This window comes from Dryobates pubescens, chromosome 6, assembly GCF_014839835.1.
Source record: "Dryobates pubescens isolate bDryPub1 chromosome 6, bDryPub1.pri, whole genome shotgun sequence".
NCBI classification, from domain to species: Eukaryota; Metazoa; Chordata; class Aves; order Piciformes; family Picidae; genus Dryobates; species Dryobates pubescens.
In genome coordinates, this window is record NC_071617.1 from 30,407,271 (window position 1) to 30,551,038 (window position 143,768).

Sequence of the window (143,768 nt, forward strand, 5' to 3'; positions counted from 1 at the left end):
TTAAGACCAACTAGTAAAATATTAGCATTACATTAATGTGAATAACTGCAGAAAGGCACATTTGGCAGTAAAGGGCAGGCTTCATTATTCTAATTTGAGAATCTCTCTTCCAGTAGAATCTCTTTAGACCTTCTGAAGATGCAAAACTGTGCATTAAAACAAGTTAGAAACTTTCCAGGTTATGCAAAAACTCATATATGCTAGGAAAACTTGTTGCTAGAAAACTTTATTGGCAATAGGTGAGACATGTAGTGCTGGGCAAGCATAAAACATTTATCTAATGTGCCATCATTAATGGCACTTTGTGGAACACAGTGAAAACACTAAAGACATCTCTGCTAGGAAATTAAAATAAAATTACATACAGATGTAATTTGATCTTCTGATACAGTTTTACTAGAAGCAGATATTGTACTAAAGGTATGCCAGAAATACCACTGACCTGATGTGATATTTAATTTCAGTGTTGACTACCATTTATTCTATTTTATAATGTATTTAGAGGGGCTTGAACTTCAGTCCTTACTGATGTACTATCTCCTTACGTGGGATGCAATAAGCCCCTGAAACCTTTACACAGGTTTCAGGAATTGTTGCAGCCAAAGGGAATCATAAGTTTATTAGTTGTTCTGGCAGGTATTGCAGTCAACAAAAAGTGTGAAAAGATACAGAAAAGAATGATACAGAAAAGAATGCCTGTCATAACAGGTGCATCAGATGACAGACTTTATTCAGGTTAGGACCACCCAAAACATTCCTTGGAACAAACCACAGTGCTCAACAAGGTGAGAACATATACAAGTAGAAAGCTTTGCTGGACAGCTTTGGATTTGTGGATTTCAGTGAGTGGATTCTAATTAGAGGTGTAAAAGAAGAGAGTATCCTGCCTTTGTGGTCTTGCCAATTCTGTCTCCACGATTCCACTGTTCAACATTTTCAGTTGTCTGGAATAGGGAAAACTGCTTTAGCGGCCTGAAATTCATGATGCAATGATCCAGCAGATTAATACTCTGACTTATTAGGGAATGCTCTATTCTGATACGATATGTAATGTTACTCATGTTCTATACACATCTTTGTTTAAACATCCCAATAAGGCATAATCAGGTAACTGATTCATGGCAATTTTGGTTTGGGTTGGAAGGAACATTAAGCATAGCTAATTCAAACACCTCCTGCCATGGGCAGCGACACCTTCCACTAGATCAGGTTTCTCAATGCCTCATCCACCCTGACCAGGAACACACATGATGGGGTTTGGTTGCTGCCATCCTTTCAAATGAATTTTCTTCTAAACAAGTGTGCAGCTATTTGTGGCAAGTCTACCCAAGTAATATATTCTACACTGGTTTTCAGTCCATTGATCAGTTAATCAAAACCAGAACTATAAAAATATTATCAATCCCATATATTTTGATGTCATGTCTTTAATGTAAGTCAACCATTTGCATTCTCTTAGTTTAAGTGGCCACCAATTCAGTATTGACAAAACTGCATCCTGGACATTCATCTTTCATGTAAAAAAACCAAATACAACCCAAGTCCCAGTTCAAGAACTTGTTAAATCTCTAACTCATATAGTTAGCATGTAGTGACATGTAAAGGTTGAGCTGTATGCTGATGATGGAGCTCTTTAACTATAGGGCTGGTACAGCAAAAAAGAAGCTGAGCAGTCCTCTGGGGAAGTGTTGCAAAGTGTTTCCAGGACTCAGCAAAACCCTACTGCTCACATTGAATCATCTTAAATGTTTTAGAAACAAGTTGTGTAGGGAAGCTATCAGTTTTAAAAATAATTTGTTACCATTCATGGGTGTTGAGAAATGTGAACAGCAGCTTGGATTCTACTCTGTCTCCCTGTGTTTGCTTCTTTGTGCATTTTCTGGTTTGGTTTGGTTTTTTCTTGAAACAAACATAACATGGTAATTTAGCATGGCTGCATGGAGTCAAAAAAGAGAAGGCTATAATAGAAGGATAGTACATTAACAGTATAGTCATGTTTCACTAAGTTCATATTTTGCCTCTCCCATAAAATCAAAGGAAAGGATACAGAGTGAAGTTAAATGGCAAAGCATTGAAACATTCAGACGGGTGCCTTTTACTTCAGTAGTGTCGGATGAAGTATCTCAAGCTTATTACCTCTCTATTGCAGGTTCAGGCCTGTCAGACAACAGTCCACATAGAAAGCAAAACTGCTGTAACACTTTCAATGAAGGAACATAGTTTTGGAAAATGATGGGCAGTTTCTGATTGTTCTATTTTTAGTTAATTTTATCTTAACTAGCTTAATTGATAACATACAGAGACCTCAACTTCTTCCTAGAATACATGGTACGTATGTATCTTCTGAAACATGTTTTCATACAAACCAGTGCTGTTATTTTCTTTCAATGAGAAAAGTCAGCTCCCCTTTTAAAGACTAAAATCTAATCATCATCAAACAATTGTAGTGCATGATTTTTATTTGCCTATAGATCTGAGACACAAGATTGGCATGCAGTGTGGCTTGTTCTGTTTTGGGTTTTGTTGGGGTTTTGTTTATGTTAGAAATTCGAGGGTGAGCAGAGTTTACAGCACTGGCTATTTTAAAGACTAGGCAACTCTCTAAGTGGAATACAAGTCCTTGCTAAAGTGCCAAACATCATTTTGCAGTGGTCTTTCAGTGGCAGTTTGTTGTGCTTATGCAGTTGCCCTTCTCAGCTCAAGTTGATTGGTGCTTGTAGTGCATGGAGTCAGTAAAAAATGGCTCCCAAATCCATCCCAGTGAATGCCACTGGGAGCATCCTGAAGCACCGAGTGCAACAGCCCGTGTCCAGGAAGCCCTGAGCAAGGGGACCCCTCTTTATGTGAGGCCACCCAAAAGAGATCGCTGCCCAAGCTTCGAAGCAGAACGGGGCCACTCAGGCTCCTGTGCTGAGAAGCACGGCAAATCAGCCACCACAAGATGTTCCATCGGGCCTGAGGCAGTCTTCTTTTTGCTCTCCCTCCCTGGAGAAGAAAAATCTCTTTTCTAAGGTGCGTGCTTAGTACTGGTGCAGCTATAGTAGAAATGGGGCGGTTCTGCCGTAACGCTGGAGTCTGTAACAACCACGAGGCGGGACACTTCCCGCCGCAGGGTTGTACGAAGGCGGCCAGCAGGGTGCGAGGGACCGGGTCGCGCTTCCCTAGGCACTTGCTGCAGCGCTTCTTCCGCCCACCGGCAGGAGCTGCGCCGCTCTGAGCACGTCCCCGCTGGAAGTGACGTACCGGCCGGCGCCCGGCGGGAACCCAGGGCCTTCGCTGCTGCTCCTTCCCTGGCCATGTTCTCTCCGGCTCCTTCTTCCCCGCGCACCCCCGGCGGGTCGGCCCGCAGGAACATCGGCAGCGCCGCTCCCAGCCCCCTCTCCCGTCCGGGCGGTAGGAAGAACCTGTCCGTCGTGGCGGCAGCCGGCTCCCCAGCGCTGTTCTCCCCGGTGGCGCGGAGGAGCGGCTCCCTCTCGGCCCGGTGAGTCCCACCCTCTCCGCTGTTTGCTGTTTGTCCTAAGTAATATCATAGAATCGTAGCACGGTTTGGGTTGGAAGGGACCTTAAAGATCGCCTAGTTCCAACCCCCCCTGCCATGTGCAGGGACACCTTCCACTCGACCTGGTTCCGCCAACCTGGCCTTGAGCACTTCCAAGGAGGGGACATCTGCTGCGTCCCTGGACAACCTGTTCTAGTGTTCCACCACTCTTACTGTTAAGAACTTCTTTCTAATATTTAGTCTGAATCTACCCTTCTCAAGCTTGAATCCGCTTCCTCTCGCCCTATCACAAGAAGCCCCTGTAAAAAGACCCTCCCCAGGCTTCTTGTAGTTCCCCCTTCAGGTACTGGAAGGCTGCTATAAGGTCTCCCCTGAGCCATTTCCTGGCTGAGATTGTACTGTCAATGCACTTAAGCCTCTGGTGGTGTTTTTTGCTTGTTTGTGGGTAGTTATTTTGGTTGGTTGGTTTTTTAATGGCTGTGCAGAAGATTATAGAGACCAGTACAGATTTATAGAATGAAAACATTACTGCAGTGTATTAAATCAGCCTTTCTTTCCTCAGTATTGTTTGCACAACAGTAGACCTCTTCCTCATACTCCCAGCTTGATTTCTTCAGGAATGTCTGATAAGGGATCTTTTAAAAATATTTAGGGAAATGACTTACTGTTGCCTGGATTGTATTCATAGGCTTTTTTTTCCCCCAGAAAATTCTGACAGAACTCCTAGGCATGATTTTGTATTAAAGGAGAAAAAAAATAGTAATCTGAATTATCAATCATTTTGCTCATTTACTTTCCTACAGCAGTAGTAAGACTTCATTAGTTTGGGATTTCTCAGATGCTCACTGATTCCTTGTAGGATATTTGATACACTCTGTTCTCATGGTAGCAAAGTCTGACTGAAACTTTTTATGGTTTAATGGTTTTAAGGCTCTTTAAAAGTGTTATTGTACATTAAAACTGTTAATATATGTAATACCACGTGTTCAGTGTTACATCTTATTAGCATTTTAATTCCTCAGATTCCTCAGATGTATCCCTGGTATAGAAGAAACATTAAAATAGTAAGAATCTCTCTATTTAAAAAGAAGGTAAAATAGTCAAAGTTCAGGCATTTTCCACCCCAGTTTACCCTCTTCTCCCTTCTGTATGAATGAAAACTGAGATTTAACATGAGCCCCCAGATCAATTTCAGAGATGCTTAATCTCCTTTCTCAGGAGCAGCTATTTGTTGTTGAAATAAACAGAACTGCTAATTTTCAGGTTTGGGGAACTTTTACTGTGGATCTGTTTAATACAGTATTTTTTCAGCCCGGGTGTTAGGGTTGTTTTCTAACTGTATGGAATCATGTTTTGGCATTTTCTGTTGGTGAGGTTTGTGATAACATTTTACTTGGGAAGAGAAGTAGAGAGAGACCAGCATCTTCTAAAAGCAGAGAAATTTACCCACTTAGTCATGTTCAAAAGGCAAAACAGACCTATGCTGTTAAGCAGCTTTTGTAAATTCTATCACAAAACAAATAATGGCTGAAACAGGTAAGAGCAGCATTCCCCACAGTAAAGCAAAGACAACAGAAGTGTGAGCTGATGCTAGTTGCCACAGGGGTTCAGGGTGTGTGCTGCTCACCAGTGTGAGAACTGGGGATGGAAATAGGCTCTGCAGTCTTTACCTTCTGGTGAGCTTCTCCTGGCATTGTGGATAGCTTTATTCTATAGATAGCCAGAATGTAGAGAAGTTGAACAGTGATTTTGTTGCTGGCAGAGGAATGCATATCTAGAGTCAGTTCTTGAAAAAGTAAAGGAATTTGATGACAGTTAACAGTGAGGAGGCCACCAAATTGCTGCCTCAGATGGTGCTCCCAGAGGGATAACATCTATTTTACATAACCCATTTCATATATCTATTTATGAACAGATACTAATGAAGTAAATGTCTGATTAAACTGATCAAGAAACAATAAGAGGCTAACTCTAGCTTTTTGATGTCTTTAAGAGCAACTCCTACCAGAGTTATCCAGCATCCCTCAGCAAGTGAGACTATTAACTATGATGTTAAAGCTTTTGGATCCTCTCTGCCCGTTAAGGTTATGGAAGCTCTGAAGAAGGCTGATGGTATGAACTGATCTTATCTGTTATTTTTCTCACCTGTCAGTTTTCATAGGAGAAATGATAACACATTGATGCTATTTAAATGCAGGCTTTGTAGTGTAAACTGAAATGTTTGTGCCTTGGTTTGAATCTGACTTGGTTAACTGTGTAACTATAATTGTAATAACACCCATGTGAATATGCATGCATGTAAACATCCTTCAGTTGCTGTCTTAACCAGTATATCCTAAAATCCAAGGTTCTAAAGAAAGCCAGTAACATTGTTTTTTAGTAGCTTTTGTATATTGGTTCTTTCTCACCTTTTTCACTTGTTTTGATTTTGTTGTGTCCTAGAGAGGATGCTCTGTTTTATTAAAAACTATTTTTAAGCCATCTTTGTTGTCACTTCTAAAAGCCCTAGTGATACCAACCTTTCCCTAAGTTCCAGAAATTTATCTCCTATGCAGTTTTTCCTGTGGGAACCAAAAATGTGTATCTTAAAAAGGCCCTCAAAAATTGTTGAGCAATTTACAAAGCTATTAGTAATCTGCTGTAAATTGATGGAAATGGTTTCTAGGATTGTCTGGTTTATCACTCTCAAAGCTGAGTTTGTTAAACGGATTTTTAAACTATAGGTAGTAATTTGGTATCTTAAATAGATGGAAATTCTGACATGGAATTTAGTCTAATAGAAAATAAATATTTGAATTTGAGAATGAAAGTGTATGGGTTTTAAGGTCACTCTGGAGTGGTCTAAAAATGTAAATGCTTTTTCAAAATTACTTTTTGTGTAGCTAATGACCAGCTGAGTGTTCAAGTGGATCAAAGTGGATGGGCCTGGCTAGTCCATAAAGAGAAGCTGATTATTTGGAAGATTGGTCAGTCTCTAGTAGCTAAGGTAACTGAAAGATCAAGAAAAAATTCTGTAATTTATGCTAGTTCAACAAGTTATGGGTCTTATAGAGAGAGAGTTTCTTGATAAATTAATGTTTGTCTGGTTTCCCTCAGAAGCAATAGAGGTTGTATGAAGTTATACTAACAACAATACCTGAAATTCAAGCTTTTGAGGGAACTTAGTATTTTTGTTTTAATTGTGACCTTAATAGTAAGGTTGATCCTTTACATTTTAACAGGTGTCTCCCAAGTTAGGCAGTTGATTACAGATTGATCTAGATCATTCTAGGACTGATTTTCAACATGTTGACGTTAAAAAAACATTTGTTTCAGTTGTGTTGAACATAATGTTTCATTTTAGATTTCTCATGTCAAAAATATTTTGAGAGTTTTTCCCCTTTGGGGGCATGTTTCTTTCAGCATCATTTCAGTGAATAGCAAGTATGGTAAGAGGAGAACCTGTAGTGACAGAATCAGTGTCTTTCAGTTAGTGCAGCATATGTTAATTGTACAGATTCTGCACTTACAGTGGAGTGCTAGGTGTATGAATTCTCATACTTGCAGAGAATTTCAAGTAATTAAAGAAAACCTTGGAGGGGAAGAGGAGAAAGGAGCATTTCCCTTCTCCATTCTGGTAGTACCTACTGTGATTTCTCAAGCTCTCATACTTCAATTTTGTTTTGCCACCTTTTTAGGCATATTGTATTAAGGAATGATCGAATAATTTCACCTCTGAAGGAAATATCATGGTGTTGAGAGTCACTCAGAAGTAACTAAAGAAAAACAGTAGTATTTGAAAATGTGCAAGTAGGTGTTGCACAAGCACTCTTGCTCTTGTGACAACTATTCTGAAAATGTCTTGTGAGATTCTTTTGGTTCCCTTATGCAGTGTCTGGGCTAGTTAAAAATCAGTTTTAAGCAGAATCAAAAAGTCTAAAGGCTTAGTGGCAGAGAATAACTTTGGCCAGTCTGATATTTATTATGACATCTTTCTATTGTACAGCTATCTCAGTGCAAGGAGCTGCAGCTGCCACCCAGTGACTTCCAGTGGAGTTCTAGTTTAGCAGCTATAACTTGTCTCAGTTCCTCTGGTGAAGCATCTTCTCTGCAGGTGATCAGCTTTTAAATCATAGTGTTTAAAAGTACTTTGAACGTACCCTATTTCATTGAAAACCGTGTTTGGTGCTGCACTATCTATTAAAGATCAGGATTGATAGTTTACAGTAAGTACATTTGAAATAGACAAAATTCTGGTGGTCTTTTCCAGTTACACTATTTATAGATTGCAGGATCAGGTTAAATAGTAGTTTTCCTAAGGATTACTTTATGTGCTTTTGTAACAAACATGAATACAGTAAACTAAGAGGCATTCTCTTAACAAACACCAAGCACTGAAACATTCAGTCTAAGCAAGTACAATTTAAAGGCATGCTGTCTGAAAAAGTTTTTCAGCGGTGGCTTAACTCATGTGGATGAGTAGCAAACACTAGCACCCTCCCTTGGCTGGTCTGCTGTGTTTCATGAGTCACAAGCTCTAATGTAGGCACACTGTAGCCTTGTGTCTTTATGAAGAGAACAGCTGCTCTGTGACTTGATCTTTTTCTTAATGAGACTAGAGCAGTTTCTGTGTTTCAATTGTAGTGTGCATTTTAAGTTTTACATAGTGTAGGTTATAATCCTTGGCATCTGGAATTCTCCAGATGCTCTTTTCTGTCTTGTAACTAAGTTTTGCTTGCATTTCAGTAGTAGACCCTGAATTATCAGCATCAAGAACCAGTAGAAAGTATTGTTAGCACAATAAGAGAGTATAGCATTCTGTGCACATATTGAGTTATGCTACAGAATCATTTCGCTGTTCAGTTTGAGGTTTGTCAGTGTGCATCTGTATGTATTTACTACTTTTTTGTGTGGTTTTCATCCACAATCTTGATATGTAAAGTAATGTTTTAGCTAGAGCTGCAGTCCAATTATGGTTATCTTGTGTGTTCCATTAATTGTTTTCTCACTTTCAAGTCTCTGGCAGTAATGGTTGCTACCAGCGAAGGCTCTGTGCGCTACTGGCCCAACCTTGCACATGAAGGCTCCTATACAGAGACTTTTACAGACTTTGGAGGCTGTCTGTGCAGTTTCCTAACAGCAGTAAAGGTACAGTGCTGTATAAAGTACTAGTTTAATTCTTAATTTAAAAACTAAAAAGCATGCTCCACATTATCGATCCTAAATCTCCAACAAATGCTGCACCACATGCTATCAAACATTCTGATGAGTTACTTCAGAGGTCACTGATGAATGTGATGATCTTACATAGCACAGATGACAGGTAGTCACAATAATGTTGAAGTTGGGGAAGCATGCAGAATTTGGCCATGAAGTGACAGGACTGATTTGGTACCTCAGTCTGAGGGGTGTCAGTATTACTATTGTGATTGATTCCAGAGGTACAAATCCTGTTATTAGAAAGAGAGAACTAATTCCTCTGTATCTGCAGACCACACACTCAGCATCTTGTATTTTAGCCCAGTTGTGACTGAATTGGAGAGATTTCTGTATGAGAGTAATTAACAAATACATTACAAACCGGTCTTAGAAATTCTGGTTTCTGATGTTGATGTGCCTAACTGAGGAAAGTTCAAAATTCAACATAACACATATTGGAATATATGTCGAATTTTTGGATATGTTCAAAACTAATTGCCAATTCAAGTTACATTTTTGTCTCAGGACTTCTTCAACATCTGCTGTTCGTACTGTGCATTATAAATATTATTCTAGAATATCAGGAAACTTGAGCAGAATCCTTTAATTAGTACTTATTTTGCATGAAGCACAAGACTATTCACATTTTCTTAATGAAAAGGTAACACTTTCCTGCTACAGTTTATATAACCTTGGTGTGCCTTGTTGGCATGGACTCATTGGTCCCCTATGAGTGACCACACATCACACTATTGTAGATTATTGGTCCAACTACTGATGACACACGAGGTTTGTTGATGCAGGTGCGTGTCCTGTTGTCCCGAGATAACTTACTATGTTTCTAGCTACCAGCGTCTTGTTTTAGTTACAGTGCTGCAGGCACAGCACTGTTTTGGCATACTGGTAGCTGGCTCTGCACTTACACTGAGCATGGCCTACCACCATGTCAGGCTCTCAGGCCTGCACTGCCAGATTGCTCACACCGCTCGTCGCTGGTGTTCCCACACTTTCCATCATTAGATTTCAAGGATTATGTAAGATTTTAGTCCTGTTCTTAAACTAAAATGGAGTTTCATGGATAAAATTGTCATGCAATGCTAAGAAAATGAGTCTCTGCAAGTGCTATGTAGTGGTCAGGTGTTGACTTTTTGACATAACCAGAGGGAAGGTTTGTTACCTGATTCATTTATCCTGTATGATAGGATGTTTAAAAAAAACCCCAAACACCACAAGCAACAACAACAAAGTTAGTGTGCTGAATAACACAGGTTTTAAATGCACTCATGGAAATTTAATGTCATTCATTTTTAATTTATCATATAAATGTTAGATGTAGTATTACCTGTAGAGAGTGATTAAAGATACCATTTAAAACTTTTTAAAGTATACTGTGAGGTCTGTGCTGCACTGATTCAGGGAAGAATGTGGAAATTCAAAAAGGGAAGAATGTGGAAAATTCATGTAAGCAGCCTTTTTATGTGATAAATGCTTTTCAACAGAAGGTTTGTTGTTAGCTCTCAAGTGCTATGGATTTCTTGAATCTTGTTTAGGGTTTATGAGTTGACGTAATTTTATCTGACAGTAGAATTGGTTCAGGAATGTGATTCTTATTTTCTAATGTAGTTGCTTTTTCTTTTTTGTTAGGGAGGAAGCTTTATTTTATCATCTTCCAGAGGCCAGCTTGTTCGATTGATTCCGGATAGTTCTGGCAAGATTCATCAGCATGCCCTGCCACAGGGTCAGGGCATGTTTTCTGGAATTGGTAGAAAGGTTTCTTCTCTTCTGGGTATATTGTCTCCTGGAAATGGTGCTATGGTGAGCTTGAAAAACTGCTGTAATTTTTCTCTGTAATTTCTAGCCTCAGTATTTAAGAAAGGAAAGAGAAAAGACTGTGTAAGGATGTATGATAACCAAAAAACAGAGACAAGTTTCAACTCATTTATGTTACTTTGAGAGAAAAGCAAAAACTAAGTAAATGTTTATGCTTTGTTAAGGTGAATGCTGACTTGCTCTTTAGATTTGAATGAAAGGAGACTTTAAAATAGAAATACTGCCTGGGGGATATACAACGGTTCAAAGTCTTTCCTGATTGCTACTGGAAGAAACTAACAATAGCCTGTAATTTTACTTTACTGATTTAGGGTTACTAAGGGTTGGGGACTGCAAAGAGCTTTGTTAGTGAACTTTGCAGAAGTTAGAAGACAGTATGAAAAACATATTTGTTATAGATGTTCTTGTATCTATAAAACAAGAATTTTCTTGGAAGGCATCTTTTAGTGTAATTTGTGTAGTTTCCCCAAGGAGGTAATTCTTTCTTGTCTCTTTGTTTCTTTGTTTGTTTTTGTTTGTTGGTAGATTGAGAGTGGTATAGATTGTATCCAGATATTGAGGCTGTTCGTTAACTCTTTTAACTTCTGGTTTAAATGCAGATTTCTAGTGTTCTTTGGGATGGAGAGAGATCAAGCTTTTATATGCTAACAAATTCAAACCTAAACAAATGGGAGATTGATGATGCGTCAGAACGTTACATTCTCAGCTGGGATATCAATAGGGTCCTGAAAGAACATATTACAGATGCAATTTGGGTAAGAGCCAGCTCACCTGGAAAGGGTTGGTTTGTTTGTTTAGTAGTCTATTTATGTATAGTTATAAATCAGATGCATTGTTTTTAGGGTTCTGAAAGTAACTACGAAGATATTAAAGGAGGAGTAAATATACAATACATGGATTTGCAACAGAATCGGTAAGGAAGTGCACTTGTGTCTGGTAAGATTTAAATTAATGAGATAAGTGTTGCAATTTTTCACTTAAGTACTACTGTTGATAAAATAAGCACGTCTTATTAGCATTAAGGTTCTAGTTATCCATCTTGATAAGATTACAAATTCTCCACCTAAGATTACATTTTAAAAAGTGAAAGAAATTATTCTTACCAGATTTGAATATTTGTTTTGTCTTGATATTACAAAGATATCAAAAAAGATAGCAAATAAGCAATTGTAACTTGTTCCAGCAAATACAGTGTTTTCGGTGTCTCTTGTATTTAATTGCATAAAACCACAAATGCCTTGTTCATTTTTGTACTGCAGCGTGAATATTGTTAATAAAACAGTTTGAAAGATCAAATACTGCAGTCTCTTTCCCCCAAAAAACCAAACAAACTGCCAAACTGGAAAATACTTATTTGTGATTGGACTTAAATATATGGGTTTTGTGAGTGGTAGAGTTTAAGCAAGTAAAATAGGTAGTAATCATCTCTTAACAGTGTGGTATCTGTTGTTGAATAGTGATGGACTGGTGATACTTGCTGCAGCATGGCACCCTGGAGATCGTCCGTGTCTTGTCTACTACAGTTTGATAACAGTAGAAGATAAAGGCTACCAGATGTCTGATGATGTTGTTGTGGAGGTCACACAGTATAATCCATCTTTTCAGGTATGCAAATGAAGGCTCTAAAACTGAATTAAGGAAGCACAGTGTTTCAGAATATTCCTGTACATAGATGAGTACAAGATGATGTACATAGGTGATACAGGTTTTTTGTCTAAAGGGAAATCTAGTTCTCCGTATTAAGGTTGTTCTAGAAGTATGTATTCATAATATTTTGAGAAAAATGCGTGCTAGTATCTGTTAGTGTTTATTAGTAACTGTATACAAAGTTTATGCTTAACATATTAATAGTACAAAATGAACAAGCCTAAAAAAAGAGAAGTCTGAAGACCTGATTATTTCTGATTTGTTTTAATTTTTGTGCTGTCTGTGGAAGTTTCTACAGACTAATTTTACAGTATACTTATACAATCCATTTAGAACAGATTTCAGACTCAGTTGGGACTGTTGTAGCAGGACAAAGAATGAAGAGTCTTTTGTTTTGGTCTTTGTTAGACAGCTGGCTTGCTGGGAGAGGACATATTGGTTATCCTTAGTTTACCTCCTTTGTGTGATCTCTTCTGAAAACATAAACTTTGGCATTAACTTCCTTTGGTAAATTTCTTCATCTCCTTCCTTTCTTCCTCTGTAATGGCATCTTAACACTGAATCCTAAGGTGGAAGGAGAGTGAAAAATATGTAGAATAATTGACCTGTTTACTTATGTCTCCATGTGAAATTAGCAAGAATGTAATACTTGTGGAAGAGAAAAATAAATCGCAAGTTCATGGCAAATTAAAAGAGGTTTTCAGGTTTAAAGTTATATATAGCTTCTTCTTTAAAATGAAAACAAATTTAGGCAACTCAAATTAGCCTTTAAAATACTGGATGTTTGTTTAAGGTTTTGGTTATGTGTATCTGATACTGTTCATGTGTAACACTTCCAGTCAGAAGAGGAAGTGGTGTGCTGTCTGATAGTCCCAGATTACTTTAGCCATGCTGCTTATCTCTATAAAGAAGATGAAGTGTTTGCTTGTTCCTCTGGAACTGGAAGAATTTCTTTACCACAGGAGAAAATAATATTTGGCATCCAAGGTAAAATGCAGGAGAAAAATAGTCATTACTTTTCATTGATACTTTCTGAATGAATCTTTTTACAGTGTTTATATTTCTTGGAGAGCAAAAATCTTGTTTGGACTCCTTTTTATCTTCATTAAATCTGAAATCTTTCAAGATTCTCATGGGTGTATGAAGAAAGCACTTATGTAACATCCAGTATTTTGGATGAAATTGAAGTAGATTCCCACTTCTTGTGTATGAATGTGTTGGGGGGGTTGTTTGTTTGGGTTGGTTTGGGTTTTTTTGGAGGGGGGTTGGTTTTGGTCTTTTTCGTGTTTGTTTTGTTGTTTAGGGTTCTTTTTCCCCAGAATTCACTGAGGGTTTGTGGTGCTGGTGGTTTGTTTTTTTCTTTCCCCCTCAAATTTACCTTTTATGCTGAGGCTCAGACTAAAATTCATACTAGGTGCCTGTGTCAGATGCCTCTATGTATGTCATTCTTGATCTTCAGAGGTGTTTTTTAAGTGGAATGCGCACATCAGCCCTTAGGGGAAATTCTGAATGATCTGAAGGGTTTATTTTTTTTCCTTAAACTTGCAGTATCTGGAAATCCTGAGCAGCAAATAGTATCCACAGTTTCTGTAAATCAGGTGCAGTTGTCAATTGCTGTTTGTGGGTTCCTGACAAAATTTAGTAATTATCTATGAAACATTTTGTTCCTGAATTAAAATGGTATTTGCTTTCTTGCCCTTTTTTGCTTTCTTTTTTTTTTCTCTCTCTTTTTTATTTTCCTTTTTTTTTTCTCTTTTTTTCCTTTCTTTCTCTCCCTTCTCATGTTAGGAGATAGCATTTTAGGGGCAGGGTCCTGTACCAGCCTCCCCATCTTCTTTACCAAAAAAAGTGGGCTTATCACAATCTTGTCTAAGGAAAACATTTCTGTGCTTCCTGAAGACCTTGAAGATTCTCTGTGCTCTTCTGTTGCTGGACCAAGGAGTGAGGTAATGGTTGTTTGACTGGCTAGTTAAAAAGTGAGGGTGGAAATAAAATGCTTTTCTGGCAATTTTGGGTTTTCACTGTGGAAATCCTGGCTTGTTTGACTTTTAAAGTTCCTTTTGTTTGTTTGTTTGTTTTTAATAGACTTTCAAACATATTTAATGAAGTCAGTTTTCAAAAACAAAGAAATTTTGCAACATCTGACAGTTGGGATCTCTTTTCTGTTTTCCCTTCTTCTGAGGATGAGATTTCTATGAAATGTTATTGTTTTTTCCTGTAGATATATTATTATATGTCACTAGGCCTGATTTAACACTACTGCAGACTGCCTTCTCACTTTTTGATCAGAATGGTTTCTTTTGAGTCTAGTCCCTTATGCATATAAGAGATACTTTTTCTTACCACACTGTGAAGAGCCTGGAGGCTAAGCTGAGAAAGGCTATGCAATTGTTGTACACAGTTTCAACTCTGTTGTTTGTATATGTGTGTATGTATATTTTTATGTAGACTTATATAAACAAATGAAAGTATTTTAATTTTGTGCAATGTGCATTAAGCTCCTGTTTATATTGGACACATTTTAGTTAAAACATATGTGCCCTAGATTGGGGATAGACAAAAAAAACCAAAACAGTTGCTATAGTATAAATTAGAGAGTATTTCTATGGAGTAATAGTGAGTTTCAATCCTTCTTATAATTCAGTCACCTCTTAAATCAGTTATGGTGACTGCTCTGAGGGAGCTATATTTTTCTTACTGAACTGATACCTAGTTAGATTTGTTTCTGCTTACCCTGTTTTTTGCAGGTGATAGTGCTTACAAATACTCTTATAAGTTCTGTCAAAAACACAATTTGTGAACGTTAAAATATTTTAAATTACCATTGACAATTTGACTGGTTAAATAAGTTGGTATAAATTCCTTTGCAGTTTTGTCAATTTTAGCAAAATTGAGGGCAAACCACTGTATGACTTTTATTGTGATTTATCTAATGGCTTATGTTTGGCTTAATAAAGACAACAGTTTCCAGTTGGCATTTTTATTTTACATTTGTTGTTGCTACTTAGAAAAGTTGTTTTAATTTCATAATGAAGATTTTTGTTCTGTATTTTCAGAGTCCTGTGTTTGACACAACCAATAGGCTAGAAATTGCTGCTCAAGAGGATAAGACTAAATTACTGAAATCTGCTTTTCTACATTACTGCAGGTAGAAATTGCACTTGATCTTTGAGACTTTGTTTGCTGTTCTTGAAGGTACTCTGAGTGAGGGGTAGTCTTGGTAAAGATATTACTGCGCTGGTTTAATTAAAGCCATTTTAATAACACATGCACATCTGTATTAGGAAAGTGCTAGATACATCTTGAAGTAGTGAAAAAGTGATGATACGTGCTAGAAAGAAGCAGGCTTCTGTACTCTCGATGACTTCTTGCTTACTCTGCATAAATCATGATGTTACACTACTGCCAGTAAAACAACCTTAAACTTTGGGGTTTGCCTTCTTGATTCTTACATTAAGTGGTGTTTTGTTGTTAAAAAATACTCTTTGCTTTTCTTCCTTGTATTTCTTTGCATAGCTGTTTCAAATAATGCTTTTCAGTATGTTTATTTACTGTCTATGTGGTCAGGAAAATACCTAGTATGGCAGATTCTACCTGGTAAGTTATCTCTTTTAGATTGAGATGGAGGAGTGAAAGGAACTAAGTATTCCTCAGACTACGCTGATTAAAGCAACCTAACAAAGGACGGAGAGGAGAAATAGAGCTGTAGACTTAGGTTAATTATGTTTAGAAGAGATGATTTTCAATATAAACTTATTAAAAACAACAACCAAGACACCACAAAAAAACCCCCAACCGTGTAAAAAACCCAAGCAACAAACATATCAAAAACCCCAACCAAACAAAAAGTAACCACAACCCACAAACCATCTTAAAGAGTGTTAAAACTTGGACAGAACAGATTGAAGCAGGAATGCTTTTGACAGCTGCATGTAAGGTAGAAGATTGTGAAGGGGTTTAAGCACATAATAAAGGATATCAAGATGAGATCTGAAAACATGCATAGAATGTAGGAATCTGTATGTATTCACAAGTGGACAGAACTGCTGCAGATGGAAGTAGCTAAGGTCTGAAAGCACAGGTAACAAATATGAAAGTTGCTATCACTGAGGATGTGAACAAGGGGGTTGAAAACCATGTTAGAAGAAAGTATAAGGTAGTAATGAAAACAGTGTGACAGAGTATGAAAGTTGAATGTTGTTTTGATTAAAACATGGGTTATATCCATGAAACTAGAATAAACTAATAATTTGACATGTATGGTATTGGTTCAGATTGTTCCCAGAAGAATAGCATGGTAAAATGAACAGAGGACTCTTCCACAGACCAGATGTAGCAATGACTTGTCCAGATGGCCAAGCAGTTGATGCAGAGCAAATAATGGAAGGTTGTTTAATAGAAAATTCAGTATATTCAAGTTTTTAAAAGTACAGTTTATTTTATTAAACCTTTGTGTAATTTTGGATGCAGTGCTGGGTTTTATTTTAAGATATCTTGGTCACATGATATGCCTTTATATGTACAATCAGAATATCTCTTATCCATAATTAATTTATAGATAGCCCAAATAATCCTCAACAAAAAGCATATCAGAAAATCCCAGCTGAGTGGTTCTTGTCCCTGCAAATCTATCTATTGTTTTTATTTCTCATACTTTTGTATTTCTTTATTTCAGGAAAGATACAGTCAATGCACAAAGCATGGTACTTGAGCTCTTTCAAAGTAATGCAGATCTGGATTCTGATGCTGAGCTAGATAGGGCAGTGACTCAGATCAGTGTGGACTTAATAGATGATTACCCTGCTTCTGATCCAAGATGGGCTGAATCTGTACCTGAAGGTAAACATAATGGTTTATGTTTTGGAGATGGTTGCTTGGGGGTATTTTTGGTGAATAATTTTCTACTCTACATAAAACTAAACTTAGTGGAAAAGGCATAGGTGTCCCTTTCCCATTCTTCCACCATTAAATGTATTCCCAGAAAGGCTAAAAGATGCATCCTTCCAGACTGCTAGATAAATTTGCAGTCTACTGTGGTTTAATTCTCGACTTTATATAGTAAGCTCAAACAGCAGAGAAATCACTTCTGTGAAGGTCACTTTATGGAAGGAACAGGTGTTGTCACTTTTTAGTGTTTCCATGATTCCTTCAACAGAGCTGAGTTACTTTCTACAAGTAGATACGCTGAGCGAAAGAGTTTATTTGCTCATGCTCAGTTCTTTGTCAGCATGGCTGCACAGTTTCTGGTAGGCTTGGATCCTGGGTAAAGTGACCTCTTAACACTCTAGGACATTAGTATTTTCTGCCTAAAAGAGGACTTGAGAAATTCAGTTTGGGCTATTTGTTGTAGGTAATGGATTAAAGCAGGTAGGTTTTCATCAAGAAACCTCTTTGTTCAAGCTTCCCTGCCTCGCCCTTAAGAGCAGCATTAATTTGGGCAACATTTGCAGTTACTGAGCAGTGACTTAGTTTCAAAGTTCATGTAGTGGTTACAGATGGGCATGATGCTTCCTGCTGTTATTTCTAGATGGCAGCCAGTTAGCAATTGTCATGCTAGATGCTGAGTGTTTTCTGAACGGACTTAATTTTTTTAGTTTGTCATCTTATCTGCATTTATTTGTTGCTAAAGCAAGAAGGGAAAATTGGTAGCTGCTTCTAATTAGTCTTGCTAATTTTGCTCATGGTGATAGTGCTCCTGAATTTTTGTATCTTGGTAGTCTTTTGGTTTGGTTTCCATTTTGAAACTGGAAAATAACTGGGTCTAGAAAAGTTTGCTGAGGTGAGATACATGTGAGGATACTCATCAAGAAGCTTTCATCAGCCTTACTGTCTCCTTTAAGAACCTCATCATCCAGATGGAAATGCTAGCTGGCTTTTCAGATGTGAGCTCATTTGAGGAAGAGAAGTAAAACAGTGCTGGGCACTGTACTTCCGTTGTACAGTGGAATTGTGCAGGCAGCACAGCATGAGTTAGGTTTGAATGCCTGTTAACACTTTATCTTGCAGTAGCTGTGGTCTAGGACATAATAAATTTAGCAGTAGTCCATAATGAAGATAGAAATTTGAATCTGAATGTTACTAAAACCCAAATAAGCTGGAGAGCTGTTATTTTAGCAGGTAATACATTGAGTGCATCAGAATAGTTGAATCTGATCTAAAGGTACTTGAATTTTTCTAAAGGCTTTACTTCAGGTGTGATAGTTTTAAAAGCACATCAAAAATAGCATAGTAAGCAATATATAAATGGGTGTGCATATATATTTTTTTTTAAGTACCAATAAAGAACTCTGTTTATTTCAGAGGCAAAAATAAAGAGTAGCTATCAAAGAAATTAAGATACCAAGTGCTCTGACCTAGTATTTTTCTCTTTTTAGAAGCAGCTGGTTTCAGCAACACATCCCTCATTCTTCTTCATCAGCTAGAGGATAAGACAAAAGCACATACCTTCTTCATTGAGTTTCTTCATCAGGTGAAATCCTACTGCTTTTTTTGGCATCAACACACACAGAGTATTATTTTGTGTTACAGGAGTTCTTCTAGAACACTGTTTAGAGTACATGTGATCTTTTATTTTTCCTCGATGACAGGTTGGGGTATTTGAACATCTGGGCAGTTTTCCAGTACGAGGGACGACAATGGCAACTCGATTGCTGCTCTGTGAGCATGCAGAGAAATTAGCAGCAGCCATTGTTCTCAAGAATCACCACTCCAAGCTGCCTGATCTAGTGAATGCTGCTATACTGATTGCATTAAACAAAAGAGAGTGTGATATTCCACCGAGTCTTACCCCTGCAGATATCTTCTTTCGGGAGGTAAGGGGCCTGTTACTTTTGAATCATTGTAGCATATCACATGTGGTAGAAGTTGCAGTGCTCTGATGTATACTGTGAAACTAGTCTCTAAAAAACAATCAATTAATCTTTATACAATTTCCACTTAAATAGATGGCATTAGTGACTACGTCACTTTAGTGTGCAGATTTCTTTTTGGTTTGCATCTGAATCATGAATTTTGACAGATTCCACACAGAAGTAAAGTTGTTCTGGTTTCCAACTAGTTTGTCAGATAGAAAATCTGCTTTGATGAGCTGTCCTGAATGGAATTGTATCAGTTCAGTGTCTCAATTTTTTGTTCTCTCTCTAACATTAATGAATCTGAGCTAGCTCTCAGTTTATGCCACATTCCAGTCAAGCACCCAGTCTTTATTTCTTTCTTGCTGCTTGAGAAGAACTATACACAAAACCTTATTTCTTTATGAAGATTTTTTTTTTTCCTGTAAAGGACAGTAGTTGCTAATGGAGAAATATAAAAGAAAATGGAAATAATAGTCTGCTATTTTGCAGCAGATGTGTTCTCTTGAATACTTCATCTGAAAAAGGCGATATTGCCAAATGTTTGAGAAGATGATGGAGGAATACACTCAATGGAAAGTTTATAGAATTGCCTTCAAAAATGAGGATGATTTTTTTTTCTTCTTCTAGATGATAAATAGAGAAAGAAGGCAATTCTTGTATTCTAAGTGTTGTATGAAATAAATGGATAATGAAATCATCAGCTTTTAGTAGCTGATACCTCTTCTGGCTGCCCTTGTGGTTTCTGCTAATATTTGGTTATTTTTCTGTACAACCCTTGTGTTTTGGCTTTCAGGTATTGCCTGGTAATAGATATGTTTGTGATCAGTGCAATTTTTCTTTCTGTCTTTAAGGTGTCCCAAATAGACTCCATCTTTGAATGCTTACTAGAAGAGGAAGAACAAATCCTGAAAGATACACCTATTGAATCAATTCAGTGGGCCCAGATAGTTGTCAATGTGAACAGTATCATTAAGGTATAGAATGTCATTAGCTAAAATATTTGTGGGAAGCAAAGGTAAATATCTAAGAGCACTCAAGTTGCATGGAGCATCTCAATTACTGACGTGAGAACAGAAGTGAGTGTGCTTTTCTTATGCCCAAACGTATTAAGTGGGGAAAGATGGTCTTGTGCAGAATTGGGGCCATTCCTTTTTCTCCTGTGTCAGTGCTATATAAGAGAATTTGAGAAGTTGCAGCATTGTCAGAAGTTGTGGCAGCATGAGTACCTAGCAAAGAGTGGACAGCTTGTGCTTTTGAGCACTGAGGTTTCTTGCTCAGTCAGTATGTGCTATTCTGTACAGTTGAGAAAAGTGATTTAGCAGAAAGGGGGACTTTAAAATTCTGAAATACACTTTTAAAAGACACCACCTCCTTTCATGGTCTGTGTATGGTTTGTGTGAACTTTCACTTTAAAGTACTTATGTCCTTGCCTTTAAATAGGACATGCTACAATCTGCCTGTCAGTATCGTCAGTCTAAAGCCTCGTTATATAAAACAGGAGAGCTTCCAGAAAGAGAACCTGAGTATATTCCATGGACAGGTGAGAAGTGTTACTGCTATTTCAGTAATAATCCTAAACAAGAAATAATTTTCCTGAGCTTCAGAGCACAAGAATCACAGAATCACCAAGGTTGGAAGAGACCTCAAAGATCATCAAGTCCAACCGGTCACCACAGACCTCATGACTAAACCATGGCACCAAGTGCCACATCAAATCCCTTCTTGAACACCTCCAGGGATGGGGACTCCACCACCTCCCCGGGCAGCCCATTCCAATGGGCAATCACTCTGTGTAGAATTTCTTCCTAACATCCAGCCTGAACCTCCCCTGGTGCAGCTTGAGACTGTGTCCTCTTGTTCTGGTGCTGGTTGCCTGGGAGAAGAGACCAGCCCCTGCCTGTCTACAACCCCCCTTCAGGTAGTTGTAGAGAACAGTAAGGTCTCCCCTGAGCCTCTTCTCCAGGCTAAGCAACCCCAGCTCCCTCAGCCTCTCCTCATAGGGCTTGTGCTCAAGGCCTCTCGCCAGCCTCATTGCCTTTCTCTGGCCACGTTCAATCCAAATGTTTAACTTGTCATTAAAATCTGCTGCAAGGTTGACAGTAGTAATAGGAGAAGCTAAAGCATTTGTTTGAACTAAATGGAATGAATCAAAGGATGCTTATTTTTAATTAAAATTCTTTAAAACCAAGTTTGGAAGACCAAAACCTTTTTGGTTGGTTTCTTTGTGGTTTTTTGTTTGTTTGTTTTTAATGCACTGGTTCTGGTTGGTAGACCTATGGCATACATAACAGTAGAATTAATTGTAAAAATATGAATGTTTTTAAAGGATTGATGATTCTCACCTTCCTTAAGTGTATTTTGTTTTGATGGTTTAATAACATGAAAAACTATCGGAACAAACGTTTGCAGAAGCAAGCAATTTCCAGTGCTGCGTCAGCTTCCGTGTGGCCTCCACATGTGAAACACACCATGTGTAGTGCTCCCAAGGTAAAGATGTTTTGAAAATGAGGAGCCATGCAAGCTATTTTGCTGTGTTATGTCTTGATGACTACATCCAAGTATTTAATTCAGATTAACAGGAGTTGCCTCTTTAGTGTGCAAGTGATTCTTCTGAAAAACAACTGATACTGGTAGTTGACAGTGTAGATCCCTGTAGTTCAGGGAATGGTTTTATTCCTGTTCTTTTTACTTCCCCTCCCCCCCCCCCCCATATTTTGGCCAAATTTTCCACGTAAAGGTAGATATAAATATGTGTTTGGGGGTTTTGTGTTGTTTTATTTAATCAGTTCTTCATAGAAAGATTGGCCATTGGAATGGGCAGCCCAGGGAGGTGGTAGAGTCACCATCACTGGAGGTGTTTAGGAAGAGACTGAATGGGGCGCTTGGTGCGCCATGGTTTAGTTGATTAGATGGTGTTGGGTGACGGGTTGGACTCGATGATCTCAAAGGTCTCTTCCAACCTGGTTAATTCTATTCTGTCATTGGGTGTTGGGATTTTTTGGAGTTTGTTTGTTTGTTTTTAATAGTATTGCTTTGATTTTTAAAATGGAACTGTTTCACTTTTTCCTTCCTATTTATTTTTTTAATTATATGTTTTTGTTGTAGTACAGCACATACTCCTTTTATTATATTATTTATTCTATAATATTATAATATTCCTATTGTATTATATTGTATGATATGATATTATTTTAATGCTGTCTGTGGTGTTTTCCCAAGCATCTAGCTGCCTTCGTGCATCAATAATACGTCAGCATGGAATCATTCTGAACATGGTGTACCCTCAGGCTGACAGTAACCTCCGTAGCATTGTGGCTGAGCAGTTGGTGGCTCTACTGGATTGCTTTCTAGATGGCTATGTTTCTCAGCTGAAATCCGTGGACCGCCCTGCTGATCAGGAGCGATACAGCAATCTGGAAATGGAATATGTGCAGAAAAGGTCGGAACTCTTGTCTCCCCTCCGTAAGTACTGTTTTCCTTAACGCGAGGATTCGGTGTGCTGTTTGGAGAGGAAGTGGTGCAAATCTGATGGAGTAAATGGCACTTGAGTATGAGTTACATTTTTAACTCTATTTTTATGATTTAGTGAGATATTTAAGATATAGAAACAGGTCAGAGTTGTATCCAAGACTGCATTTGTGCTCATACCTCTGATATGACACGCTTCTTCATGATAATCTTTATTCTTTTGTCAACTTCTTGTATTTTTTTGGCAGTTTATCTTTTGCTGCTTGGCTGAAAATAGCCTACAAATTAGTTTCCAAATGTATATATTGTCACCAGTTGTCATAAGCTTAAATGCCTAAAAAACTGTTTAGTGTTTGTCAGGGAAAAGATAACTTTTGTAATCTTGATTATTTAATAATCAAGCCTGTTGTTTAACATGTTACATGTTGTCAACTCTTTAATGAGTAACAGACAGCAAGGCCCCCTTTTTTAAGTGAGAATAACTTGAAGTAAATGCATTTTAGCAACTTTATAAAATTTATTTTTTTTGGCAAACACTGCCTCCTAACATTCTTAAGTCTCTTGAACTATCATTTTCAGTTTGACCCATGACATTCATGGGCTCTGTTAGCTTGCAAATACGTTTCATGCCATGTTCAATCTGAAGTTCATATTTCCTTACAAACAAAACTGAGTATCCTGTTAACTATCATGTACTGAACTGAAGCAAAAAGAATGAGTTTAAAGAATATACTTTTAATACAAACCCCATTACCTTTATTTGTGCCGGTTTTTATCAGAAGCCTTTGCCTGCTGCTGCTTCTTTCTTCCCTATTGGGGGACAGAGGTGGCAGGTGTGTGAAATTGTGTATGCACAGGATGTGTGTATGCAGGAGGTGAATGTTTCTTTGGGAATGTGTATCTCTTTGATAGGAACATTTAAAACTTGTTTTCATTTTTCTGTTGTCTGCTCTCACTCATCTTCTTATGGTCCAAGATGAGATTGTTTGATACAGCTTTTTCTTCGTTACTTAGTTTCCCTGGGACAGTATCAGATGGCAGCTACTTTAGCAGAGAAGTACTGTGACTTTGATATCCTGGTGCAAATGTGTGAGCAGACAGACAACCAGGCCAGGTTACAACGGTACATGAGTCAGTTTGCAGATCAGGTAATTCTCTTTTTTCCTGTTTCCTCTGGAGTGTCTTTTATAAGAAGTTTGTAACTAAAACGTTGCAAATGTATTTTGGTTGGTTAGTGGTGGTGGTGGTGGTTGTTTTTCAAATGCATAGGTATTTGTATGTATGTAGAGGTGTAATGTGGAAAATTGAAGTCAGCATTCACTATACAGAGCCCAAAGAGGCAAGACTGAGACTGCGAAGCAAGTCAGAAGAAATACAAGTGCTAGCTCTATGGGACATTTTTTGTGCCTCACACATTGTCTCACTCTCAACATCATCTTGTATTTTCTGACTTCACTGAGGTGTTGTAGTTGGCATATTGCTGTTTTATTAAACTAAGGTAATTCAAAGATAATTTCCAAAAGAGAAGATGAGATTGTTAGGCATCTAAACAGAAGAGCAGTTAAGAAGAAGGGGAAGGTGGGAGTGTTGCTGTTGTCTGTTTGGTTTGGGTTTTTTTATTGTCCTGCTAGGTACTTGTTGGACACAATTTATTCTAATGTCTGTTAAAATCTGCTGTAAAGGTCATAAGTGTGCTGAAAAAATGGGAAGCTTATGGCAAAGCTGGTAGAGACTACTTGAAGTGAGTGGAATAGGACAAAAGCTTCCTAACTTGAGAGGTGATGAGATCAATTTGTTTATCTTTGCACAACAACTATGGAAAGAAAAAATCTTGCAGTCTACAGGTTTCCTAATAGAGTATAGAAAAATTGTTTTACTGAGAAAATTAAAAAGTGTCAGTAAAGGATAGAAATTATAGTATACCTTGCCAATAATGAAAAGAAGTTACTGTGGCAAATGTAGAGCTGACTAGATCAAGTCTAATGGATAGAATATCAGGCTGATGGTGTCTTCAAACTTGTTAATGCAATAAAAATGTATAGTTATTCTGAAAAAGACTAAAATCTCAAACATAAATCCTGATTGGTTGTAGAAGCTTTTGAGGATGAAATAGTTGTGGGTTTTCTCTTTCTTTTCTTTTTAAGAAAAAGTTTTTAGTAATGAATGGGGCCACTAAGGTTGTAGCCTTCCTTGGAGATAGAAGGTAATGTTTCAAAAACAGTAACAGCAGAAATAAACATATATGAAAGGAAATTGTTAACACAGAGTTCTAAGGAAGGCAAAGGAACAGGTGAAAAAGTAAGATCAGAACTGTGATTGATGTGATACTTGTTACCACTCCTGTAGATTAACATGAAGAATTTACCATTGGCACTTCCTTCACTTCTATTGAAGGATGCTATGTGTAGCAGCATCTGTTGGAGTACTCATGAATTCTCTAAATACTGTTTTTGTCACGACAAAGTTTATTCCTCAACACTGGTGTTGTGTGTCTTGTTTTGTTGAGTAGGTTCTTGCCATAATCTCACCAATTTTATTTTATGAAGCATTTTGCCTTGGAAGACAAACAAGGTATTTCAGTGTAACTTTTTAAATCTGTTCATATTCCTGTTATCTTCAGAATTTTTCAGACTTCCTGTTTCGCTGGTATCTAGAAAAAGGAAAGCGAGGGAAGCTGTTATCTCAGCCTATTGCTCAGCATGGACAGCTAGCCAGTTTCTTGCAAGCCCATGAGCATCTGAGCTGGTTACATGAAATCAACAGTCAGGATTTACAAAAGGTAAGGGTTCTTAAATGGAACCAAAGTGAAATACTGCATGTTAGACAGGTCAAGCTCATGTTCAAGAAGGGAAGTCACCTAGTTATGAGTCTTCCTCATCAAAAGAGAGCTTATCTGGGTGACATGGGGGAGAGATGATACAGATTATTAATGGAGTACCAAAAGCCCTTCTCCGGGCACCAGGTGGTATATCATATAAGCTACTGCACCATGTAATGGAAATTAGGCCTGCTTTTCATCTCTTGTTGGTGTCTTTTTATCAGGGAAGTTTTGTCTACATGATCACTACTTTGATGGAACTGGTGTTTTGCAGTGACTATCAATTGCTTTTGAGACAAAACCTTAATTAAGATCCCAGTGGTAAAATAATGTGAAGTTGCAATTTGTCCTTTGTTTGTAAGAGTTTTTCTTGATTAAAGTTTTTTCATGATTAGTACTGAAAAGATTTTCCTGGGTGTAATTGGAGTGGACATCTCTCTCTCTTTCTGAAGAGTGTAGTGCAGAATTCTAACATGAAAGTTGTGCAACTTTGAAAAATAAGATTTATAGTATTACAAATGATAAATAGCTGTGAGACTGCAGTTCGTTAAATCCTTATCTGCTAACCTTCTGATGTTAACTTATGAAACTGATTTCTCATACTTCTGTTAATTTCAGGCTCACAGAACATTGCAGACTTTAGCAAATATGGAGACTCGATATTTTGCAAAGAAGAAAACGCTTCTTGGCTTGAGCAAATTAGCTGCACTGGCATCTGACTTCTCGGAAGACATACTGCAAGAGAAAATAGAAGGTAAGAAATACAGGGAACTGCTTGAAAGAGTGCAGAGCCACAAAGGATTAGGGGAATGTAACATATGCTTTATGAGGAAAGGCTGAGGGAGCTGGGTCTCTTAAGCTTGGAGGAGACTGAGAGGTGATCTCATTGATGTTTATAAATATGTGAAGGCTGACTGTCAGGAGGACAGAGCCAGGCTCTTCTCAGTGATGTTCAGTGACAGGACATGGGGCAATGGGTGCAGGCTGGAGGTTCCACAGGAACATAACGAAAAACTTTTCCACTGTGAGGGTGACAAAACACTGGAACAGGCTGCCCAGAGAGGTGGTGGAGTCTGCTTCTCTGGAGACATTCAAAACCTCTCTGGATGCGGCCTACTTTAAGTATGGGGGTTGGACTAGATGATCTTTCAAGGTCACATTCATCCCCTAATGTTCTGTGATTCTGTGAAATAAAAACTAAGCCAAGTGAAGAATGTTCTAATGAAGTTACTGAATTAGAATCACATTAATTTTCCATACTGTTAATTAGGTTGAGCACTGACTTAATGTGGTAAGGATAAACAGGCTGATGATTTTAATGCTCATTGCAGGAAGGGTGTAAGGGGGGCAGTGTGAGGCAGTAACCTCAGTACTCCCTTTCACCTGTGAGTTAGGACTATGAGCATGAGAAATTCGTGCTGTCTCACTTTTTCTAATAACATGCAAAATATTGGCATAAATAAGCTGCAGAGTATTTTGAGAAGTCATTAGACCATTCCTAAAGTGGCTGAAACATGTAAATCATTCACAGTTAATGTGTTTTCATGAAGCTGCGTTTCATACTCAAGATGTGAGGAAAAATTTCTTAAAGCCTCTTCATTGAATGGCTCTCAATTCTGAGTTCTTTTCAGTTCCTAAGACTTTTAGGTTGTACAAGGAAATCCAATAACTATGTTATATTGTAATAAAGTGCCTGCAAGTATATACATTTATGATCGGGACTTAACTTCCTCGGCATCTTACTTTCTGCATCTACAAAGTTTCAGTGACAGTGTTACAGCCTTTCCATTAGAGCATGGTGATAATGGGAACAGTGCTTCATTATTGAATGCAGCAGTTCCCTGCTCTGCCGTTCCTATCCCTTTGGAAAACACCCTTTTCCTGACACGGTCTTTGCAGCGCAGGGTGCTGTGAGTTTGTGAAAGAGCCGTTGTACATTAATAGTTCAGCCGATATTGGCCACCAGGGGGAAGCTTTGGAATAGTACCTAAACCACTGTCAAAGCTTTGTTTCAGGAGACTAGTAGACTCTCAAAATTTGTTCTAAACTTGTGTATCAGTTTCCCATTGGTAAAGGAAATTATTTTTGCCTTATTTTGCTAATCCATTTAAACAGATCAAGTGCTCCTGTAGAATTATTTTCTCCTTTCTACCATGCAGTGGAACTGGGTGGGAATGGCAGCATTCATTCAATGTGGCTGAAGTTATTCCTTTTGGATTGTTTCAGCCTAATAAGTTTCTGCCCCTGAAGCAGATCATACTGGAAACCAAAACAATCAAAAATTGAATAATTCATGAAATGGAGCATGTCCGTGGCACAAAGTACGTCCTAAAAATTGCAACCAACTTACTTTCCTGCCTAGTGCAACAGCTTTCCTCCAATCATGCATATTCATTTTGTGGGTTTGAGGGAAAAAAAGAAGAAAAAAATTATCAGTATTTCACTGGAAACCTGAGTGGAAAGTAAGAACTAGTTCACCAGGATGACAATATTGAAGTGGAAGTATTTTTGCACTTCTAACGCATAGACAAGCGTCCAAAGAAAATGCTTCATTACAAATACTTGGAGACCTGAATAATATTGTGACTTGGCAGTTATTACTCTGCTGCAGCATTTATTATTACATTTTAATAACAAGAAACATTCATTTCCTTAAATGACTGCAAGAAATATCAGAACAGGAACGCTTTCTGTTGCATCAGGAGACACTTCCAGAACAATTACTGTCAGAGAAACAGTTGAACCTCAATGATATGCCAGTGTTGTCTGTATCTCAGCTCATTGATGTAAGTATCTCATGTTTTCTTCATTACCTAGGTAAAGTCCCTTTATGTTTTCTGCCTCTGTATGATATAATGAGAAGATCACAGCTGTCATTGTCAGTTATGTGACTTGCTAAGCACCTGAAGATCTGATATACAAATTGGTTTATCTTTGCTTAGTTTCTGCAAGTGCCGAACTTCAGAATGCTGGTTTTAGTTCAAACTTCTTCTTGAATATGTGCTTTAGGGTGCTGCTAGGAGGAAAAAAAAAGTGTATCAACACAGTGCTAGAAGTTGTTTTGCTGCTATAAGCCACATATGGCATATGATACAATTTTTACCTTTATATTCTTAGTAGAGCAGAACTTGAAAGTCAGAAGGAACAAAGAATTCCACCTTAGTAGAGAAAAATGCCACAGTCCAGAAAAAGAAAGGGCTAGAAGCAGGCAGAGGTTTTTGGTCACTTGTTGCAAAGAGGCATCTGAAGTCTTTCAATTTTAAAATTATTTTTTTCCACTTGCATTTCAAAAAGAAGCAAAAACTCAACCCACAGCAAAACAAAACCATGAACTGCTCCAGTATTTGGATCACTAACAGTGCTGAGTCTTATTCCACACTCCTTTGTGGTGTTAGCCAGGAACCAGTAGCCCAACTTTTTCTGCCTTGTTGGCAGCATATCTTTCCCATCCAGTGATACACACACAAGATACTTGGTGAATAGAATGATGTGTTCTAAAACAAAATCAGGTTATGTCTGGTGTCAGTTTTATAACTTCTTACTTTTCTGCAGTCTTGTAGAAAATCAAAAGCTAATAGAGCGCTCCTTTACTTTCTTATTTCCTTAGAACAACAGTAATAGGAGATGCTCCAGTCATGACCTGTGTCTTTTTCTGTGGGATTAGGGAGGAGTAGGAGGTGTCACTCATGACTTGACAAGCGCTGACACCATGACAGTTTTCCCTCTGAATTCTCTCTATTGTCAAACCGGTGTTCATAGTTGCTACTTGTAATGTGAGAATGAAACTGGGAAACTGTAAATAAATTAAAGAGCACTACTGTTAATTTCCTTTGAAGTACTAATTTCAGATTTTATTGAGGGAGAGGGGGAGGATGAACTCCTCTGTTTTTAAAAGGCGAAAGGCAGTCCGTGTGCTTAAGTACTGCTTTGAGCTTAATTACCGAAATAATTCGGAGAGCTTATTTGTGGAGCTGAGCTCTGGCTACAATAGTCCAGGAATGTTACAGCCTTAAATGGCATTTAAATTTGAAACCTAGCAGCCTCATATCCAATCCCTTCTGTCCACACACCATTGTCATGTAGGTGGAATGTTGCTCTAAAAGCTTAAGTATATTCCTCACTATAAAAACACTTGCAGTTGAATCAAGACATATTTTCACGAGAAAGTCATGTAAGTGGAAAATACATGGTGGTCTTCCCACAATGAGTTGTCCGTGGTATCAGTTACATTAGTTTGTAGGCTAAAAATAATGCTCTGTGTTAATCTCTCATATCCTAGATGTACATATGTGATGAGAACAGAAGGGCCAATGAGTATGACTTCAAGAAAGCACTTGATCTGCTGGAATATATTGATGAGGTAGGAAAAGTGTTTGAAGAATTTCTAATCCAGACATTTCTATGTATTATTATTTGAGCTAGGATGGTACATCTGTAGTTAGTTAACATATTAGCTTATTGTAACCCCTGATGTGGTTGTGTTTTTTTCAGTTTGTTTTTATAGTCAGTGCAGACTTAATGTCAAACGTGGTTTAGATTATTTAAGAAAAATGACACTCCTCATCCTCACTTCCCATTTATAGTCTATAGTTTCTTTTTTTAGAGCCCTGCTTCCCTACAGGCTTTCTTTAGTGGTTTAGTCCTTGTTCTTTCCTATTGGCAGTTTCTCTGGCTGTCATGAGATAATGTGGGATATTCACCAGCTTTTTAACATGTAAATCGTACTGAGCCACAGAATGGCTTTCTCGCTGCATGTCCTTGTATGATCTATCATCTTGTCAAGAGTCATTTTCTACTAAGCATGAATAAATCAACTTCTGAGAAACATCAAACCTGAACTAACAAAAACCTTTGCTAAAATGCTGAAGTTGTATTAATTTAGCAAAAGTATTCCTTACTAATTGAAAATGAGAGACCTTCTCCCATTTATCCCAGTTCCTGTTAGTCTAGGTAGACTCCAAGTTAAAATCTGCTCTGTGGCAGTACTTTGTGAGCGCCGTTGTGACATTTTGTTGGTCTTTAGTAACTTTGGCTCGACAGTTACGAATATCTTAATAATGTAAATTGTTTTTTAAATGTAAATTAATTTAAAATAGTTTTTAATTGCATTTCTTTTATCAAAATCTGTTTTAAATAACATTTTGTTACTGTCGTTAGCTAGGATTCGTGCTTTATGCACAAATGTTTGCTTGGCCCGTGTTTAGCACTGTGTTATACTTTGTGCAGAGGAAAGAGTGTTACTACTTAAAGTAGCAAGATACTTTCAGTTCACTTCAGTTAAGAAAAAATTGATGTGTTTCTTTTTTAAACTTCTCCTTATTTTTACAACATTAGTAGTCTGAAGAATAATACTTTGCAGTAAAAAAAACAACAACCAAACCTTGAGTGAACTCACGTGTTTCTCTGTTAAATTTTCTTCTTAAATTTTGTGAAAACAGTTCATGAACACTGGCAAGTTTGTCTTTTTTTTACATCTAAACAAAATAAATACCACTCTACACCCATGAGGTTTCAAAATCATGTTTTTGCTCTGATCTTTGAGTCTCTAACAACTTGAGTACAGACATTCGGCACAAATTAGAGATGGTTTACCCTAGAGTCTCAAAACTAGCTGTTCCCTAATTTTCCCTGCTTTTCTCTTGCAAAAGTGTAGCAGAAAGTCAAGCCCCATCCTCTTGCTTCCAAATCTGGAGAAGAGAAGAATCAGGGGTGACTTCATTGCCCTCTACAACTACCTGAAAGGTGGTTGTAGACAGGAAGGGGTTGGTCTCTTCTCCCAGGCAACCAGCACCAGAACAAGGGGACACAGTCTCAAGCTGTGCCAGGGGAGGTTTAGACTCGAAGTGAGGAAAAAGTTCTTCACTGAGCGAGTCATTCGTCGTTGGAATGGGCTGCCCAGGGAGGTGGTGGAGTCACCGTCCCTGGAGGTGTTCAAGGGGAGATTGGACGTGGCACTTGGTGCCATGGTCTAGTCGTGAGGTCTGTTGGGACAGGTTGGACTTGATGATCCTTGGGGTCTCTTCCAACCTTAGTTACACTGTGATACTGTGAAATCTGTAAATTCAAGCATTCATGGTTTTTATCTCTTGTGAAGGGAATTTAAAGTAGGTGTGATGCTTCGGGACATTGAAAGATAGGGGGGGAAAAAAAACCAAACAACAACAAAACAAATAGAATCTGTTTTTCCTGAAACTTTAAAAGGAACTCTAGTACAAATGATCTCAAAGTTTCTGTGCAATGAAGGGACAGCCCTTTTCAAAACAAATTGCATACATGCTAATGTGGACATTAATGTATATTAATTCATAGCTGACAAAAGAGCCTTGACTTCAGGCACCATTTATCACATTTTAAACTAAAACTTGCCTAAACTAAAACTTACCTAGAATGCAGTTTACACAATGGAATTTGTTGGATGCTTTAAAATCTGCCTGCTTTCAAACTGAGGTAGTTGGTCATCAGAAGTTTTGTGATAATATAGGAAGTCCAAGACACATTTTCAAGTGGAAATAAAGTCTTTGGTGTTTCAACAATATGATCAGGCTGCCTAATAAATAACATGTGTTTAAAAACAGTGTTCAGTAATTGAATCTAATTCATCAGTACAGTGTGTGAAAGAATGACAATTTCTTTAAGAAAATTGTTTAAAAATCTAACTTGGCTGTCTTTTCTCCTTATATGAATTGAAGGAAGAGGAAGTGGATATAAATGAGCTTAAACTTAAAATTCTCTGTAAGGCTCTACAAAGAGATGGGTAAGTCCAGTATAAACGAGGAGTATTTGTGACATAGCTTTTCCAGAATGGCGTATTAGTATACTACTCTAGCTCACCATAAAGCCTGAATTTCATAGTACTATGGTAAGTAATGTATGTGAAGTATGTAATCCAAACGTGCCCTTTTAGTTGTAAAATGAGCCCCCCCCAAAAAAAAATAATCTGTAGTACTTTATTCACTTAGCTTGCTGGCAGCCTACGCTCCATTCTTTGCACCTGAGACAGAAATGTAGCTATGCAGCTTTCATTCTTGAACCCTTTGCTAAGGTAAAAGAAATAAACAATGCTGAAACTTTTTATCTTTTGGAAAAAAATCAAGATAAAAGCTTTTTAAGAGCAATGTGAAGAGGTCATTCCTGCAAACATTTTTACTTACTGTTGGTCACTGACAAATTCATGACCTTTCTGAGTTAAAGTTACACGGTGGTTTGGCCCTGGCTGGGGGCCACATGCCCGCCAAAGCCACTCTATTACTCCCCTTCTTAGATGGACAAGGGAGAAGGAAAATGCAACAAAGGCCCAGGGGTCAAGATAGAAGAAATTTAATAGGACAAAAAGCAAAAGCACAGAAGAAAGAGCAAACAAAAATATTACTCTCTATTTCCCATCAGCCCCCATCAGCAGGCAGTATTTGGTCACTCCCTAGAAAGCAGGGCTTCAGTACACATATTGGTTGTGCCAAAGGGCAAGACACCATTATCAAATACCCCCAGTACTTCCATCTTTCACTCTTTCCCCTCCCAAGATCTTGCCCATCCCTCAGCCTGCTGTTGAGCAGGGGAATGTTGGAAAAGTACAGTCTGGGTGCTGCACAGGCGCTACTAAGCAGCAGACAAAGCAGTGGTGCATTACAGAACTAACTCCAGCTCGGCCAAACACAATACCATGTGTTCCATTCTTGACTATAATCAATCAAAGCATTAAATGTTTCCTAAAAGAGTCACTTTTGTGGATGTTCACAAGCAATTACAGGTTGAATCCAACTGGTCAGAATAATCTTCTCATCATGCAGTGCTGATGTTCTCTTCCAGGTTAAATAACGCTTGGCATTTCCTCCCTTTCCTTTCTAAATTTCAGAAGTTACACAGGTTTTCCAGCTCCCATCCATGCTCTGAAAGGACCTAAAGAAGAAAGGATGAGGAAAAAGTATATTCCAAATGCACTGAGTCATTTGTGATTAGAATGGAACTAAGCAGCATTTGGATTGACAGAACAGTGATTAGTAGAAAATGTATCAGTAGTTGCATGGCTAAGTTATTGTCACATAGGACATGAATATTATGCAGGAGCAGGTTCACACTATTCCAAGCATTTTCTTCCCTTCCTGTTATGTTCAGGACAGAAGAATCCAGAACTCCTGCATGGCACCAGTCCAGTAACTGGTTTGTCTCCAGCCTACCCTGGGCCAAGAACAGAGTTTTGAGCCTATCTAAACCATCCAGATCATATATAATGCTGACAAGATTTTCCTGCTACACTGACTAAACAGATACAATTTGAGATCACTTTGCACTATATAGGAAACTTGATGTAACAGTTGAATTTCCAGGCAACGAGGCTCAGAAAGAGATCAGTCGCTATTTCATAAGAGGTGGGGTTTACTTCCATCTACATCCAAGAGTAAGCATTACAGTAACCTGCTTTTAAGGATGACAACCTGTTTCCTAGCTTAACAGCCACAAATGGCAGCTTGGGTAAAACAGCCTTGATGAGCATGCTTCTGATTTTCTGTTCTGTTCAGTGCCTGAGTGATTTGTTTCCTTAAATGCCCCTCCCCTTCTGTCTCTCCTTCCCTTATACTCTTTACAGTAGATGTTAAAGATGAAATCCTCAACATTTTGGAATTTAAGTGATATCCAGGGTAAAACCATGGTTTCAGTGAAGTACAGAAAATCTGTCAGTCCTGGCTTCTAGGAGCTGGGTCCAGATTTGTTACGAGCGTGTCCCAGTGGTCCTAAGAAGTTCATGCTGTTTTAGAGAGCGCTACAAGACCTGGTTTTGTCTGGCTATTGGAATGTGCTGCCCGGGGAGGTGATGGGAGTCACCGTCCCTGAAGGGGTTCAAAAAAGGACTGGATGTGGCACTTGAAGCCATGGTTTAGTTGGTCATGAGATGTTAGGTAACAGGTTGGACTTGATGATCTCTCGGGTCTTTTCCAACCTTATTGATTGTATGATTCTATGTACAACAGGAATTTTTAACAACTGAAAAGTTAGAGCCACAGCAGAAGATAGATTTATTGATGCTTTACTCTTGGAATAAAGAATTACACAAGATAGAAAGAAGCTCTTATGTGAGCTGTAGCCACACACATAACAATTATGTGAACATGTATTGATTGCCTTTGACAATTTACCAAATTCTCTGCATATTTTTCCTTGTTTGTTTTCATTTAATTTCATCTCTGCAGTTCTTTCACAAATTGTTCTTTGACTTGCAGATGGTCCAATTTAGATGGTAAAGGTGATCCAATTGAAGCATCTAAAGACAGCATATTTGTGAAAATATTACAAAAGCTACTGAAAGAAGGTAAAGTGTGTTTAAATATAATTGAAATGTAGTTGTTCCAAAAGCTGCTTAAGATGGACACTAATATGTAAGAAGTAGCATTAATAAATTCTTCGAGTAATAAGAACTTCCATATCTATTCCACTAGATAATTACAATTATATGTACCTAATTCTCTTTTTAGAATGTTGAGGGGCTAAGAGATGAGCAGATTTCTGGGTGATAATACAGGTACCCTCAAATTGCTTGTTCAGTAGGGCAGCAGTCAGATTTTTAAGCACTTCCTTACTATACAGTAAAGTATGTCTTCTGGAGTTAAATACATATCTTCTGTAAAATAAGGGATTAGTAACTACCTTCAATGTGCTTCTGTTTTTCCTCCCTGAGAGGATGGGGTGGGAGGAACATAAACAAAGCTAAAGCTGACCATGGGAGGTTATGATTATGGAAGTTACAGCTGGGGGGAGGAAGGGTGCAATTTAGAGTCAAGGTCCATTCCAAATATTACTGCATGTGAACTTTTTCCAGAAGAGAGAAGCCTTCATATCAAAACCACAAAGATTAAGTTCTTTGGAGTAGTTCTAGTTTTCTGTGTTCAGTTCTGCCAGTTTCTTCCATTTCACAAGATTCTCAGCCCCCAGATTGAAATGTTGCGACTGATGACAGAAGTATTTGTTGTATTGACTGATCTTTCTTTTCTGTATCTTGGTGACATGTTATGTGAGGGCTTGGATTTTAGGTTTAAGGATTTTAAATTTCATCATAAATTCACTGAGAAGGTGGTTCTGAATAGGAAACACCCTTTTGTTGCCTTTTCTTTTGCCCCCTAAACTCAGTTTAAAGCCTGCTTAAGCTTTGTTGTATTTCTTGACATCTATAATAGAATTAGATCTTCTCAAATTTTAAGTAAACACCTGTGCTTACCTCAGAGTTAAATTACTTGGGTTTGGAATTGTCTTAACTCCTAATGCAAAGTACTTTTATCAGTGCTGTAATCAAAGGTTTTGTTGCAGGAGTGCAGTTAAGTGACTATTTACCAGAGGTGAAGGACTTCCTGCAAGCAGATGAACTTGGCCACTTGAAATACAACACTTACTTCATATTTGTGTTAAAGGCGAACTATGAGTTCTATGTTCAAGGACAAGCATGATTCTTGCTACTTGCTATTTTTTCTAATGAATTGTTAAGTTCCTGTATACTTGTTTGTTGGTCAGATTTTTTTAATTTTGTTTTAAACTTCTTTTTTTTTTTGCTAAAACTTTGTAATAAAATCTGTATGCATAATATACTTGGTCTTAAATTTATAGACGTTGATACTTGAGGCAGGGGAAGCAGAAGTGTGTTTATAGACACACACAAAAAAACCCCTTTTCTATGCCTTTCATAAACTTGCTGTTTCATTTTATCCCTTCATGAGTGTGACTCTTGCCTGAGACTCAAAGCTGTTTCACAGAGGACAAAAATATGGGACCCACTGCAGAAGTTGGAAACCTTTTGCTTTCTCTTCAGTGGGGCTGTGATTTCAGTTCAGGGAACATATTGAAAACACAAATGCTTGACTGGGTGACTGTGGAGCTTACTTAAATGCTTGTTCTACAAGACAGCTGTACTCTCTGCACAACACTTCTTGCTCTAGAAACGAGGTAATTTCAGTTTTGCATTAAAGATTACTGCCACAAAGGGAATGACTGGCTGGGTCAGTCTGCTTGTCTGTGACAAGAAAAACTGCAGTTCTCATGCAAAGTCCTCTGGTCCAGTAAATATATCCTCCTTTCAGTTTATATAATTCTAATGTCAGATTAGACTTTTGCAAAACATGTAAATATTTTACCTGTTGTACTTTCATTTAAGATATATCCAGATTTTTAGAACTCATGAGGAAATAAGATAAGCAGCTCACTGTACAGCTGTTCACAGCAACTGCTTGAACCTAGAGAGCAGTTGGGAAAGTGTGGCAGTACCCCATGATCTTCCTTGCTCAGTAACTTGTTTTACTGGTTGATGCTAATAATTTTCTTTGTCCATGTATCCCACCTACCTCCCACTCCTACCCCCAAACCTGGCAATAAAAAAGTCCATTTAACTTTTCATTTTTAATTATCCTGACTGGCAGGAGATTTTAATCTTTATGTAATAAAAGTACTTCAGTCTGACATGTACCTTTGTTTTGCAAGTAGCTCAACAGCCAGGGAGTGAATGCAGAGCAAGTTGCATGCCCTTATGTTTTACTTGTCTGGCTCCATGCCTGCTGCAATAACTTGATCCAACAGCTGAGAAGGTCAGAAGTTAAATTGGTTGAAGAGAATCCAGTTTCTAGTTTTAAAAGCACAGCTCCTGTTCCGTGGCTTCCCCTCCTCCCTGTACTAATACAGTAAGCTGCGCTGAGAGTCTGAACATGTTTGGAAGAATAGAATTATCTAGAGAGGTTCTAACTAATAGGGGAAAGAAATGCACTAGCAGTCATCTTCTAAGATTGTTCTAAGAAGTGAACCCTGCTCTTCTGCAGCTTTGCATGGCTGAGAGAATGAAGAGCGGGTGTTAAGTCCCAGCTGCCGCTTCAAAAGGAGTGGGTTGTTTAAAGCCTTAGAAGAATTCCACATGCTTGCTTTAGAGGTGGTTTCACATGGTTGATCATTTGGAAGAAGGGGAATAATCTTATCAAATGATGACCCCCTGCTGCCAAAGTATGCTCTACCTGAACTTGTACTAGACTTAAATTTTGCTTGAAGAGGAATCTGTAGCCGACTGTCCACAATAGAACACTTCAGGGATCTCTCATCCCTTCCTAGAATACAGGCCACCTGTGTTCCATCAGGAAGGGCAGGGTGAGCCCCGGAAAGCTTGCTTCAGAAGCAGGCTCTCTGTTTGTCTCAAAGTGCCTTGCTTCTGTGCTGGAATTAGTTTAATCTAGTTGGTGTCAAAGCATTCTCCAGGTTCTCAGGAAGTGACCAGCAGTGTAGGCTTTGCAACTAATGTTTTATACTATTGCTGGGGCGGGAGGCATTTGGCATTTGTACAACGGCTTTCCATCTGACTATTGCCAAAACAGAAGGCTACAGGCAATGAGTTTACTTAAACAAAACCTCATTAAAATAACTTCCATGTCTAAAGTGAAGTTTAATGTTCTTGTACTAGGAGTGTTGAGCTGGTTCGCTGTTCTGGTGGGAAGCTTGAAGAGGTTATTCCTTCTCTGCCTTCTCTGTTCCATTATGTAATAAGTTGTTCTGGTACAGAACTCTTGTCTCAGATTACCTTACAGGGAGGATGCCTTCATTTACCACTGCATATCAAAAGTCATGCCAAGAGCTCTAGGTTGTCTCCAGTGTAACAAAAACAAATAAACTTAGGACCAAAAGGTTCGAGTTTGGGGAATGGATAGCTCCTTCTGAATAAAGACGTATACTTTGTTTCTTAAATAGTTTTCTCAGTAATGAAAAAGATACATGGTACAGGAGGTCCACACTTCTATCCTTTGTTATCACCAGAATAGTAGGAAAGTTTATCAGTTGTCATTTGTGATCAATTTCAGAAGCTATGCCTTGTGGGTAGTGATCTGTGTGCCCAGCTCTGTTCTGGAAATTAACTTCCACCCTTTTCTGACTTAGGACCAAAACCAAATTAATTTAGTGAGTCCAGTTAAATACCAGATCTACCCACAGAAACAAAAATTCTTTTATGCAGAGCTTAACATTGCCATCAGGCATTTTGCTGTAAACTAGGCTGGAATGAGAAAATTCAAAGAAGGGAGTGAGTGTGTTTGTGCTTGCATCAGCTTCCATTGAAGGTTTAAGAACATTTGTCTTGCAGCATTAGGCTTTCTGTTACTTGATTTCTGATTCAACACAACTGACCCTATTTTGGAAACCACAACAGAGCATTACAGGTCTGTAAATAGATTTGATGGCTGCATTGCCTGTGCGTGCTTTCAGGCTTGCGATTTTTGTACAGACAGTTGTCAGTGACAGAACTGAAGAATAAGAGAACAGAATGAGAGAATAGCATGTTTTATCCCCAGTGTACTTTAATAACTTGACAGGAATTGAAAATCTGCTGCATAATGAAACAGAGGGCTGCCAGTGGTAAAGAGGAATGCTGCCAGACTGGGGGACACAAAAGTTGTCTGCTTCTCCGATGAGAAAATCAGCTACAAGAAATGCCTTCAGTTGCAGGAGACTCCTCACAATATAGCTGCTTCTGGCTTACTATTTCTTCCTCCTCTCTTGACTTTTTTCTGCTAATTTTTTAAAGGCAGTGTGATTTCAGAGAAGGTCTTGAATGTTTCTGTGCATTGACTCATTGGCAGGCCTGCAAGTCTGCTTGCCATACTGCCTCTTCCTTTCATCAGTAACCAAATTTCTGTATGAAATGTTCCAAGTGTCCTGTGTGGAGTATCTACTTAAATAGCCACAGCTGAAGGAGATGAACTGTTCCTCTGTACTTGCACAGTACCTTCAGCTCACCAGAGATGACTCGTCTGTGAGACTCCAGACCTTTCGGAAAGGATGATCCTCACTGCTAGCTAGAGGATGCCCTGCTGCCCAGCTGAGTTCACTGGCCAGCAAAGGGTACTCAGTAATGGCACTAGCATTCATAGCTACATCAGGCTTCTGGGATCAGATGGTCACTGGCATTAATGCTTTACCACATTTATCTTCAGGCATATGTCTAACGTTATCTGCTGCATTGATCTGCCATTTTAAAATCACAATAAAGGAAAAATGTGTGGATAAGTGTGTGTAAAGCTGAGGCTTTCACAGGGGCTGTCACCACCTACAGCGGCATCACTTGCAAACCAAGCTCTACCTTGTCAACTCACCTGCTCTCACAGCTCCTTTTCTACCCACAGGCGCTCACCTGTACCTACAGGCAAGACTCGTATCGCCCCTTGCAGCTCCAAGCCGCTGAGCTGCGGCGCGCCGCGGCTGCACAGCCGGGGCCCTTTGCCTCCCCCTCCGCACCGAGCCCCCGGCAGGGCCGCGGCGCGCTCCACCCTCACGCCATGGCGGGACCGAGCCCGCTTCGGCCACCCCCGCGGGTCCAACGCCGCGGCCCCCACCTGCTTTGCCCTTAACGGGCCCGGCGTTGCCGGGGGATTATTTCGCCTCGGCCGCGGGTGGTGGGGGGGCTCGGCAGACGCTCCTTATACGGCCGCGCCTGGCTCACCTGGGCCGCGGCCAGGAGCGCCTTCTTTGGGCAGCGCCGGGCCGGGGCCACGCCGGCCCCGACACCCAAATATGGCGACGGTTGGGGCCGCATTCCTGGGGGCCGGCCGCCGTCGCAGCCCGCCGCGATAAAAGGCTCGGCGGCAGGCGGCGGGCCACGAGCTACCCGGCGAGGAGCGGAAGGGCTCTCTGTCAGTGGCCCGACGCGTGGAGTCCGCAGCCAGCCCAGGTAAGTCCCGGTCTCGCCGCCCTTTCGTTGTGGCTGCCAGCCGGCCGAAGAGGCTCAGCCTGCACCCCTGTGCCCCCGCAGACAGCCGACACCATGTGCGACGAGGACGAGACCACTGCGCTCGTGTGCGACAATGGCTCTGGCCTGGTGAAGGCCGGCTTCGCCGGGGATGACGCCCCTAGGGCTGTGTTCCCCTCCATCGTGGGCCGCCCTCGCCACCAGGTACGGCTCTGTCCCCCTCTGAGCCTCCCCTCAAGCTGTGATGCAGCGATGGCCGTGGGTTCCTGCTGCCTCCCGGTCCTCTGTGTGGAGGGAGGATGCCTAGCCTGCTGCGGAGCCTCCTGCTGTCGCCTGTGGATAGGTCGCTGATCCCCCCCACTCCTTTCCTTCTCTGCAGGGTGTCATGGTGGGTATGGGTCAGAAGGACTCCTATGTAGGAGATGAAGCCCAGAGCAAGAGAGGTATCCTGACCCTGAAGTACCCCATTGAACATGGTATCATCACAAACTGGGACGACATGGAGAAGATCTGGCACCACACCTTCTACAATGAGCTGCGTGTCGCCCCTGAGGAGCACCCCACCCTGCTCACTGAGGCTCCTCTTAACCCTAAAGCCAACCGTGAAAAGATGACCCAAATCATGTTTGAGACCTTCAATGTCCCTGCCATGTATGTGGCCATCCAGGCTGTGCTGTCCCTGTATGCCTCTGGCCGTACCACTGGTGAGTGCAAGTGTTCTTCTGGCCCTTTTCCCCAGGAAAGGATGCCCAGAACTGTTCCTTACTCTGCTGCAGGGCACTTTGTGGGCTGCATCTCAGGTGGCTGCTTCTCGTTTTCCCAGGTATCGTGCTGGACTCTGGTGATGGTGTGACACATAATGTCCCCATCTATGAAGGGTATGCCCTGCCCCATGCCATCATGCGCTTGGATCTGGCTGGCCGTGACCTCACTGACTACCTGATGAAGATCCTGACTGAGCGTGGCTATTCCTTTGTCACCACAGGTAAGTACTATTCCCTCCCCCAAAATACTCCCCTCTGCGTCCAGCCTTTGCCTCTTCAGGGATGCTGCAATGTCTTGCTCCTTTGCAAACCTTGTGAGCATTCCCTGTTGGAAGTTTGCATGTAGCTGAGGGTCTTGAGTCCCAACCGACCTATGGAAGATGCAAGCATTCCCCGTTCCTCCTTTGCAATCACTGATGCCTTTGCTCCCCCCAACAGCTGAACGTGAGATTGTCCGTGACATCAAGGAGAAGCTGTGCTATGTGGCGCTGGACTTTGAGAATGAGATGGCCACTGCTGCCTCTTCCTCCTCCCTTGAAAAGAGCTACGAGCTGCCTGATGGGCAGGTCATCACCATTGGCAACGAACGTTTCCGCTGCCCAGAAACCCTCTTCCAGCCTTCCTTCATTGGTGTGTGTGCACCCCTCCCTCTCTTCTCCCCTGCCACCTCTTCCCTTTCTCCTGAGCCCTCCCACAGAGCTCTTGCTTTGTTTTTAACTTGTGCCTGCTTTTCTTCCCTTCCCTGCTCCCAGGTATGGAGTCTGCAGGGATCCATGAGACCACCTACAACAGCATCATGAAGTGCGACATTGACATCAGGAAGGACCTGTATGCCAACAATGTCATGTCTGGGGGTACCACCATGTACCCAGGTATTGCTGACCGCATGCAAAAGGAGATCACAGCTCTGGCCCCCAGCACAATGAAGATCAAGGTAAGGTTGGAGCATGAAGGACACAGATGCAGGAGCAGCCTTCTTCTGTCTGCCACCTGCAGTGGTTGCTTGTTTACTGATCTCAATTCTCCTCTCTTTCTCTAGATCATTGCCCCACCTGAGCGCAAGTACTCTGTCTGGATTGGTGGCTCTATCCTGGCCTCCCTGTCCACCTTCCAGCAGATGTGGATCACAAAGCAGGAATATGATGAGGCTGGTCCATCCATTGTCCACCGTAAATGCTTCTAAACATGTTTACATGATCACTTTGCCAACCACGCTCAGGATGACAACCTTCTAGGTTGCAGGCTGCCCTGGGCCTGCAACAGCCATGTAACTTTCTATTTTGTAATGATTTCTGGTTACTGTTGCTGCAAAGCTCCACCTGACACAATGTATGTAAAGTGTACATAAATTAATTTATTTTACCTCAATGTTTGTTTTTAAAACCAATGCCCCATGGAAGGAAACAAAAAACTTCAAGAAGCATTAAATCATCAGTCATTCTGTCTTACCCCTAATGTGGCTGTGTGTCATCATTTGCTTGTGCTCTTCCATCACTTGCTGATGTAGAGTGTCACCTAACAGTGAGGGCAGTGGGTGGTGGGGTTAGAGCTCTCTAGACAGGATGAGGACTGGGGTGGGGACAGGACACCAGTAGGAGGGTCCAGCTGTGTGACTTACATGGGTTGTCAACAGCTTGGTGGTGCTGAGAGCAGCCCAGAGGTCTCTGTGTGTTGCATCAGGCCACTGCCTGGTGGGTGCCTGCTGCTCAGCAACATTCGCCACTAGATCCACAAGGGAAAGGGTTACCTGGAGATTTAGCTTGTAAAGGATTTCTTTGTCTTGGCCTGCCAAAAACATAGCCCTGCCATGCTGGTGCAGCTCCAAGGCATGATGAACAAATGCACGGCCAGGACTGTTGGAAGGTGGGGGGGGGCAGGGTAAATAAAGAGCTTTCCATTCCACTTATGGGAAACCCACCCACCATCAGGCTGTCCTTGGGGGGGGGTGAGGGCAGCCAAGGCCACTTCCTCACGCTCCCTGACATGCTTGCTCTTGCCAGTGAGGGGCTGCCTGCAAAGGGAACGTCCTGTCCTCGGCCCTCCCAAGCCACTCCCTCCCATGGCCAACTCCTTCACACAGGGATGCCCCAGGTGCCTGAAGCAGAACTCCAAGAAATTCCCTCTGCCTCAGGTATTCACCTGGCATTTTTGCCAGGGAGGAGGCAGAGCAGGGTGAGAGATGGGGAAGCTGCCCCTGCTTATCTCCTTACCCAGATGGGGGCTTTGGGACCCCCCCCTTTGTTGTCCCTATCCCACCGGGTTCTCAGCTCCCTCAGGAAGATACCCTAAAGCCCTGCCAAGGCTTGGCACAACTCCCTGTGTCAGGACATGCACAGGAGCAGGCAGCCTTTGGAAGAGGACTTCTGGAACATAGGGCCCTGCTAGGAAAGCAATGCTTGAGTTTCAGGGTGTCCCTTTACTGTGGAAGCCAGCACTGCTGAGAAAAAAAATGGATTTTCAGCTGAACTTCTAACCCAGGAAGGTTTTTCCCCTGCTAAGGGTGCACTTGTATTGGCTTCTTTTTACCTGCATTAAAATGAGACCTGTACATGAATGCAATTTTTGGTAGCCCTATCCCAAGTGAAAAAAATGTAGAAGAAGATGACTTGCTTCTTCCTTGATATCTGGGGAAAGGGAGGCCCTGGACAGCTGTACGAGGTCCTGAGCAAAGACACATCTCTGAGTCAGTGGAAGTGGACTGGAAAGTAGGGACATGTTTGCTCCTTAAAGAGTGAGTATGCCACGTGTGTAAGTTGTTGTGTAATGGCACACATTACATCTGACAGCTCTGTATCGGGATTTAGGGAGATGCTTAACTGATGTCAAGTCCTCTGTACTTGACCCCTGATCTCAGGTTTGACTGTGGCTTAAGTGCTGTTACAATTTAGGACCTGCTTTTGTTTGATTAAAAGACTGTTTTAGAAGCACAGACAAAACTTGTTAGAAAAACAGCCTCATGGGGTAGCAGTGCAGACTCAGCTTTTCCACCTGCATGATTAAAATTAGGATCCTGAACTCACAACAGAAGAGGCTGACTTCTGGGGAGAGTGATGCTGAACCACCCACCCACCCTCCAGCCTGATTACAATCAGTTGGAGCAGGGGATGCTTGCTCGCCTCTGAATGAAGATCCAGATTTTGCAGCACCAGGCCTGGGTTTAAGATCACTTGTGAGTGCAGCTGTGCGCAGAGGGCGTTGCACAGGCACTGCCACACACAGGGAGGCTGCCGTACTACTGGCATCTTGCTGTCTGTAACAGCAGCATTTGTTCTTGTACAAACCCACAGCATCAGGAGTTCTTGATAGTGCTGATTTCATCCTGTTGAAGATAAGTGCCAAAAATCTGCATTTTTGCCAGGGGAGGAGGGGGGGGAAGAGAAAAAGAAAAAGAGGAAAAGGAAAAGAAGAAAAAGAAAAAAGACTGGTTTGTGTTGGTTACTCAATCAACTGAGATGCAACAAATTTTTAAACCTATTCAGGCTTTCATTTCAAAACAAGCCACATTTTTTAATCTGAAATGAGCCTTTTCTTTGTGTTTGGGATTTTCAGCAACTGCAGACACGTCTTGTTAGGAAACAGGTGAGTTTGGTTTTCACATGGCTCACAAGCCCCAGCGTTGGGAAGATACTTGTGAAATTTCACTTGTACGCAGCAGTCTGGGTTTGATCTTCCTTGTCTGTTTCTTGATAATTTCATTACCTTCCCAGTGCCTGTAACGGTGCTGCTGGCGGCAAGCAAAAATTTGCCAGGACCAGCACCCACTGTTTTGCTAGAAGCAAAGGAATAAACGTGACCGCAGAGGAGTAAAAGGGAGTAGCGAGAAGGATACAGGACGCCGGCGTGCCGTGGGAGGGCGGGTACTGTCAGAATGCTTCTTGCCTGACCAATAGCATCCTCCGAGGTTGTAGCTCACTGCTTGCTCCATAGCCTGCTACCTCTGGGGCTCGACCAGGGCAGGACAACTCTCCGCAGCTTGGCTTTGCAGTTGCACGCAGTGGGCAACTCGAGAAGCTGCTCCGGATGCAAATATAACCAAGGGATGGGAAAAGAGTCCTAGAGTGGACGAAAGCGATGTGGGGCTGTTTAAATGAGCTTGGGAAGCACAGTCATGACTACTTGCTGAAGTAAGATTCCTTAAGGGCTGCAGATGTCTAGGCAATTGGCAAAACAGTTTAAGAAGCTAAGTAACAGAGAAAACCTGGGTTCTGAGGAGCAGGCTTGAAGGAGCCTCTGAGCAGAAGGACAAAGGGAATCCTGAAAAAGATGAGAAGGTGCTTCCTAATTTCGTTTGGATGGAGACTGCTAATGTGATAATCTGCTTTGCACAGAGTGCACAACGCGGCCTAGGATGGGCTACCTCCCACAAAATGTCATGGCTCTGTCCTGTTTGGGAAAGGGAACTGGCACCTTGACGTATTTCTCCCTTTGGCTTCCAAAACTGCAGAAACAAAAAGCACTTTGGCCTACAGTGTTACCTGAAGGGAGGTTGTAGACAGACGGATGATGGTCTCTTCTCCCAGGCAGCCAGTACCAGAACAAGAGGACACAGTCTCAGGCTGCACCAGGGGAGGTTTAGGTTGGATGTTAGGAAGAAGTTCTACACAGAGAGAGTGATTGCCCATTGGAATGGGCTGCCTGGGGAGGTGGTGGAGTCACCATCACCGGGCATGTTCAGGAGGAGACTTGATGGGGTGCTTGGTGCCATGGGGTAGTTGTTTAGGCGGGTTGGATTGGTTGGTGGGTTGGATGCGATGATCTTGAAGGTCTCTTCCAACCTGGTCTGGTCTATTCTATTCTATTCTATTCTATTCTATTCTATTCTATTCTATTCTACTGGGGTTGGCTTTGCTGAGAGGAATTGAACAGCCCCTCATCTCCAACATCAGTGCAGTTCCACCACATATGCTGTTGATTGTGAATCTCCCATGGGCATTTAGCCAGTTACATTTATTCAATGAAATTTAGTAAAAAGACAAAACAGAGGACACTTGAAAATTACCATCATTTTTTCACAGGAAACTCCTAAGCAACTCTTTGGCAATCTTTCATTTTGAAAGTGAAACATTAGAACAAATCCCTTCAAAGAACAGTTGTTTAAAACTTACAATGCTTTTATTTTATAGGAAATCTGTTTGTTGTTTCTATTTTATTAATCCCCAGACAAATTTAATCAAATTAAACATTGCCCATTAGGCTTCCTTCCTTTTTTTTGCTAGAACTGCAGGCAGCTTTGGGGATGCTCCTTCATTCCCTCAGGGGCAGAACACCCTTGGAGTGGACCAAAAAGGTCCAGCTTGAAGCCTAGGGAATTAGTTGTAATTGCAGCTGGCAAATGCTCTAGCTTATATTTGTTAAGGACATGAAAAACAATGCAGCTTCCAACTGTTATGCAGTAGGGACAACTGGGAGTATTTAGGCTCCCTGGGGGGTGATTGAATCCCCATCCCTGAAGGTGTTTAAAAGACACAGAGATGTGGTGCTAAGGGACTTCATGTAACACCAGACTTGGTAGAATTTGGTAGTGGTTGGACTCAATATCTCTTCCACATGAAGCGATTCTGTGATTCTATAGCTCTATTGCTGGTTGCCACAGGGGATGTGTGCTGTGTGTGGTTGAGACAACCAGATGATGGAGAAATGTTTTACTGCCCATGGGGAACTATGTCTTCTCCCTCCCAGGGCATCCTGTCAACTTGGAAACTGCACTGCCCAGTGCAGAACTGGAGACAACTGCACACAAACGTCCAGCGCTACCCCTGCTTGCAGAGATCACAGCCAACTCTGTCTTGGTTTTGCTGCTCAGTCCTGTGCTCCAAAACCAAAGCATGAGGCTCAGCAGCAGCTCTGGCCACTGCTGTTGTTCAGGGAGTGCCACAGGCAGCCCGGGAATGAGCCTCTCTGTAACCCCACCTCAGGAAGCTGTGTATATATAGATCTCTGGAAGCAGCTTTCTTCCTTGGCACATCCCTCCCACCCTTAATACCCTCCAAACATGTTCTCCATGCCCCCCTGTGCCCTCACTGCTTGGCTTCCAGCATCTTCTCTCCCTTCCAGGGAAAACAGGGCTTTACAGCTGAGAAAACTCAGCTGGGAAAAAAGGGAGGACAGCCTTACAAAAGAGCTTTCACAGGTGCTCAGGGATGAGCAGCCTGAAGTTAGGGACAACAGACATCAGACCTTGACCCTGGCTCACAGAGGCATGGGGACCAGAGTTGTATTTGCAAAGGAGCTAATGCCTCCTAGTTCTTCTGGTTAGGTTGTCCTCCTTCACCAAAGCAGTAATGCTGTAAGTACATTTTCAAGTACAAGAGTGTATGAGGACCTCTGTCTGGATGCAGCTCTGTCCTTTACCCAGGAGGAGGTCTGCCCTGGCTCCCAGTACATGCAGATAGGGGTGAGAGTGCTCTCACAAACAACGCTGCAGTGGTTTCAGGAAATAGTGACCCTTCATGTCACACCTACTAGTCCCTCAGACACAGACATCACCTGATCTCTTTGAGTACAAACCAAAACAAGTTTGCATTGCCATTAACAGTGGCCAGTGATGATCTTAGGTTGTTGGTGGTGTATTGTCTAGGACAGTGCTGGCCAGGGCCCCCCCCCAGAGCAGAGGAAGGTTTGGTCACCAGTATGGTGCAACATGCAGTGTTGCCAGCCTTGCTGGGGGAGCAGACAATGGCAGGACAGTCTTGCCCTTCCCAAACCTCCCTGTGGCTGCAGAGAGATGGCTGTCTGCAGAAGGAGGGATGAGGGCTGTGCAACTGGATCAGGTCCGAAGCACATCAACCCAAAAGAGGGCAACAAGGTTTACCAGGGCAACTGTACCTGCTTTGTAAGATTTTTAAAATCCCCTTTAGCAACCATAATCAAGAAGAATGGTTAAAATAACAGAGGATTGAGGGTCTAAACCAGTTTCAGTTTGCTAGCAATGAACAATGCCATCACTGGGCTATCTGCCTGTGGAGTACAACCAAAGGGCACAGCTGGGAGCACTGCATGCTCTGCAGCACATCTCATGATGGAAAGTGTGGTCCAGATGCTGAGACTGCCCACTTTCTTGCCATGAGTTATTCAGAGTGCTTGTGTGGGGACTGAAGAACTTTTCAAAAGCCTTGTCAGCACAGGATATTTCTTCTCTAAGTATTTTTTGTCCTGGGAAACCTTAATCCCTGAGAAGCCAACAGAAAGCCACCAGAGCTCCCTAACCCAAATAATTTTGAAGTAGCAATAATGTTGTTCTTATCCAATCCTATTTTTATTTTTTCATTGTTTTTGTTAGCCCACTGAAGCCAGACCATCCTGGCTGGGACAGCGTGGTCAAGTGGCTCTGAGTCCCCCTGTTCATGTGAGGGGTTAAATGCTAGGCAGGTTAATGAAGATCGATCTGCTTAGGCAGCAAAATATGGCATCAAGCGGAACTTGGTGCTAAAACCCAAAGTCCAAGTTTTAAAGGGCGTTATTTAATCGCTGAGGTGCTTACCTTCTGCTAACATCTTGGTTTATTTTTTTCTTACCACCTGCTGCACATGTTCCCGTGTGGAGAAGCAACTGACATAACTCCTGTCACATCTTGACTGGTGTCCAGAAACCAGGTGTAGCTCTGCCCAAACTGGCGGTACTTGGTTTCTTTATCAGCTGCAGCTTCCCACAGCAAAGGGCTGCAGCAGGACTCCCTGTAGGCAGCCCAGGGAGCACACCTGTTGAATGTGCATCATTGTTTAAAAATAAAAGGAGGAGAGCGAAGAATAACACGGAAAATATTGCAAGGTCAGCAGACGGCATGAGGAGGACTCATGCCTGGGCAGGGAGGGGGTGGTCTGGGCAAGGACAGGACAAGTACTGCGATCTGTGGACACAAAGGCATGGCCACGTAAGGAGAAGGCATCTGGGATGATCTGCAGCACAAGAATGATGGAGAAGACTCTCAGGGGTCCTGTACCAACATGGCACTCAGTATTATTTTTCATTACCTGTGCAGGTTAGATTTGACCTAAGCCAGCATTGCAGTAAATGTTTATCCAGTCTTGGATACCCTCTGTTGGGTTAGACAAACCCTTGATTTAATGGTTTGCAAACATGCTGGAGTTGATTCATTCCAGTAATCCTCACTGAAGCTGCTGAGAGGACAATGGATTTGGTTATTGTTCTAATTGCTTGCATGGTCATGTCCCAGATTAAGAAACAAAGCCATAACAATAAAAGCAATCTCAGGAGAAAGTAGAAGAGAGGACAAAGGAATAACTAATGTTATTGCTCTAAGTTCAGATCCTGGAATTACTTGAGGCCATGAAATGTGTAAGATGTATGCATTTAATCTATGCCTGTTCTGTGGTGATTTTTTATGTTGATTTTATAAGTCATATCTAATTTTCCCCATTTTTTAACAGAATAATCAGTCTGAGTTAAGGACTGGCTGAGCAAGTGAGGGTATAGAAAAAAGCTGAAAATAGTAAGATCCAAATCCAGACCACAGGGATTCTGTAGGAGTAGCAGCTTAGACGAGTAAGGTACATGAGTGAAAAATAAAAGCAGTTAAGGAGGAAGTGTTTTATGATGTAACTGTCATCCCACTGGCTTTGGACTGGGAAAGGCTGATGAGTTGCAGAGCTGGAAGTGAGGGCAGGCTCGAGCATCGAGGAAGTATTTTGATTTCCAATTGTGGTTTCTCTGTGACCAGTGAGAGAGTAAATGGCTTCTGAGTTGATTTGGAGAAATTGCTGTAAACACAGTGATGGCACATGGGAATGGGGGTTTTATATGGTAAGTTTAATGATGAGCAGGGCTTGGTATTGCTAAATGAATACTTGAAGCAAATGTCTGATCTTCACTGGCAGTTTGACTTGTGAATCATGTTGCACAGTCCCCCAGCCATGCCCCTCTCTATTTATAAAGTCATGCCTTACTATATCTGACTCGCTAAATAAGCCCTCCAAACTGCCAAAGAGATTCTGGTGGTGTATTATGGGATGCAGGGAATAATTTAGAAGAGTAAGGGAAGTTAGAAAGGGCATGGTAAATCTCTGCATGCTTTCTGAAGAGCAGAGTTAATGTGCTTTTTGGCTTTTTCATGGTGAAAAATCCAGGGAGGCGGGGACCATCAGCTTTGGTCTGCTGGGCACAAGGTGAGGGAAGAGAAGCAGAGCAAAATTTCATCTGATCCAGCACCTGGCTGTGTTTTAGGACCTGTGGAGAAGCAGGGTGAGGTTATCCCAGGAAAGAGTGCCCACAAACCCAACTGCATTTAAGCCAGTTGTTCACTTCGCATGCACAGTGCCTGGAGGGAGGGTATGAAGCTACTGGTGCTGTCCCTGCTAGTGGAGAGGAGCATAGTCTCAGTGGGGGTCGCTGCTGGCATCTGCCCAGGATCTTCCCACCTATGAGAGATCTTTCTGGGTCACTGCCCTCAGGCTGCTGCTGGCTGTGGGGGGCCTCAGTGTTGACAGGTCTTTGGTGCTCAGAAGAGGGAGCTGACACATCTCTAGAGTTTTGTCCTCATCCTCAAAGCATATTACCAAATGATGCATTTCAGAAGCCCTCGTGGACACTGTGTCAGTATCCACCTCCGGCACAGGGTTTCTGGCACTGTCTGTACAGCTTTCTGCAACAGGGACCCAGCTAGAGCTCCCAGGCACAGTTGCTGGATTGTGCTTGAAGTCCTGTTTGGTGTTTTCCTCAAATGCCCACATCTGTGACTCATACAGAGTGGTGCACATCTCCCCATCAAGCACATGGACAGCAGGGGTGAAAAGGCAAAAATGCATGATTTACACAGTGGAAACTGTACTAGTGGGCACAGCAGTGGAAGGGATGCAGAAGGAAGAGTTCTGACTTGTTTTGTTCATTTTCTCTCCACAGATGAAGAGGGACAAAGATATGGAAAGAGTTTTTGAAGGGTTATTTGAACAAATGCATGATCACCTTTTCCATGGTGGTCATCTGCAAATGACTGGCCAAACAAGACACCAGGCAGTTCATAGAATGGTACAACTACAAATGAGTTAGTATTTCACTGCCAGATGAAGATGCTATTCTGTCCTTGCATGGGTGGGGGAACAGGAGCATGGGAATGGCAGGGATACCCACACAGATGTGGGAGTGCCAGACTCAAAGTACCAAACTCCTAGTCTTCTCTTTCAGGAATAAAGCCATCCACCTCATCAGCCATTGCTAGCAAAATGCACAGCTCAAGTTTGCTTGTGGGTAATGCTCCTGCTTCCTCTCAGCAAGCCTTTTACTGAGCTTCTCCAGGGAGCCCAGCTCAGCACAGTTCTCTTAGTTCTGTATCCCCTGAATTTCATCATATTGTTCATCACCTCACAGCCTGGGCAAGTGGTGGATGCAGCAGGAGTCATTTCTGTCTTGCCAGGGTGGCAGGCGAGTGGCAGTGCTGCGGCACTGTCTGGTAAGCTGCACAGCCAGCCTCTTTGCTGCTCCAAACCCAGCCCCCTGCAGTGCCCATGCCCCCATCAGGGGGGAAACAGCAAGTAATTCTCCATCTGCAGCCTGGCTGACACATCAGTGTTTCTGGACAACATTTTTCATTGGGCAGTGGGGTTCACTTGCCTTCCCCTCTTGATGTTGTCTTGGGCTGGGGGCACCACAGTAGGTTGTGCAGGCAGAGGTCTGGTTCATGGGAAGCTAGGGCTGGATTCACACCAGCAGTCTGGGGAGATAAAAGCCTAACAGCACTCTCCAGAGCCAACAGGTTCCCTGTGATGTGTAGATAATTAATTATAAATAATATACACAGATGTCAGCACTCTCTTGGAGAGATGCTCACAAGTGGTGCACAGGTTCTTTTCAAGGACATCCATTTGTCAAAGCCATTCTCAAGATAACTTCTGGTATCTGGGGAGGAAGCAATGTTTCAAGCTGGGGCTTTTACTGCTGGCCTCATTTTCCTCTGAGAACTGAAATCCTAGTGCCAAGCCATTTTATGGCAGATCCTTTAAGTGAGGGCAGCACAGAGTCCATAGCTGTTGTTAGAGAGTGGCTGGCCTTTTGGTGACTGTCCTTGTAAGAAGTTTGCTTTGATGGAATATTTTAGGATGGAGAGCACTAGAGAGGAGAAACAGGTATCTGGAGACAAATGTAGTAAAATGTTAATCTGGAGAGACACAGGGAAATGGCTGTAGTGTTTGCTTTTCTATATTTTTAATTGGTATTGTGTCTTACTGAACAGCTAGGTTTCTCCCACGAAGCTGTGAAGAAGACCTTGAGACATGATGGGAGATTCTACAAAATACTGGACAGCATGAGGGGCTGCAGACAACCCATCCCCCAAAGGCAGGCTGATGGCTTAATTACAGAAATGCAGGAGGCCTGGGTTGGCAGGTGTGTGTCGCCTAATGCCCACGCACAAGGAGTGGTGAGGTGCAGGGCAATGCTAGACCAGAGGCCAGGATGGCAGGTGTCCAGCCCTGCAGGTTTGCAGCAATGCTGACAGATGGGCTGAGCCTCTGCTGCAGCACTGGCCTGATGATAGCAGCTATCAACGGGTCGCTGGTGTGGGCCTTGCCCTTCCCAGAGCACCTTGTCTTGCTTTGACTTGCTTTGTGGCAGCATCATTGCCACCTACCTCTCACAGGCAGGGCCAGGTGGGACTCCAAGGTTAAAAACCTGGACCCAGCATGGCCTCTTCCAAAATGAAAACTGTGAAACTGGTGTCTGGTTGGTAGTGCTTTGCATGTACGTGTGTGCTCATGCTGCTAGTTGGGGTTGCAATCAAGACAAAGGAAGGGGCATGGTAAGACTTTAATCTTCCTCCTTGCTGGAGGCTAAATGAACCCTGATGACACTGCTCTTTCCCAGTCTGATTATGTGCCTCTCACTAACTGCGGAGACCTGGTCTCCAGACATGCACACATGGGGTTTGCACATCTGTGGACTCCAAAGGAGTAAAAATAGATCCCACTCTGCTGATGCCACTTCTTATGTCCATTTAAAGGTGTGCCATGCTTTTAATGCCTTTCTGTCATAACACTTCTCTGTGAGACCTGAGGAAATGCTTTCATGGTGGTGACATTTTGGTCAAGGCCCTTTTTTTTTTTTAAATCAGTGGCTGGCCAGGCTAGCTCCCCTTCAAAGTGCTATTTCAGGGGGGGCTGCATTCACACCCGACTGCCCTGTTCTAAACAGGGAACTGCAGCATGACTGCCAGCACGTTTGTGGTGCCCTCCGCTGTGCTGCCGCGGTGGTGGCTGCCTTGACACGTAGTCAGCAGCTAATGAGTTTATATTTCTGAGCGAGGCAGGGACTCACTCTCTAGATGACTGAAATGTTTTCCTTCATTTTACTTTCTTTCTTTCTTTTTCTTTTTTTTGTCTGATTTGTTTTGTTTGTTTGTTTGTTTGTTTTTATGTGCTGGGGCAGGGAGCACTTGTTAGAAGAGTGCTGTCCTTTCTGTCACTTGTTCATGTTGGCCATGTGGGGTGGTGGTGCTTCTTTTGGAGTGGACATCCCAGCAGGTGCCTGGCACATGTGTTCCTCCAAGTGTCCATCATGTACACACTCTAGGATATAGCTGGGTCTGGATCTGGGTTCACCAGTGGCCTCAACTCACACATGACACACCTCTGACCTGACATCTTCCCCAGCCCCATCAGGGCTGCTGGGGTCAGCTCTGACAGTGATGCTGCCTCCCCACCAACAGTAAGGCAGGGGAGAGACGGTGAGTGCTGGGCACACAGTGGCCCCAGTGTGGGTAGGATCCAGCTCCAGCTGGCACTGCAGAGCATGGGGGTTCCCATCTACAGTTCCTGGGGCCAATGAGGCTGCTTAGGATGTAGATGGGATGAGGTGAGCAGTGTAGCACAGGAACGGGCACTTAGGTTTAGAAGAAGGAAAAACAAAGCAGAGCTGCTGCAGGTCCTGCCATTGAGGAGTGCAAAAAGATGGAGACTGATGTGGTGGAACTGGTTTGCACCCGTTGAGGCAAGTGCTATCAGTGTGGTAGCTAGAAGCAGGGAGCAAGGCAGGGTGCCTATGGCAGGGACTGCCAGCAGGTCTCCTCTGCGAAAGATGTTAACGGGAGCCACATGCTGCTTGAAAAAGGGCTTTCTATGCTGGCATCCAGCACGTCACACACAGCCCAGGCCACCACCTCATGCTGTGTGAAACCCAAGAAAGCCTGGATGATCTCCAAAGCACAGACAAAATTCCCATATCAAGCAAGCCTCATTCTAGCTCTGTTAAAGCCTAGGGAGGTTTGCCTCCGTGGGAGGACCTGGGTGATTTTATAAAGGGCTCCATTCCTCTCCCAGGAGCCCCCAGCCAGTCAGAGTGGCTGAGACCATATTAAGGATGCTGTTCCCCAACCCTGGACTATACACTCCCACTATTTTCCTCATAGGAAGGTTTCCTGAGAGTGCCCTCTACCCTGACTTAAAGAGGCAGTGAAGGTTGCAGCATCTGGTGTGACAGACAGGGAAGATGGGGACCGAGTGCTTATCCAAGTCAGTGCTTTTCTCAGGTGGGTAGAAGTGAGGACAAATCAAGCTGCCACCATGGAGGGGAAGAGGATCAATCAGCCTGGCCACAGTCTGCTCATGGTTTCCAAGCCTGCCTTTGCAGTACTGACCACCCTTTCCTGGTTTCATTCTCATACCTCTCTGCAATTTTGGAAGCAATTTAGAGGCTCAGCTCAGCAGGTGAGCCCTGGGCTCAGGGCTGAGCCCTCATGTGACTGGGCTTCATTTGGGACTGAATCTTGGGAAAGGTACAGCACTGCCCTGCCAAGAGGCTGGGACTCCTGCACACTGACAAGTACCACATGAGGGCAGGGAAATCACCTCTTGGGGAGCTTCCCACATAGCCTTCCTCCCTTCCCATGCCCTACTGAAGCATCCTTCTCCATGCTTCATCCTCATCTGGAGCCAGTAGGTCCTTTAGGGCTGCTTCTCTAAGTTGTCTGGGGAAGAGCTTTTAGTATGCAGGCTTTCCTGAACTGGTGCTGGAGGTGTTTCAGAAAAAAAGGTAGATGGATGATCTCAAAGTGTATGGTTGTTCCACTGAGGTCTGTAAATGGGATGGGGTTTATTCTGTGCTGAAGACCCAGCATTTCCAGGGGGCAGAATAATGAGATTAGATTACACAGATTTCACAAACTGACAGTGAACACAGCTGCCACTAATTTCTGATGTTTAAAATCAGATAAAGAAATATGCACTTGAGCTGTGCTTGTTCCTCAGGCCTCTCATTGCAAATTCTGTGAAGTTTTTTCAAGCATTAAATTATTTTCCACAATGCCTTTATTATTACCCATCAGGTTACTTCTTGTTAAGGTTCATTCTTGTTAAACTGAGGCCTATCACTGTGCAGACTGGTATTAGATTCAGGACCAACACTGGATCCCATGACAGGCAGGTGCCAGGTTTGTACATGGGGAATGGTGAGGGTTCCTAGGCGGGAAAGTCAGCCCAAAGCTGGGGGTAAGAGATAAACACCCTATTACTGCTGGCCTTAAGATCTGTTCCCTTGGTAGAACCCTTCTGACCTGTCAGCAGTGGTGTGCAACCTCCTGGAGTAGGAACCAGGAAGAAAAGAGAGAGGGGAAAAAAGGACTGACATCAGTAGAGACCTTGTTCTTTGCCCACCGTAACAGTTTTTAAGCTGGGAGCTGAGCTGCATCCACATTGCACAGTGAAGAGCCAGTCCTGCTGGTTGCCCCACACGGGACTCAGAGGTGCAGCAGCCAGAGGATACTGAGCAGTGGGAAATGCCTCTCACTGCACCTGGGGATACATCCCTAGCATACAGCCCAGAGAGCTCTATCTCTCTTTCCATCTCTTAGAAAGGTATATGGAAAGCATGGATCTTCAACAAGGCTCAGAGAAGCTGCTGCAGTTGCTGTAAACTATGTTGTTGTGGGTGGTTGGAGGCACAGCCATTCGAAACTGCAATGGTAAAAACCTTCAAGTTGGTCCAAGAAAAATGTAAGACTTCATAAGTAACAGGATTTGTGCTGCCAGAAGAGGGGTTGCTGGGCTTTCCTGTCAAGCTGCAGCCCATGCTAGCCATGACCAAATTTCCCAGAGCTCTGGATAACAGCATCGGGGAGTTCTGAGGGATTTTTGCATACCAGTAGCGAACCTGCCTCACAGAACCAGCTTGTCTGATCCTTCTCTCATGACAGTGTTACTCTGTGGGCAGCTGGTGCACTTCTAAAAGGGATAATAGCCCATGAAACCAAATAACCTGCATCTGCAGGATTAACCAGGCTTCTATTAACAGCACAATGACTTGATTTGTGAATTGATTTGGGACGGCTACACCTAGTATTTAGCAGAGTTTCACTGATCCAGGTGAAGGCAGAATTTCACAGGTCTGGGAAGCCTGTGTTTTTTTCCCCTGCCTGGCAAAATATTCTTGCTGGTTTGGATTTTATGCTGTTAAATGTTTAAAAAATATGATTCTCTATGAAAAACAGTTTGTTTCTTTTCCATTTTTTTTTTCTCTCTTCTCCAGACTCTACCCAATCAATAATTCAGCAGACAAATTTTAGATCACAACAGCTCCTGCTTTGGCTGGAGGCCAGTCTGTCCATCTGAAGGATGTGTTGACATGTAATTTTCCATTCCTACTGCATACAGACAATCCACTAACCTACACTATTGCCTGGAGCCACAGAGAGTCATAATGGCAAAAGACTGTGAGTCCAAACTGTCTGTAAACTTCCCATGCAATTACTGTGTCTTTCTGTGACCACACTCTGCAAAATAACTTTTGCACTCATTTTTCATTACCTGCTACTTTTTGCATAAAAATCATGTTAGCTCTCTGATGTTGACTTTACTGTGGTGGCTTCAGACAGAAATGAGACTGTTTCCCAGGCCAGGCTGCTCTCCTCATAGTGAGAAGCTTTAGTGCTCCCATTTGATGGACATAGTAGAGGAAATTGGGACCCCTGGGTTGTGGCACTGATTGCTCATCTCCCATGGAACTGACTTGAAACTCTCAACCTGGTTTGCTACCTCTAGGAGTTCAATAATGAAGGTTAAGAGGGTTAACTTAGATCCTCAGTGGAAAAATGATTTAAGGGGAAAAAAAATGTTCAGGATTTCAGTGTTATGGTTTGAATGATGCTTTGATTTTTTAAATTATTTTTTTAATGAAGGAAGACCCCAGCAAAATATGCAAATGAGGAAACTGTTGTGCTAGTATCAGCTAGTACAGTAGTCCCTCTTTCAGGCAGCATTTAATAATTGGCTTCTCTCAGTCCAGGGAAGTCTCTGCCATGAGGTATCAAAGCCAAAAATCATTAGGATGAAAAACATAATAATGTTTATACAACTACACTGAGAACATCCAGAGGTCCTGTGCTGAGAACAGGAAATAATTCTTGCCTGGCACATTAGAACCTCTTGGCTCTAGATGGAGGAGCTTTACCCAGGACAAGATGTCTCAGCATCCTCCTGCAGAACTGCTGAATGTGCTCCAAAGCTAGTTTTGGATGGTCACTGACCTGGAGAGACATTAGGCCTTGTTGCTTTTCAGTTCCTGCACTGTGAGCCTGAAGAATGTTCGTGGCAGGCTGCAGGGAGTGTCCCCAACAGCCACCACTTGCTGCTCCATGAGCCTTCAGAAATGTACAGTTTTCAACATCAACATGCTGAGTGTCTCTGTGTGCTTCTGTTGCAGGTCTTTTCACACAAATGGTCCCCAGATATTTTCCAAGCCTAGATGCTGCAAGTCCACCCAGCACTGTGGGACGTGTATGCAGACCATCAGGCCAGAGGGAGAAACAGGAGTGAGAAGGTAGAAGTGCAGCTTAGCTCATAGCACATAGGCAGCTGGGGGCTCATGATAGCAAGCAAAGGGATAAGAACTCTAAAACCAGTATGGTGCAATGGAGAGGATGGGTGGAGGCAGCTATCAACAATACTGTGTTATTCACAAAGTGCTGACATCTTGCAGGGTGGTATGAAGAGTAATGTTGATAACATACTGATGTTTTAGTTGTTGCTAAGTAGCACTTATCCTAAGTTTTTTCAGTTTCCCCTGTGCTGGCAGCAAGCAGGTGAACAAGAAGCTGAGAGGGAGCACAGCCATGACAGCTGACCTGAAGTAGCCAAAGGGATATTCCATACCACAGAACATCATGGCTAGTGTATAACTGAGGTGAGGCGGCTGGGAGGGCTGGATTGCTGCTTGGGCATTGGTCAGCAGGTGGTAAGCAATTGTGCTGTGCATTGCTTGTCTTTGCTTGGGTTTTATTTATCTATATTTACTTTTATTACAATTATTATTATATTTTATTATTGTTGTTATTCTTCTATTTTAGTTTAGAACAGTTATTAAATTGTTCTTACCTCAACTCAGGAGTTTTATGTTGTTTTCTGATTCTCCTACCCTTCCCACTGGCAGTGGGGAAGACTGAAGGAGCAGAAGCTTGGTGCTTAGCTGCTGGCTGGAGTTGAACTGTGACACTTCCTAAACAGGGGACAAAATTCTTTGGAGAGGAAAAGCCATAAACAATTACTGCTGTAAAATGATACCTCAGAACAACAGCAGCCTTTTCATAACCACAACTATGAAGTGAAAACTGTGCAGGTTGGCTCAAAATGACATTTTCTAGCAGGAAAGTAAATGCTGCAAATCCTAAACCTTGCCCATTTATATAAAATCCTCTGATGTCATCTGTTTGCAATGACTGAGCAGAGTATCAGCGTAAGAAAGTCCCCATTAACTGGGGAGTAATCTGCTCTCCTTTCTAGCCAGGGCTGCTACAGCAGCCTTCTCTAGTGCCAGCTTCGATTACAGGTGTTTTTATACCAATTGTCCCCTGTTATTTTCCAGGAATTGCCTTCCGTTAAAGCAGGTGGTGCTGAGGGCAGTGAAACCTGAGAGGCACCACTAAGGGCAACAGGAGAAGGCAGTGGGGACAACCCAGCTGCCACCAGAGCCTTCAGTAGGTATAACTCCTAAGGTAATCACCAGGACAGCACTGAGAGGGGGACAGTGGTTGCATCTGCCTAGTTTTCTTCCAGCAATGCATGCAGGCAAGGCTTCTGTATGTCTGCCTTGGACAGGGCACCATTATCAGTACAGTATTGCAAGAAGGCACACTCAGAAGGAGCTCCTGACTGTTTTTATAAGCTGTTGTGTGATGGTAAGCATGTCAGGGATGCTATTTCTGTGCCCATCTTCCTGGTAGCTCCACTGCCCATTTTCTGCTCCCTTGTAGCTCCATTGCTGCCTACCCTTGAGAGCAGCCAGCAGTGCCAAAGGGAGTTGGAGAAGCTCAAAGTGGAGCTTAATAGGTTTATGAAAGCAGTTGTACATACAGTCTGCCTCCATGCAGCACTAGGCCCTGGACAGCAGTGCAATTGGCCTCTCCTGACCGCATTTTCCTGAGCTGCAGAGCGGGTCCCTGGATCTCCCCAATATCCTGCTGTCAAGAGGCTGATGCTCTAACTGCAAGGGCTATGAGGGCTAGAGGGGAATATCCTAGCATTCCTGCAAAGTTCAGGCAACATTATGTCCCTCTCACAAGGCACCACAGTGTTGCAAAAACTCAGCTGGTCCATGTGAAAAACTGAGAGCTGTCTTTTGCTTGGTCTGAGCATTGATTAAACAAAGTCTGTTTGGTTACATTAGCGGAATCGATCTGCTGCACAGGCAGAGGTGCTGCATATAACCACCATCCCCTCACATTAAAGCCACCAGTGTTTTCTTACACTGACCAGTCAGTGTTTTCCATCCTGTGTATCGTGTCGGCTTGCACTTTTTCATCTGTCCCAGTTAGGGGAGGCACAAGGCGAGGCAAGGCGAAAAATACTGTTTGCTTCCTTATTGAGGGGAAAAAAAAAAAAAAAAAGGCCGTTTCCTCGAACTGTTTCTGCAAATCCGTCAGTGCCCCCGTGTGTTGGAGCGGCGGCTTGGAGAGCAACTGTGTCGAGAGACCTGCTGCCTGCGGTGGAGGGAAGGCAGGTTTGCAGTTACCTAAAATGTGGCGCTCGCAACTTGTCAGCCAGAGGGCTGGAGCTGAACAAGGGAGATCATGCTGTCTGCTCTCAGACGGGTGTTGTGAAGCCTCTGCACGTCTGCATTGTGGTGGCGATGGCACCGCAGCAACCCCCCCTCCCCAGGACAGTCATCTCCCGCAGGGGCAGGATTTGGGTGCGATGCCTTAAACATGGAGTGTGAGAGAGAAAAAGAAATATCCAGAAATCACTCAAGGGCTGTGGGGTGCAGCCGTTCAGTGAAGAATTGATGCAGGGCCACTCCAGCGTGGCCATGTCTCAGCATGGGTGCGTGAGAGGAGGGCAAAGGCTGGCTGCAGAGGCTGCCCTGCTTTATGTATTTACCGCCGAAGCAGCCCATTTCCCTAGCGACCACGGCTGCCTAACACAAGGCTGGATTAAGCGAATCCTATTCCAGTGTTTGCTGGAGATGGATTTTTAAAGCAGATTAGCACAAAATGGAGAGAGGTCCCTTTGCTGCAGAACCTTGCCTCTCCTCTGCAGGGCTCCTGCTGCTACCCATCTTCATTGTCTTGCAAAAACGGAGCTTAAATCAGCTACGACCCCTGTGTGGTGTTGAACAAAAAAGGAATTCTTGATGCAAATGCATCGATTCTGATATACTGCACAGACTCAGTGGTTTAAATGTCACCTAGGCAGGGCTGAGTTGTGCCACACTGCCTCTTCAGCAGGGAACTGGGACAGTTTCCCTCCTCAGTGAGTTCAGGGAAATACCCGGGTTCCATTACCCCTACAGTGAGTCTGGGGCTGCTGAAGGGTGCTTGTTTTAACAGGTGCTCTCAATCCTGCTGTTGCCCAGATATGGCTCCCCTTTGCAGGGGGAGAGGGGCGAGTTAGGGATGGGAAGGGGCTGGCTCTGGTGAAGGAGGGACAGGGAACCTTGGGTGCTGAGGTAGCCACCAGAACTCTGCTCTGGGTGAGCCCTGTGCCTAGCACTAGCTCCTGCTCCAAAAAGATAGGAGGGAGCTTTTTGCTGGTGCTGCAGTGCTTTGGTTTATTTTATTCCACTTAATTATCTTTCATTTTATTGAGACTCCTGTCCGGAGTACTGTATTGAGCTCTGGAACTCTTAGCACAATAGAGACGTAGACGTGCTTGATAAGGTCCAGAGGAGAGCCATGATCAGAGAGCTGGAACACTTCTCTTATGACGGAAGGCTTGAGAGTTGGTGGTGTTCAGCCTGGAAAAAGCTCCAGGGAGATGTTACAAAAGCCTTCCAGTACCTGAAGGGGGCCTACGGGGAAAACGGGGACATTTTCCTTAGCAGGGCCTGTTGCAATAAGACAAGGGATAACAGTTTTGAAGTAGAAGAGGGTAGATTTAGACTGGATATAAAGAACTCGAGAGAGGTGGTAGATCCCTTCATCCCTGGTAACACTCAAGGTCAGATTGGATATGATTTTGAGCAACCTGATCTAGTTGAAGATGTCCCTGCACACTGCAGGGGGTTTGGACTGTATGATCTTTAGAAATCTCTCCCGATCCAAACCATTCAGTGCCTCTATGAGCCTATCTCAGACCCTCTGAGTCGCGGGGGGCAGCTGGGTCGCTCTGCCCCCGCACCCCAACCCTCCCGCGCCAGCACGACAAGCCCCCGCGCGCCGTGACGCCAGCAAGATGGTGACGGGTGGGCAGGGGGCGGTGGTGGCGCCGCGCCGCCATTGGCGCGGGCCGGGCGGGGCGGGGCCGGGCGCAGCTGTTTGGATTTAAACGTTGCAGCGGGAGGGGGCGGGCTCGGCCGCCCGCGGCTCCAGGCGCTGACTCGCGGCTGCCGGCCCCGCCATGGTGGTGCCAGCGCGGCGCGTGAAGACGGAGTACATGAAACGGTTCAAGGAGCCCAAATGGGAATCGTGCAGCGCCTGCTACCTAGAGCTGCTGCGCTATCGCCTCAGCCGCCGCCTCCTGGAGCAGGCGCACCGGCCCTGGCTGTGGGACGGCTGGGAGCAGGACAGCGGTAGCGGCGGTGGCAGCAGCACCGCCGGGTCCCCCTCTCCACCGGTCGCCGGTAGCCCCGCAGCCGCGCAGGAAGAGGAAGCGACAGCGCCAAACGAGGCGGGACGGGCGAGTCCTGGTAGGTAGTGTGGGCAGTGCGTGTGGGGGTGTCACCGGTGAGCTCGGAGCTGTGGACTGCGGTTCGAGTCCCGGCTCCTCGAGCGGGCGGGCTGCGGGAGACGTCTAATATGGCTCCATCCGGGCGGCCCTGCTGCGGCGTGAGGTGCCGGGTCCGCGGCGGCGCCCGAGTGCTGTAGGGTGACCATGCGGGGGCATCTGGACGCCGCCTGGATTGGCTTGTCCACTGCTGGGGCAAGGGTGTCCACAGGGGCCCAGCCCGGGCGGTACTCGAGGTAGGAAGATGCAGGTTGTGGGCCCGTGTTGAGGGAAGCAAGCATCACGTTTCGTGTGACGGGGGGGAGTGCGAGGCTTCCCGCTCGGTGCCCTCCGAATAGGGCTCGTAGGAAGGCCAGACTATCGAGGGCTCGGAGGTGAAACCTCTTCATCTGGGCCCCGGTGACTTTCCGAAGTGCCCGCTCTTCCCGACTGAAGGCAATAACGTGCTGTTCTTCGGATCTTTGCTGGGCCCGCAGAGAAGCCGCAGCTGCGGCATTGGAGGTGGCTCTTTAAAGAGACGAGTGTTGGTAACTCTCAGCCTGAGTCAGAGCCACTTATGTAAACTGTTGCCATGGGAGCAGAGCATCTCTGCCATTATATAAGCTGGTTCTCTGGCAAAAAAAATGGTGGCAAGTTGAACTGTGTGCCAGTGCATACGTAATCTGTCTCAGCTGAATGCCTTGCTTATGATGCTGCCTGAGGTTTGGTCTTGGGTTTGCAGCAGAGTGCAGACAGCTGTGGGCCTAAGCAGGTGAAGATCTGATAGTTTGTTCTCTTCTAGCACATCTTGCCTTTTGAAGTCTCAAAAGTTAACTGTGTGGAGTGGGCAAACAAGAAATAATGCTGTCAAGCTTCTCAAGTTGGCTTTTTTTTTTTTTAATCCCATAGGTTATTGTCTCTTTTCTGTAATGAAGGAAGTTTCTCTGGTGGCCATTGATTGGTGGCTTACAATGTATGCTGGACTGGCTGTTTATCTGTTGTATTGTAGCAGAGAAAATCCTTGAGAATCGTTCAGCTAAGCCTTGTGCTGGGTTGATTTCTTTTTGTGGTTTTGTGTTTTGTTTTTATGTTTTCTCTCTGGGGTTAGATGTGCTTGTTTAGATTAGACAGGCTATTTAATCTGTTTCAAGGTCTTTGGGGGCCTGATTTTTACCAGAATTATCTGTATTCTGGTATTTGACTCTAAACTGCATTCGTTGTCCTTAAGAATACCGTGTTATACAAAAGCTTCAGTTAGCTATGCTATCATCCATTCAAGAGGCCTGTTGTTTCCAAGTGTGCTAGTGATGTGAGGTTTTGCAGTGAGCTGTAGTTCTTGGGGCAGTTCCTGTGGTACCCAGCCCCCATTTGGTGGCACATAGCTGTCAGGGTAGCACACTCCACCTCCCCAAAACTAGGCAGTGATGGAAGCCCTCCAGTTAATCAGTGTGTAACAAAATGGATCTAATCTTATTTTCCTCAAGCAGATATTAGGAATTTAGATTGGGGAATATATGTGGAAGAAGTATGTAGCATCCCAGTGAGAAGCACTACAGAATTGCAAAAGAACAGGGAATGGTTGCATGGGAGAAGGTGGTGTGTCCTGATGGGCATTCTAAAACTCTTGGCTTCTAGTGAGAGGAGGGTGGAAGCTGTTGAAGCTGCAATCAGAACTTAACAATTCCACCCTTTCTGATGCAGTTTGAACGTGTGCCAGTCTTGGAGCTGTGTGGGGACCAAAATTTCATTTGTCTGCTCATGGAGCCAGTAGAGTAGAGAAGGTAGCCTGCTACAATCTAAGTAAGACTGGCAATTGCAAGGCTAGAGGCTGCTGGCCAGGGCACTTTGCTCAGTCCTTGTTGTGACCTCCCTGACTCCTGTGGGGAGGCAATATGGTTGGAGTCACTTGGTACCCTGATTCTGGCTGGGTCAGTTTTGGCAGTGGATAAAAGCTTGATAGCTGTGGATGTGCTGCTCATGCTGGCATTTTCTGTGGTCAGCGATGGTGTAACTATCCAGTGCATGCATAGTTGTGTCCTGGCTTACTTTATCCCAGTGGCAAAGGGAGTGTGGTGCAACTGTAGCCTGACAATTTGTGGGTTTTGGGGGAATTGTTACTCTTCAGCTGATGCAACTTTGCTGTGAGTGCTATAAGGGCATACTTAATGTTCTGTTAGATCCATGCTATTTTATACTTATAATGGGAGAAAAAAAAATCTGCACCTAGCATGTGTTTCTTTGACAAGTGTCTTGGGTTAAATGCTCTTCTCAGTTCTGGTGGTGTTTAAGAGCTTTGCAAGTCCCTGTCAAAAGGACTGAAAACAAGTCTGGACTGAGTGGAAGTTTTTATACATTAGTGTACACACCAATATATTAAGTGACTCATTCAGTATTGGACAATTATAAGGATGTATTTTTCTTTTGCTTAGTGGCTGGCTAATTAAAATGTGTAGAGGAGATAACATAGAAACTACTACTCCATGAATCTTCCCTTATTCAACTGCTTTTTCTGGAAGAACTTAATTACACTGAAGTGCTGTGGGGGTAGCTGAGTGTGCTCATGTTGATGACATCTTTTGTCTTCTGAATCTGACATCCACCCACATGCTGCAGGATCCTGGCTGTTACCTGGCTACTGTTCTGTGGGGAACCTGAATTCTGGCTAAGTGGTATTGAATGTACTTGTGGCCAAGAATGTTTAGTGAGTGCTAATGTTGCTTAGTATCTGAGGTAAAGCCAACTTGTAATGGTGTGTGTGGCCACAGTTGTTTCTTTTCCTCTTTAAGATGAGCCTGTGTGTGACTGTAAAGCAGTTTGTAAATGCTTTTGGTATGCCTATTGAAAGCTTATGTATAAAGCTTTACTTTAAGGTGTGGTGGTGGTGTAGAGTACTACCAATGTGAACACCTGAGACAGAATGCAGGACAAATGTGGTTTGTCACTGTTTCTCACACCAGAGCTAGAACAGCATGATACTAAAGCACACTTGATGTCATCTTTAGGTCAGTTCTGTCTAGCACTTCACTTCTAACAACTGTTTGTGAAGCTGTTCTGTAGAGTGTGCCCAGGCATAAGTATACTTTAAACACAATCCAACAAATCTTGACCTAAATCAACTGGTCTAGCTGACACATCCTCAAGACTGTCAACAGAACCCAGTGGGCTGGTTAGTGAGCTCTTGGCAGGAGTACTTGGCAGCGGCATCGCTGTCAGACCTGTTGCTTGTGAAATGATACTGCTGCACGTGCGTGCAGGATGAAGGCTTATATCAATCCTTATTGCCATTTCGCCTGCAGCATTTTTGTGCAGAGGTCTTAAATGACAGCAGTGACAAGCTAGTGTCACAGCAGTTGCCACACAGTAGTTGGAAAATGACTGATATGAATTAGGGCAACTCAACAGAAGATCCAATTTCAAACTTGTTCCGTGATCCTGTCTGCCATGATGTTGCAGGTGTATTTTCTGGCCCAAGAACTCGGGAAGGAGTGGCTTGTGGTGGTGGCAGTCTGTTGAGGGGTTTGTAGTAGTATTGTGATTCAGAGTTGCTCCAGGTTTGTTTGTTGTTAGGGTTTTTTTTGGATGGAAACAAGCTTTGTTATCAAGCCAAGGTAGTCACTGCTTTCTGGACTTTGCTGCAGATTGTGAATCTAATTCTGAACTGCTGTGTTGTTGGTAGCTCCAATGCAACTTCATACAAGATCTGTCTTGAAGCACTGATGTTGCAATCTGTTTCAGCTGTAGTAACTACTGTCTACTCATCTGTAGTCTATATGGTGATAATATTGTTAATCCCTAGGACCTGTGATTCTAGTCAGGTTGCTGATACCTCTAGTAAGTCAGCAGAGCCCCATAGAGCATGCAGTTCTGTGAGAAGGAAAGCAGCTCCATTGGAGCTTTTCCTGCATGGGAGAGAAGCTCTTTTGCAAGATGGATAATGCAGCAAAGTGACTTCTGGGGTGGCGCTTTCAGCAGCCATATTGGATGGGCCTAGCAGCCTTGTTCTTCCTGCTAAGCACTTAATCCCCTCCTGTCCAGTTCACTCTCTTTAGCATCTATGATGCAGTTTTCCATGTTCCTAGCTTTTTCCCTTGCCTGCCTAATCCCTATCATGCTGCAGCCCATCAGTTCAGTTTCCTGCGTCTGCTGGAACTGGCACACTGCATGGGTAGGTGTTGCTGGTGGTTGGGTTCCCTTAGCAGCTGGGTCTGAATCCTTCCCTGCTATTAACTGCTGCTTTTCAGTGTTCCTGGTGGGGGGGAAAAAAAAAGATGGGGGGGGGAGGAGAATGTGTGTAACAAAGTCTCTTGGATATAAACTATAGTTTTAAGTAAAAGGCTTTAACTGTTAATTGGTGAAGGCACAACACAGGTATCTTTATGATCTGTTATGCACCATAGGAGTGAATCTATTGAAATAGCTGCAGCTGGTGCTCATAAGGTGCTATAGTGTGCTCTGGCATGCAACATTTACTGCAAGACTATGCACAGGACTCTGTGTGCCATTTACCCATATGCTTTTATTGCTATTTTGGGACAAGCTGGCTCAATCATTTCTGCACCAGCTGGAGCTACATCCTATTGAGCAGCATCCTCAGGCATGGCTGTTGCCTTGAAGTGATATCTTAAAGCTAGAGTATCCATGCAACTGCAGAGTCTCTATTTTCCTGTATTTTTAATCCTCTAAATGCTGCCTCTGCTACTCATGAACTCTGCTCCATTCTCCTTTATAGAGAAGAATGATGCCATTTTCTCTTGAATGGGGGATGGAACAGCTTCCCAGAATAAAAGCACTCCTCTCCTGTTTCAGAGTTGTCAGCAGTATGCTGCTCATCAGTGTTTTATTTTCTCCAAACAGTTCTTCTGATAATGGTCTTCCTTACATGGAAAGGGATAAGCCAGTCCTTTCTTAGGAGTGGGCTGTGTAGAGAGATGTGTGGATAGTATTTTGCAAGGGGATAGCTCTGTGCTGCCTGTTGTAGCTCTGATGGACAAGGTGCCTTGTCAGAGGTGTCCCAGAGCCCAGGACATTATGCAAAGCAAGTCTTCTATGGCATCGAGGTCGCTCTTGCCTTCTTTTTATTCAGCCTTGGCTGTGATGACTGAAACTCTGTGCACTTAGCCATATGTATTTAGATATCTGCAATTCATCTGGTCTTTTTTGTTCTATGTTGCTCCTTTGGCCTTGACTGCTCTTCTTGGTGGTTTTGTGGGAAGATTCAGCAGAATTCTTAACAAATACAGCTCTGAATATTCACCATTACTGGTTATTCTTGACCAAATACTCAGCAGTACTGCAGTATCCTCTGTGGCTGAATGCCACACCTGCATAGCTTGTCAGGCCTGTGTGTATAGGCTGGCCTGAACAGGGCCTAGCACCAGTGACTCTGTGCTAGTTGGCAGCAAGTAGAAAACATGCTGGCAAGACTAAGCTAGCAAGAGAGCATGAGGCTTGCCTTATGTGACAAATGTTTGTCTTTACCCTAAAAGTACCAAGTGAATGCAAGAGTAAATGGGTGCTTAACTGGATGCTCAACCAGTGTGCCAGGCAGGTAACTTCCATTTAATTCGAGCTACATGGATGCAGAAATCAAATTGAAGCAGTTTCAGAAGGAGCATGTACTTGTTCAACTAGCTGAGTCATTGCAGTTAACAAGAATGACTGGTGTTGTGTCACAAGACTGGCAAGCCCTTCTGTTTTTAGTGAAGACACTTAGGTGAAATTTCTTCTTTGTTTGTGGTCAGCCTCTCAATATGCAAGCAAGCCTTAAACTAGATGAAATCCTACACTAGCAGAGAAATTCCCTCTGTAGTACCATTGTATGGTGGTGGTGGCTGAAAGCTGAGACTTAGAACAGAGGCAGCTTGTAGTTGGTGCTTATCACAACCAGAAATAGATGGTAGGGCAGGAAACTTGCAAGTTCAGTATGTTTGTCAGCAGTTTGAATATATCACTGTCTATCAGAAGGCAGTAGCCAATGCACAAAGGTGGACTTGAAGGGAATCACTAGTGGGCTGCTGTGCTGTTAGGTTAATAAAGGGATTTAGTTGCTGTTGATACGGAAGTTGTGGTTGACCTATGTTGCAGACTTGAGATCATCATGTCTGCCTGTGCCCATGTGCTTAGGCATCATGTTCAATGTCTAACCCACTCCTCCAGCTTGTCCACACTAATACTAAAGATTTGCAGGACAGCAAAATAAAACAGGGTTCTGTGTATTTGCGTTTTCAACTAAATCATTTTTCACCAATGCACTGCAAACAGTGTATTTGCTTAGACTCACAGAATCGTTTAGGTTGCAAAAGAACCTTAAGATCGAGTCAAACCATATACCTAGCACAGCCAAGTCCACTACTAAACTGTGTCCCTAAGCACCACATTATACTACTTGGGTCTTTTAAATACCTCCAGGGGTGGTGACTCAGCCACTTCCTTGGGCAGCCTGTTCCAATGTTTGGCAACCCCCTTTCAACAAAGAAATTTTCCCCAATATCCAATCTAAACCTTCCCTGGCATGACTTGAGGCCATTTTCTCTTGCCCTGTCACTGGTTAGCTGGGAGAACAGACTGGTTGCCACCTTGCTGCAATCTCTTTTCAGGGAGTTGTAGAGAGTAATAAGGTCTGCCTTGAGTCTCCTTTTCTTCAGGCTAAGCAAACCCAGTTCCTTCAACTGTTCTTCATAAGACTTGTTCTTTAGACCCTTCACCAGCTCTGCCCTTCTCTGGATATGCTCCTGGACCTCAACGTCCTTCTTGTAGCGAGGGGCTCAAAACCTTACACAGTAGTTGAGTGCGAGTACAAGGCTAGTCCTGCTGCCCATACTGTTTCTTATGCAGGCTGGGATGCTGTTGGCTTTCTTGGCCATCTGACCACACTGGTTGCCATGCTGCTTATCTGGCTACTGACCAACACCCCAGCTCCTTTCTGCTAGGCAGCTTTCCAGCCACACTCCTAATCCTGGAGCATTGCATGGGATTGTTGTGATACAGGTGTGAGATCAAGTACTTGGCCTTGTTGAACCTCATGCAATTGCCCTTGGTCCACTGATCCAGCCACCCCAGATCCCTCTGTGGAGCCTTCTGATTCTTAAGCAGATGAATACTCCTGTCTAACTTGCTGTTGCCTGCAAACCTACTGATGTAGCCCTTGATCCCCTCATCCAGCTCATTGATAAAGATATTTTAGATGGATTCTTGTCACCGGGTCAAACAGAGAGGGACCTGGGGGTGCTGATTGACAGCTGCCTAAACATGAGCCAGCAGTGTGCCCAGGTGGCCAAGAAGGCCAGCGGCATCCTGGCCTGCATTAGGAATAGTGTGGCCAGCAGGAGCAGGGAGGTCATTGTGCCCCTGTACTCTGCATTGGTTAGGCCACACCTTGAGTACTGTGTCCAGTTCTGGGCCCCTCAGTTTAAGGACATCGAGACACTTGAATGTGTCCAGAGAAGGGCAACAAGGCTGGTGAGAGGCTTTGAGCAGAAGCCCTGTGAGGAGAGGCTGAGGGAGCTGGGATTGTTTAGCCTGGAGAAGAGGAGGCTCAGGGGAGACCTCATTGCTCTCTACAACTACCTGAAAGGTAATTGCAGTCAGGAAGGGGTTGGTCTCCTCTCTCTAGCAACCAGCATTAGAACAAGAGGACACAGTCTCAAGCTGTGCCAGGGGAAGTTTAGGCTCAAGGTGAGGAGAAAGTTCTTCACTGAGTGAGTCGTTCGTCATTGGAATGGGCTGCCCAGGGAGGTGGTGGAGTCGCCGTCCCTGGAGGTGTTCAACAGTGGCACTTGGTGCCATGGTCTAGTCATGAGGTCTGTGGTGACAGGTTGGACTCGATGATCCTTGGGGTCTCTTCCAACCTTGGTGATACTGTGATCTTATAGATTGCAAAGGCTCCTGCATACTTCTATAATGCAAGATTGGATCTTATAGGACAGTTTTCCCTGTGGTTTTATTTTTTAATGTCTTAGATGATGCTGATTCAGCCTTCAATGTTGATCTACAGTCTGCAAATTAACAATGATACAGTCCTTAAATTCTCCTTCACAAACTCTACTATACTTGCCCAGTGCTCAGAGAACAAATACTGGACTCTTAGGGAAGGTTTAAAAAGCATGTGGGTGAAATGAGCCTTGCCTATAGAGTGTGGTACTTTAAATATAAAACATACTTGACAGAACAGCTAGCAAGGGTGATGTCTATCACTTTCTAAGCCTTTGCTTACTACTCCCCTCTGCTCCATAAACAGAAAACCATAATGAAGATGTATGTACAGCCAGGGAGCTTGAAAATGGATCACTTTTCTTTCAGTGGAAGCTTACAATATGAGGGATTTATTATTGCATGTGCTTTTTATCAGACTTATCTCTGGCTGGCTGGCAGGATCTATGTGGCATTCAGCAGTCCATCTGTTTGCTGCCTGGATGATGGAAGGATGAAATAGCGAATACAGAAGATCACAGAAAACAGTATTTAAAATGCTGTCAGGAGCTATCTGGTATCTGTAGTCTTACTAGTTAAAGGCTTGTTTAGGGTATGTGAAAGCTGAAGTATAGAGGGATGGGCTTGGAAATATTGTAGTCACTGAAAAAGAATGAAGGTATATGAATGGTGTAGGAATGAAGTGCAGCTGTTGCTAAGGAAGTAATGATTTCTTCCATTTCTAAGCAGCACAGCTTCAATGATGTATTAAGAGCTGCTGTGCAAATCAGACATTAATATGTTGCCATTGGAAGCTTAAAGTACAACTTTCTATTTTGTTATTTTCTTTAGAAAAAGAAAAAGAAGATCAAGAAAAGCAACAGAGAGAAGAGCCAGAAAAAACTGTAGAACACAATCCTGCAAAGGAAGCAGACAAAACTAGCCGTACAGGACGACGTCCGAGTCGAAGTGCCTTGTCCAGTCGTAACGATCGAAGATCAGCCAAGAGTCCTCAAAAGACAGATGCACCAAAGGAGAATAAACATCCATTTGCTCTGTATGGGTGGGGAGAAAGACAGACAGATACTGGAAGCCAGAAAACACACAATGTCTGTGCTTCTGCTTCAGCAAACGAAGTAAGTGAAAGCTTCTGTTTTGTTAAAGGGTAGTGGTTTCTTAGTGCCTAGATAAGACATACCTAGTATCTAGGTAAAACTTCTCAGGGATGCCTTTGGGTGCATGAAGATTCCAGCAATAAACCTGGAGAAGTATGACATGTCCAAATCAAATAGCTCTCAACTGTTAATTAGTTTTGAATTTTCCAATGTTTGACTAATACTTGCAAGTTATAATTAAAGCTTGGCTATCTTGTTTCTGGCTGTTGCAGCACTACCAGCAAAACTGGCTGTTATAAATGTATTTCTGCATTCTGAACTTCATGAAAACAAGAGAAAAGCAGCAGGCAGTTAGCACCAGGCATCCCACAGCAGGCAGGTATATAAACCCTGGGGCAGCGCTTGTGCTGCGAGTGACTTATGTTGGGGCACTTTCTAGGAGTATGAGCCTCACTGAGAATGCTTGCTGCTAGAAAGGTTGTCTAGCAGCCTGTTCCAGTGAACTGCCAGCAGGGAACCTTTTGCTTACAGCAGAATGGTCTATCAGATGGTGGCTGGATTGCAGGATCGATGTAAATACTGGCAAAATAGCACCAAAATTTGATGTGGTTATGGAGAGCACTAGGATTCTGCTGTAGTGGGGACTGTTTCCTGACTAACCAAGAAGCACAACAGAGTGCTACAACAGATCAATTTCTTGGCTATGACTCTCCTAGCTTGTAAATCTATCATTAATGTATCCCTGTCAGTGTCTTGTCTCTCTTACTACTAATATAAAGTCTGAACCTATGACCCAAGATACCTGAGGATTAAGGTGGGTAAGGGTGTGTAAGGTAGAGCTCACTTTATAATGGGCTGTTTTGGAAGGGGTTTGAGGCATTGTCTTTTCTTTCCTGGACAGCTCAATCCTTTGAGGGAAATAAGGAAGGCTTTGCAGCTCTTGAAAGAAGCTGCCCTTCCTGATAAAGGATAGTGTTACTGGATCAATAAGCTTTGGTCAGTGGTGGGAATAGTTATGTTGAAGCTTAATGGAGGCTGATGCCTGACTTGAGCAGAGATATTTATTCTTTTGAAGACTTGTAATATTTCTTTTGCTAGAAACAGGTACAAATCCTCTAAAATTTGGTCCTGAGATTGGAGTGACAGAGTGACTGGGCAGAACAGTTCCAAACACTTCCCACTATGGAGTGCGTTGTCCATAAGGATGCTTCTAAGTGGGAACTGACTACTTACTGCCTGGCTAAGTCACTTCTCTTGAGTGTTTGAAAGGTGTTACTATTCCCTAATTCAGATAGGAGACAGAGTTTTAAATCTGGAGAGAGAAGCAAGCAAACAGAAGTTGTCTCTGAAGATTACCTTTTGTGCAAATATTTGTGTAAATATGATAAGTTATTAATGTATGCAGGTGTCTGCAGCTGGTCAAAATTCAATTCTTCAGTCTAGTAAGGAGTTTCTGGGGATTGGCTTTACTAATTTTTAAGGGATGCTTGAACATATTGGAGGATGTTTGAGTTTTAAATTATGGAAATAGCATTCTAAAGAATCAATCCCAAGAGTAAGACTGAAAAATGTGCAAGATTTTTGGAATTGAGTAGTGTGAAGTGGGAAGGGTAATGCAGAATAGAATCCGGGGAATTGCTGTAGAAAATTCCATGCTTCTGTTAGTGGTGCACATTGCAGAAGAAAATACGAGCTTGCAACAAACAAATTGGGACTGGGACAAATACAAACTGATCCTCAGTGTTCCTGGGGGAATTCCTAGGCTGCTTTCCTTCTGTAATACTAACTCTGGTCTTTTAGATTCACGAATCTGCTCTACGAGCAAAGAACAGGAGACAAGTGGACAAAAGGAAGCTTTCTCAGAGGCGAGTACGATCAGCAGAAGCAGAGAAAGCTTGGCAAATAAAGCCCTCCCCACCAGATAACCCTTGGATGACAGAGTATATGAGATGCTACTCAGCAAGAGCTCGGTGAATGTGGATTCCTTTGGGTATTGTCAAAAGTTAGGCATATCAGGACACTGGTGCAAGGAACCAAACCACTTATGCAAGGTTTTTATAGGGAGTTTCCAGCTATTAAAATATTTGTTACAGTATTTTTATCTTGGCTACCTACCTCACAGTGGGGTGTATTGTTGGAGCCATAACATTTGAAGAGGTTTTTAGATACAGCTACCCAAACTTTTAAGCAATTCTCCTTTTGGGAACTTTTGTAATGTTTTAGTTGACTCATTTTAGGGGTGGGAGTGGGGGAACTCTGGCATACTGGAAGTCAAAACACATTTTTGGTCTTGGTCCCAAATAATCTGTTGTCCCTTATTTTTAGAAGCCCAAGTCATGGGGAGTTAGTGTTGGGGAAAGACTTTTAAAGGTGTGATGGAGGTGCCTTTACATTTATAATACTATTTGATTTAATATTTCTACCAAAATAAGTCTATTTAGACAGGCAGCAGGAAAACCAGTGGGTCTGGCAAATGGCACCAATACATGTAGGTGCTTTAGGCAGGCAAATACTGTCTGTATGTACAAGCTTTGAAAAAGCCTTGTGTTGATGCTAACTTTTACTGGCTTCCAAGGTTGTTAGAATGAGCTACCAATTTTCAGAGCAAGAAACAGCTACAGGATTGTTTTGCTATTGCTGTGCCTGTTGTACCAAATAACTGATGCAGACAATCGTAATCCAGTAGCTGCTGCTCAGTAAGCAGTTGCTTGTTCTACCAGTATCAAGTTATACCATTGTATTAAGCTTGTGATCACATTCACTATATGCTTAACCACATAAATGCATTTATTGGAGAGGGCTGGCTCCTGTCTAGTGAAGTCTATTTTTAACACTTAGTATCTATTATGCTCAGTGGGGGTTGGAGTCCAATATGCATTCCATTTGGTGGCATTGTGCAAGTGCACTGTTAAAGATTTTTAAACTTGAAGATCATGTTGATAGAACTTGTAGATGAAGTCCTGGGTAGCTTTCTGCCTCTCAAAATTGGTGCAGAACTCCTTACTGCAGAGGGATGAGTGCTAGGGGGAAGGAGGTGAGGTGTACCCCTTAATAAACAAGAATATATAATGGAATTTGAACACTCATTTTGTAGGTCCTACTTCTACATAGTAAGACAGTCATTGTTTGTGAGATCCTCAGTGGGTATTTTTCCCTCAAGTTGCTGTAGATGTTTTCAGTTTGATAACTAAGCTTTAGGCAGATTATTGCTGTAGTTGTGAGCTTCAAGGTTTTGTTCGGATGTGTTGTGTATTAAGTTACATATATTGGTTATCTCAGTTTAATGTTTTGAAGCTTGCTTTACAGACTGGACATCTTCTCACAGGAAGCACACTTGCACTTCTGCAGCAGAAACCTGCACTAGTCTTAGCTTCATTCTACAATCTCAGTGTGTAAGCAGGACTCTAGAATTACTACTGCAACACAGAATTACATACTTAATGAAAAGTTCCATTGTGTTACTGAATGACAGTAATCATGCCAAGGGATCCAGCACTGCTGCCTCCTAGTGTTAATTACATCACATCAGTAGAGGTTTCATTACTCAGAGCTTTTTATCTTACTAGATGTCTCAGAATCCACAAAATTGTAATCTGATTTTTTTTACCTATCTTTTAAGCATAAAGATATAAAAATACAGGGAACTCTTCAGGCTACCTACTAGTGAACTTACAGGTTTTAAAGCTGGGAACGCAATGTATAATTAAGGATGTCTTTTACAGCGCAAAATTACTGTATGCTAACTCTTAAGGCTAGAATTTAATGCAGCTTTAGAACAGTGCCCAAAGCTGAGGTGGACTGTTCCAGAGGATGCCTTTACTACATATGAGATTCCTTTAATTTCCTTTTATGCTGTTTCAATTTGGAAATCCACCCTAGCTTTGAATAACAGTATCAAAGCACTAACTCAATAGTTTAACAGCCTTATTCAATAAAGTCTGCCTGTTCCTGTTGCCCACAGGCTTTGAAGGCTTTTATGTAACTACAGCAGATGGACTGTGACCTTAGTGCATTTTGTCACATTAAACAGTTTCCATGATTGTGCAGGGCAGGACTCACCTTGCCATGCTTTCAGACAGCTTCTCTTGCCACAGAGAGAGGAGCCTTAAGTACCCATTTTTGGATAAGTTGGATGCTGGTCTTTCCAATAACTTTAGGAGGCTTAAATGTACTTTGGAAACTGGGTAACAAAACATCTCCAACAGGCTTGTTCAGGTGTTCTGTGGAGGATGAGAATCTTCAGCATCAAAGCTGCTGTGTACTATGGAAATGATCTAATCAAGACCTGTTCACCACCGAAACAATGTGCTAGAATACAGTAGTGACACTAATCAGGTCATGTGAGTCACTGTCATGCTTTTTCAAATGGTCTTTAGCTACAAGTAATTCTGGGTGCTATGTTGGTCCTATCTTGGTTTAAGTAATACAGGGCCTGAGGTGGGGTAGATTATTCTGCTGATCAGGTAGCCTTCTTGCATTTGGGCAATACTTAACTGAAAAAAAGCTAGTAGGCTTGCTTAAATTATGTGAATTAGTATAACTCTGGTCACTGTGATATGTGTATGTAGTCTGGCAGATGCCAAGTATTTGAAGTCTGCAAAACTATTTTAGTGTTTTGATAACAAATGAAAAGCAAATTGACTCAGAAAGCAGCACTACTGCTCCATAGTCTTACAGGAGGTAGCTGTTTTGCATCAGATTGGACTCACTAAATCCCAGAAAGCCTAGTGAATGTCACTCTACATCCACATTATGGGTGTTCTGAACTGTCTTGCATGAACTCCTGAATTCAGCAAAGTGATGAACACTTCTCATTCCTGTTGTAGAAGTAAAACTTTTAAGAACACAGTAGATAGTCATCTGTCCAAAGTCTTTATTAAAATAAGCATTTTCTTTTTCCTGAAAGTACTTAGCTACATGAAAGGACCTTTTACAATGTGTAATGCTGCACTGTAACTATAGTGTTGTAAGGACTCGTGTTTACAATGTAGAATGTTGCAATGAACACTGTAAGAATGTCTGTGTAAAACAGTAGCATGCCTGTTCAGTCACTGCTGTCGCATATTTGCAACTTGGAATCTTTCACTGGAAGCTGAGACAGTCAAGGTGGTAGCTAAGCTCAGAGCCAAACTTAACCTGAGGGACAGACATGAATTTTTTGTAATTTTATCCAGACAGAAATTGCACATTTTACCTTTTTAACAAAGTGGTTTTGTTCTCATTTTTTTTAATTGAACAATTCAGTGCCACTGCACTATAAAGGCCTCTCTGGCTTTTACTGTGATAGGGACCAAAAGCTAGCAATGGGAGGGCCTTGTGTGGTAACCTAGATGTTCTAGTTTATTTTCCAACTTGCTTCCTGCACTCAGCAGCAAAGCCATAGATGGAGCCTGACTCAACACCTTGACTGTAGCCTCTAAAATCGGGTACAAGTGAATGGGAAGCTGCCTCAGCTGTTGTTAGCACTGAACTCACTTTAAAAAACAATAGGGAAATATCATCTAAGCTTGAAGCAATATGTGTTTTTTAAAAGTTTTTAAACAGTATGTTTTTAATGTTTCTCTATTGTCTATATTTAATAGTGTAGTGTCAACTTGTATATGTGAATAAAATGAGTGACACAAGATTCCTTGAGTACTTGTATTGTGTTTTTTGGGGGTGGTGGTTCAGATTTCCCACTACAGGCTATGTCCCACAGAGCAACAGGAGAAGTGGCAAGCTTCTGTAATGGATTGGTGGTTAGGTTAGTTATAAGTCCAGCTAAGAGCTGAGCTTGTCTCCTGCATTCTTCCTCTAACTCTTCCACATTATTAATACCCTTTCCTAATCTGACTGGCTTTTTGTCCCACTAATAAGTGAAAAAAAGTTAAATACATATAGAATATAATGCAAATTAGTTGTACAGAGTAATTGGCTTGTTAATAGCATTCATGTTTTTAATAACTTATAGGAACTGTGCATTTTGAGCTGTAAGGTACCTAATTGAATACAAAGAATGGCTCAACCTAATAGTCTCATTCTTCCCCTTTTGCTTTAAAAAACCTCAAACCCTGAAGTGTTAACTTGTGAAGGCATGTTCTCCAGGAGGCCTAGGCAGATCCATCTCATCCCTGGTGATTAGTGCAGATACACACAAGCTAAGTGTGCCTTTGCAACCATAGGACACAAAGAAGGAACTTCATGTCTTGTTCCTGTCTAGCAGGGCAGCAGGGTTGTGCCTTCCCCTGCCACAGCATGCTCCTAGGAAACACACTTAAGCACTCCAGCTTCTGTAGCTGCTGCTACTTTCCCAACCACATACTAAGTGGTGAATTTAACAGACTTGGGGGTGGGTTGGGGTGTTTTTTTTTTCCCCCCAAGATCACCTAAGGTTTGTCATGCTATGGATTTCAGTTAGTGGGCAAAACTTGTACAAGAGAATTTGTTTTAAGACACCTAGAAAATCAAGAAATTCTTTATTTGATGCTAGATACAAGCATGAAATGAAACAGTGTAGGCCAACAGAATCAGTAAAAGGCAAGACACAGGCTTTAAGACATTTAAATCTTTTAAAGATCTGAACAAGTGATGTTCCACATCCAGTAAATCCTAGGATATAGGCATCTGGTATTTCATATAAAATTCCAAACCACCTAGCTTTGGCAACATAAGAATTTTACACTGAAAACACATATAATTTAACCTGTTTATCACTTTAAGCTAGGTTTGGTTCGCTGTGTGAACTATGATGCTAAAGCTTAAAATCTACTCCCGGGCTGCTGTTAGCTTGTTTATTTTTAGAGATTAAAAAAAATCCTCAGAGACATGGTAAACTATCACTTGTACTGGTGCAAGCTACTGCTTCCAACAGTGCTGCCCTCAGTTGCCATTTTAGGTTTCTTGTTTTTGAAACTATCAGTCAGAGACACAGCATAAAAGGCTGCAATACTACAAACCATGCACAATTAGCCCAGTTAATATGTATACAGTAAGAGTATACAATTTAAAAAATGGTAAAAACATGTCAAAACTCTTACAATGACACTGTGCTTTCCTTCCAGAAGTGAAAGGGAACAGCTTAAGACAGTTGGGTACAGAAAGACTGAAGTTGTGCTTACTGCTGAACTACAGATGCTTGACAAAAATGATCACAAGAAGCAAGTATATGGAAGAGGCCAGTCTCGTATGTAAAGGGAAAAGGACAGGAAGTAGTACAAGACAATCCCTGTCAATCCCTTAAAAATGGCTATTAAAAAGCCAGAGAACTGAATAATGCTCCCTCACCCCTTTCAACTGCTACTGTAATAATGGAAAGAAGCGATCAACAGCCAACACCCCTTCAGCCATTGCAACAGTGGCAGGAGAGGCCAACCTCCAGCTCTACTTGTGCTATGTCCCAGCTGTCACTAATGTCTGTAGCGAGAAACTTGATTAGATTGTGGTAGGGACAGAGGGGCACAGACTTCTGAATTGGTTTGGGGTTTGTAACCCACACCCTCCCCTTTCCCCCAACCATGGCAGACACATGGCCAAATTGCAAGACATCACAGTTAATGATCTGCTGTTTGTACTGGTGAAAGAGACAAATGCATCCAATGTCTATTTCAGAGAACTTGCTTTTGGTAATTACTTCCACTTCTGAGTACTGGAAACGAAAATAGATTGTGAAGGATTAAGACAGGTAAGTTTCTTTGGAGTTTTGACTTTAATAATGCACAGCTGAACTAATTTAAAAATCCTTTATGCTCTTACCAGGAAGAGAGTACTCCTTGGAAATAAGAGTTACCAGTTATGGAACAAATCCAATCCTAAATATGATGAGGTACACAGGATAGAAACATAAGCCTTTGGACCCCACAGGCTCTTAAAAATGCAACCAAGGCTTTTCAAGTACAAAGCAAATGTAATTTCTTCTAATTCAGAGAAGACCTAAGGTGTACAGTTTTCAGCTACACATTCATTTTAACCAAAAATGTTAGGAGAAAGGGTGTAACTGTAAACAGCAGTGTACTTCCATGAAAAATGGTGTATCTCTGTGCAGCCCTCTTGCTTTGCTCTTGTGTTTTCACTGCCCTCTAAATTACAGCAATCAGTTCGGTTTTCTGGTTTAGCTTTTAGATGTGCATTTAACGAGCAACCCTGAAATAGAGACGATTCATATACAGAACTTCCAAGGAGACATCCCATTTCTAGTTTTACAAGTAAAGTAAAAACATCACTAGTGATTTCCATCAGTGCAAGTGAAATTGCCTCCCTGAATTGAATTGAATTCAGCTACCTTCAGAAACACTTTGTTTTGCAGCTCCTTATTTGGTAAAACAAAAGCCACATATCTGTTACTCTATCACTTGTCTTGGCACTGTAAAAATGATATGCAATACCTTGTTGTTTGGTCCTCTCTCTTGGACCCCCCCAACAAAGCTCTTCCTCTTCTGTCTCCAGATGAGGAATGGATTCCTAATCTCTTGCCCCAGAGCTCTTTCTCAAGCTTAAAAGAGAGCAGGAAAGAAACTCTGAATGCTATGTTTTAATGCAGAAACGTAAGTAGCATGCTTGGCATTTTTCCTTCCATCACATGAGTCTCCTGGAGGCTTTAATGGACAGCACTTAAAAGTAGTTCAAAGGGTAGAGCTCCAGCACTACAGCTTGCAAGTGCCCAGTTTTAAAGTCTAATTTTAAAATTCAAATTGTTAATTGTACTTGGTATTTTTTTTAAAGAAAGAAAGTAGTACTTTCAATTTCATACATTCAGGATACTTTAGAGCCAGCCAGTTGGGTTCAGTTTGTACCTCACCAGGTCTGCTTCAATACAGACCATATTTCCACAGCTGATGCTCCGTTTGTGATAGGAGAACCCATAAACCCAAGGCCCTGCCCTAGAATTCCCACACACAGAAGACGCACAGTTCTGTTCCCATCTACATTCCGCCTTCACTATGCCAGAGTAATACAAAACATGAGGACCAAGGGGAAAAAAAAAAATCCAAGTCAGTCATCAAGCATTTGAGAGACTTTTAACTTTGGAAATGTGATAAAACAGCTTCAGAAGTTATTTAAGAAGTGTGACAAACCAGGATATCTGAATGTCGATAAAAATTACTTTTCCGGCCCGACGCGTTAAGGAAATGTTAAGTGCGGGTCCTAACCGTATGTTGAGAGTCAGTCGTGTCAACAGCTTGTTAGAATGGGGCAAAGGAGGAACAAATGAAACAAGCCCTCGCTGCCAGTGCCAGTGGTTCTAGAATTCAGGAGATAGAGACACGTATCTCAGAAAGCTGTTGTGCAAGAAACAAGCATGACAAAGCCTACCTCAGTTAAATTCATTTGTATGATAGAAAAATAAAATATTGAACTGCCTGTAGTGCAACATTCTATCAGCATACATCAGTATACCATGCTCTGTAAGTTTAATGTGCCACTATTTACAGTAGATAGCGATGCTTTAAACCAGAGGTGAAAGAACAAAAATGGGTAAATGTTTTACATACAGGTACGAGTCTTAATATTGTCCACCCAAGGATCGCGTTCGCTTTGCAGACGTCCACGTCCCGTGCAGACTCCTGCCCCACACCACGCAGTACACCTTTCTCTCAGCAGCGGGCTGCCCAGTTCGCAGACAGTGGAAAGATGTTTTTAAAAAATGCATAGCCTTCAAGCTTTTCTGTTCCTTCAAATGCCACTGGCAAGGACTGCTGTAAAATACATGAGAACTCCATCTCTCTCTGATCAGTCTGAAAACTCCCAAAGTAAGATGAATAAATATCCCTTCCTGGAGAAGCTGTACCTAAGCTGAACTCAATTAATGCCCTTTTCCAGCAGTCTCTCTGCTGAAGGATGATATTTATAGGAGGACGAGAAGGGAGGGAAGCAGTTCAGGGACTCCTATCTGTTATTTAAAATTCGGAGCTTTAATTGGGAGCCAGGCTCCCAGAATAGAACAAAATATAAGAATGTAAAATTGTATGCTCCCTTATTGTGGTGCTTTGGCCCTGGCCTGGAGTCCAGTCCATCCTAATACACAGAATCACCAAGGTTGGATCAAAGAGCATCAAGTCCAGCCTGTCACCACAGACCTCACGACTAAACCATGGCACCAAGTGCCACGTCCAATCCCCTCTTGAACCCCTCCAGGGACAGGGACTCCACCACCTCCCTGGGCAGCCCATTCCAATGGCTAATGACTCTCAGTGAAGAACTTTCTCCTCACCTTGCGCCTAAACTTCCCCTGGCACAGCTTGAGACTGTGTCCTCTTGTTCTGGTGCTGGTCGCCTGGGAGAAGAGACCAACTGCCACCTGCCCACAACTGCCCTTCAGGTAGTTGTAGAGAGCAATAAGGTCGCCCCTGAGCCTCCTCTTCTCCAGGCTAAACAATCCCAGCTCCCTCAGCCTCTCCTTGTAGGGCTTGTGCTCAAGGCCTCTCCCCAGCCTTGTTGCCCTTCTCTGGACACTTTCAAGTGTCTCAATGTCCTTCCTAAACTGAGGGGCCCAGAACTGGACACAGTACTCATGGTGTGGCCTAACCAGTGCAGAGTACACTTATTTTAATGTTGTATAAAAATGAGTATAGTAAAAACAATGCAGTAACTATTGCCTGCAGTGCTTAATTTGACATCGCTGTCCTTCTATTAGAGAAACAAAGATTGATTGTATCAGAATAATTAACTATGTAGGGAGGAAGACCTGTCCTAAGAGTCACTTACATACTGCAAGGAGTTAAGTAAAAATCCTTGAACATTGAGAGGTGTCTTAAGGACTACTCTTTCTTATAAAGACTAACTACCAGAGCAGGTTATGCGACTTCTGTGTCTCTTCCCTACACTGTTAAAAGGAAAAATCTGCTCCTCACATTCCCTGAAGAACATCTTGGGAAGACTTTTCTTATAAGACTGCACACAATCTGTAGGTTGCAACAGCCCTAGAAGAGCTACTTTAGATGATAACATTGCTTAAGCAGAAAATGCTACTATTCTCGTTTACATTTCTGCTCATCACGGACAGGAATCAGAATGACCGGAGGCTGCTTTTAGGTAGGGAAAAAAAGGTTAGTGGAAGTTTGAAATCCAGTATTATCTTTAGTTTTCAAGTCTCCTGGACTTCATATTCTCAGGAAAGACTGTATCATAGCTTTGGACAAGCACAGGATAATGCATCATACAGCTTGTGAATTCTCTTTTCTAGTAGTATTTGTCCAGGACAGAACAGAAATTACTTACCTTTTGTACAGCATGTTAGGTAACTGTCAAGGCTGCTGTAATACATTTCAGGAATATAGAATTTGAAAATGTTTTCCACAGTATTACTCAGTAAGCGAAGACCTAAAAATACTTCGCTAAGAGCATTAGTCCTGCTTTAGGGAGCAGATGGTAGAAGAAAAACCAAAGTACAAAAAACCCAACAGATTCATTCTAACATTACTTTACAAGCACATTGATGAAATACAGTAATTTACCCAACACCCCCAGAGTTCTGTAACCTTACCTTCTGTATCTAAAGTAAGTATTTGGGATTTTGTGTTTTGCTTCTTTAACATCCACACTCTTGAGCACTTTGTGCTTGTGCTCTGCGTGGTGATCTCAACTGTCTCAAGGCAGCATCTCCATACTGAATACCTGAACCCATCCTTTCTGGATCCAGTTCTCCTGATGAGAAACAAAATGGTCACAAGAAGATGGATAACATGCAAATGACACATTCCAATTTAACTGGCAGTATCAGTTAGAAAATGCATAATGATATTCTGCTCTAGTTATGGAGAAATCTACTGCATTTCTGTTTACTTTTATGCAATTCCAAACCTGCATCAGCTTCTCCTGTAATTGCAACTGTGCCCTTAATCATCAACAACAGAAGCAGTTTGTCTGTGAGTTAGTCTCACAGAAATGTGTTGGTACTAATTATGTTTAACAAGGGAAATGTCCAAAATGTTTTCTGTGAGCACTGTTAAAGAAAACCTGCTTTCAGAGACTAATATGCAAAGAAAGTAGTACCACAGCTATCAAGCCGAATAAAAATGGATCAATCTAACAGGAGAACTGCATAAAGCACTATCCTCAGAGGGAATGAGCTCAACCATGCCTACTTCTGCTCTCCACTTCTGCCTACTCCATATCCTGTGCCGTCAGAAGGGTTCTTATGGCTGTATGGAGGAATGGCCAAGATTAGAAACGTTTGGTCTAAAATAAACAAACAAAACCAAACAGAGAAAAAAACCCAACAACACAGAATCCCTCTGAATAATTCAGATCACTTCTTCAGGTTCATCACACACACAAGCACTTTCTAAGTTAGCACATCAGCCCTTTGTAAGTTAGCTATCAACATCGTTCCCCCACACTAAGGGGACCAGTTGATAGCTTGAAGGTAGGGCTGCCATTCAAGAAAAGTCCTTGGCCAAGCTAGAGGAACAGCCTAGCAGAAACCTCATGAAACTAAACATATAGAGCTCAGCAGCGGTAATGGAACAACTCCAAGCACTGTTACAGGCTGGGGACTAAGTAGGCAGCAACAATTGGTTAGCAATGGAACACATTGCTAACTACCAATTTTCAGAGCTATAAACAGCTACAGGGGGACTATAGAATCTTTGTTCCCGGAGCATCTCAAAATAAGCCTTGACAAGCCCTGGGCAAGCGCTCCCAATCTGAACCCAAATGTGCTTTAAACAGGAGGATGGTCTACAGACTTCCATAGGTTCTTTCCAGTCTCAGTTTTTCCAGGACTCGGTGCATGTGTGCTGGCACAAAGTAAACAGAAGCAGCTCACAGGAAACAGGATTTACTTCTGTGTGATAAGGCTTCTTTCAATCAGTCATGGAACTACAGTACCATAAGGAACCAGCTATACTTTGAATTTTTGCTTGTGGTGGGATTGGTTTTGTTTTGCTTAATTTGTATTTTGTTTGGGGCTTTTTGTTTGTTGGCCTGTTTAAAATGAAAGGTGCTGTTCAGCATTGGTTTGATGCAGTAATTAGCAAATTCCTATGAAAACACTGCATTCTTCTAATCTAAAAATGTATGTTTGGCATTCAAAATATGCAATTCCAGCCTAAGACAGGCTTCAATATGGCCAATATTTAAAACTTTGAAGATATCTAACAGCTAGAAGATGAGACAGAAAAACTGGAGTGCAAACTAGCTATAATGTCACCTAACACTTTTGAGCCTGTCTCCAATAGAAACCTGCCCACTTGTACTGAGAAACTTCTGGTATATTTCTAGATCTGCAAAAGTAAAAATGGTTTCAACCAAGAGGCAAGAAGGTCACTTCAGAGAAAACAGTTGCTAGGAAGCGTCCCTGAAATGCTCAGTGTTGCTATTCAAATTCTCTGGAGTTTATTTCCTACTACATATCTGAAGCAGAACTAAAACTTTTGTCTGCCTTGATACTAAGTCTTTATTCTGCATTGCTAAAGGAGTCCAATGTCAGGCTTGATGTTTGTAGGGAGACAGCAACCTACAGAGCACACAGCCTGCCCTCAGAGCTGACTGTTAAGGTAAATACTGCGCAAAGACACCCACAATTCACACCACCACCATCCTTTTTAGATACACAGATCTGACTTACACACCCATTCCTCCTAAAGCATGTGGGATGCAGGTAAAACCCAAATGGGCTATTTTAGCAAAATGAAAATTTTGATTCTGTGGATTAATTCTGTTAGGGAACTTTCAATGGTGATACTGCCAGGTGCACTTTCTGTTTCCAGGAAACAAAAAGAAGAAAGAACATAAATATCAATTTACCTGATTCAATTTTATTGAGTATTTTTCTTGCACACTGTACAAAGGCCTCTTCAACGTTTTCCCCCGTTAGTGCACTTGTTTCCAAGAACATCAGCTCTGAATTTGACACAAGAAAAACAATCTCCAATCAGTTTGGAATATCTGACATAGTAATCGAAAGCATGAAAGCTAGGAATACAAATTTTCTTAATAAGAACTACCGCCAAAAACGTGTCCTCAGACTGGAAACTCTAAACACTACAGCCCAACCAGTAGTCTTCTGGATCCATGCCATGCACTGAACTCAGTTTCCCATGAGTAAAACTCTCTGCTTCCAACTGCAGCACACCCCATCCAACATTACCTACTAGCTACAGAATACAAAAATACTGAAAGCTAGGAAATCGTACTCTCAATTTTTTCCTCAGCCCACCGGAGGCAAGGCAATACCTGAAGTTGTTTTACATTCCCTAGAGAATATCTCTCCATGTAGAAGAAACTCCAAGTGGAAGTATCACTAGTAATGAGATGTAAACAGCACATGCTTCTACCAGCACAGAGGCACTGTCCTCTCTTTATAGAATAGAATAAACCAGGTTGGAAGAGACCTTCAAGGTCATCGCATCCAACCTATCAACTAATCCAAACCCCCTAATCAACTAAACCATGGCACCAAGCACCCTATCAAGTCTCCTCCTGAACACCTCCAGTGATGGTGACTCCACCACCTCCCCGGGCAGCCCATTCCAATGAGCAATCACTCTCTCTGTGTAGAACTTCTTCCTAACCTCCAGCCTAAACCTCCCCTGGTGCAGCCTGAGACTGTGTCCTCTTGTTCTAGTGCTGGTTGCCTGGGAGAAGAGACCAACCTCTGCTTGTCTACAACCTCCCTTAAGGTAGTTGTAGAGAGCAATAAGGTCCCCCCTGAGTCTCCTCTTCTCCAGGCTAAGCAACCCCAGCTCCCTCAGCCTCTCTTCGTAGGGCTTGTCCTCCAAACCCCTCACCAACTTTGTTGCCCTTCTCTGGACACGTTCCAGCAAGTCAGCATCCTTCCTAAACTGAGGGGCCCAGAACTGGACCTCATCATGTGCTGCCAGAACCCTTTTCTGTAGATTTTTGACAACATACAATGGGAAAAATAGTCCCTGACTACAAAATAAATAAATAAAGTAAGTATTAAGCATCTCTGAATGCCACATGAAGACTTTGTACCACTTACCATTTTCTTGTGCAAACCGAGATGCTTCTAAAAAAGTAACTTCACGATCTGCATCAAGATCCTTTTTGTTTCCACAAAGAATAATCACAATATTTTGACTTGCTAACATTCTGGCATCCGTCAACCAATTAGTAAGCGCATTGTAGGTTTCCCGGCTATGTAGAAAACGACATCCTTTATTGGAACACACTCCTTGCTTGTGAACAGATCACTCAACTAAAACTCAGAAGGCAAATCTGTATTTGTGGCAAACAACAAATTGCTGCTAGTCAGGCAAGTCATCTACACATCGCAATATGCCAGCTATGAACTGGGAAGAGTATCAAGTTCCTTCATGAAACTATTTCAAAGTTTAAAGTCTCTAAGAAGCAAAATTGAGGTTAACCACAATATATAAATAAATATACATAATGACACAACACCTTGTTAATGTGAAAAGCTAAAATTTTAAGCAGTGATGTAGGCTCAGCCTTTTGTGCATGAATTTTTGGGGTGACAATGAGCTGAAATTCAATTGATAACAAAATTTCAGGTGAGATAGCAAGATTTACCAGATTTACGTAGAATTGAGCTTCCATATTTGTGTCAAGACCAGTAATACTGCAGGCTGCTACCCTGCACACACCATTAGTCATTGTCATGGTGGTCAGAGATAATGCTTTCAAGCAGTAAGACTGAAAAATGAGTCCAACTGACCTTAAGAAAAGAACAATGTGACTATTTCAAAGACTGCTCAGAGGAGAAGAGGCCACTCACGGGACAAAACCCAACAGATCGAGGGAATCGGCGTTAACCGGCACAAAAATTACCTGACAAGTATCGGTCAATGGTGGCCAGGACACAAATGTGGAAATATTGAATGGTATTCCATTGGCTGCCTATAATATTAAAATTTTACAAAATGCACAGATGAACAGAATTTTGTGCCACAGTTGAGGAATGTGTAGGTAAAGCTAGCCAGAGGATGACCTGTTATACCAGCATACTAAGAAGCGGCTTCCACACGTAGGGGTGTACTACCTTGGTTAAATGTGGCTGAAGTCTGCTCTTAGTTTCTGTTGCAAAGCTTCTTGAGTCAGTGGGTGCATGTATACCACCATGATTAAAACAGATACTGGTAGGCCAGTTCCCCTGTATTTGTCTAACCCTTTGAGGCTGTTTACATTTAAGACATTGACAACATTTCATGCATACAAGTTCCAAGACTTAAACACACACTAAAACAGAAGTACTTTTTATAATTATTTTCTTCTTGTCCATTCTCTGATTAGGTGAGAGGAATCACTGTGTGTTAATTGTATCCAGTAATCTATAAGAGATTTTACCTGGTTATGTCATAAACAAGCAATGCACCTGCAGCTCCTCTGTAGTAACTCCTTGTTACAGACCTGAAATAAAAGTAGATTTACATTTCCATAATATCTTGTTTTAAATCTGGGTGAATATAATGCAATCTATAGCACGAAACAGAGGTCTCATTTACACATTTAAAATAAAATGTGTCTTTTAGACAGTCTTATCAGCTGTATGGCAGTAGGCTATTTACAAAAAGACATTTGACAAAGCCCTGTCACGAGATATAGCCAGAGTCCATTTGAACCTGTTTGCTGCTGAAGCTACACATATCGCAATACTTTATTGCCTGATACAGAACTGGGACCTGATGATGTTACCACAATCATCATCATTAATCACCATAATCATAATTAACTTATGTTTGAACTCTCAGCACGGGAAGAAAATGAGTAAAGTAATTGTAACTGAACAATGTAAGAATCCTCAAGCTGCTCCTCAAGCAAGGAAACTAAAAGCAAAACATCCTTCAAAAGGTAGAGGAAGAAAAACCCCTGCTAATTGTGCAGAGGTGTGATCAGCTTTAAAAGGAAAAGAATTAGATTGATTATAAAAAACAGGAAAAAATGACTGGTAATCTGTGGCACTTTGAACTTGAGAGCAGAATTTGCACAAGCCTCTGAAAGTACAGAACCTCCAAGCTCCTCAGAACCCCATGATATCTGGGCCAACACACTGAAGAGATCTCATTAATGGAGGCTACTTGCTGAGCACTTGCTCAGCTTTATCTAGTAATGGGTGTATCCAAAGAACTTCTCTAACACTGTGACTGTATAGTTAGCCACTGCCCTCCACCAACCAAAGAAACCTCACACACACAGACACCAACCCCCCCCCAATATTTTTGATATGTTTATATTATGATATGCTTGAGGGTGAATGTACCCAGACACACTAGGCCTTTATTGAGTTTGATAGATGCCTCAGATGTGACAGTTAAAATACAGCAGTATTTTAACCCCAGTACATTGGTGGTTCTAAGCTAACAAATGCATTTCTTGTTCTTTAACAAAGTTAAGAGACCTCGGTCCTCTAGAAGTGCATTTACCCAATGAACTTGGTAACCAATTTATTTCTTTTTCCCTGATAAAAGAACATTATCCTATGAAACCATTTTCCTGCAAATTGTGAACAGCTTACAACTTCCTGGCATTTACTTTTTTCTCAACCAATAAAAGGTCTTCAAAACAGAGTTAAGCACACAATCTAAAAAAACTGTTCTGAGTTTGGCTGGTGAACAAACCTTTAGCCACGGGTTCTACTCATACCTTAATTATCACAGAAAATACCCAAAGGAAAGAGCAGAAGCTCAGACCCTGCAAGGCAGCTTTGCTTTGCTTAAATCAGTAGATGTATGTTGCCATGTCCAAGTTGGAAGATCCGGCATAGTTAATAATACGAAAGTTCATACAACTGACCAAGAAGCTATGCCTAACATATAAACAGGGGTAAACAATACCCAATACCCACAGCAACCATTTAATAACAAACACTTAATAAAAGAATTGAAAAGGGTACCTGAATCTCTCTTGTCCTGCTGTATCCCATATCTGCAATTTTACATATTTACCACCAACGTTTATGATCTTTGAACCAAACTCCACTCCTATAGTATGATTTGAGTCATCTTTGACTACAAAAAAGAAATAAGACCAAACTTATTTGGAGACTAGTTAGTGTGAATCATTATTTTCTTTTTTTTTACATAATCCAATTAAGGTATAATTGAAACACCTCTGTGTAATCACAAAATTATTTCTCAAACTACCAAATTCAGTGCCACTTGTCAGTCTACTGCCACCATGCCGAAATAAACGTTCTTGGCATTTCTGAACAGCTTATTCAGTGGAAAATTACTAAGAAGTCCTGCCTTAAATAATTTCCAGTTCACATTAGTTAAGTGGCAAGATAACGGTACACTTTGTTTTTTTCCAGCTGTGTGTTCTAACATTTGGAAGCAATTTAAAATTCATGGAAAAGCAGAACACAAAAAGACATGGTCTTGCCCTTGAAAAAAATCAGGTGCTACTTCTTAAAGCATGAAGTTAAGATATTTCCTTTGTACATAATTGGTATCACAAATTCTCTGCAATATACAACCGCCCTTACTGCAAGCAAGGACACAGTTCAATCACAGAATCATGCTACATTCCTTAGTGATTACATATTATTATCCTAGAGCTGCTCCTCAAGAGACAGGGTGAATTGCCATTCAGTTGAGAAAGACAAGTCACCTTAGATTGACAAGGGTTTCTAAATGCACATTATTTTTTGTTTAGTCATCATGCTAAATGCACGACCCAACAGCAAATTTCTATCAAGTATTTATCTCTAACCAACATTTACAACTGAGTCTCTACCAGTATTTATTATAAAATACAGTCCTTAGATACTTCATGTTGTTATTTAGAAAGAGATTGACAGGCTTTCTAGCTCTATTCAACTCAACTGTTCTTTCATCTGCTCAGTATTTTTTCTCAAAGATCCAAGTCTCTACTGTATACCCAGCTGCAAAACACAATAACCACAAAAGTAAGTCTGCATTTTTGTCAACCACCCGTTACGCTTATTTGAGAGAAGCAGAGAATACTGCTCAATATCAGGATTTTGAAAGAGGCAAACAGTGGGCAAAAAATATTGGTGAATGCAGCATGGTTCTGAACGCAACTCTCAGTACAAACTCTCATCTATAAACATAAGACAATTGTGAGAACTTTCACAAAGAGAATAGATGCTCATTTAGGCACAGCCTTCATCTGTGATACAAAGCAACAGAGAAGTCTTACTATGCTTACATATACTTACATTTCTTTTCAATAAATTGGTGTAGTAAACAGGACTTTCCAGTTCCAGCATTTCCTATGACCAAGAACTTAAACAGGAAATCTGAAAATTGAAAGACAAAAAAACCCAAAACCTGCTAAATTTTAGTACACACTCACCTTGTTTTTCACAAGACCAAGTACACAAGCCAGTACAAATGTAGTATCACCAGCCAGTACAAAAGCCCTACATAATGTTGTTTCCTAAAATGAATGTGGGTCTCTATTTGTGAATTTTTTGGTTATTTTATTTTATTCACAGTAACTTGAGCTTCTCTATATTAACTGCTTAATACTCTGTTTTAATACTTGTAAAGATAGAACAGCTACAATATTTGTGAACAAAATTTACATGCAAGAGGTAATTCTTATTCTGGGATGCCTGCTTTCATGTTTCTTCTACCTGGTAAATGCAGGTACTTCTGGTACTTTACCTATTTATGAGCCATTTACATCACTGTCCATTAGGAATACATGCATTCAGGATCTATAATGTTTCAACAGTTACATATAATGCTTTAATACAACCCCTCTCAGATCTGCTTGGCTAAAGACTGAAGAACACTTCCTTATCTTACCACTCTCAAACATATACACTAACATGCTGTGATTAGAAACTTTACAACTCCCTTCCCCTGCCATCAAGGCAGCCTTTAAAGTTTGTGCAAGATTCATTATTTATTTTTCTGTCATGAGCAGTCACCTTTACAACTTTATTTTAGTTTCTCTTACAAACACAGCATATCTCCAGAAGTCATCAAAAAGAAAGCATTGAATGAAAAGAACTAAGAGCAAAATATCAACAAAACCAATAACATTCATTTCGTTAACAGTGTTCAGCCTTCCATGATGTTGTAACAGAATGGGTAGGTGCAGGGGGACCAGTGGATACAGTCTACCTTGACCTTAGTAAGGCTTTTGACACAGCCTTCCATACCATTCTTGTGACTAAGCTCAGGAAGTACGGGATAGAACAGACAATGAGATGGATTAGGAACTGGTTACACAACAGAGTGCAAAGAGTGGTGCTCAGTGGTGCCAAGTCCAGCTGGAAAGCTGTAACTAGTGGAGTCCCCCAGGGATAAGTGCTGGGTCCAGTCCTGTTCAACATCTTCATCGATGACATTGATGAGGGGACAGACAGACAGTGTGTCTGCTCAGCAAGTTTGCTGAGGATACCAACCTGGGAGGCTTGGCTGATACACCTGAAGGCTGTGCAGCCATTCAGTGAGACTTGGACAGACTGGAGAGCTGGGCAGAGAGGAACTTAATGAGGTTCAACAAGGATTAGTAGAGTCCTGCAGCTGGGAAGGAATAATAAACTGCACCAGTACAGGTTAGGAGGTGATCTGCTGGAGAGCAGCCCAGTGGAGAAAGACCTGGGAGTCCTGGTGGACAAGTTATGCGTGGGTCAGCAATGGGCCCAGCAGATTGAGGGAGGTTCTCCTCCCCCTCTACTCTGCCCTGGTTAGACAACATCTGGAATACTGTGTCCAGTGTTGGGCTCCCCAGTTCAAGAGAGACAGAGGCCTGTTGGAGAGAGTCCAACAGAGAGCCACAAGGATGATTAGGAGACTTGAGCATCTTCTCTATGAAGAGAGACTAAGAGACCTGGGGCAGTTTTGGGCTGCCCAGTTCAAGAAGAACAAGGATCTACTTGACAGAGTCCAGTGGAGAGCTACCAGGATGATCAAGTGACTGGAACATGTGCCCTATGAGGAGAGATTGAGAGCCCTGGGGCTTTTTAGTCTGGAGAAGACTGAGAGGGAATTTAATAAATGGTTATAAATATCTGAGGGCTGAGTATCAAGAGGGAGGGGACAAGCTCTTCTCCATTGCACTCTGTGACAGGACAAGGGATAATGGCTAAAAACTACAGCACAGGAGGCTCCACCTCAACATGAGGAGGATCTTCTTCACTGTGAGGGTCACAGAGCACTGGAAAGGGCTGCCCAGAGAGGTTGTGGAGTTTCCTTCTCTGGAGACTTTCAAGACCCATCTGGGTGTGTTCCTGCATGACGTGTGCTAGATTCTATGGTCCTACTCTGGCAGGGGGGTTGGACTTGATGATTTTCAAAGGTCCCTTCCAACAACCTATGATCCTATGAATTGTGAAATGGGTTACAGAGACCCTGACTCAGGCGATGGCAAGTCAAAGCACTGATACATTATCAGAACCTCATTTGAGTCTTTAGTTTTACAAATCAAATTTAACACGCACACACACACAAATCTCCGCATGCTCATTCCATTTTATGTAGGAATTGTCAACTCTTATGACACCTCATAAACACCCCCAGGGCAATGGTAAAAGCAACAAGCCAGTTTATCACATGGTAAAAAAAAAAAATCCCATTGTTGAAAAGTTAATAACAAAAATACAGGGCTATGAGTATTAGGATGTGCCACCATCCTTCATCTTCACCTGTCTTCCAAATTTTATTCACATTTAAAAATGAGGCAGTGTTTTACCAAGGATTTTGCCTTTTTTTCCACATTTTACCTATGCATGATTTTTCTTGTTGCAAATGTTGTAACAGACTTGGTAGAGAGTCCATATTCTACCCTTCTCAGAAAGAGATTACTGTTTCTTGCTCACAAATGCGACCACTAACACACTCCAGACAGTCTGTTCCAAGCTCCTCTCATTCTTGACGCCCCCACCCAGCTGCTCATGCTTTCTGGATGGAAAAAAAAACCCAAAGTTACAAAACTGATTTTGCTTCAGGTTGTGAAAATTTTGTGTGTTATCTCCTGTAAAGAAGGGAATTTTATGTCATCTCAGCTTCATTCTATCAAATTTTCATTGCTAGTATGAAATGCAGACATCATAAATAGCTCCAAAGTGTTAGAGTAATAAAAAAAACCTCACCTCTGACAGAAAGCCAAGTTTCTCTTTTTACAGAGGATTTAAATGTAAGCAATGAGCTGCCTTGTGTACTTATTTTTTCTACATTTAAACTGCTGTGGGTGTGTGTAACCTCACTGGATTTATCACTCTCAGAGAGCTCCCCAAAATGTGAGATGTTCTGTGACACAGTCACAATTACAGTAATCTGTTTCTCTGAAGGAGTTTTTTTGTTTATAAAAATCTGAAATCCATTAAAACTGCTTCTGCTATACAGCTGGTGAATGCTGCTACAATTGGCTTGATAAAAACAACTGCAAAGCTCAAGGTTACTTTCCTTTTTTCCCAAGGAAGACTCATCCTGTTGACAGCAGTGTAACAGGTACTGGCAAAATAAACCGGGAAAACAACAAATCTGAAGCTCTGTTCCCACACTGATTTGCTCTGAGAATGTAAGCACCGGTTGTTAAATGTTGTTGTGCGACCCACAAAACCATGCTGAACAGCAACTCTAACACGCGGCCGGCAGGGAGCTGAGACAGCAGGGTCACTGTCAGGGACAGCTTCAGCACAGCAGAGTATTTTTCCCGAGATGCTTTAAGTTGAAGTGCTTTATATGTTGCTCTGAGAGCAAAGGTGATATTTGGGGATTTCATATTCACGTCTTCAAACTGGTAACATATTATAGCAACACCACCACTATTCCTTTCAAAATTCTACTGAGCCTGACAACTTGAAAAGGAAATAGTTCCCACAAATAAATCACTTAAATGCTGACTCAATACCTGCTTAGGTAGCAAACAAAAAGTGGTAAAACAACAAACAGGTTTCAGCAAAAAGCTGAAACTACAGCTACATTTCACTTGTTTACAGTATCAAAGTAAGAGATATGTGTTTTATTCTACCATTGTTATGGAAATATAAAAATCTTGTAATTAAAAAAAAAAACCACCAACACCCCCCCCACAAACTCTCAGCACCAAAGGCAGCAGTGTTCCCAAACACATGCAGTCTTGTAATTAACACTTTGAATTTACATTCATAAAGAGAGAAGGGGGCCAGAAAGAGAGAAGGGGGCCAGAAAGAGAAGCCATTTCCCCTGCTTACTCCTTCCTCTAGCAATAAGAGTTGACAAAAAGGTAAAAGAAAGAAACTTGGCTCTGTTCTGATCTGCATAATGAATGCCAAAAGAGGGAAGATCTGATTTCTTAACAAGCAAGAGAGCTATCACCTCTAAACAATAAAACCATATTTGAAATAAACTGCAGGCCTGGGTGAAAAATGCAGGGATCATCAGAGAAGTGGAAGGGAATGGCATAGGGAGAAAAAGATGAATCAAGTTGTCCAGACCAAAAAGGATTATTATTCTTTAAAAGGACAGAAAACTATACATTCCCTGACAACAACAGAGACTGATAAACTTATGTGATCAGAGTAGTAGAGACTGGTAGAGAAAACACAGATAAGCAGAGACCAGAGTTTTGACTGTAATGTTACATATCATAGTCTTTCTTCTAGCTTTATATCATTTAAAATCTAAAGGTTGCTTTGCATTTACTTGTTAAGGCTAAAGTACTTCTATGTCAGTCTATAATTACCATAACACAAGTCCATACACGTTTTGCACAGATGAAAGCAAGCATCTCCAGAGAAGGGCCACAGGGACGATTAGAGGACTTGGAGCACCTCTCCTATGAGGACAGACTGAGGGAGTTGGGGCTGTTCTGTCTGGAGAAGAGAAAGCTCAGAGGAGAGCTTATTGTGGCCTTCCAGTATCTTCAGGGTGCCTACAAGAAAGCTGGAGAGGGAATTTTTAGGGTGTCAGGTAATGATAAGACTAGGGGGAATGGAACAAATACAGAAATAGGTAGATTCAGATTTCATGTTAGGAAGAAATTCTTCCCCATGAGGGTGGTGAGACACTGGAATGGGTTGCCCAGGGAGGTGGTAGAAGCTCCATCCCTGGAGGTTTTTAAGGCCAGGGTGGACATGGCTCCGAGCAACCTGATCTAGCGTGAGGTGTCCCTGCCTATGGCAGGTGGGTTGGATCTAGATGATCCTTGAGGTCCCTTCTGAGTCTAACACTTCCATGATTCCATGTGTTGTTAAATGTTAAATCTCCACAGTGAGGCCACTGCATCTGAGAAAACTCACATTGAAAGAATTTTGCTATGCATAAGGGATTTGTTTTCAATGTTACAAGATAAACTGTTTAAAGAATGATGTTCCTCTCCCAAAAGCAGCAGTAAAACATTCTTTCTAAACTTAGTCTTAAAATTAACAGGCTTTTCTGTATTCACTTTTTTTTTTTTTGGCACTTTGTAAGGGAAATAAGTTGATCACATGGGACAAAGATGAAAAGATTAGAATGAAGAACAGATATGTAACTGACCAAATAGAGCCACAGGAGAGAAAACATGGTTTCTGAACAAAGCATTTAGTGCCAAAACCATGAGAGGCTACAGACCTTGGCTTGAAAAGAGGGAAGAGACAAGAATCACAATAAGGGACAGAAACAGCTGGGAAAACTGTGAACAGAAAAGCTTCAAAGTAGAATCTGACACAGAGAAAAGAACTCCAGGGGGGAAAAGAAAAGTCAGGAAGGGACATATAAATTACCCAAAATGTATAGTAAAGTATGATAGCAGAAAGGACAGACCAGACTATCTTATGGATAGAGAAAAATACTGCAAAACTTACACCCTTTCAAAGGGAAGAGAAGTTGAAACCTCACAGTAAAATTAAAGTTGTTATAAAAGAGAGCAAAATGACATTGAAAGAAACTCAACCAACAAACCACCAACCAGTTTCCTGAGTCTATCCACATGGCATGAAAAACTTAAGGTTACATAATTAGAATGGGTCATAATCCAAGTAATAATAGTTAAAATTCAGTTCATGAATAAGTATCTTCAAGAGCAGGGATTCCAGCACTGAGGCGACAGTAACCACTGCTCACAGTCATTGGGGGGTCACTGTCTTAATACTTCTATCATCCTTGATGATCACTGTAACAGCTAGTCAGAAACAAACCTCTCTGTGTTAGGATAGTGAGCACATTAAATCCCAGAATGTTCATCCAACACAGAAGAACCACAATGTTATCACATCATCCTCTTTACATTGAACTGTGAATTGGGCTGCTACATCTATAGACAGGACACTGCAAAATTACATACTGACTACTGTTATGGCCAGAGATGGTATAGACATTGTTAAATTTCATGTTGTAACTTAGATTTTATTCTTGTATCTACTCTAAACCTTGACACTCTCAAGTACTGCAGCTCAGAATTTTTGTAGCTTGTGTATGAATAGGACAAACATAGAAACTCAAAAGAGAAATACACCAAACAAGAATTAAGCAAACAAAAGGAACAACCCACCACTACGAACTTTCAATTTGAAGAGCTTGCTTTCTAGAAGACTAAAACTTTCTGAAAGTATCAATAGTGACATTTGGCTTAAACCTGCTCTTTTGTGTCATTGTAACAATATGAAAAATGTTGAAATGTATTTGTTTCAGACACAATCATCTATTGAGCTTTCTTATATTAGAACATGGGAAGAAGAGCACCACCGAAATTATCTCCATCATCTTTCATTGCATACCAATCAATTTCCTTAGAGACAACTATAAGCACAGCCAAGGTGATCTTGAGGCTCAGGGGAGACCTTATTGCTCTCTACAACTACCTGAAGGGAGGTTGTAGACAGGTGGGGGCTGGTCTCTTCTCCCAGGCAACCAGCACCAGAACAAGAGGACACAGTCTCAAGCTGCACCAGGGGAGGTTCAGACTGGATGTTAGGAAGAAATTCTACACAGAGAGAGTGATTGGCCATTGGAATGGGCTGCCCGGGGAGGTGGTGGAGTCACCGTCATTGGAGATGTTCAGGAGGAGACTTGATGGGATGCTTGGTTGCATGGTTTAGTTGATTAGGTGGTGTTGGATGATAGCTTGGGCACGATGATCTCGAAGGTCTCTTCCAACCTGGTTTATTCTATTCTATTCTACAATAGTTCAGAGCATGAAGAATTAGTTCAAACTCAAATCTAGATCTATAGAGCACATGTGTATTCTACAAATAAATTTTACATGTTTCAAGAAAATAAGAAGCAGGGTCTTAATCACAGAATAATTTCAGTTGGAAAAGACCTTTAAGATCATCAAGTACAAACATTATTTAACTACCAAGCATAGTGGTAAACCATGTCCCTTAGCACCATAGGTGAGTCTTTTAAACACCTCCAGTGATTGGGATTCAACCACCTACCTGGGAAGCCTGTTCCAACCTTTAATAACTCTTTCAGTGAAGAAGGTTCTTCTCTAATATCCAATCTAAACCTCCCCCTGCTGCAACTTGAGGCCATTTCCTCCTGCCCTATCACTTGTTACTAGGGAAAAAAGACCACCCACCTCACTCCAATCTCCTTTCAGGTAGTTTTAAAGAGCAAGAAGGTCACCTTTTCTCCAGACTAAACCACCATAGTTCACTCAGCTGCTCCTCATAAGACCTGTTCTCCAGACCCTTTACCAGCTTTGTTGTCCTCTGGATCTGCTCCAGGACCTCAATGTCTGTCTTGTAGAGAAGGCCCCAAAACCAAACACAGTACTCAAGGTGTGGACTCAGTACTGCTGAGTACAGGGGGACAGTTACTTCCCTGGTCCTGATAGCTACACTGTTCCTAATACAGGGCAGGATGCTGTTGGCATTCTTGGCCACCTCTGCACATTGTTGGCTCATGTACAGTTGGCTGTTGATCAATTAATATCCTAACATTTGCACCCTGAAGGCCGATGCATATTCTTGCCTCATTTTATCACTTAGTTCTGTGCATTTGCTGTACACCAAAGCACTGATCACTGAGCCAAAACATCTTAAAGAGGTGTGACTATGGTATTGAAAATAAATTGACTTACACAGCAGAAATAATCAGGTCAGTTAGCCTACTAGTAAGCACACCTGATATCCATGCCAGCCTCCCTCACAGGTAGCAGAGCAGTTGTATCCAATTTTGCTTTAATTATCCAAAGTATTCCTTATTTTCAAGATTCTGCTCTAAAAGCAGGAAAATACAAGTCCAGCTCTAAAGAGTGAACAACTGCTGACGGTAAAATGTCAGCAACAGACAAAGCTAGAAAATTACAAGTGAAAGAGTTTATCACACTATTGAATTCTGATCTTACTCTCCAACAACCCCATCACACAGACTTTTAACATGCTAATATGCATGACGCTGGCTTTCTACTGCTAAATATTACAGATCTGTATGTTATGGAAACAGGTAGGGAAAAAAATGATTCAACAAACCGAGTTGTTTCAAGATAAGTTGTAACGAAGAGAAATGAACACTGTTCAGTCGCTTTCCATCTCAACCCAGCCAGCAACAGCAGCGCTGCCTACATTTTTGACTCCTGACTTCTCTGATGCTTCCCTGTAAAAGCACTGACACACCCTGTCAGTGCCTGCACTCCAGCATACTCCTTTGCATGTTTTTCTACCAGTAGCAGTCAGACATCCATGCCAACATCGGAACGTATGAACATACTCACTGATCTCTGCCCCACAACTCACTCTCCAAATCAACTCTTTTCAATGCTTGCACATCTATCACACCAGGTTCAAAATCCTAACTTGAGCCTCAAAAGAACACAATCGCCACCCAATTAAAGAAACCAGCGAATACACACTGCAACTTTTCTTCCGAATGCACGCGTCCGTGCTCCCTCGCTCAGATCCCGCTCGCACTTCAGTATGTCCACTCTAGGAAAGATCATTTTGAACACTCACTGTCGTGTCAGCCCCGGCACCAAAGGGCGAGGAGGCACGGCACTACGGTGCACACAGCTCACAAGAGCAGGTAAAAGACAGAAGCAGCAGCCGGCAGCTGCACTCCTCACACCACACCAGTTCAAACCCCGCTCCGCCGCCCCCCCTACACACCGGCCGTCACCTCGCTCCTTAGGAGGTGACAGCCCAGGCCCAGGCCCGCTCCTCAAGAACAGGAGTAGGGTCCCCTTATCCCATCCTGTTCCTACCGTAGGTCTCGGACATGGCAGACTGCGACATTCCAGGAGCGGTGAGCCACACTCCTCCCACTGCCCTGCCCTGCCCTGCCCGGCGACGGTGCGCTGCGGCCCGGCAGAGCCGAGCGAGCGGACCAGGAGGGAATAGGAGGAGCCACTGGAGCCCTGGGAGCCCCGGCCCGGCTCAGCCCCTCAGGCGCACGCGCGCGCAGGCCGCCACGCCTCCTGCCGGCTGCGGCGAGGAGGGCCAAGGGTCGCGAGCCCTGCGTCGCGCAGGCGCAGCGGGCTCGCGCCCAGCGTTCCCGTGCGCGCCGCCCTGGCCGAACAAGCCTCCCGTGCGCGCCTGCCGCGGGGCGCTGGTCCTGCCGGTTGTGTCCCCATTCACCTCAAGCCTCCCTCATCCCAACCTACCCGCTGCCTCGGCAATGTCTGTGTCACAAGATGGAGGTGTCTGCGTGATGGTGGAGGTTCCCCTGTTCTTCCTGCAAAATACAGCATCTGGGGAGGATGCTGCATGCAATGGGGTGAGCCTGTCTGGCTGCCTTTAGGAGAAATGGGCCCTCAGTTCTGGCGTATTTAATTGTCTGGAATCTGAACCGACTCCTGTTGACCTTCCTGCTAGTGAGCACACAAACGTGGGTTGGTTTTTTGGTTTTGTTTTTGTTTTGGTGGGGTTGTTTTGTTTTGTTTTTTCCCTCCTGGTGCAGAACCTCACTGAGAAAGTTCCTCCACTTCTCCACTCTTCTGCTCAAAAATCTGCAGCTAACTTTTAAAGGCATAGCCCAAAACTGCCACACTCCTGAAAACTGCCCAACTTTAGTCCTAAAATCATAGAATGGTCTGGTTTGGAAGGCACCTCTAAAGGTCATATAGTGCATGTCCCCTGCAGTGAGCAGGGACATCTTTTAACATCAGGTTGCTCAGAGCCCAGTCTAACCTGACCTTGAGTGTTTTCAGGAATGGGGCTTGTGCCATCTCTTTGGGCACTCTGTGTAAAATATGTGTTCCTTACATCTAGTTACGTCTTTCTTTTAGTTTAAAACCATTACCTGTTGCAACAGGCCCTGCTAAAAAGACTTCCCAGCTTTCTCATAGGCCCCCTTCAGGTACTGGAAGGTTGCTACAAGGACGTCCTGGAGTCTTCTCCAGCCTGAACAGCTCCAACTCTCTCCTTCATAGGAGCTTTATAATTTCTGTTGCCCTCTTCTGGACCTGGTCAAGCAGTTGTATTTCTTGTGCTAAGGGCTCCAGAGCTCGACACAGTACTCCAAGTGAGATCTCACTAGAATGGTGTGAGGGGCAGAATCACCTCTGTTGACCATGCTTCTTTGGATGCAACCAAGAATATGGTTTCCCTTCTGGGCTGCAAGCACACATTGCCGGCTCATGTCCAGTTTTTTATCCACCAGTACCCACCCTGAAGTCTTCCTGAAGCTGCTCTCAATCCCTTCATGTCTATTGCAGATTCTTTGAAATGCCTTTGATCCTCCCACCCTGACAATTGCCAGCATTTCAGCCAAAGGCTGAGCCTTTTGCTGCAAATCTCTTTGAGGGACGTGGTGTATAAAAGCTAACTGCTATGATTTTGTTTTTCTTTTGTAGGTCTTCTGACTTTACCATTGGTTTTCTTACCTCCAAGATAAACCCCAAGGAAAGTCAGATTACTGAATAGGCTTCCCAAGTGCAATAGCACCTCACTGTATTATTATTTGATGTCTTACTAACACTCCTGTGACCCTGGTTAGTTTGGCACCAAGGGGCACTAAGACTTCACAACCAACAGCCTGTCCATCTTTTCCCTCCCCAGATGTTACTGTGTGTCTTCCACATTCTATTTTCTGCTAGTTCTTTTTAAAACTCCTCTTCTGTTATTTCTGGCTTTTTACTCTTGTTGCTCATAACTTCATATACTTTCCACTTCCCCATTATCTCCTAAACTGTAGGAAAAAACTGCCTCTACGTGTCCCAGCCACATCCTTACTGAGTCTTTTGCTGGTCAAAGGTCAGCTTTTAAGTACTTGTCTTGGATCAATGAAATAGTACGCATTGAGCCAGCACCTAGAACTCCTCAGAAAATCTGCTGATTATTCCTGATGTTGTGGACACATGCAGACAAAGAAACTTGCTATGGTTTTTCAAAGAACCAGTGACTTAATTGGTTCATGCTAATAACAGTAATTAGAAATTACCTCCACAGGTTCACAAAATTACCATAGCCCTGATAAACAAAGGATATCAGAGTCTAAAATTCAGTATTACTAAGGTTGGAAGAGACCTCAGAGATCATCGAGTCCAACCTATCACCACAGACCTAGACCTCATGACTAGAGTAGGGAGGACACTACTGCCCACTTCAGGCTTGAACTCCTAACGTTCCCATTAAGGGTCTTATGTGCCACCAACCGAGCCACACAAAATGTCACCTGTGAGCATTTCTCTGGGTTGTCAACTCTCTGGAATGCTGGAGGAAGCTGAAGAGTCTTCACATGAATGGATTCTAGTATGTCACAGACAAGATCTTTGTGGCTGGAAGCTGTCCCCCAAAATGATGCATCCTGAGGCTTAAGCTGGGGCTTAAAGTTTGGGCTAAAGTTACTGAATCCCTGGTAGATATTTGTTAGGTTGGTTGGGGTTTTTTTGTTTGTTTTGGTTTTGGATTTTGAGGGTGGGGAGAAAGTAGTTACCAAAAAAATCCCCAAAGATTGGGTTAAACACACAAATAGTTTTAGTAGGGTACTAAAAATAGAGAATGTGGAGATTTGGATGTCTTGCACTATATAAACAGGACTTTAGGCAAAGAGACAAATTAGTCTTGTCATACCTTGTTTTTATTATGTGAATCTTGCAAGATGAGTTTGCCTATATGGAGGTTATATTTGACTGTATTTAATAAATACGTCATTGTGCTAATGCCACACTCCTCTGCCTCCAGTCACTCCATATTAGTTTACATGCACATGCTAATTAAATGCATTAAAACTGTAAGGCTTTTTATAAAAGCCATTAGTAATACTGAACAGTAATATGGAGGTCAGAACTGGTGTTTCTGTATTTCTGCTGTGAAGAGGAAATTAGGAAAAAAGAGTAAATTAAATAATGTAGAAAGATTGATCAAAGCTAGAAAATATGTAGCTGATACCTCTGTAATCTTAGAGTATAGGGTCTTGTATGTTAATAAGTTCTTTCTAGAGTGTAATTTGTATTCTGCATTATGGTTTCTGTTGTTTACATCTGCTACAAACTTCTCTCATGTAAAAACAGATATATTATGTCAATTTGTGTCTGCAGATCGGGCATTTAAAAGCTATTGTTTGTTCCTCAGATTAGTTTCACCACAATTATGGTGTCTATAATTGGTTGTGGATGCAAAATTGCTGCTCAGAAGGTCACATTAAAGTTTCTCTGAAAATGTTACTCTCATTTTTTACTAGTTTTTGCTAACTGTAAAGGTTATGGGACACCTAAAGGTGCCTGATGCCTTAGATATGGAAGAAGACTCACAAGATCTCCTCAGAGCCAGACTAGGGATGGGTTAGTCTGTAAAAGCTCTGAATCTGAAGTGCTGTGGATTCAACCTTCACTATGAGATGAACCTTTCTGGCTGGTGGAGTTCTGTTGTCAGATAGATGTTCTAATCACCCAGAGCAGTGCTTCCAGGACAAGATGTAAGCAGGAAAAGATCTTTATTACGTTATACAGTAAAGTTATATAGAACAGAACAGAATAGAACAGAACAGAATAGAATAGAACAGACCAGGTTGGAAGAGACCTTCAAGATTATTGTGTCCAATCTATCATCCAATACTATCTAACCAACTAAACCATGGCACCAAGTGCCCCATCAAGTCTCTTCCTAAACATCTCCACTGATGGTGACTCCACCACCTCCCCAGGCAGCCCATTCCAATGGGCAATCACTCTCTCTATGAAGAATTTCTTCCTAACATCCAGTCTAAACCTCCCCTGCCACAGCTTGAGACTGTGTGTGTGTATATCTATATACACTGTATATATACACACACACTATATATATACACTATATATATATATACACACACACTATATATACACTATATATATATAGCCTGTCAGAAGGCACATATGTCGCATCTCAGTTGGTCACTTTCTACTGGCATGCATGTAATTGGGGCATACAATAGGTCAAAATATCAAAACAATATTTTAATGCATCCAACCAAATTCTACCCAGTTTCTCTCCTTCGGTTACAAGGTGTTTACATTCCCCTCAGAGTCAGAGACAAAACACAGCTTTCTCTAATTTGAGCAAACTCTTCCCTATAACCTTCCAAAGCTATCTGAAAACAACCTCTTCCTACAGAGTTCACCTAAAGGTGGGACGGGGCCATTGCTTGAGAGCGCGATATGTGATGTCTTGATTTGGTCTCAAGGTGGCACTAGGAGGCCGTATGTGAAAGGCACTACAGTAGCCTGACACTGCTGTGTGTTTTCTCTCTTCCTTATGGTTGTGTGGCATGCCGTCCGACCTGAGGGACTCGGGTGAAATCACAAAATTGCAGAATGTTAAGGGACTGTAAGGGATCTCGAGAGATCTTCTAGTCCAACCCCTTTGCCACAGCAAGAACACCTATACCAGATCACGCAGGAACACATCCAGGCGGGCTTTGAATATTTCCAGTGAGGGAGACTCCACCACCCCCCGCCCCCCGGGCAGGCTATTTCAGTGTTCTGTCACCCTCACAGTGAAAAATATTTTCCTTATGTTTCCATGGAACTTCCTATGCCTCAACTTCCACCCATTGCCCCTTGTTCTGTCATTGGGTATCACCCAGAAGAGCCTGGCTCCATGCTCTTGGCACTCACTCTTTTCGTATTTATAAACATGAATGAGATCACCCCTCAGTCTCCTCCAAGCTGAAGAGCCCCAGCTCCCTCAGTTTCTCCTCCCTTTATCATTTTCATGGCTCTGCGCTGGACTCTTTCAAGCAGCTCCCTGTCCTTCTTGAACTGAGGAGCCCAGAACTGGACACAATATTCCAGATGTGGTCTCACCAGGGCTGAACAGAGAGGGAGGAGAACCTCTCTTGACCTACTAACCACACTGCTTCTAATACACCCCAGAATGGCACTGGCCTTCTTGGCCACAAGAGCACATTGCTGGCTCATGATTAACCTCCCATCCACTAGGACCCCCAGGTCCTTTTTCCCTTCAGTGCTCTCCAGCAGGTCTGTCCCCAACCTATACTGATCCATGGTGTTGTTCTTTCCCAGATGCAAGATTCAACCCTTGCCCTTGTTGAATTTCCTTAAATTTCTCCCTGCCCAACTCACCAGCCTGTCCAGGTCCCATTGAAGGGCTGCACAGCCTTCAGTGTCATCCACTCCATCCAGTTTGGTGTCATCAGCGAACTTGCTGACAGCGCACTCAATGCCCTCCCTCATCCAGGTCATTGATAAATATACTGAACAGCACTGGCCCCAGTACTGACCCCTGAGGGACTCCACTGGATACAGGCCTCCAACTAGACTCTATCCCATTGACCACAACTCTGACTTCTTTCATTCAACCAGTTCCCAGTCTACCTCACTACCTGATCATCCAGACCCCACTGCCTCAGTTTAGCTGCAAGGATGCTGTGGGAGATGGTGTCAAATGCTTTACTAAAATAGAGATAAACCACATCCACTGCTCTACCATCATCCATCCACCTGGTTATGTCCTCATAAAAGGTTATCAGGTTGGTCAAATATGACTTCCCTTTGGTAAAACCATGTTGGGAAATAATAGGAAATAATGTGTTCTGCTGCACTTTCCTACTCTTTGTGTACCGAATATGGGAAGCAACCTAGTGTATGTGGAAGCTGCATGCTTCAGATCAATTTGAAGCAGCAATGAATTTGGCTTCAACAACTCAAACATGAAGATAGTTGATTGATGCTCTGAGAAACCCCTGAGACTTCCATGACCACCTTGTATGCTGCATCACTGGCCAGCTGACTTGTCTGAAAACAACTGACATCACGTGAACACTGCCATCTCCAGCTTCCACAGAAGCTGCCCTCAACCTATGAACATGGTTGGCCATTAATGTCATTGCAGTTATGCATGGAAATGTGTGCTGGATACTTCTAAAATTATGGGCTCATCCCTCAACTGTTAGCCCAGAGTGACATGAGCTGGTGGAGAAGGTGACTGCAGAGATTCATTGGTGCTGTAACTGAACTCCTTTATCTTGTGCCATGGTGAACTTTTCCAAGAACAGATATGAAGCTCACTAGCTACACTACTGTACTGGCAGCCAGTGGTGGCTAGAGCCCAACATGCTCTATCTGCTTTATTTTTTATCATGCCCTCTTCATCAGTGGTAGAGAAAAGGCAGCCACACCATGTAACCTGGTAGTCTTGAGGAGCTGCCAGAAGCAGGGATAAGCTCAGTTTGGAATAGCTTTATGCTATAATGGGGAAGTATAAATTTTTCCTGATGTGGGACTGAGTAACTTATCTTTCTGTCTTGCAGAACCTTGTATAATATTTTTAGGTGTTTTGTCCAGGGAAACATATTAATGCACTTTTGCTGCCATAAAGGTATAGAGAAGCTCCACATTTAAAAATTAGGGGGAAAAAATAGGGAAAAAAGAAATCAGACTTTAGGCTGTAGGTTTCAAAAGCATTGATTTAATTTTGCAAGTGAGAGACATAGGAAAATGAAGACAACAGAAGTTTGAGACATTATGAAAATGCATTACTGCGTGAGGGTGTCTAGAACCCAGACAGGTTTGAGTCACACCTGTGTTTTATGAAGCTAGCCTCATGGTGTCACCAATTAACTGTTCTGTTGGTGAAATAGTGATAATTGACGTAATTGCATCTGTTCACTTTTAACAATAAGGAATAGCATACAGGTTCCTGTGCCTCACTGTCATGGGGGCTGCAAATAGCAGTGCAGCTGGACCCTGGCCCATGGAACTACTCCCATGTCCTTTGCTCAGGTGTAGCCTAAACACACACTGGCTGGCTGGGCACTGTCTGTATCTGTACAGAAGGGCCTGGAAAGGTCTTCAGCCCAGGGATTGCCATCATCTGTCTGAGGACAGAATGAATCACCTTCTCTCCATTGGTTTGTTACAGAGGGAGCCCAATGCAGGTTTTGAAAAACTATCTTATAAAAACCTAAAAGCATGAACTGTCAAAGCCCACCCTGGGAGGATCTGGCTTATTTGTCCCTTCTCTGGGGATTGCTTGTGCAGATGGAGGACAGACAGTGACAAGGCACCAGGCCTCTCGGGAGAAACCACTAAATCCACTGGGCCTGTGCCTTTCAACTGTCCCCTGCCCCCCTGCCTTCCTTAGCGACCCCTTGCTGCCAACACACAACAGGCTCTGCTTGCAGCTGTTTTGGGAAGCAGACAGGAGGTGTGTGCAGTTGGCTGATGGTGCAGTATTTTGCAGCTTCTAGGCATGCTACTGGCAGTTCATCATGCCATTGGAATTATAAAGGGCAAGATTTTGTTCAGGTTTGATGACTAAAGCCAACTTTCAATATGTTTATCCTCCTGCCTGAACTGTTACATACTTTTAAACGTGTAGGTGTATAGTGACATCCTTGCCTCTGAAAGATGCTTTCATGAATTAATCTAAACAGACTGTAAAGCTTCTGGAATATGTTTAGTTTGTTGTGTGTACAGATGTGATTAGCGGGAGACCTGGTGGGGGACAGTCTGGCAGTGCTGAGCTGTGCTAAGTGGAGAGAGCTCCCTGACCAGCAAAAGAGCCCTCTGCTCAAGAGGTGCTATGGTTTTCAGCCATAGTGTTGTTAAAATAAGCTGCAATTGCAAGTAACACTTTCCCAGTATTGCTCTCTCTCCTAAACGTGGTGGTATTGTGCAGCCATGAAACTGGGACAGGCCAGCTTTCAGGTAAAGAGGCCAAAGAAGGGCACATTGCACATCTGTCATGGCTGCAGGGAGAGCTCAGCAGCTGGAAGAAGCCTGGGAGAAAAGAAGGAAGCCATGTGTGAGGGGATGTCTCTAGGGATAAAATCTTGCAGTGGCTTTGCATGAGTCTGGAAATGTGATCTATGCCAAAATGGTTTGAGAAGACTGGTCTGCAGTTCAGTGTTAAGCCTTTCACTGCTAAATTTATCTGAAGCCACAGAGTATTTCTATCTTATAAGCTGCAAGATTAGCATTTTTCAACTTGCTATCATATACTTATGAAGCATTCCACAAAAGAAAACCTCTTAGAAAATGATCACCTATTAAGAGATCAGAATTGGATAATTTTTTTCACAGACACATACAAAATTCACAACAGCTAAGGTCTAAGGTGGCCTTTTTATACACAATATATATTTTTTTTGTATAAAAGCCAAGAAATTCACTTGGTGTTTGCTGGAACAAAGGGGACTGAGCTGTCTTACATGGGTGAGGTGTGCAGTATCCTTTGTTCTACAAAGAGGAACACCAGATATATTCAGGAGTGTCTGAAGAATGAATTTGTCCCTAAATACAACAATGTGTGTGTAGCAAATTAATCTTAGTTCCCCAAATGCAATTCTCTCTCTGGCCATGCACGTAATTTTTCATGGCAGTTTCTTCCTGGTTCATCTTCACTTGTAGATAACCTTGTACCTAGTTTTACCTTGTAGCTGTTCTATTCCAGAGTATTTTTTTTAAGTTTAAAAATACTTGTGGTCTATGAAGATGCTTCCTTTTAAATTATATCATCAAGTTGACATGTTGATTGAAATGAATGGGCACAGATTTCTATCCAGCCTACGGTGCTAGTGACTGAATGTTGTTATTGATGGCTTATATAAAACATGTTTGATGATCTTATCTAGCTTCCTCACCGTTGCTGTCACGTAAAACCCACACAGATCTGTTATCACCAGTTAGAGGAGAGGTTGAAGACAATTGAGGCAGGTACATTTTTCAGCAAGTGTTACAGAATATCTAAGTTTGTCAGAAGACTCGACCCTCACTGTTCTTTCTCAAAGCCAGTTGAATGTTTTTGTATATTTTAGTTTTTCAGATGCATTGTACCTACAGCAATGCCTACAGCTGGGTACATCAGAGGCATCAGCTCTTCTTAATGCCTCTTGCTGTCCATCACAAGTGCCCAAGAAAAGCAAATTCTCTTCTTCAGCCATGAGGGCAGATACACTCGACAGCACTTCATTCTGGTTAAAAGCACATGCTTAAGCCTGATTCTCACATATTAAGCCCCTTTTGATAACTTTGGCAATGAAAATGTCCTTGAAACAGGTATAGATGAGGGACTTGAAGTCTAGTTCAGAATTCAGCTTTTCTGCAGCTGCATATAGACTGGGATATGGGATGGTGCCTCCCTTCAGTCATGGATGTGGAAATTCAGAGAAGGTGCCCATTGAGCCATCACAAAACAGGTATCCTGCTGACATCTACTTGAGTGCTTGCACACATACTCCTCTGTAAGAATGGCACTGGGTCCAGGCCAGTTGGGTCTTCTTCATAGGTGCTGATGCTGTGCCATCATGGTGTTTGGTACCTGACCCCTATAACCTGGTAAGTGACTTCCTAATGATATGGTGGCCTCTCCAGACAGCTAGCACATATGTATCTGAACAATGTTTTTCCATTCTTTGCCACACTTGTTGACCTCCCCTTCAGCAAAGGAGGAATGAGGTCCCAGGGGCCATTTGCCAGATACACAAGTTGTCTTGCATGAGGCAGCTTGGAAGCTCCCACATTGCTTCCTCTTTTAAGGGACAGGGATTGCATGGCAGCAAAGCTATTGGGCTGTTCCATGGTAAGTCATGCCAATCCATAGCAACAGGAAGAAAATGAGATACAAAAAACCAAACCAAACCAAACCAGAACCAGAACAAAACCCCCACCAAAACAAAACCTCAACAAACCCTGAAACTATAAAATCCTGCTGAGCTCAAAGCATAAATTGAGCACTTTGCTTGCAGAGTGAATGAAATGTTGCCTGAGAATATAGGATGCTTTTCTTTATAAACAAAAGAACAGAAGAGGCTTTCTGTGCTGGAAAGTAAAGTGAAAAAGAAATGGAACTGAGCAAAATGCAAGTCCCATATGAAAATATCAGATGCAGCTGATTCTCTACAGGAACAACTCATCGTCCTTTAAATCTATACAAATCCATATTTGCAGGCTTCTGTCAGTTAAGCCATGAAAGATCTGCAAGTGTGTTAATTTCAACATTGTCTAAATGGATGAATTCAATTAAAGCTGTCAGGTGTAACAAAAGCAGTGTATGTCAACTTCCAGGTGATAGAAAAGGGTCATTTTCTAATGCCATGTGCTTGATGGAGTTATGACCATACTTCGCAGAGTACTTCCTATGCTCAAAGTTTTGTCTCAGGATTAAATATTACTACAGCTGAGACACACAATCCTTCCCTACGTTCCAGAAATCAGATTTAGGTCTGCATAAGGTCCTTAAATATAAAGCCAATGTAAACAGCACAGGACTTAATGGAAATCCTAGAAAAGTATAAATCCAGTGGATTTTCTTCCTGAAGCAGTAGCAAGAGTTCCTTGTGCAGAAATTTTGCCCGATCCTGCATGCCTACCTTTGTATTTTGTTATGCATTTTTTGTTGGTAGTAATACAAATGTCACTCTGTCTGCTAATGTAAGAGGAGGTTTTGGGAGATTTGCCTACAGCCTGTCAACACTAAAATTATAATAAAATACTTGTAACATGATTTAAGGTCCTGGGCCTGGGCTTGCAGTTTGATCCTCTAATAGGATAGGTCAGATGAAGCCATGGTCCATACCGATGGGAGAAGGCCCTGGGTCTGAATGAATAGTTCATAGATACTTTAAAAATTCCAGACACAAATCACTCAGAAGTCCAGAGGCAGGAGACCGAAGCTTTAGCAAAGATATCACTGGATTATACTCAGATTAAAAACCAGCCAATTAACACCTCATGCCTTTGCCACTGTCATTTCTGACCTATCATTTAAACACTATTAGAGAATGCTCAGGGATTCATTTAAATGGAAATATACAGATAATTTGCTTTATTGCTGTCAGCAAAGCAGTTGTTGGCTGGGCTACTCCAGCACAGCCAGGCAGTAGTACTGTAGTGGGTAGCCTAGAAGTCTCACCCTTAGAAGGCTTTCAAGGAGCCCTTCTCCTAAATGTGTTATTTCGGCTCTGCTTTCTCTATTTTACATTACCCCTTTCTAATTAACTTTTAGTTAAGGTAATTGATATATTGTTGTTCTACAAATGGTTTCCACAAAATGTAAATTCTCACTGTATTTTTTTATTATCTTGTCTTCATGACTGACCAAAAGGAATTCTAGTAAACATATAAACCCAGCAAATATTACTTTCCCCTCTTAACCAGGAGAAACATTTCCCATAATCTAAGTAACATATTTGCATGCTTGCAATGAAATTCACTGGCATTAGGTGAACATCTCACCTCTATGCATTTCCAACCTGTATTTCTGCAAAATTAAAGTACTCCCTCAGGGCTGGGACAGACTCTCCTGGCTGGGCTGATAACAAGATTGCATACTGATAGGCAGCCTTTCTTTGGAAGGAAATTTTAATGCGTCTTCAGTGCTTAATCTTCGTGTTAACAACTTTGGTCCTGTAATAGTTGCATCTCTGTTACTAAAAATATTTCTGTTCAGTCAGTTGTTAATATTACAAATTAAATCATAACCTATGCACCCACGCTTACACTTAACACTAAAATTTTAAATGAAAGCTTACAGTGGTCGTTAAACCTTTCTGTTGGGCTTGTTGCCTTTTAAGCAGTAAATATCCATATGCTATTCATACCTTTACTTGGATGTTTTTTTGGGTGAATCACACAGGGTTGACCAGAATTTTTCCAATTAATCTTTCTGATCATTGTTTTTCTCTTAGTTTGCACGGCTCACCTTTTAGTTGTCACTCTAAACCCATCGAGCTGTGACTCGATGATCCTCGAGGTCTCTTCCAACCTTAGTGATACTGTGAATAAAGCAAAGCTGGATAGCAATATTTGTATCTTTCTGGTATACACTTAAAAGGGGCATTGAATTCATCCTCATTCTATAGATGCTGGTTTCAAAATGACCAAAAATGAACATTTGTGCATAAAAATTAGTATGTTGTGGATCACACACCTACTGGTAAAAGCTCCAAAATGACACAGATAGTGTTTTCCTGCCTCAACAGCAAGAACCATGTTTGACTAAAGAGTGAGGGTTGCCACAAATAGTTTTAAAACTATGTGCTGTAATGACAAGTAATAAAACTGTGCAAGTGTAGCTATAACTATTTATAAGTTATTTAAATAAGTAATAAAATTAGAAAATGACCTTTTGTTCCTGGGTTGTAAAACTTTAGCATCTTATCTTAGTTATTATCAGCTAAGTAAATGATTTATTTCCCTATCTATTTACATGTGACTGAATAATTGTTCTAATCCCCTTTCATTAGTAAGATGACGTATTATAGACTGAAACCGATACAAGTTTGTCTTTTGTGGCATTTTACACATAGAACTTTGCCTAATACTTTTTGTCTTCATTTTCTAGAAAAGTTCCTCTTAACCATAAATGTATACAACAGATTCTGCTATCTAAAAATCTATAAAATACATAGAATACATAGAATACATAGAATAAACCAGGTTGGAAGAGACCTTCAAGATCATCGCGTCCAACCCATCAACCAATCCAACACCGCCCAAACAACTAACCCACGGCACCAAGCACCCCATCAAGTCTTCTCCTGAAAACCTCCAGTGATGGCGATTCCACCACCTCCCCAGGCAGCCCATTCCAATGGGCAATCACTCTTTCTGTATAGAACTTTTTCCTAACATCCAGCCTGAACCTCCCCTGGCGCAGCCTGAGACTGTGTCCTCTTGTTCTGGTACTGCTTGCCTGGGAGAAGAGACCAACATCCATCTGTCCACAACCTCCCTTCAGGTAGTTGTAGAGAGTAATAAGGTCACCCCTGAGTCTCCTCTTCTCCAGGCTAAGCAACCCCAGCTCCCTCAGCCTCTCCTCGTAGGGCTTATGTTCCAAACCCCTCACCAACTTTGTTGCTCTTCTCTGGACTCGTTCCAGCAAGTCAACATCCTTCCTAAACTGAGAGGCCCAGAACTGGACACAGTACTCGAGGTGTGGCCTAACCAGTGCAGTGTAGAGGGGCAGAATGACCTCCCTGCTCCTGCTGGCCACAGTATGCAAGTCCTGTAGTTCAAAACTGAGGCACAAGGAGAATTTTATTTAAAGAGCACCTACGTTAAAACGAGACCCACCCCTCATCAGACCATCAGACAATCAGCATCTTTTCCACTTTCAGGCTGTTTAAAGTATTTCTCAATTCACAGACTCTTGAAACTTGTTCTTCATATGTCTCAAAACATAGGAATCCCCACCCTTGCCCCAGCTCATGCTGAAAAAATACTTCCCATATTTATGAACTTTTGGTTTTTTACTTCTTTGGTGACTTTTTTCTTCACAGTAACCACTGAACCAACAGGATGGTCTGGATGATCTGTGAAAGTCCTTTCCAAACCAAACTTTTGTGTGGTGCTATAAAACTAATAAACTTAGAGAGTCTACCCACTGTGTACTTCAAATAATTATCATATATATCCTTTGGGCTTCAATGTGCAAATCCTTACAAAATTTCAAAACAGCATCATTATTAAAAGAAAAATATTTCTTTATGCAATTCCTAACAAATGGTATAAAAATTATAGCCTTATTTTACTGCTAAAGTCTAAGCTTGCAGCAGCAACTCATTCTTTAAAATTTCCACGCCTCCAGGTCAACTGTCTGTAAGTCATAGCTGGTAGGGACTGACTGAAGCAACTTCTGGGGACATTTTCTCCAGCTGATACTATTTCAATTGGTTAACATTGGAAACATTATCCATGACATTCTTACTTTTAACAGCCTTAAATGGGTACATGTAAGTCTCATGTATTAACAGCTCAGTGAAATTCAATCATTTGTGGACATTTCTAGCATAAAACTGTATAAACTAATAGCGTTACAACATCCTTAGCTTTCCAAGTATTCTTCCACAAAAATGTGTCAAAATAAATATTGCCTTGGCTTCCCCAGTTTAGCAGGTGTGTCCAAGTAGGCTTATAACAACTGCAATTAATTATCTAATTCTCGCTGGACTAATGCCCTGTGCTTGTAGTCATTGATTTCCTCACCATTTAAAATAGGTATTAATTTGATCCATCCTCCCAAAAATATAAGACTCATAGAAAACAGATAATGTAAAATGGGCTTCCAGTAGTTTCAGACATCTGGCCAGTATGGTTGGAATTAGGAATCTTCAGCATCACCTCTAAAAAAAGTTCCTCCAATGCTCCTAAAAATGCTCTAAAACTTTGGTTCTAACAATGCCCTGGCCAGGGCCAGAAGCTGCTTTTAAAGATACAATTTCCTTCATTTCTGTATAAAACATACAGAACTGCACATAATGACACATCTCTTCAAACCAACACTTCATTTTCAAAGCTGATTGGCTAACACAGAAATCATAAATATAATTCAAATAAACCCTCATTGGTATCCTAGTAAATAAAAAAACCTCTAATAGCATTACATTTATTAAGGACAAAAATGTTGCTGCACTGAACTCTTACTAAATATAAATGACTTAAAGAGAAAGTCCTTCACAAATCTGCTAGCTCTTGCTTTTTGAAGGGTTTTTAGAAACTTAGCAAATGTAAAGATTTTTTTAAATTGTAATAAATGTAACTGTAATAAATAATTCCTTCATGTGCAGATAGAGAAAAAGTTTAAAATGAAATCTATCTTTCATTCCATGCAATTTTGCTGATTAAGAGAAAGTTGTAAAATTCCAGGGAGCCAATTTTTCTGGCCTTTGCGAAAGCTTATATAGCATATAAATCTGTCAAACTGTTTGTATTTAGATGTTAGTAATTCCTCAGAGGTGAGGCTGTGAGAAATTGCATGTAACCTGCTGCTCCAGCATCCCCCTACTTGCTGGCTGGCCAGCTGCTGAATGATGGCCAGAAAGCAGACTCCGAAGCAGCAAAGAAGCAGCAACTGCCACAGTGGAGGAAGGAAAAAAAAACCCACCACAAAACCCAAACCCCAGACCACAAATGACTCAGCAGCTGTCTTGGAGCAGCTAAGCTGGAAAGTGTTAATTAGCAAAACAAAAGGCTGTGATTTTCTAGTGGGTTATTTTCTGCTCTGCATTATGAGGGACCTGTTTCTGACAGCCCAAGCGGCATGGCCTTTCTCTCTGGGGACAGAGTGTTGCCTTACTCTCACATGTGCCTGCAAGAAGTATCACTGAAGGACAATGAGGCGAGCTTCAGGATGCTGGTGACTCTTGGGCACTGTAAGTTATTTGAATAATCCAAGCAGATAATTGGAGTAGAGGCCAGATTATTTAGACCAAGTCTGAGAAAGAAGCACTCTGGCTTTTGACAGGTAACTGTTTTAAACTCTGGGTTTGGGCCAAACAGTCAGCAAGGGCAAGCTTCTCATTTGGAAAGCTGTTTTCTGGTGGAAGTAGCATTTTCTTAACTATGGTATATGCAGAGCAACCTACCTTCTATAAGGACCCAGCACCTTATTGCATCCACCACACATTGTCCGACATCTGCAGATCTTGCTGGCATGAAGCTACCAGGTTGCCTTTGAATATGGATGTTTCTGTAGCAGGACCTTTTACACAAGAAAGTAGTGAGTGACATCTCATCCTCTGTCTTAAGTGAGGAGAATGTTAGTCCTTAGAAGATGGTTTATAACAGTATGGTGTGTCTTTCCAGTTTTGGTTCTTTGAACAACTACATCTGTTCACCTGGCACCATGTAACATTTTTGACTCTAGCTGAAGTTATTGGCCTGTGATAACTTGCTGCTGTGGATACATAGAGATTTTAAATTATATATTTTTCAGTGCCTACTCCATCCCATCTGTTGTGTATATTCTTATTTCTCCTGCAAAGAAACAGGAATAATTATGCTATCTTGCGAGAAAAGTCTGAGTAAAATCCACAACTAATGTAAAGGGCAGTTATGTGCTGGAGGATGAGATAGATATGTTAGGAATGCCATAAATTGTCTCTTTCTTCTATCTTGACCTAGGATCTCCTGGGAGGTTTCTGTTATATTCAGTATTTTCAGTTATTTTCTTGAGGGACTTGAGCTACAGGTTGCAGTTTTCTCCCATTCATGGTAATGAGCATCAGGATCATTTCCTGCCATTGTTTTCAGAATCACAGAACAGAATCATACAATCATTAAGGTTGGAAAAGACCTCTAACACCATCAAGTCCAACCATCAATCCAACACTACCATGGCCACTAAACCATGTCCTGAAGTGCCATGTCTACACCTTTTTTTTAATACCTTCAGAGGGGTGACCCCACCACTTCCCTTGAAAGCTTGTTTCAATGCCTGAACACTCTTCCAGGGAAGAAATTTCTTTTCATAGCCAATCTAGGAGGCCACTTTGTCTTGTCCTGTTTCTAGTTACTTGAGAGAAGAGACCAATATCCACCTCTCTACAGCCTCCTTTAAGGTAACTGTAGAGAGCAATGAGATCGCTACTCAGCCTCCTCTTCTTCAGACTAAACAACCCCAGTTCCCACAGCTGCTCCTCATAACACAAATTCTCCAGACCCCTCAACAGCTTCATTGTCCTTCTCTGGACACACTCCAGTACTTCAATGTCTGTCTCATATTGTGGCACCCTAAACTGAACACAGTACTCAAGCAGTGTCATCAGCAAAGTTACCAAGAGTGCACTCAATAGCCTCATCCAGATCATTGATAAAGATATTAAACAAGACTGGCCACTATTCACTGAACCAACCAGAAGTATATGTCTCAGCATCTGGTTTTCCAAAGCTTGCAGTTCCTGAAGATGATTGGAGCAGACCTGGAAAACATTACTATCCCAAATGTCTTGACAACATACCTTGTATTATCCCACCTTCTAGTGATATAATACAGGGCACAGAGCCAGGTGCAGGAGGAAATTCAGTGTGAAGTCACAGAGGGATGAAGCATCTACTTTTCTATTTTTGCAGAGGACTTGGGAAGACAGAGGTGCTGAAGAGAGATCAGGAAAAGCCAGAAGATGAGCTCACCGCCACATCTCCTGGAGCAGAACTTGTGTTGGCATCCTAAGCCTACCCTAAGATTCTCCCCTTGAGCAGGGGGAAGATGAAGCTGTAGGCCATTACCTGAGAGTGATTATTCCTCCGGGGCAGAGGGTGATGCTGAAAGCCAGGAATGGTGTTTGTTCCACATGGTGTGATGTTTTGCATGGCAGAGCTCCAGCCACAACTGAGGCCTAAGAGCATTATGACAGTGTCAAGCAAAAAGTAAGAATATCTTTTTCCCGCATCCTGTTCAATGTAGTATTTCCCCAAGAAGACTTTGTTGTAATGTGAAATGGGGAGAAGAGGAAAAAAAAGTGTTGTAGGAGCCAGGAGGACTCTTTCAGAGACATGTGAATGATGAACTGGCATTTGTGTCCAGCCATGTTCATCCCAGCCTGTATGGAGCCAGTGGACCACATCCGCACTACACTCAGGTTCACTAGTACACACCCTGTGTTTAGATTAATGTCCAAGGAAACAGGGTATGACCTTTAACTGCTCTGAAGGGATTTCCTCACATTCTCCCAATGCTCTTACTCATGTTTTTCACACTGAAGAAAAGCTCTTTCAGTCATGTAGAACTTCTCTCTCCCCTGTCCCTCTCTCCTACTGGACTATGCAGGGTAAACTACGTGGAGGGGTTTTCTGTGTTTGCTTTCTGACTACAAAACCATGGACTCATAAAATGAACTTTTTGAATATATAAACATGCTGTTGACACAGTTATTGTTTTGGCTGGCAGCCCTTTAACCATGACAATATTAGGGAGCTCTCCCTCTGTGTGGTGCCTCCTGAACTTTGTTCACTATTCCTTTACCTGTCCAAAGCAGGTATGTTCACTTCTGGGACAAAAGGAACAAGCTAAAACACAAGCCTGCATAGTTACTCTGAGCTACAATACACATGATGACACACTCTTGTGTAATTTAGGGATAGGGCAAATACTTCATTGACCTTTACTCTGATATCTGATTATTTATCTGCATTAGATAAACAGCCAATGGCTGTATCTCAGCCTCAGCAAACAGTAAGTTCTGTCAGCACTGCAGATACCATTTGTTGCTTTCTTTTATGGGTAGGAAGGAAGGAAGATTGCCTTTTTATTACCGCTTTCAGGGATGCCTCACTGTGATGCCTGCTCTCCTCCATCCTGGATGTTTGGAGGTTTTATACCCTTGGCCAGATTTTGCCAGAGGGTAAAATTCTGCTCTGTACAAGTTCTTGAGCATGTTGCACATTTAACAAGACTGACAGCAGCTTAAAGACAGAAATAGCAGATCCTTATCTGAACTTCTATGAACTGGGTGGAGGGAAACTACTTTGGTCTTGGTCACAGATGGAGATTCCAACATGTTCCAGTTCGGTTTCTGTAAGGCTGTCTTAGTCCTGGTATTAAGAACAGAGTAGGAGACACCCTTTTACTTCAGCTTTGCAAATTATAGCTCTGTTATTATCTAAAATGCTATCATAGCTAGGCCTTTAGTTGCAGAACACATAAGGCAAACTTGTCTTATGCAAGCAGCTTCTCACCCCATCAGCACTATCTTGGGATAAGAAGGGTGTCTCCTATTGATTTTCTTGGCTTCCTTAATGTGGTTTATTTATCACTCAGAAGAGCTACATGCTACACCTTAGCAGGGGAGAAATTTAATTTCAGGCTTGAATGCAAAGTTTGGGATCTAGTTCACATTTCCTATTTACTTTAGCTTGTGCTCAGCAATAGTGACTAGATTACTGAAAGGACCCCTTCTCTCACTACTCCCCTTATTCATACTTAGGATGAACATGATACTGAATCCCAAACCCAAAGGTCTCCCAAATTTTGCAGTAATTTGGATCTGGCTCTGGAATTTTCAGATATTTTGTCTTTAGGAATAAAAAACAACCCTCCAACCTACATTTTGGAGACGCTCACACCCAGTCTGCCTTGATCTCTGACCTGTCAGCCTACCCTGATAGGGTTTCATTTCTCTAGTGAGCTCTGCACAGTTCTTCACAGTGCTTCATGTGCATTTTCTGTTGAGCCAAAGACCACAAAACCCTTACAAGTATTTCTTCATGGACTTGAGAGACAGCTATATTAAGCTATGACATGTGTTTCCATGTGCCTTCAATCATGGGTTTTGGCAAACTTGTGAAGAGATTTGGTTATTTCTTATTGAAAACAAGAAGTCCTGGATTTGATTTGAGTCACTCTTTGCTTCCTCCTTCCTGTGCTGAAATATCTAGTAACTTACAAACTTCTTCCCAAGCAGTGTTAACATCTGATCCACAAACCCTTGGTGACCTGCTGATTGATATACAGCCACAGGCTGAAAACCCCCTACTTTTCCTGGACTCATTCCAGTAGCTTTGATCTAGAAACTGAAGAAATTTGCAAATGTTTTGTAATGGGAAAGAGAAAGATATTTTCCAGAACGCTGAGGAGATATTGTCTAAAATGAACTGTTACACACTAAGTTCAAGATGACATATGAAATAGTAAATACATAGCAAGGCTGAATTATTCATGGAGAAAGGAAATTGAATGCTTACCTTTGGGAATGGAAGTCTGAATGAACCTGAAGTTTTAAAATTAAATAAGTTGGATGGTTTCAGCCCTTTCCCTGGAGTGTGATAATGTCAGCATCACATCTTGATGTCTTCTGGAAATGCCCTTTCATTCTCTCCTCTTTCCTTCTCCCACAGCATATTATTGCAGTATTGTTACTGTCAGCTTGTTATTCTGATCGTGTTTGCTGCCTCTCCCAAACTTAGGGTGAGCAGAATTGCAGTTGGCCAAGCATATATGGAGGGCTCCTGCTTGGTATTCACCTGCAAGGACAGATAGCTGCCAAGCAGCTGATGGGCATAGATTTTCAATACCACTGCACAGTTTTATTTTTGCAGTCCAATCTGTAATCCCAAAGTTTCTTGGGATAGTACATGCCATTCTGAACATATTCCTGTCCCACCATGTGCACGTGTGTGCTTGTTGTTAGCATGTATATGCTTGTGTGTGAAGGAATTATTTGAATAATTAATTAAGATATGGCAAATTGACATTAATAAAAATATTAATACCTTTTTATTAGTATGACAATTTGCCAAAATGTATCAAATAGGTTTGATGTATGGTTAGAATATGTATTTACAGTGGGAATGCACAGTATTGAGGCAAATATTTTCTGCAAACTGGTAGGAATAGAATAGAATAGAATAGAATAGAATAGAATAGAATAGAATAAACCAGGTTGGAAGAGACCTTCAAGATCATCGTGTCCAACCTATTATCCAACACCACCTAATCAACTAAATCATGCAACCAAGCACCCTATCAAGTCTCCTCCTAAACACCTCCAATGGTGGTGACCCTACCACCTCCCTGGGCAGCCCATTCCAATGGGCAATCACTCTGTGTAGAATTTCTTCCCAACCTCCAGCCTAAACCTCCCCTGGTGCAGCCTGAGACTGTGTCCTCTTGTTCTGGTGCTGGTTGCCTGGGAGAAGAGACCAACCTCCACCTGTCCACAACCTCCCTTCAGGTAGTTGTAGAGAGTAATAAAGTCTCCCCTGAGCCTCCTCTTCTCTAGGCTAAGCAACCCCAGCTCCCTCAGCCTCTCCTCATAGGGCTTGTGCTCAAGGTCATCTTGCCTTGAAGTGAGAATCATCATTCTTCTGCTCTCTCCAGAAAATAAGACAGCACTGTGATGACCTGATAGAGGAGTCCTGGGCTGACATGAACTTTTTCAATCTCAATACTGATATTCAAAGAATACTAAAACTCATCTATATTTGTTTTCTTCCCTTTTTTTCATGGCTTCTATTTTCACTCCTTCCTGGCAACCCAAACAAACAGTGTTTCACTCACTCTCTTCCCACTTCAGCTTGCACAGTAACAGCTCTCTGGACCTAATTGCTAGCTTTGATTCCTTCCTATCCTTGTCTCCTTCCTATCCTTGTCTCCTTCCTATCCTTGTCTCCTTCCTCTCCTCCCACCTCAGTTTCTGCTTTATTTAATTCATTACTACCAGATGTTTCCACTGTGCAAAAGGAACTTCCAGACACCTGAATGGAAGGCTTGTTTCATTGCAGGAAGGAAACCTGTTTGTTCAGGCCAAGTTATTAACTACACCTACATGTGCAGCCATACAATTTCAAGCATGGATATCTGCTAACTCCCATTCTGAAAGTTAGGTCTTTATTTTGGTTCTGCTTTCTGTGACAATCTACTGTGAGAAAGACATTAAGAATGACTGGATCAGACGGGTTTATTTCTTGCAGAAATCCCTGAAAGCTGCACAGAGGGCACAAGCAACCCTAGAAGGGACAAAAGGAAACTTGCATCTGTTCCACCTGAAAATCACATATCTAGCAGGATAATCCAGATTTCTGGGTACTGAAGATGAACAGAATGGCCCAAAGCAGCTGTCTGTCGGGATCTGTCCCACAGCAGAAGAAGAATGTCATGAAGGATTAACTGTTTAGATAAGATAATGAAAACTCTTACACTTGAGAGAGTAATGCAAAATCTAAATTGCTGTGCTACATGGTTTAAAGCTCCTACTAACAAATTGGAGTCTGAAAAATACTTTCCCTGTGGGCAGATTATTCTTTGGTTTTCTATGGCAGAAATTCTCATCTCTAGCTCTGAAACGTGGTTCCCCCAACATTTTAAACTGGTGTGAAGCTGGGCTAAGACAGGCTCCCACCTTCAGATCTACCTACTTTTCTTTTTTCCCTACTTCTTCACACTGAGAATGAGGGAGATTAATCTGTGAGGACCCTCTGGAGGATAAGTGATGACCAGAAAACACAGCCTCTCAGGGACTGAGGCTGTCACTGACACTTCTTCTAGGAAGTATGTAAGCATTTCACTGATTTAAGGAAGATTTTAAGCATCTTTCTGCTCAGCATTGAGTTGCTGCTTTGTGCTTATTCCACATCTGCAGACCAAGCCTGTTTGTATATGCTTTGAGTCCTTTCTTATTTTCTAGCTGGGGCTGTTAGGTTTAGAACAGGGCCTGAGCTTTTTTAATTAGGTCCCTAGTCTGCCTGCTCTGTTGTGTGCTGTGCGGTTCCCCAGTAATATCTCATGGCTCCTCCAGCGTTTATTTTCAGACACATCACATTTCACTTTGGGTTCCCCTCCTGTGTCCTACAAGCTTCTTACTGCTTACCAACAGCTGGCTGGCACCAAGGCAGGGCTGCAGTCACTGGGGCCCCAAGGAACAAGCTGACCAGATTCAGGAGTTGTTCCTGCCAAGTGCTTACAGGAGCCAGAGGAGCACTTCAAGGCTCAGTGTGTTCCTTGCGCAATGTGTTTGCAGGCTCTGTAGGTGCCAGGCTGTCTCAGAGAGGCTGGAAGAGGGGATCAAGCAGGTGACTGCTCAAGGTGAAGAGAACTATGCATCCTAAAGTGAGCATAAACCAGTGTTACACCTAGTGTTGAGTGCATGAATTTATACACGTACTTACATGTTCTTGGTGAACTGGGTACCTTACTGCATCAAAATTAGAGCCTCACTCCTCAGCCTTTGTGTCTGTGCATGAATAACATTTTCATCATACATAAGATGAATAAATATAGACCAACTGGGTGGATGGCAGGAAAGGATGCTGGGGGAGCTCTAGCACTTTCATAGGCCCACCTAATTCAGCTTGTGCATACACAAGCACTGCAGCAGACAGCACACAAATGCCTTTTCTATCCTCAGGGTAGGTCTTGAGGACAATGTTATAACACTTGTGAGCTGTCTCAGAAAACTAAACAAGCTGAAAACTAACAAAAAAGCAAGCAATGGTTTGTTTACAAGCAGGATCATGTATGAAAAGGGCACCTCAGAGCAGTTCTCAGATCTTTCTGGGAAGCAAACCTGAATACTTGAATTTGCTGGTAGGGCTGATGCTCCCATTACTACAGTTTGAGCAGACCCATCTCCCAGGTCCTCAAGTGGATTCTCAAGCTCCGTTCTTCCTAAAGAGCTTAGCTGCTTTGTGCTTAAGCCTTCGGCAGCGATAGAGGCACAGAGTCTCAGCCCCGCTCTTCAGCCTGTAGTGTAACTGCTGTTCACTACAGGTCAGGTAAAACGAAAGTTCTTCTGAAGAGTCTCAGTTTTCCTGATATGGAAGAGAGAAGCTTCAGTTCTTGCTTGAAACTGGCAGAAAATAGAGCAGTAAAGCAAGCTCTCCTGCAGGGTGTGAAAATTCAGGCAGCTGCAGATGTAACTCTCCTTTGGAATCCTGATTGCAGAACCCTGGAACTGTCTGCCTGTACTCAGTATTTTTATCTGCCTGTATTTTTTTATCTGCCTGTATTTTCCCCTAAAGCCCCAAAAGGAGAAATGATCCTCTGGTACTTCACACCTTCTTAAGATATGCCAGTGTATCCAATGCAACAGAGATACCAAAATGAAATAGCAAATAGCAGTACCTGGCTTTGTAGCTCATGTTTGCTGGATGCTTCACCCGCAAGGGGACAGCATGTGAAGGCTCTGTGTTTGTAAAGCATTATGAATATTCTTAGTGATTTTCAATTAAAATCAAAACAAAAGTAATGTGGGCAACAGTGTCTCTGGGAGTGAGGCTGCAGTGTCACATACTGCCAGGCAAACACCAGCCTCCTCTGGAAGGCTGACCTGGATTGTGCCTGCTTGCTAAACTGACACAAAGTGGCAGTCTTTCAAAATTCAACTGTGGCACTAGCACTGCTTAAATGTTCCACTCATACCCTTCTGCAGGGTAAAGATCATCAATAATACTCTTCCATAAAGGGTCATCTGCCTCCTATTTGTTCACACAGTTTGTTTAATAAACCATGTCATGGGAATGGTCTTTAAAATTTACAGGAGCTGATTTTGAATCTTCCTTTGATGTGTTACTGTCTTAGAAGTAAGATACTGACACATAAATATATTTGGTATAATTTCAGGTGTAAATTTGGTGTTGGGTGATAGGTTGGACTTGATGATCTTGAAGGTCTTTTCCAACCCGGTTAATTCTATTCTATTCTATTCTATTCTATTCTATTCTATTCTATTCTATTCTATTCTATTCTATTCTATTCTATTCTATTCTATTTGCTATTTTAATATGAGAAGGCCTATGCTATTTTATCTTTTGTCAAATTTGGAAGCACTTAAGCCAAGACAAATAAAGCCACTCCTATGGTTAGTCAGTTGGAAGGCTCTAGTACTAGAAAACACTGATATATTGGACAACTTGTCTTATGATAATTGTCTCATATCTGCACCCAAACACATTTGTGGAGAGATGCTGTAACACATTTGTCTTGAGCATCACTTTACATGCGCTGTGAGATAACACTGTATTTGGCATCATAGTGGGGGGCACATCAGATGTCTGTGGTGCAAAGGGCAATGTCTCTTAGTGGCTCCTAAGTAGCAGTGTGGCTTCTAGGATTATTTTCAGAATGATTTGTAGGGTTATTTGCAAGACAGCCCTGACAATCCCACGGTATCACTTCAGTGGCTCTCCCCGTTCCTGACTATACAGGAGTGAGATCAGAGATTGGCAGATGACATCAGCACAGACTGACAGGCAATGCCCTACAGCAGAAGGCAAGCTGTGTCATGAAGGCTGTGAATGCACAAGATGCAGCCCCAGTCCCAGGGAGATGTGAGGCTGGAGTCCACATCATGGACTTCAACTGCTAGAAATCAAACCTGTGCTTAGGGTCCAAAATCAGTCACAATGTGTTACAGAGTCATGCTACAGTCCTACATATTGCATAGCATGAAATGAGCAGGAGCCTTAGGTACTGCAGAACTAGCCTCTACCTTTATGTGATCTTAAATACCCTAGGATTAGGGAGATTTTCCTGAGTAACTTCTGTCAAAGTAGAAATTGCCTGGTGAGAACATCAGATTTGCTGAGTCCAGAGAAATTCTTTGCCTGGTAACTTTAAAATAATGAGCTACATAAAGTTGGGATACTTTTAAGATATCTTCTACAAAGTGTTGGATCACAAATTTGAATCAAGCCTTTCTATCTAAGAAGGCTGCTTGGCTTGTGAATCAGTCTCTGTTTAAACACTGCCAGTGACAGATCCCATACTATTAAAGATGATGTCATTCCTCAGTGAAGTATCTTTTTTTCCCATGGTAAAGATGGATCTGCCATCCTGGATCAGAGTCTTGGCTCATCTCATCTTGTTTTCTGCCTCCAGAGATGGACAGTGAATGGTGCTGTAAAAACCTTTACTCTCTCCTTTAAAATTCATGTATCCAGTGAAACAATGCTACCTGTTTGTCTCACTACCTGCACAAGCTTAACTAATGACCTAATGTATTAGATCCGACTACACTTTTAGTGTCTTGCATCATGTCAGATCTTGCTGACAGTGCAAAACGTACTGAATTTGTATTTCTTCCCCCAGAGCACTACCACCAAAGATTTAAATGCCTGATTCCCTATCTATCGATCTCCAGTGTGTATACAGGGCTTTCCAGGAAACTGCAGCTAGGAGTTTTTATTACAAATCTTTATAAAAATATCTTTTGGACTGATGAGGAAAGGTTTTATAATAAGCACATTCAAGAGTGGGTAAAAGAAATAATGGATTTAGTCAGGTGTTAAAGAAAACTTATTTCACTCCCTCAAAGAAAGCATGCTACTAATGCACTCTCCCTCACACACAGTCTGTCTATCTAAAAATAGAATCAGACACACATTGATAAAGTAAGCATACATATTGTTTGCATGCTGCAGCCCTCCCTCTGTGCTGTGAGTCCACCACCTCTATCCATCCAAGCATTATGAGGCTGGATGGAGGTTAGGATTGGGTCACGCAGCAGCCAACAGCACACACCCCACACACCTATGCCTGATTTCCCTCTTCTGCTGGGAACGGTGATGTGTGAGCACTGGGGAGACCATGGTTCCAGAAATCCTAGAGTGCTGCTAGATGTTAAACTGAACAATCACATTGTTTTGAAGGACAAAAATCACCGCTGGAGAATCAAAGGAAAAAGTGTATTTTTTACTTCTTGGCTTTCAGACTTCAGAGATGTTACCATTACAACCACATACAGTCACTGCTAATGGCTGCCTGTGAGCTGACAGTGAAATGCCTAGTTTGTGAAGTGCCTCAACTGATACTGTAAAGTGTCCAGGAATAAAAGACACAATGGGTCAAAACTGTAACTTCAGAGTCAGGCCAAATGCATGAGAGCTGGGAGCTAATCCTTTAATGGATTAACTGTAGCACTGGAAATAGTCCTTAAATATCTATAAACACAGTGAAGTCTCTTTCCACTGCCAGACTGGTATAAAGAGGTTTATGTATAAATGAGAGTTTGGCCCCTGGGGGTTTTGCTGGGTAAAGGCATTAGGATTTAGCCCATATGTTAATATGAATTTAAGCTTACTGTTCTTCCTCTCTCTATTGAAAATGAATGTTCTAGCTGGTTCTAGCCCTTATGAGCCACTATCTTGGTCACAAAAGGACTTGCACCTAGTGCTGTGCATAAAGGCACACAGAATACCTTAGATAACATTGGGAAAAAAGCCCTTTGCTCCAGCAAAAGAGCTGGAGGTTGGTATTTACAGCAAAGAAAACCCAGGCTGCAACAAATTGGAAAGCAATATGCAAATAAGAGAATAAGCAAAGAGGAAAAAGGGAAATGGAAGTTGCACTCCAAAATCCTTTCAACAGAATAAATGAAATGAACACTTAGTGTCTTGTGGAGTAGCCATCTGATAAAAATATTCACTACTGAGAAGTGTCATTGCTCTGAAAAAGAAATAAAGATTAATACTCAGAAATGAGAAAAAGCCTGGAAGTCCCTGGTGACTGAAGATGAACAGCATCATTTAGGTTTTGTTCATTGCTGTTGCTAAGTCTCCAGGGAGGCTGGAGCTGTGTGCTTTATAAGCTTTATTGGAACTGCATTGGCATTAATCATGTGCCTGAAGGCAACATAGCATGTTGTTTGGCAAATGATGGTATGTGAGATAGCGGGAAGGAAGCACTTTTAAAAAACAAATTATTTCCTTTAATAATGGTCAGTGCACATAGACTTGATTCTGTTCTCACTCTGGTTTTATAGAGTGATTCCACTGATTTATGCTGGCATATAAAAGCATCCGAAATATTATTCCAAGCAGTGGGATATGATCCTCATGCCACTGAGGAAAGCAAAATACATAGAACACATAGAATACATAGAATAAACCAGGTTGGAAGAGACCTTCAAGATCATCGCATCCAACCCATCAACCAATCCAACACCGCCCAAGCAACTAACCCACAGCACCAAGTACCCCGTCAAGTCTTCTCCTAAAAACCTCCAGTGATGGCGACTCCACCACCTCCCCAGGCAGCCCATTCCAATGGGCAATCACTCTTTCTGTATAGAACTTTTTTCTAACATCCAGCCTGAATCTCCCCTGGCGCAGCCTGAGACTGTGTCCTCTTGTTCTGGTACTGCTTGCCTGGGAGAAGAGACCAACATCCGTCTGTCTACAATTAAAGGCTCTTAATGCTTATCCAGGGAATCTGTCACTGACCTCTGCCCAGAGTACCAGGGGACAGAGCTGGGCCCATTTTTATTTTCCCTGAGGATAACATAATCCCCTTGACCCTAAAGACCTAAGTGAAAGCAAGTTTTGTGCTGGGATGGTACCGAACAGTGTCTTAGCAACCCCGCTTTTTTTAGCATACCCAACTTGCAATGCATCAGGAGCTGTGGTTGCTGTACACCAGAGCTTGTTTTGTTGTACTAAGCCTGTTCCCAGCACATAAAAATGTCCTTTCATTACATGTAGCAGTGCTGCTGTGCTTCTTTCCAGAACCTCTATTCTACAAAAAGTTAATGCTGCATGAAAGTAATACAACAGTGTGAACCCTGGAGTGCCTCTGTTTCTGCAGTATGAGCAAAGAAAACTTTGCTGCTGGACTTACAGGAATGCAAGTACAGACCTTTAAGAAATTAAAAGGTACATAGTGGTGGCATCTTTCATGCCCCTCTATTAGATGCTTTGGTTACCAACAGTTCAACAGAGTAGGACCTTTAAAAAATGGCACTGAGAGAGCTATTGTTGGATGCCTGGGAAGAGTTTGGGCTCCTTGACATTTTGCCCTGGGCTGTCATTTTGCCAGGCTTGGCACTTGTCTTTCAGCCTTCTCTTTCTTGATGACGACCATCCCTGGACATGTCTGGCAACATGGCCAGCTGGGAGACAGCAGTGGGAAGGATACCAGAGCAGCGAAGGGTGGAACCAGATGTCACAGGCCAACACCAGGGAAACCTCAGCAGATAGGAGGGGAGGTGCAGGAGATAAAATACCAAATTGTACCTAGATGTTGAATGGAATGGTGAGCTGAAGCAAAGGTTTGGAATCAAAATGTACTCAAATAATTTTCCTATACTGAACCAAAGTGACTCTTATACACCGATTACAGCTCTGCCAGTTGCTTCATGCAGACAAAAAGGTGCATGTAAATAGCCCCAGCATTGCCAGATGAAGTTATTTGAGGGGTTTATGTGATTTGTTGTGTGTATTTGTTTGGATTTTGTTGTTTGGGGTGTTTTCGAGCTTTGGGATCATATTTTAAATATTTCCCCCCTAAAACATGAAAACTGCAAACTTTCTCCTTGCCAGAAATGAAAGCCCTGATTCTGACACACCTAGAGGACTCCAAGTGAAAGGATTTTAGAGGAAAAAGAGAATATTATAAGTTTCAGAATTAGAATATGAGCATTGAAAACACTGAAATGTACGTCTTTCTCTAGCTCAGTAAGTAAGCAAACTCTGGTTGCCTCATCCAAGTGGTCTCAGTATATAGATGGGAGTCCTGAGTGCTACAGCCTTCTCCTGTGAGTCAAAACATCTGGTTGCTAGGCACTTCTCAGGAACACTTACCTTGTAAACTCTTTCTGAGGAAGGTATTAGCATTGATTTTAAAGCACCATCCAGTACACAGTGATGATACTTTTTCTCTAATGGAATTTTATTTGCCTCTTTGCTCGCACAGCATTGATCTTAACTGCAAGCTGCAGATGCAATGGAGGAAAGCAGATGGAAGTTACTTATACATTGCCTTTCCCTTTTTCAGTACTCTGGGTTTATAGTTAGCTGAATGAAACATGGTATTCTTAATAAATAAGTCATGCAGTGCACGATATGTCGGGTGCAGTAACGAAGAAAAAGTCCTGTCTGCATTTGGCTGGCAAATTACAGAGCATGCTGTCCTAGCATCTTTCATCATTGAATAATCATACAGCAACTTGTCAAGATGTTGCACACATGCAGGCTTGTATTTGTGGTTGCAAAGAAAATCCTTTCAAGTGTAAACAGCACGTAAACTCACTGTCTAAGAACATCTTTCGGAAGGCAAAGCTGTGTCTGCACTTATTGCCAGGATATTAGCTCTGAATCTTAGCACTGACACATAGCCAGGGTATGGTTGTCTCTAATAAGTGCGTGCTAGTTGTAACTCACCATTCTGTTCCTCAAGCTCTTTCCAAACAACAAAGTGTCACATCTATTGGACCTGAAGCCTCCATAGGCCTTGGCTAAGGGAGAGAGTATGTGTATGTACTTTTCCAGCTGTGCATTTGTTTTTTCAAAAGTGCTGAGCATCCACAATGCAGGGAGGCTTCCCTTCAGGGTACAGCAAAGGAGGTTTCTCAGAAGGGTTTTGCTTCCACATGAGCATTGGCTGAGTACAGAGTGTGCTGCAAGCCAGGAGACAAAGAGCAGCTGTGCTGTGGCATGCTGCCCAGTCAGTGGCACTCTCCTAGAGCTCACCAGTGTGAGCTCCAGCAGGAGCAGCAGGTTCTCAGTACCCCCAGGCATCTTGGCAGCTCAGTGCCTGTGAGTGGCACTCATTGGTAGAGTGCTGCACAGGTATAATTTCAAAACAGGGCTTTTACAGACCTACTTTTGGCATTTCTGGGGTGTAGTTTTCACTGTGCACAACAGTCAAACCTGAGAGTGTGATTCAGCTGATCAACGTTCTTCTGATGTACAATTTCATCAGCTGGTAGCAGCAAAATACTGCTCTGTGGCATAGCAGGCTTGGAGAAGGTAAAATTCTTATAGCCCCATAGGAAGCGATACTAATTTTCCTGATCCTTTTGCTCCAAACAGATCCTGTGTGAATCTGATCTAACACCTGACACACTGAGAACAGCTGCCTTTTGCACTAGACCTAAGTCTGCATTCTGCCTTTTTGTATGAATCAAACTCCCGACGCTGGTTGCTGAAATTAAAGGTGAGCGCAGTGTTTCTAGGGTTTACTTGTAGACTCTGGACTCATGTCCCAGGTGTTTCTGTGCCCAGACTTCCCATGCTGGTATTTCAAAGGTGTCCACCTGCCCGTGTTGTGTTAAATATTCATCTTCCTATCACCTCACTGAGTCCTCAGGATTTGTGATGCAAGAGGAAGCTGCAATGTCAGATACTATTATTTGAGTGATGTTTTTATGCTTACTGACATTTCTTTAGGTTTACTAAGTATCCTAGAGCCAAGTCAAACAGCCCCACCTCCTCTTGCCATTTTTGCTGCTGACAGCTCTCCAGGGTTCAGCTTATGGTCATACATTTCCAGGCAGTACTGTGTTTTAGCTTTGTGAAAGTAACACTCAAGGCTCCTGTTAGAGCAGCAGTTCCTTCAGGCTGTGCAGACCTGGTGAACTTCTTTCTCATCATGACTGTATCTGGCTGCACTTAGACTTTACCTCTGCAGTGAGAGGAGCAGCCAGAGGATTTTTGCATGATCAAAGCCAACTTTCTCAAAATATGCCTCCTTATCACTCAGCTGGAGGGCACAGGATCCCTGGGTGGAAGAGTACACCAAGTTGACCTCAGAGACCATTTAACGATGTCTGCTTCTTCTCTGCAAGATCTGAGACACCAACTCTTTCTCCCATCACAGAGGTGTAAAACAAGCCAGGCTCCACCAGACACATGTCAAAGTCTATGCAGTACTACACGGGTATTTGCATCCTGGCTTCCAGTGACCTAGCTGGTAAATCTGGTCTGACTGGAACATGCACTTCTGTTGGCTCTCCATGATGACATGTTTTCACAGCCTCACCAAAATGTGTGTATTGCATGGAGGGAGAACTCCCAAATGCCCCAGGTTTGTAGCCCCCAGCTTCCTTCGCCTCTCTTGTGTTTTTCTTTGTCTCATCTGCTCTGGTGTTTTTCTTCGCTCACTATAAATGAGGATGTAGCCTTTGAAGCTGGATGTAAGAGTTATTTCCTATTGGATCCTATAGGAGTTTTTTGTAGAAGGACAAAAGGGCATTGTACAAGATGTATAAATTTATCACTCTGATTTATGTTGAAAACACGTGTTTCAGTTGTAGCTAGAAGAACTATAAAAGACAGTCTGAAATACTCTCAAGGCTTCCTTTCCTTCAGAAGAAGTGTTTCACAACAAAAATAGGCTATGTACATTTGCTTGTATTTCATTGCGCATTGTCTAAAGACCGGAGGAAGGCAGCATAAGACATTGTGCAAGAGAAGGCAAACGTATACAGAGTTGGTTGTTGTCCAAAATTGATTTTGTGCCAAAGGGAAGGTTATTTTCTCCAGGGCAATTTAATTTTTTTTTTTTATTTTTAATTTTTTTTTTACTTAAAGAAACTGTACTGTAAAATACATCTATAGAAAATTGCAGTTGCAACAAGCACTTAACCTCCACTGAACCTCACAGAAATGTCAGTTGCTAGTAGATTGCTGATCACCACTCAGGAGACCTGCTCTTCCCCTAGGTGTTTTTCTCCAGATTTTCACCAACTCCTCATTGTCAGGCTTAAATTTGACTCAGCTGGACTATAGACAGATTATCTGCAAAAGAAAACAAACCCTTCAGTAATGTTGTTATACATCCATTACATGGACAGGATAGATGGAGATGGCTGGAGGAGCTGAGGGAAGGGCAAAGTGCAGAAATGGATGATGGATAAGGTGAATATGAGGTAGCAAGGTATAGTGCAAGAAAGTGTTCAGGAGAGCAGTGCTGCCTTGGGTGCCAGAGTCCGCATTTGCCTGCAGAGGGAAACCGTCTCCATGCTGGTTATGTATTGCAGTGATTTGCTTGCAGAGTTAGTGACCGTCATGCTAGAAATGGTGCTAAGATGAGGCAGGAGTGATTGATAGTTGCTGTAAACACTATGACAGGACCAAGGGTGGGTGCAACAGGCACAGTGTAGTTTGGGAAAGGGAGCTGTGCTGTGGTATGGCTGCCCTTGTAAGGTGAGGTCTAGAGTGTGCATCACAGGACGTGATGAATGTGGAGCAGGGAAGAAAATGCAATCCTTGCAAAACCACACTGGGACATGCTGTAGAGAGAGGCCATATCAATGCTTGCTTGTATAAAGATGAAGGAGTGGGGCACCATTGATATTTGCACCATGAGCAGTGAAACATGACTTGTCTTGTGCCTTCCCATATTCAGCAGGGAGGGCCTCCAGTACAGGGAGCGCTGCAGCAGGGCAAGGCCACTTTGTCATGGGCCCTTCTTCTCTGTCTTCATGTCTCCTTACCTGAAAAATAGGCAAGAAAGGAAATAAAATGGTTAACATGAGAAAAGCTGCTTAACTGGCTGGAAAATCTGGCCACTTGTCACAATAAACATGGAAGTCAGCATTACCACAGCACCGGCATACAGCCATGTCCTTACCAGCCTTTGGTGATACGGTGGTCTGACGCCAAAGTGGAGTGAGGCATTTCCATTGTCAAGCCAGGATGAGGACTTCCATGGGAACTTGCAGGAGTCCAGACTATGGCTGCTGGCAAGGGGTATGGTGGTAATACAGACTACAGATGACATAGGCCTGGAGGAAAATCTTGTAATGAAAGCAGAGAGGAAAAGTTAAATCCTTAAAAAGATCTGGAAAACAGGTGGCTGTGCTAGCATGGGGCTGAGCCCCAGTCAAGTCTGGGCTGTGGGTCTGGCAGGCAACACAAGGTCTGCTGCTTGTGGGAGAAATGTGAAAGAACAAAGAGGGGAGGTGGTGAAGAGAAGGCTCAGGGGTTCAGTGGTGGCCAGACTGGGTGTCATATGGTATCAGCAAAATATCAGATGTCAATATGAAAATAAGCTACTGGAGAGCCAGGTAAACTTACCTTTGGTTGAAATATAGAGTGGTAGCTTTGCAGCTTTAGGAGAGCAACCAGAAAGCAGAGGGTCCATGTGGGCCCTGGGCCAGCTCCTGTTCCCTGGCTGAAGCATTCCGCCCTCTGACTTCACTGGCAACCAGGGGTTTACTTTGACAGAAGAGGAAGCAGCGTGCTTGGCTGAAAACAGAAGTGCGGGGTGGTGCTGCAGAGGAGTGCTTCTCACCCTCCCTTCTGCCCTGGAATTTGAGCTGGAGGTGCTCCTGGCTGAATCAGTGCAAGTTGCTTGCTGGTGTCAGGCACTGGGAGTCACTGCTTGCTGTGTGACTTCAGCCTGCAGCAAAGGAAGAGGGCAGCAGGGAAGCAAAAGTAAACGTGGCTTGAGTATTAAGTCAGAGTGATGAATGTGCATTTGCTCTTAGGCAGAAGCCACAAACCCCAAAGCCCCTTCTAAGGCTTTCACTTGAGAAAACCACAAAAAAGAATCAGACAAATTTGTGTGGCTGCAATCTTACTTCAGGATTTACCATCATTAGCTCCACCTTCTGCAAATTCCCAACAGTGTCCTACCTGCTTCCCACCATGGGGCAGGCAGAAGATGTGGCTGTACAGCATTTCAACAGAGCAGCAGAGCATCTCTTTTCACCCACATACAGGATCTCATCACTAAACATCTGGCTTTTCTGCCCAAGTGGTAGAAAAGGCTTTGAATGTCCATGATTCCTGTCTAGATAGCATTGCTTTTTCTGTCTTTCATCTCAGGAAGAAACAAAACAATTACATGGTTCAAAGTCTTAACTAATAGCCTGTATCTCAGATGGCCTTCTCAGGGATTGCAGCCAGTGTCATGACCCTCTAGAAATACCCTTAAACCCCTCTTATACACCACCAGCCCACTTAGATGAGAAACAGGGCATTCATTTACTTTTTACATCTCTCTGTATAACATTATTTCTTGTGGTTTATTTTTTAATCAAAAAGCACAGTCAAGTCTCAGTTGGTTTCTTGAAAACACAACACAAACTAAATGCCAGAAGAAACCCTTGCCATACACGCTGGTATTAGGAAAAGTTCGCCTCCTTCAAGGGTAAGAGGCAGAAGGGCACCCTTCAATCCCAAAGGGTTGTAACAGGGGTTAAAAAGATTGCAGTCAATGGAATGAGTTATAAATAGACTTCGTAGAGAAACTGGTTGAGATCGTGCAGGTGAACCAGATGTGGTAAACTCCCCATTGCAAAAAGGGACTGTCTGCAGAGCAGGATTTTCACATAGGTAGCTCAGTAATTGCTGCCTGCAGTCGACTGGTACTCTGAGCACCACCCACCCACATGCGAGTCTGCTTGCTGAGCAGGGATCTGCTCTTTCACATGCAGACACTGTCAGTGGGGCAATGGAAGACTTTTGCTCTTTAGGGTGGTGCCTATTCTGCCCCTTGCACCCTGATTGCTTTCTGCAGTGGTTATATTGCATCCATTTCCACAGTTTTGAGCACTGCAGTAATTTAGAGCCATTGTTAGATCTGATACTTGGCCAGAAAATGCTGGAGTTTTCCTAATTCCCATTAGATATAACTTTGAGCCTCCATTTTCTTGTTTATACATATGACATCTTTGGTACAGAAATGCATGCATAAAAAATACATTATTGTATACATGCATCTTGCAAGACTCGTATAACAACCATAAGCAACCGCTTAATCTAACGTTGCAAGCTGTTCTGTCTCTCAGTTTCTATATTAATGTTCTTTATGTATGTTACATCTTTGCTGTCAGCCCTTCAAAGCTATGGAACTGTGTCTCCTCCTATCTGCAGAAAAGCACCCACCATGTTTTAGAACCTATGCCAATAAATAAATCAAATAACAGCTTGCACCAGAGATCTGGGACTCTCCACAATCGTTTTTGTCTTCCAGTGAATGATGTGGTGGAGAAAGCTGCTGAGCTTGCAGTTGTAAAGATTGAAGTTCTTTATTTACTTGCTGAACAGATAAAACAAGGGTGACAGCAGAGCAAACTTCCCCACATTGCCCCATGCAGACTAGGACAACCCCCCTCCAGCAACAATTCAATTTCCCATCTCTGTCTTTGGTATCTTGCCAGCTGTGACAGCGGCTTTTGGTGACAGCAGCTTCTTATCACTGAAAAGCGGCCACGAAAGAGTCTCTCTTTCAAAGGTCAACAAACAGATGTGCATAAAAAGGAAATCTTACAAATGTTTGAGTGGTTCCTGATGTTTAATTGTAGCCGAGGGTTGCACTGTTGGTGTCAAGCACGTGTTGCCTTTCCTCTAGATGCATAAGAGAATTAACTATGTGAGGGCCACATGCAGCACCCTGACAGATTGAAACAGCAACATGATTAATGTTAGACTGTACTTATTAAACATGGTGATGTGGATGAAACTGCCAGCTCAGTAAGTCTCACTGGTCACTGTGAGTGTAAGCCTGGAGACATCACCTACAGGGATTGCCTGCATCCTTCATATCTTCCTGATGCTCCTGCAGCCAGCCAGGTCATGGCCAAGACATTGGGCTGGCTGTTCCTCTGGCCTGGCCAGGGGTTCTCTCCTTTGCAGGTGCAAGCTGGTATGTCAAACCATTTTAATAACCTAAAGAGCAGACTCTACTCTCTATGCTTATTTCAGCAAGGAGATACATCCTTTATCTGTAATGCTTTTTTGATGAAGTAACCTTTTTAAATCCAACAGATACCTGATACAGCCCTCCGGTTTGGCACAGGGTGTCCTTGGTGTCCTCAGTGTCTTGGTGCCCTTGTCAAGCTTGGGCAGCGTTATGCCCTATTATCTGGAAGTAAAGTATATTTGACTATACAGGAAGGGACTGCACAGGTAGTCAGACCTTGTTGCCAGCCAGCAGAACAATATAATCAAGATCAGCAAACAGAATGAGAGCAGAAAGAGCACAAACTTTTATTGAATAAAAGCATTTTGCAGAGAAAACTGCAATTATTTCAGTAAATCAGATGAAAGCACATGCACATATAGTTAAAAAGGAAATTTGCTAGAGAGCATTTATTTCCAGAGGGATTAAATTCTCCTTTTTGCCCTCTGGTGATCAATGGTAAATCCACAGTGTATTCCAGTGTGCACAGCAGAACATGCTTGAAGACCTTCTGAAGAGAAAACAATAAGTTTTAACAATTTGCACTGCAGCAACTTGCTTTCTGTGGAGGCTGGGGGTGATGTGAGGGTAGGTCAAGTACAGATAATGGATTTCTGTTTAAACAGGTCCAAGAGCCCCTGTACCCTTCAAAACATAGCAGTTATTCCAGCTCATAAGTTCCAGTGACTAAGTATATGTGTTATCTTGCTTCTCTATCAGCCCTGCAGTCTACTCATCTTAAAGCTTGATTTTGTGAGTTCAGGAAATTTACTACATTTGAGATGCACTCAGCATCAATAGGCTTCTGGTGTTGAATTCAGCTTTGAATTAATGAGCTATCTGTTACATGTTTGTGCTGTCTCTTTTCTTCTTTTTGAACTGCCAGAGAAGTCAATAACCAAAGCCAAATTAACAAAAGATTAAAATTTACCATCCTTATTGGATCTGCAACCCTTCTGAGAAGACTCATTGCAACTCTGCTATATCTCTACTGCCTAATAACACATCTCACAGATCCATATCCTGCTATCTGACTATGGGAGCATATAATAATGGACTCTATTTTCTCAGGCTTAACAAATTTATTCACAGAAAAAGATAAATCATGTGCAGAATTTCCTCTTTCTGAAATGGAAGTCCGCAGAAAGAGGATTATGTACTTCTGGAAAGCTCCTTTTTGGAATGATGCTTAATATTCATTCTTTTGCTAGCAAGCAAGGTAAATTTCAACAGTTTGACTTTTGATGACAAATCTGATCTTGCCATATTCTACATCTTTGAAAGCCTCTCCGTTCACCTAACTCAAGTTTCTGCTGTGATTGAACCTTTTTTTTTCCATGTAATTCAGTCACGGGGATTTTTTCAACATTGGATCCTGGCATGCCCTTTCTTTGTTTCAAATCCTGTAGGATACCATGAGCTGACTCTATATCCTCATGCTCTTTGGACTCATATTCTTATTTCATGTAGGAGCTATCTTTTTCCTTCCCCACATTTTTAGTACACACCTTTTATTGTGAAAATTAGATATCTTTCTTTGAGAACAGATAAAGAGAATGGGGGACATTCATAGGAGTGTTCTTGTGCAATTTGGCAGTCCAGTGAGGCTATGCCTTGCCAGATGGATGGTCCCCACCCCTCTGACACCTTGCCTGGTGGTGATCTAGCTGAGCTATTGCAATCCTCCTACTGCTTCTCCATGCTAGCTCCCAGGCCCACGCTGTGCTTATGTGCTTATAGAATAGAATAGAATAGAATAGAATAGAATAGAATAGAATAAACCAGGTTGGAAGAGACCTTCAAGATCATCACGTCCAACCCATCAACCAATCCAACACCACCTAAACAACTAACCCATGGCACCAAGCACCCCATCAAGTCTTCTCCTGAAAACCTCCAATGATGGCGACTCCACCACCTCCCCAGGCAGCCCATTCCAATGGGCAATCACTCTCTCTGTATAGAACTTTTTCCTAACATCCAACCTGAACCTCCCCTGGCGCAGCCTGAGACTGTGTCCTCTTGTTATGTAGCTCCAGACCTTCGTGCATTGAGGTTATTTGGAGAGTTATCTCAATTTATGCTTTAAACAAACAAAAAGCTGAAATTAGACCCAAATCCTTCAAAACATGCAGAACCATCAACCTTTAACTAAAGAAAGTTTATTCTCAAGCAGCTATTCAGTCCCAGCAATCTAAAATGCTATGGCTTACAACCTTGAAGTTGTGGACATTTCTCTTTGGTCAGTCACCCATATCAAACAGTTGTCTAGTGAATGTCTCCCTACCTCCCAGCAGAAGGTACTTTAATTAAGGCTTTTGATTTTGTCTTATAATGAAGAGCATTATAATAGAGGGCTGTGCCTGTGGTGGACACTTGAAGGACAGTGCTACAAGGATGTGCAAGCTCCACTGTGGAATTTTGGGCCTTCAGTCTGAAGGAACAAATTATATCTGTAAGTGCAGCAGTCAGTACTTGGCAGTTTGGCAGCTCTTTTTACAAGAAGTTGGTCAGCATCGAGCAGGATTGCCTAGGAGATATAGAGCAACAGAATCACTGGCCCATCTCTGTGTTGCTGAATGAGGGAGAGAAAAGGAACTGAACAAGCTCAATCAAGAGTGCCCGGTGAGTTTGTTTTCAAGTATAATGATGAATAAAGATCTCCAACTACAACTCTTATGAGCTTCTGAACATGGGAACAGAAATCAGGGAAGGTGCACTTTCTGCATTTCAGGGACTAGCAGAAATTTAAGAGATGTAATGACTGGTAAAGTCAACATGCATGTGTCTAGTATGCTTTCATTTCTTTGTCAGTCTATATGAAGGGACATTTCAGACCCTAAACCCTCTCTGGGCCCAACTAGGCAGCAGTAATTTGCTTGTTGCCACTGCTGTCACTTTCATTTTGATGCTCTTGTAAATAAATCCCTTTTAAATAAGGGCAGTGATTATTTATCCAAGCCTGAAATTTTTAGAGCTTTTGCTTTATGGAAAAATAATCAAACATCAAACTCTGATCTGACTTGGCACTCCACATGATTACATACTAAAATACATGCACATATGTAGTATTAAAACCACTTATCAGAGGAGGGGTCTAGGCACCATGCTGAATCCTGGCAAGGACAGGAATCTGTGACAAGGGAGTGCATCTTCCTCTGGAGCTGACACATCATCTGACTGCTCAATACTGTCAAAGAACATTGGCCAGAAGGTGCAGTAAATACTGTGAGAAAAACAAATCCTTCCTGCTCCTATGTTTTCTGAACATGTTTGTTATGGGTAACTCCTGCCGGTACTGAGAATGATAGCTGCCTGTGACTTTGGTATTTTATTTTTGGGTGGGCATTTTAAATTAAACCTATTTACATCATTTATTGGCACTGAGAACTGTCATCAGACAGCTAGGACCGTGTTTTGGGTTGGGCTGACCATTTTTCATCTCAAATTGCTCTTATTTACTGATAGATCCTCTCATTGCAGTAGATCCAGGCACTTCACAGATGTGTCCATGTGTTCTTCCTGAAAGCACCCAGCTAAATGAAATCTTTTTCATTTTCTAAGGAAGCACTGGGATGAAGCAGTTCTGGATACACAACAGTTCACAGCTATGGGGTGACAGAACCAGAGGCCCCAGCACTCACATGCTCTTGCTGTGTTCATATACCTGTGTGGCAAAGTTACCTGTGCTGGAGAGGGAGCAGAAGCTTCATATAGAATCATGGAATCATTTTGATTGGAAAAGACCTTTAAGATCATCATTAACCCAACACTGCTAGGTCACCACTAAACCATGTCCCTAAGCACCACATTTACAGTGTACCAACTCCTAAGCAAGATGCCTAACTTGACTGTCAACTTTTAGCTTATGAGTTCTGCCTCTGAACCTTAGTACATTCTGAAACTCAGGTTCTTCAGTCCTATGTACAAAACAATGCGCTATCTACGCAGCATGAACAGACAAGATGACTAAAGAGTTGATGAACTGCACTCATAGTAACCCATCATATATAAAGAGCAGAAGCAGAAACCTATCAGACAAAAGGAAATACTTCCCAAGTCACTTTTATTAACTGAAAGTGCCAAAAAACTTTTAAACCATGACCTCACTCTGGTGCCTTTGCTGCAGCCTTCCATGCCAGTTGACATTGTCCTGGAGACATCCTTTAGGTATCTTGTCATACCAATAGAGACAAAGGAATTAGGTTATTCAGGACGTTCCCAATTATCTCCGTTACTCTTTTTACTCTACCATTAGCTATGGGAGCTCTACAAAAATAGAATCAGGGGAAAAAAATAATTGGGATCAAATTAACCACAGAAGATCCAGCATTGTCCTTCAAGATGACCAATTAGAGGTTTCTGCTTTATTATTTCGTTTTGATTTGCTTGTACATCTGTCCTATTTATCTTGTCGAGCTATCTAAATAAAAGATACAGACAACAAATAGTCAAGGAAAGGTTTTTAATTTGAGGTACACAGTGCTTTCTACTCTGCTTTGACTAATTTTCTTATTTGATACATGTATCATATAATTGGAGATGACCTTCTTTAAACTCCCTGTTCTGTAGGGAGTTTAAAATCTAGGGCTGAGTATGTGATCCCTCTCTATTACAAATGCTTCTGGATATGCCAGGATGTAAATTTTGTAAAGTTTGGAAACTTATGTAAGGTTTGTCTTTGCCTCTCTGGGACCAGGCAGTGCATATGGTTTATGTCAGCATTTCTAAGGTTATCGCAGAGGTTATCTTGGCTAAATTATAGCCCTTTGTTTATCCACGTGGTTAGGTATGGTGCAAACAGCTGCACCATCAGTAAAATCTTTCTGCTGCCCTCAACCCTGACCTGGAGGTACCAGACTCTGAAAGGTTACGTGGCTCCATATGAAAGTAGCTTTGAAGGGGCTGTGAATTAAAGCTGACACTTTACCTGAAATACCTGCCCCCGAATTAGCTGTGAAAAATCAGGTAACCAATAGAAGATGTCAGTATGTCTTTCTGTAGCAGCTCACTGTGGTCAGTGAAGCTTCTCCTTGCTCTAGGAACTCATGTGTGACTTGTCCTAAAGACAAGAATAACTTCAGTTGAAAGGGAACAACTGGAAGTACTCTGGGAGGGTTGGGGGGGAAAAGCCATTCTTCAGCATATGAACATGATCTGAGCCTCTTAATAGTTAGGGACTATGTGCTGCTCCAGCTGTAGAAATTATGCTGCAGTAATCTTTACTTTGTTGCTACAAAACACTTGCCATCCCTCCCTTCTGATCTCCTTTCCTTTCCACACTTGAGTGTGAAATAGGGATGTCCACACTTGCAAACAAACACATTTAATATCCTCCTTATTTACAAAGATGAGGGCTTGGGATCCACTTAAGGCAGATTTGCATCTTTTATTTCTTAAATTGTGCTGTAATGTTTTGCTAGATGAATTACCAGTTCCTCTTTTCCTGACCCACTGCACACCCCCATGAATTTTGGAGGGAAGATTCTATTTCAAATTCAAAATTTCTGACTTAGAGACCCTGTTTCATTCTGTTTATGAAGCTTTGTTCTGATCCTGCATGTGCCAGTGTGCCCCAAACATAAAATCACTGAAATAAAGTGATACTAATCTGCCATGCACCCCAAATTTGGCTTGCTGTGTATGTGAGCATGTGTCCATATGTGCAAATGCCCAAGCATGTGCATGTATGTGTGTAATCTAGCCAAAAAGGGGATCTAATTAGAGCTAACCAAATACTGGAAGCAATTTTTCTTTGAATAAATTATTCACTGTGTTTTGTCTTTGTTCATGTCATAAATTATTCAATGAATAGTATCTGAATGGTGCTAGTGCTGGTAGGCTGCTGCAGAAATGATTAGTCAAACAGCATACTGAGTAAAGAAGACCAACATTTGCTAAATAATGTATTTGGCAAGTAATATTCATTGAGCTCTACTTTTAATTGATCCAAAGAGACATGCAGACAGCACATGGCACTCATCAATTGCTTGGTAAGTGCTCAGGAGACTGATTCTTTCTGCTCTTCCTCCTTCTCCTCTGATATGAATAAATGTACATTTTACTGTTGGCATTGACTTGCATGACCCAGCTGGGCACACAACTCACACACATGGGTTGCTGGTACACCCCACACATGCATGCACATTCTCATCCAGGTCACAGGCAGAATGACAGTCTCTAGGTAAGTATCCACAGCTAGAGACAAAGATATAGACTTCAGCATGTTGTGGTGGACTGCCAAAATGAGCCTACTGACTCGCAAACTTGCAAACTTCTCACATAGTTTCTTTTGTGTGTGGTTAGTGTCAGATGTGTGGGCATGGGCTCTACCAGCACAGGAGTCTGGCACTTCTCCTGCTACTTTGTCCTCAAATTATGTGGTGGCAAATTCCATTGGTTTGAACTAGCATAAGAGGAAATAAAAAAGGCAATAAAACCACTCTCATTTACTAGACTGGAAAGTTGGGGACATAGAAATAATTTATTGGAAAAGGAGAAGAATCTTGCTTGCTGTGGGAGCTGATTTCTGGGGAATAAATTAAAGCAGTTTTTGTGGTAATTTTATGTGGGATGGCAGTGGCGAGCAGTGTGAGCAATCTGGCAGTGCAGGCCTGGAGCCTGACATGGTGGTAGGCCATGCTCAGCGTAAGTGCAGAGCCAGCTACCAGTATGCCAAAACAGTGCTGTGCCTGCAGCACTGTAACTAAAACAAGACGCTGGTAGCTAGAAACATAGTGAGTTATCTCGGGACAACAGGACATGCACCTGCATCAACAAACCTCGTGTGTCATCCGTAGTTGGACCAATAATCTACAATAGTGTGATGTGTGGTCACTCATAGGGGACCAATGAGTCCATGCCAACAAGGCACACCAAGGTTATATAAATTGTAGCAGTTTCCTTGCTACGCACTGCTTCTTCTTTTCCTGCCTGTCCTGTCTCCTCTCCTTCCATGCTTTACTGTGCCATGCTTTCACCACAGGCCTGAGCCATAGACCTGCAATACTGGAACAATAAAGGATCAATACCGATCATATTGGTCAGCCGTATTGATTCCAAGAACCTCCGTCGTCGCCATATCTGGCTAAAATTTTATACCAGTCATTATGAAGACATGACACATCTTTGTTAACTTTCAAGTCTGATCTTTTTGTTGCTAATCACTTGGCTAGCTCAGCTGGTAGAGCACAAGACTCTTAATCTCAGGGTTGTGGGTTTGAGCCCCACATTGGGCACCAGTTATTTTGTAATGTGGTGGGTTGAAGTTTTCCCCCAGCATTAACTTTGTCAGACCAACTCAGTTAGAAGCAAATGAAGCTGTATTTACAAGCAAGGACTACACTCTACAATGGAATGCAATGAATATGTACAAAATATACAGTTTTTACAATATTTTACAGATATTTGCAATTGGCAAGCAACATGAAAATCCCCCTGGTCAGAGACCAGGGAAGCCATTGCATTGCCTCCCTCTCCCCCTGTCCCACAAAAGAGAAAAGGAGCTGAGAGAAAGCAGTGGGTTAGACTTAGCAGGTTAATCTCTCCCAAGTGAAGCAAAACAGCAGAGATCAGGAAAGAAGAGAGAATTATTTAGGTACAGCCCATCTTATTCTAGATATTTATCCAATGAATTAGTGTAGAATAATCTTTTGTTTTCCTTTTTACACCCAATAGTGATTTATTTATAGTTTTCTGGTTTTCTGCTCAAAATCTGTAACTAAATTTTAAAGGTGTAGCCTCAAACCACCACACCTCCTTTTTATGAAAATAAACCCTGAGAAAATCTAAACTCCTCCTTTCCACATGACATTTCTTTCTGTGCAGCCTTTCATCAGACAAGAAGAGTTTTTCTTGGAAATGTCAAGCTAAGCCTTTGAAAAAAATCAGCTCTCATTGGCTATGTGAAATGTCTTCCTTCTTTTTAAAAGCCAAACCTCAAAGATATCTTGTTTGAAAACTTCACATCTGCTTTATTTGACAATATCCAGGACCACACAATTCAAATTAGATTTTTATTGTGTTTTGATGGTCTCATGGAAAAATATAAGTCATCTAAGAGATCAGTGCAGAGCATAGTCACTCATTTCTCAAATAGGGCCCTTGGCTGGCACCCTATGAAGACTCAGGTACTGCTCATTGTGGCTTCCTGTGCTAGGATCTGTCCCATTCTTTCTAACCACTGCATATTTATGTAATAGCATTATTATGTACGAGCACTCATATACACATGACAGCTCAGCAGCCTGTCAATATTTGAAATTCTTTTCACTTTATTTATAAGGAAAGTTAAGAATAGGAATTTTTGAGGCTAGGCCTTTTCCGTGTTTAGCATCGTAGAAAAAGGGACATGAGCAGCAGGCAGATGCTTAAGAGCAATGTCAACCAAATAAAAACTGCAAATAAAAACTGCACATTGATTTCTCAGTCAGTAAAGAGGATTTACTGGGTTTTTCTATCTCCATCTGCAGGCTTTGCCCTGTCCTCTCACAGTAAACCTGATCTGTCTTAAGGCTTGCATGAGCAAGGGTGGATTTTGCCATGCCTCATGTCAGGGGCTGAAGGCTACCAGTACCATTGCTGCTATTCAACCAGAAGTCAAACTACTTTTGGTCTGACATCATTATAGTCACTCATGATGAAAGCAAGCAGAAGCATGGGGTTGCAGGTAAAATTAGGTTGTAATCAATTTTATGCAGCATTAATCACTCATGTTAATAAGCCCCTCCAGCCACATTTAAATCAAGCTGTAAAACCTGAACCCACACAAAAAAAGACTCTGTAAAATCAGTTACCCCACCATAGTGACTAATTACATTAATTAATTCAAAGCCTAATTAAACAAAATTATGCTGAATCAGAGTAATCTCTGGGAGTCTTCAGAAATACTGCTTTTTAGATGAGAAATAAATCATTTACTGCTTTTTTTTTTGTTTTGCACATGCCTTTTCTTTTTTTTTTAATCTAAAATTATCTACCTCATTTCTGATTTCATAACAAAGCCTGTAGGCTCAGGGCTTGCCCATCACATGTTATGGTAATGGTTGGTTTGTTCCTGAAATAGCACAGAGCTGCACTGGCCTTTCCTCTCAGGAGTGACTGAACAGAAATTGCTGAAAGTGGGGAGCACTAGAGATGTCTAC

General features: G+C 42.2%; 4 protein-coding genes across 4 annotated transcripts; 3 read left to right on the plus strand and 1 right to left on the minus strand.

Moving 5' to 3' along the window:
• The first annotated feature begins 3,250 nt into the window (after positions 1-3,250).
• Positions 3,251-35,785, plus strand: NUP133 (nucleoporin 133). Its single transcript, XM_054162252.1, has 26 exons — positions 3,251-3,481; positions 5,493-5,611; positions 6,382-6,485; positions 7,485-7,592; positions 8,495-8,626; positions 10,322-10,492; positions 11,107-11,262; positions 11,350-11,420; positions 11,965-12,112; positions 12,994-13,141; positions 13,943-14,100; positions 15,211-15,302; positions 16,830-16,993; positions 18,529-18,623; positions 18,742-18,966; positions 19,860-19,982; positions 20,449-20,548; positions 22,228-22,470; positions 23,491-23,624; positions 25,097-25,255; positions 25,913-26,048; positions 27,962-28,080; positions 29,574-29,654; positions 31,984-32,048; positions 34,510-34,598; positions 35,591-35,785. The coding sequence occupies exons 1-26, from the start codon at positions 3,297-3,299 to the stop codon at positions 35,725-35,727; spliced, it is 3,462 nt and encodes a 1,153-aa protein (XP_054018227.1). The 5' UTR covers positions 3,251-3,296; the 3' UTR covers positions 35,728-35,785.
• Positions 35,786-39,839: 4,054 nt separating this feature from the next.
• On the plus strand, positions 39,840-42,198 carry ACTA1 (actin alpha 1, skeletal muscle). The gene is made up of 7 exons (XM_009901175.2): positions 39,840-39,968; positions 40,050-40,190; positions 40,366-40,690; positions 40,810-40,971; positions 41,189-41,380; positions 41,503-41,684; positions 41,790-42,198. The coding sequence occupies exons 2-7, from the start codon at positions 40,062-40,064 to the stop codon at positions 41,931-41,933; spliced, it is 1,134 nt and encodes a 377-aa protein (XP_009899477.1). The 5' UTR covers positions 39,840-39,968; positions 40,050-40,061; the 3' UTR covers positions 41,934-42,198.
• A 19,284-nt stretch (positions 42,199-61,482) lies between these two features.
• CCSAP (centriole, cilia and spindle associated protein) lies at positions 61,483-75,086 on the plus strand. The gene is made up of 3 exons (XM_054162253.1): positions 61,483-61,804; positions 70,582-70,865; positions 72,645-75,086. Exons 1-3 carry the CDS (start codon positions 61,516-61,518, stop codon positions 72,816-72,818), a joined length of 747 nt encoding a protein of 248 aa, XP_054018228.1. The 5' UTR covers positions 61,483-61,515; the 3' UTR covers positions 72,819-75,086.
• A 5,004-nt stretch (positions 75,087-80,090) lies between these two features.
• RAB4A (RAB4A, member RAS oncogene family) lies at positions 80,091-99,003 on the minus strand. Its single transcript, XM_009901177.2, has 8 exons — positions 98,829-99,003; positions 89,923-90,003; positions 88,636-88,750; positions 87,090-87,152; positions 85,765-85,919; positions 84,567-84,662; positions 82,303-82,463; positions 80,091-80,515 (listed from the first exon to the last, which is right to left on the minus strand). Exons 1-7 carry the CDS (start codon positions 98,857-98,859, stop codon positions 82,348-82,350), a joined length of 657 nt encoding a protein of 218 aa, XP_009899479.1. The 5' UTR covers positions 98,860-99,003; the 3' UTR covers positions 80,091-80,515; positions 82,303-82,347.
• Between the last annotated feature and the right edge of the window lie 44,765 nt (positions 99,004-143,768).

Excerpts from the sequence above, each read along its gene's own strand:
- ACTA1 (XM_009901175.2), top strand. The coding sequence starts at position 40,062 with ATGTGCGACGAGGACGAGACCACTGCGCTCGTGTGCGACAATGGCTCT. Across the intron at positions 40,972-41,188 it reads CTATTCCTTTGTCACCACAG|CTGAACGTGAGATTGTCCGT; the intron begins GTAAGTACTATT and ends TCCCCCCAACAG. Across the intron at positions 41,685-41,789 it reads CCAGCACAATGAAGATCAAG|ATCATTGCCCCACCTGAGCG; the intron begins GTAAGGTTGGAG and ends CTCTTTCTCTAG.
- NUP133 (XM_054162252.1), top strand. The coding sequence starts at position 3,297 with ATGTTCTCTCCGGCTCCTTCTTCCCCGCGCACCCCCGGCGGGTCGGCC. Across the intron at positions 8,627-10,321 it reads GTTTCCTAACAGCAGTAAAG|GGAGGAAGCTTTATTTTATC; the intron begins GTACAGTGCTGT and ends CTTTTTTGTTAG. Across the intron at positions 14,101-15,210 it reads TTGCTGGACCAAGGAGTGAG|AGTCCTGTGTTTGACACAAC; the intron begins GTAATGGTTGTT and ends CTGTATTTTCAG.
- CCSAP (XM_054162253.1), top strand. The coding sequence starts at position 61,516 with ATGGTGGTGCCAGCGCGGCGCGTGAAGACGGAGTACATGAAACGGTTC. Across the intron at positions 61,805-70,581 it reads GGCGGGACGGGCGAGTCCTG|AAAAAGAAAAAGAAGATCAA; the intron begins GTAGGTAGTGTG and ends TATTTTCTTTAG. Across the intron at positions 70,866-72,644 it reads CTTCTGCTTCAGCAAACGAA|ATTCACGAATCTGCTCTACG; the intron begins GTAAGTGAAAGC and ends CTGGTCTTTTAG.
- RAB4A (XM_009901177.2), bottom strand. The coding sequence starts at position 98,859 with ATGTCGCAGTCTGCCATGTCCGAGACCTACG. Across the intron at positions 87,153-88,635 it reads GCAGGACAAGAGAGATTCAG|GTCTGTAACAAGGAGTTACT; the intron begins GTACCCTTTTCA and ends CTTTTATTTCAG. Across the intron at positions 85,920-87,089 it reads CTTGTTTATGACATAACCAG|CCGGGAAACCTACAATGCGC; the intron begins GTAAAATCTCTT and ends TTTTCTACATAG.